The sequence below is a fragment of the Prionailurus bengalensis genome, chromosome A1 (genome assembly GCF_016509475.1).
Source record: "Prionailurus bengalensis isolate Pbe53 chromosome A1, Fcat_Pben_1.1_paternal_pri, whole genome shotgun sequence".
NCBI lineage: Eukaryota > Metazoa > Chordata > Mammalia > Carnivora > Felidae > Prionailurus > Prionailurus bengalensis.
In genome coordinates, this window is record NC_057343.1 from 203264685 (window position 1) to 203408863 (window position 144179).

Here is a 144179-nt window from a genome sequence, read left to right on the forward strand (position 1 = left end):
CTCCCAAAATTGAATCAGGAAGAAGTAGAAAATTTGAACAGACCAATTACTAGCAATGAAATTGAATCAGTAATCAAAAAACTCCCCACAAATAAAAACCCAGGACAGTAGGGATTCATAGTGAATTCCACCAAACATTTGAGAAAGAGTTAATGCTTATTTTTCTCAAAGTATTTCAAAAAATAGAAGAGGAAAGAAAGCTTCCAAGTTCACTTTACAAGGATAGTATTACCTTTATACCAAAGCCAGAAAAAGATGCTACAAATAAACTATAGGGCAGGATCTCTAATGAACACAGATGCAAAAGTCCTCAACAAAATATTCGCAAACCACATTCAGTTATACATTTAAAACAATCATTCACCAAGATCGAATGGGATTTATTCCAGGGATGCAAGGTTGGCTCAAAACTCACAAATCAATCAACATGATACACTGCATTAAGAAGGAAATGATAAAAGCTATATGATCATCTCAATAAATATATAAAAAGGTTTTGACAAAGTATAATAGCCATTCATAAGAATTCTCAACAAAACAGGTTTTAAACGGAACATACCTCAACATAATAAAGGCCATATATGAAAAACCCAGAGCTGAATTCATACTCAATGGTGAAAAGCCAAAAGCTTTTCCTCTAAGATCAGGAACAAGACAAAGATGCCCACTCTTCTTCAACATAGCACTAGAAGTCCTAGCCAACAACAATCAGGCAAGAAAAAGACAAAAAAAAAAAAAAAAAGGCATTCAAATTGGTAAGAAAAAAGTAAAATCATGAATTTTTGCAGAATGCATGAATACTATATATAGAAAACCTAAAGACTCCATCAAAAAAATCTACTAGAACTGATAAATGAATTCAGTAAAGCTGCGGGATATAAAATTAATATACAGTAATCCACTGCATTTCAATACACTAGTCATTAAGTTGCACAAAGGGAAATTAAGAAAACAATCCCACTTACAATTGCATCAAAAAGAATAAAATACCTAGGAATTTTATAAATACCTAGGAATAAAATACCTAGGAATTCAACCAAGGAGGTGAAAGACTCTGAAAACTATAAAATGTTGATGAAAGAAATTGAAGATGACTCAGATAAAGGGAGGGACATTCCATGCTTATTCATCAGAAGAACCAATATTGTTAAAATGTCCATACTCCCCAAAGCAATCTACAGATTTAATGCAATCCTTATCGAAATACCAACAGCATTTTTCACAGAACTAGAATAATACTAAAATTTGAAAAAAATATCATACAGTATACTGAGAAATATTTATGAAGCCTATTGTGGGCAAACTCTGTGCCCTGCCATATCCCCTAGGTTCTTAGCATTGTCACACACACCAGTAGACTTCCAAAGACAGCATGTATATCTGTCTGAAGGTTTTCTCTGGCAGTCTGAGGCTGTTCTGCGGGTGCACAGTAGCAGTCTGAAAGCCTCAGGAAATTTACAACCCCCCAAGCAGCCACAACTGATGGAAGACAGTGTTTAAATACTCCAGATTCCTTGTCCTTCAGTCTGAATAAGGTACATGTTCTACATTAGCTCCCAACGTCTACAATGGTAATTTGCCTAATAAAACACTCTTGTTATTTTGTTAAATTATTATGTCATATGCTATTTAAGTTTGTCTCTATTCCCTCTTTCACTTTCTCACTCTGCTACCAGTGTTTCCCATCTAAATTATTTACACTTGAATCCTCTTTTTTAAGGTTTACTTGTGGTGAAACTCAAACTAAGATACGATCACATTTTCTCATTATGTATTTTCTAAGATACTTAAAAATTCTAAACATGGTGGAGAGAAAAGAGAATAAGAAGGGCACATGCTGCCACCACAGTGGGGAATGTGTTCCAAGACTCCCAGCGGATGCCTGAAACGGCAGATAGCATAGAACCCTAATTATACTGTCCTTTTTTCCTGTACTTATGTATCTATGATAAGGTTTAATTTATAGATTAGGCACAATAAGAGATTAACAAAGACTAATACTTAAGTAGAACAATAACAATATACCTAAAATTATGTGAATGTGGTCTCTCTCTCAACATATCTTATTGTACTGTACTTACCCTTATGATTATGTGGGATGATAAAATGCCTGATAAGATGAAGCCAGGTGAATGATGTAGGCATTGTGACAGCTTTAAGCTGACACTGACCTGAGGATACTTCAGAAGGAGGATCATCTGTTTCCGGACCATGGCTGACTGCAGGTAACTGAAACTGCGGATAGTGAAACTGTGGATAAAAGGGAACTACTGTATTTTCAGAAAAACTACTCTTGTGTCCACTGCAAACATAATAGCACTCTTGGACTATCTGAATTCACCTATATAAATTACAAAACAATGCAAATTCTATTTGTGCTTTTTCATCAACATAAAAAAAAAGTTATAATACCATGTGTCATATCTGTTCGGTCAAAATTATTTATTATGCACCTACTAGATCCTAAGTACAGTACTACATTGTGAAGATAAAATGGTGAGTAAAATCAATAACGTCGATTTTTACTCAGGGACCTTATAGTGCAATTTGTAACAGTGGTTATAAATTTGTCCTCACTCAATGTCAAACTGTGAGAAGTGGTATGAAAAGAAATATTGAGACCTAAATGTGCATGTGACAGAGGGGATTGATCTAATGTGGGAGTCCAAGGAGTAAAGGTTTTTACTCACACATGATGTAGGGCTTAGCTAGAAGGGTGGTGGACACAGTTCAGCAAAAAGCAGGCAACATAAAGGTGAGAACCTGGGGACTGTGGAACTTTGGAAGAACTAGAAGATGCTCACTGTGGCTGCCACGCAGGAACAAGGGAGGGTCACAGGGTCGAACCTTTCTTTTAGTCTCCAGTAAGGTTTTGTTAAGGAATGTGACCTTGGGAAATCATTTTTGAAGATTTAAGTTGGGAAGTCAAATAAGATATATATTTTTCAACAATCTCGACACTATTGGAAGACATACATAGATGGTATCAATGTCCAAATAACTTGTGCTAAAGCCTAAAGCTCAAGTCCATATCGTGAAAAATGTGAAATTATTTAAAGTATTTTGCATCAACCTGACTATTTAATAATATACTGAGATTGCACAATGTTTCCAATGTTTACTTGAGAGTAGTTATGAAAGTGTAATATGAGTGGCCTGTCACAATGTCAGCACTATTCTCTCTTTCAAATTCAAAGGCAGCCTCATTTACATACAAGTATTTATAAACAGACTGCCAGGCAACAGCTTTTCTATTAACAAAAAATAAAGCAAAGTAAAAGCTTAATGGCCGAGTCGTATCGAGTGCACAGTGGTGTTCATATTTGCCACAGTCTGTGTCGCCTGTTCTTAATGTTGAAAACAATTTGGAATAGATGAACTATGAAGTCTTTCCCTTTACTTGTGAATTACAAAGCTATCACTTTGTCAAAGTTATGACTGTATTTATTCTGAGACAGAGCCTGAGAAACTAAAATAAATTCAGCAATATAATTTTAAAAATGTATATGGAATTACCAGTTACCTTTCTAGTTCCCCCTTCTTCTTCTCCTCTGTTTCCTCCTTCATTCTTTAGGCACTTTCCTTGTGTGATTTCCACACTGAGCCAAAAAGAGCAGATAGAGCCAGACTTTCAGAACTCTTCAGTGGAGCTCTATGTTTAAAGATATCTATATGCTCATGGTCTCTTCTTCAACTTTGACCCACTGTCTCACTTTGAGTGTTCTTACCCCCTAGACAATTATGTTCTGTTACAGAGGGTGCTTCATGAGTCACTACTCTCTCAGTTGTCAAGAGAAAACCATTTGGAAGTATGGGACTCCAATAAAGAAAATAGCACCATGATATTTTCACGCAACTGTGAATACATTGGTATAATGAAAAATGATTACTGATAAAAACAAGTGATGCATTCAGAAATTTTACTGATATGAGAGGAAATCCATACTTTTGATGAACTAAAAGTGAAACTGCTTTCCTGTCGTATCTTTTCATCTGAAGTTCTTTAAGTGTTTAGTAAACAGGAAAGTAATTTCAGTAATTACATCTTATAGTAAACAAAAAAGGATGGCAATTGTTAACATTTTAAAATTAAAGAGAGTCAACGATACAACTGGAAAAGACTAATATGTTCTAAGATATGACCAAAGTAATTATTTTTATTGCACATTGCAACTGATAATAACCACTTCCACTGCAAATGAAAACAGACATAAAGTAAAGCTATATTAAAATTAAAAAAATTATAAGACAACATAATGAGTAAATATATGCCAGTAAACTTGAAAATATACATGAAGTAACAATTTTCTCAAGAGAATAAATTAATCAAGCCAAGACAAAAATTGACAAAAATTAAAAATACCAAACAAAAATTAGAAAATATATATAGACTAATAACCATTTCATCAGGTTAATTTAAAGCTAATGCCAATTAATCACATTGTTCTGCTGAAGAAAAGATTAGATACACTTCAAGGACAGGTGTCAGAAAGGACACATGCTAACAGGAAGATTTTTTCTGATCTATAACCCAAATTGTCTCGTACATTAATTTTTGAAATAGGGAGAGACAGAGAGTAAACATGGGGGGGGGCGGGTAGAAAGAGAGACACAGATTCCAAAGCAGGTTCCAGGTTCTGTCAGCACAGAGCCTGATGCAAGGCTCAAACCCATGAACTGTGAGATTATGACCTGAGTTGAAGTCAGACACTTAACCAACTGAGCCAACCAGGTGCCCCACAAAACCCCTTTATAAATTTGTATAAATCTTATTTGAAAATACAATAGAAATAAGCTATGTTATTTCAATAACTCTATAATGTAACTTTAAATAAACTATGGGGCGCCTGGGTGGTTCAGTCAGTTTTGGCATCCAACTCTTGATTTCAGCTCAGGCCATGATCACAGGATTGTTTAATGGAATCCCAGGTTGGGCTCTGTGCTGTGCATGGGACCTGCTTAACATTCACTCTCTCTCCCTCTGCCCCTTTCTCCTGCTCTCTCTCTCTCTCTCTCTCTCTCTCTCTCTCAAAATAAAAAAAACCAAACTATTTCATTTTCCCTCTGCAAAAATCTTAACTTCAGCCATATATGGGAGAACTATTCTAATCTTGACAATAAAATGAAACATATCTTCTTTATAATTTGCAGTCATTGGGGTGCCTGGGTGGCTCAGTCAGTTAAGCATCCAACTCTTGATTCTGGCTCAGGTCATGATCTTATGGTTTATGGGACTGAGCCCTACATTAGGCTCTGCACTGATAGCATGGAGCCTGCTTAGGATTGTCTCTCTCCCTCTCTCTCTCTGCCCCTCCCCTGCTCATGCTTTGTCTCTCTCAAAATAAATAACCATCAAAAAAATTTTATAATGTGCAGTCATTGACATTTAATAGAATACAGTTTTTTTGTGCTTATTTGCAAAAGATCTTAAAGATCTACTTTATCTTTAATTTAGACTACATTATGTAAAATGCTGGAAAGTTATGGAAGAAAATGCATTTGAACAAAATTTTTCCTTAGTAGGCTTTGTTCAAGTTGCATGGTTACAATGGTACTGCAAAATGTGCTTTATTTAATTTCTTTTGTTTTACTTAGTTATCTCAATTTTCTCAATTTTCTAAGCTACACAGATATAAGTCTTGGCATTGTTTTATGAGAAATGCAGTTGGACTGTTTCCTAAAATTTTCTAAATGATTCATGTATGACAGTATAAAGGTAGTTAGACTGTGGTAACTTTTTTTCTCTTCCTGAAAATGACTATAATATTTAACTGCCGTGAAATGAAACCATAACTTATAATGTACATGGCAAAGAAAGAAAGAAAATCTGTCAATACACATTCAAAATTGTTAAAGATATAAGTGGATGTGTCTGGCTAAATGAGATTTAGAACTCCTTAAGCCTTGTTTGATTTTAGAAAGAAAAAAGGGCTTGAATTTTTAAGTCTAAATAGAATGATAAAAGAAAACAAAGCATTAACTTAACCAGTCTCTCTGCCATTAGTTATTTTGGTCATCATCCGTATCTTTTATCCAATCAAATGATTTAAAATTTTAATAGGAAGCAAGAACTTCTACTAAGAGAGGAAAATGAACTTTACTAATAGAGAAAGGCAAACTAAAGAGACTTAATAAATAAATACTTTATTGCAATACTATAATTAGTGATGATGACAGCAATAAATATAGCAAATTATGAAAGTAAAGTGATTTTTCTTCCTGCTAGGCTATAAAAGATGTTTTTTTAAGGGCACATTAATACTATTCCCTTAATGTAAGCTTGGGCATCAGTCCAGGTGCTATTTCTAAAAGCAGTAAGCACTTAACAAGGCCTTCTATAGAAATACCTCAGTAGTATTGCTGGAGTGGAGCTATGCATTCCCAGTGAAAGGACTCAGTAGTCATTAGCAACTTTTACAGAAATCTTTGGACAGCTTTCACAGGACAGCAAGGAGGATATTCATGAAACTACTCAGGAAAGTTAATTCCAAATCAAAAAGAGACGCATTTGCAATTCAAGAAATTGAATGGTAATGCCAATTAGTCACATTTTCTATTTAAGACAAGATTAGGGCGGAACCTCAGTAGCTCAGTTGATTAAGCATCCAACATCGGCTCAGGTCATGATCTCACCATTCTTGGGTTTGAGCTCCACATCTGGCTCTCGGCTGTCAGCACAGCTTTGGATCCTCTCTCTGCCCCTCCCCCTCTGGTTCTCTTTCTCTCACTCTCAAAATTAATGGATAAACTTAAAAAAAAAAAAAGAACGAAAGAAGATTAGGTATACTTCAACTTCAGGATGGCAGAAGAAACACATGTTGAAACACCTGTTTTTGTGCGCTCTTGTTTTCTCTTTCTGAATATATCACGTACATATGTGCATCTCTTCCTGCTACGTATACATATATATGTATGCATATTTAACAGGAAGATAGATAATGGTATAGATATAGAATCTCCAATGTCAGAATAAAAAAAGTGAAGTGTCTGGGCCGCAGGGACCTCAGTCGGTTGCCTGTCTGACTCTTGACTTCAGCTCAGGTCAAAATCTCAATGTCATGGGATCAGGCCCTAAGTCTGGGCTCCACGCTGAGTGTGGAGCCCGCTTAAGATTCTTTCTCTCTCTCCCTCTTTCACTCTCCACTGCTGAGGCACACTCTCTCTCCTAAAAAAAAAAAAAAAGAAAAAAAAGTAAAGTGTTTAGGTGTCTAGACACCAGAAACAGAGAAGGAACAGACAGCAATAAGCCATATTTGAAGCCATTAGGCCCATGCAGTGAGTAACTGTCACCTAGAAATCCACAGTGGCTAAAGTCTCAGCACCTACATAGAAACAGAAGCCAAGTTTCTAGGCCCTACATACAGTGGGGAATCAGAACTGGGAAACATCTGTGAGGCCAGAAGATGCAATGTATTAAAAGTGACGAAGGAAAATATTTCATGATGATAAAATGAACAATGCACTAAAATATGACAATTAAAACTTACGTGCACTGAAACAGAACTTTGCAGGATATAAAGCAAGACTCACAGATTTAAAGTGAAAAATCCCAAATCTACAATTTTGGTGTGATATTTTAACCAATGAATTAATAAACTGGTAGAATAAGCAGGCAAAAAGCAGTTCTTGAAATACTCAAACCTGATTAATAATTTTTAGTCCATAGATATTTTAAAAAATTTGTTTAACATTTATTTATTTTTGAGACACAAAGAGAGACAGAGCATGAGCGGGGGAGGGGCAGAGAGAGAGAAGGAGACAGAATCTGAAGCAGGCTGCAGGGTCTGAGCAAGCTGTCAGCACAGAGCCTGATACGGGGCTCAAACCCACAAACTGTGAGATCATGACCTGAGCCGAAGTCAGATGCTCAACCGATTGAGCCACCCAGGCACCCCAGCCAATAGATATTTTATTAGAGAACTATTCACCCAAAAAAGAATGCATATGTTTTTAAATGTTTATTTATTTTTGAAAGAGAGAGAGAGACAGAATGTGAGCAGGGGAGGGGCAGAGAGAGAGGGAGACACAGAATCTGAGTCAGGCTCCAGGCTCTGAGCTGTCAGCACAGATCCCAGTGCAGGGCTCAAACTCATGAACTGCGAGATCATGACCTGAAACGAAGTCAGATGCTTAACCAACGGAGCCACCCAGGTACCCTAAGAATGCATATTTTTAAGCACATATTTTGGACCTTTATAAAATGAATGATTACTTTAGACAGAAGTTTTAAGAAATTAAAAAAAAATTAAACAGCTCACAACTCTTTAGTAAAAACAGTAAATGAAATTAAAAATTAGCAACCAAACACATCTAATAAAATAGAATAATTTTGGAAATAAAATATCACATGGCTAAATAATACACACTGCTAAATAAATAACAACAAAGATTTTTAAATATTTAAAATAAACAGAGGGGCACCTGGGTGGAGTCAGTTGAGCATCTGACTTGAGCTTAGATCATGATCTCATGGTTTGTGGGCTCGAGCCCGGCGTCAGGCTCTGTGCTGACAACTCAGAGCCTGGAGCCTGCTTCAGATTCTGTGTCTTCTTCTCTCTGCCCCTCCCCTGCCCATGCTCTCTCTCTCTCTCTCTCAAAAATAAACATTAAAAAATTTTTAAAAATAAAACAAACAGAAAAGCTACATTATGTTCCAACTGGTGGTCCAAAATCAGTATTTGGAAGATGTATCATTTCATGTCCATTCATTATAAGATGAGACAAAATCGAGACTAAATAAATTTAGCAATTGTCTCAAAGCGCTAAAATTGTAGTAAGCCAAGAGAAGGGAGAGGAAGAAATACCACAGGTAAAAGGAAAAATTAATAGGGGAGCCTGGGTGACTCAGTCAGTTAAGTGTATGACTCTTGACTTTGGTTCAGATCATGATCTCATGATCGGTGAGATTGAGCCTGGAGTTAGGCTCTGTGCTGACAGCTCGGGGCCTGCTTGGGATTCTCTCTCTGTCCCTCTCTCTCTGCCCTGCTTGTGCTCACTCAATCTCTCTCAAAATAACTAAAATAAAACTTTTTTAAAAAGTAAAAATTAATAAAATAGAAAATAGAAGTAACAGAAGTAATAACAACCAAAAATTAGAAATGATGATCAATAAAACTGAGAGATAAGGCATTGAAAAGACAAAATAGATACTCTTATAAGCATGGTAAATAAAACTAGAGAACAAAAGCAAAAACAATTAAGAAGGAGAAAGATATAAACTGAACCTACATTAGAAGTTTTTTTAACTCATAAAATAACATAATGAATAAATATATATTAACAAATTTGAAAGCATAAAGGAAATTGTAATTTTCTCAAAAGATTGAATTATGTAAATCAAACCACGGCAAACTTAAAAAAGATAAACAAAATACATAGAAAACCTATACATTTCCCTCAGAAGCAGACCTCAAGGCAAGTATTTGGGTGCAAGTAGTTTGTACAGTAGTTGACTTCCCAAAGCCCTGATGTCAAGTGTAGAACGTGAAGACAAAGTGAGAACATTCCTGGGTGGGTTACCAGGAGTGATAACTAGGGCTTGGTCCCCCTGGAGGCCTCTGGAAGTCTGTGTGAAATACTTTTCCGAATTACGCCACTTGAGGAGCAATGAAACTAAGGTATGCATCCACAAACTCTTATCTTTCATTTGTTGTGGGTTTCTCCTGGAGGTACTAGTTCCCCGAAACTTGTGGCCCCTTCTGCATGGGAGCCAAAGGCAGTCGTCAGCCAGAGCATCGCTTCCAGGAAGCAGCTGTTGACATGCATCGTACAGAGGACTGTTGGGGCCGGGCCCCAACAGTCCATGCTACAATAAGTACCTACTTATTGTTGTTGTTGTTTTTAAATGCTTCACCCGGTTGGCGGAGGGAGAATCACAATGGTGATCCCCCTACTACACGGGCACCCATCTTGGGAAGCCTCTCTATCCTTGAGGGCCTGAGAGCTCCCCCCTCTCCTACCAGACCTATGAACACTCTTTTCATTTGACCTGAGAGTTCAGATGCAAGACAAATTGTTTCGGTGTGGGGCAATCAGAGTAGATTTTTTAGAGAATGTGTAATCTGAACAGGGCAAATTTACAGTGGGTAGCAAGAAATGAATAAAACATTCCAGGTCTAGAAGACTGGTATACATAAAATGGACAAAAGAGTAGAAATGAGAAAGTCTAGTGCATGTTTTCCTATTAAGGAGTGATCTGGGTTGACTTGAAGCAGAAAGGTTGATTATGTGGGAGGTTCATGTAGCAAGAAATTTCAGTGACAGGTGATTCGGAAAGATCTGGCATATGACTTTAACTAACACTGCTAGCCAATTCAGGCTAAGGAAATAACAAAGAAAATTGTGTTTTAGGAAGTTAAATCGGTTGGTAAGGTTAAAGATAGATTTGGGGCAAAAAGCTGCAATGGTTTTTGAAGTAATAAATGCCTATATTTGGATTTGCTACAGTGGCGATGGAAAGAAAGGAACAAATTGAGAACCACACAAAATTTTAGAATGGAAAGGTATTTTAGAAAACCACCCACTTCCCCACCATTTTGAAGATCAGGTAACTGAAGCAGGGAGAGGAAGTGTCTTATTTGATGTCAGAAGGCTAGTTAGTAGCTAAGACAAGAATACATTTTGATCACTGGACTCCAAGCAAGGGCTATTTTTAAAATTCAGAGGCTTCTTCTTCCAATGATAAGCAAATGATTGAACTGTGGTTGTTACATTTAGACTTTCCTTTCCTCTTTCTGGTTTGAAGCTTAAGAAAGGAAATAGCCACCAATCTTTCTTATCTCACTAGAAAAATTTCAGAACTTGGCAACTAGTTAGTCATGAGGTTTGAACTCAAATAAGGAATGAAAAATAAATGATTGTCTTGATGATTGAGAAAATAAAATGGATTTTGATTGAGAAAATGAAATTTTTTTTGCAGAGATAAAGACATTTCTTCTAGGCTGCTGAGTTTAAGGTGACAATATATAAGAATACATGGTCAGCATGAAGACGGAGTATACATGATCAGGAGGGCTAGACATGTTTGCATACAAGTGCTGACTTTAAGTCATATGTGCAGCGATTTCAGGTGTGATTTTTGAAGTTAATTTATTCAGTCAATTTTCTTTTCTTTCCTATCTTAAAAGACCTAAGATGGAATTTGTTTAACTTCAGACAGGTTGATTAATCTCTGATACCAGTTGCTATGTAATAATACCTGCATCAGCATTTCTAATTTTATAGTTAGACAAAGTTATTTTAAAAGGAAATTTCACAGAGAAAGATTTGAACATCTGGAAAATATATGTAGAATGTCATATCTAAGTCCATGATATTGCCAAATAGGTGGTGTACAACTTTTTTTAAGTCAAGCACAAATTATATAATCTTCTTATTCTTTGGATAATGTTTAATATCTTGAAATAATTACTTTTCAAGTTTGTCTGAATCTCTGCTCTATTAAATTGATTATGAAAAAATATTTTTTCTTTGAATTAGTGTACATCTTTTCTTTCTTTCTTTCTTTCTTTCTTTCTTTCTTTCTTTCTTTCTTTCTTTCCTCCCTTCCTTTCTTCCTCCCTTCCTCTCTTTTTATTGAATTATAACTGATCTACAGTATTGTATTCATTTCAGGTATACAACATATTGTTTTGATATATATTTTATATATATTTAAATGATCATCTCTCTCTCTCTCTCTCTTTTTTTGGAGAGAGAGGGAGAGATAGAGAGCATGAGCAAGGGAGAGGGGCAGAGGAAGAGAGAGAGAATATCTCAAGCAAGCTCCAAACTCAACGTGGAGCCCAAAGCAGGGCTTGATCCCATGACCCTGGGATCATGCCCTGAGCTGCAATCAAGAGTCAGAAGCTCAATGGACTAAGCAAGCCAGATGCCTCAATTGTGAAATGATCATCTAGCTCAACAGGTGCAGTTGCCATGGTCACTATGCAAAGTTATTACAACATTATGGACTATATTCCCTATACTGTACATTACATCCTCATTATTTATATTATGACTAAGTTTGTATCTCTTAATCCCTTTCACCTATTTTGCCCATCCCCCATCCCCCTCCTCCCTGGCAACGACCAGTTCACTCTCTGTATCTATAAATCTGTTTTGGTTTTGTTTGCTCATTTGTTTTACTTTTTAAATTCCACATATAAGTGAAATATTATGGTATGTATTTTCCTCTGTCTGACTTATTTCAGTTAGTATACTACCTTCTAGATCCATCCATGTGGTCACAAATGGCAAGATTTCATTTGCTTTTTTCTAGCTTAGTAAGATTTCATTGTGTTTCAGTATATGTACATAATATCTTCCTTTATCCATTCATCTGTTGATGGACACTTGGGTTGCCTCCAGATCGTGGCTATTATAAATAAGGCGGCAGTGAACATGAGGATGCATTAGTCTTTTTGATTTAATGTTTTTGTTTTGTTCAGATAAATACCCAGAAGAGGAATTGCTGGATTTTATGGTTGCTCTATTTTTTTCATGTTTATTTTATTTTTGAGAGACAGAGAGAGAGACACACACACACACACACGCACAGAGAATATGTGCATATGCACCCATGAACCAGTGGGAGAGGGGCAGAAAGAAAGAGAGAGAGAGAGACAGAGAGAGAAAGAGAGAATCCCAAGGAGGCACCACACTGTCAGCACAAAGTCTGATGCAGGGCTTGATCCCACGAACTGTGAGATTATGACCTGAGCTGAAGTCGAGGGTCAAATGCTTAACCGACTGAGCCATCAGGTTCCCCTATGGTTGTTCTATTTTTAATTTTTTGAGGAACTTCCATGCTATTTCCCATAATGGATGCACCAGTTTACATGCCCACCAACTGTGCATGAAGGTTCCCTTTTCTTTACATTCTTGCTGGCACTTGTTTTCTCTAGTCTTTCAAGCTGTAGCCATTCTGACAGGTATGAGGTGGCATCTCATTGTGGTTTTGTTTGCATATGGTTTTGATGATGAGTGATGTTGAGCATCTCTTCACATGTCTCTTGGCCATCTGTATGTCTTCTTTGGAAAATATCTATTCAGGTCCTCTGCCCATTTTTTAATTGGGTTGTTTTTTTTTTGTGATTGAGTTGTGTGAATTTTTTATATGTTTTGGGTATCAACACCTTATCAGATATATCATTTGCAGATATCTTCTCCCAGTCAGTAGATCACCTTCACTGCATTCCTTCACTATACAAAAGCATTTTAGTTTGATGCAGTCCTAATTGTTTATTTTTGCTTTTGTTGCCCTTTCACTCTTTTTTTTTTAAAGGCTATTTTTAGAGCAGTTTTAAGCTTGCAACGACATTTAGAAGGAGGTCCAGAGATTTCTTGTATACCTCCTGCTCCCACTGTTAACACCACTCACCAGAATGATATTTTTTACATCACTACACTGTAATCACACAAAGTCCATAGAATTGATATATCATAATCACACAAAGTCCACAGCTGACCACACAAAGTGTTTATTCTTGATGCTGTACATTCTATGGGTTTGGACAAATATATAATGACATATATCTGTGATTATAATATCATACAGAGTATTTTTACTGCCCTAAAATCCCCAGTGCTCTGCCTGTTCATTTCACCTTTCCCTGCTCCACCCCTGCAACCACTGATCTTTTTATTGTTTCCATGGTATTGCCTTTTCCAGAACGTCATATGTTGGAATCATACAGTATGTGCCTTCTCAGATTGGCTTCTTTCCGTTAGTAACATGCATTCAGGATCTTTGGGGGGTTTTGTTTGTTTGTTTGTTTTGTTTTTAATGTTTATTTTATTTTATTTTGTTTTGTTTTATTGAGAGACAGAGAGTGCACAAAAGTAGGGGAGGGTCAGAGAGAGAGGGGGACAGAGGATCAGAAGCAGGTTCTGCACTGACAGCAGAGTGTCCAATGTGGGGCTTGAACACATGAGCTGTGAGATCATGACCTGAGCTAAAGTCATACGCTTAATGGACTGAGTCACCCAGGTGCCCCTAGGATCTTTCTTTTTTTTTTTTAATAGTTTTTTGTTTTTTTTTTTTAACGTTGCTTTATTTTTGAGACAAGGAGAAACAGAGCATGAACAGGGGAGGGTCAGAGAGAGAGGGAGACACAGAATCTGAAACAGGCTCCAGGCTCTGAGCTGTCAGCACAGAGCCCAACGTGGGGCTCGAACTCACAGACCACGAGATCATGACCTGAGCCAAAGTCGGCCACTTAACCAACTGAGCCACCCAGGTGCCCTGGATCTTTCTTTTTTTAATAATGAGATTTTTCTTTTATTTGCTGCTGCAGCCTCTAGATTATATAATCGCTACCTATTTGTTCCTAGGCCCATTAAGCTTTTAGTGCTATCAAAAAAAATTTTTTTAATGTTTTTAATGTTTTTATTTATTTTTGAGACAGAGAGAGACAGAGCATGAGCAGAGGAGGAGCAGAAAGAGAGGGAGACACAGAATCCGAAACAGGCTCCAGGCTCTGAGCTGTCAGCACAGAGCCCGACGCAGGGCTCAAACTCACGGACCGTGAGATCATGACCTGAGCTGAAGTCGGCCGCTCAACCGACTGAGCCACCCAGGAGCCCCTATCAATAAATATTTATTAAGTAGCAATTTGAATAGAGAACTGAATACAGTATGTCTTTGGGAAATGTTTGCTTCCTAATATATGTAAGCTGAAGTGAATTAAAATAGAAAATAAAAAAAAAATAAAATTTCTAATATATGCCAAAGACTCTATTAGCATTCTACTTAATACAGAAAAACAGTTTATAAATTAGATACTATATCCTCACTTTAAACATAGGGAAACTAAAATGCATAGAGATTAAGTAACTTGGCAATATTTATATAATTACTAAGAGACAGAGCCCACATATGAGTTCAGGTCTTCATCTACTTTTTCATTCATACATGAGGAGATTGGGAAAAATGGATCCTGCATTTTGGATTGACAACACTGGACTGGGTCACCAAGCTACCCACTATTCCCTGCTGTTTCCATTGGGCATGGTTTACTCATTGTGTGATTTGCTTACCTTCTCAGTGAACCCCAAAGTAGCCCAATAAACTTAGATAATCCTGTTTATTCTGAGCATCCCTGTAGGATAATTCTTAGGCCTGTAAATTTCTGAAAAGTTTCAGCATTGATATGAAGTCCCAAAAAGCTAAGTACTGTACTGTGGAGGTGGCGGCTGCTACTTCTTCTTCCTCCTCCTCTTCTTCTTCTTCTTCTTTAACATTTATTCATTTTTGAGAGACAGAGAAAGAAAATGAGTGGGGGAGGGATAGAGAGAGAGGGAGACACAGAATCCGAAGCAGGTCCCTGGCTACAGAGACTGACACGGGGCTTAAACCCACGAACCATGAGATCATGACCTGAGCTGAAGGTGGACGTTTAGCCAACTGAGCCACCCAGGTGCCCCTATACTGTAGCTTCTTGGAATTCCCATAGTTGCTCAGTCATCTAGGAAAGTTCATGAAACCTCTTTTATCCTAGGAATCTTCTGATAAAGAGTCAAGTAGAAAGAGATTCCAAGGATATCCCCATTTGTGAATCATTGATAGCTGTGTCAAACTGCAACAGGAACTGTAGGGGATGATTTCTCTACATATACTGACCTTCCAATTTAATAATGCATGGAGAGCTGAGGTATTAATGTATTGAGCAGCAAATATTTATTCAACTTCCAATGTGAGTTTTGTTCTGCACCATGTGCTGGAGGGTCCTCGGAAATCCAACCCAGGTTGGGCATGGTCTCCACTCTCAAGGCAGCACAGGTCAGTGTAGAGGAAAATAATAAGCAAGTAAGCAAATAAATAAAAATATTTCACTGCTGATGCTAAGTGATGGAACAGGGTGCTGTGATCAGAAATAGCCTAAAGGGCTTTAGTTTACATTGGGTAGTCGGGGAGGGTACTGGTAAGAATGTGACATTTGAGCTGAGAGCTGAAGGAGGAGAAGGATCCAGTCTCATGAGGGGGAGAGGGAGGCAGAATTTCAAGCTGAGCTAATTGCTAGAGCAGTGTGAGGCGGGGTAAGAACTGGGCCTGTTCTAAGAACAGGTAGAAGCCTAGACTGGCTGGAGCTTCCTGAGGAGGGAAGATAAAAGCAGAAAATGGGTAATTAATTGTTCTTTTTTCCTGTATTTAATTAAAATGCCCTGGCATATTTGCAAACCACAAGACCCTTGAGTGGATTCTGAAGGCTTTTCACTGTTTAAAAGTGAGTGAGAAGACAAACACCAATAAAAATGAATAAAAGATTCTCACAAAAGGATAGAACATGGTCAATAAGCACATGAAATGATGCTCAATACCATTACACAGCAAGGAAGTGCACATTAAAAGTACCAGGAGATGACACTGCCCACTGAACTGGCTACAATTATAAAGACTGATAATGTCAACTGCTGGGCGGGATATGGAACACTGCCTATGGGTATAACTACTTTAGAAAATAATTCTGTAGTTTTTGGTGAAGTTAAACATACACTTACCCTACGAGCCAGCAATTCCATTACTCGATATTTACCCAAAATACGTGAAAAGACAAAACTACAGAAAGCTTGCATACAAATATTCACAGTGGCTGTATTAGCAATAGGCAAAAATTAGAAACAGTGCGAAGGCCCATTAACATGTGGTATATCAGTAAAATGGCCTAATCCTCAGCAAGAAAAAGGAATAAACTACTTTCACACACACCTATATAGACGAGCCTCAAACAAATGGTGAAAGAAAGAAGCCTGGCATGCACATACACACAAAATATGTGTGTATGATGATTCTATTTATAAGAAATTCTAGAAGGGAAAAATTACTGTACAGTGACAGAAAGTGAAAGCTGATGAGGCTAGCGGTTGCCTGAAGCTAAGGGTGGGAAATTTTTGCTGCAAAGGGTCATGAGGGGGATCTATTTGGGGTGATGCAAATATTCCAAATCTGATGGTGATAGTGGTAATATCAGTATAGATATTTGTCAGAACTAACTGAAATGCGTACTTAAAATGGGTGCATTTTATTGTATATAAATTATACCTCAATACAGTTCACGGTAAAGAAACTAAACAAATTTGTTTTTATTAATGTTCACCGCTATTGTTCATAAGATCTATTTTCTATAGTAAACTAAATGTTTCCCATATTTCTTTAAAAATACTCACTTTTTGTTATCGTTTATCAGTCCTGACTGAAGTTTTTAAAAATAATTATTAGTGTTTTACATTACATGGCACAGAGCTATGAAAAAAATAAGATCTCCTGAACTGTATTAATTTATGGGCATTCAGGAGATCTTTGCCTTATTATTATTATTATAATTTTTAATTTGGCATGTTGTTGTTAAAGAGTGATAACAATGGATATTCAAGGGAATTTTACAGAAAGATTTTTAAATTATTATCATCGCATTTTAGGTTTCTTACTGGCTTAAGATTAGATATGCCCCAAACAGGATGTCTTAAAGTTCCCTGAAAAATAGAGCCTGAGTCAAAGCCCCAAATCCTAAGACTTTATTGGGAGATTTACCCTTGCCAGGGTAGCTACAGTAAGGGAAAAAGAGTGAGCTGAAGGAAGGTAGGTGGTATGGTGGCCCAGCAGGCCACAGCTTCAGAATTTTGAAAGCACAGTGTATTTCTCACATCAAGAAGGAAGTCTTTGAAGAGGGTCTTAAGAAAACCCTGCTACTTGGAACAGTGTAAGAGAGAAGGAAAAGAGAGGAATTTAACTGAGGGCTCTTTCCATTTTCCTGATTCTATTAGTTTCAGTTTGTCCATAGGACACGAACCCCCCACCACTTCTGAGTTGTATTATTAGGTGCTGGGGAAGCCCTGTTCCACACCCCACAGCACGATACTTTATCTGAATGTGGACGTGATGGGAAGAACCAGAGCCACTGTGGGTCCTCTCGGTTTGGCCTGGGAGCATGGGCTGCTGCAGCAGCCTTGTGGACAGTGCATGAAGGCTGGGCTGGGCCAGCTGACACCTGCGAGGGCTGAGACAGCTGGCAGTGTGAGCAGATGATGCACCAATGGTGACAGGGGAGCATTCTAATGAGCAAACTGTCCAAGTCTGGGAGGACAGTTGTCAATGTGGGAATCTGGGAAAGCACATGAAGTGGGTTCTCTACTCTGGATCGGAAAACTCTAGAAGCTGATTGAGCATGTGTAACTGTAGGATAATTTACCTTCCAAGTTTGGGGGAAATTTGGTGGTGGTGTTAAGGAAAGAAAGAAAAAAAATTCCTCCTGGATTATTTTGGGAAAGGAGTTTACTGTTTCAAACTAATAACATTTGGTAACAAGGCATTTCTCCTTAAATGCGTTGACATCTACAGGCGCCTGGCTGGCTCAGTTGTAGAGCATATGACCTTGATCTCAGGGTTGTGAGTTCAAGCCCCACACCGGGTGTAGAGATTACTTAAACATAAAGTTTTAAGAACTGACATCTCCTATGAAGGCACATGTTAAATTTCTTTTGATGTTACTATTAAATTTTATTTCCGCCATAAGCCTATCAACATTACTTCATTAAACTACCAAGTTGCACACTTTGGAATAGTCATCAACAAGGATCAGTATTAAGATTCTGCCTCAGTGACATCAGGAACTCAAGCCTTAGTTAAAAATGAAAACAAAACAAAACAAAAATTACCATAACATCATTTTATGTATGCAAGATGTGAATTAATATAAATTTTGTTTCAAATACAGTTGAACATTGCTTTAAGCAATAAATGTTCACCTTAAAGTTTCAATGGAGATTTTAATTTTTATAAATTAAATAGTATTTTTAAATATTAGGCAAAGTCCATTTGAAAGCAAACAAATACTACTTAATTTATAATTTTTGCATATCAAAATTTATCCATGTAGAGTCTTGTAAATATTTTACTTCCTTAAAATATAATTGTGCTAGAATTTGGTAAAGTCAATTTATATAGTCCTGAGAAAAACTGCATGGCCCTAACTAAATAGAACAGTACAGGGGCACCTGGGTGGCTTAGTTGGTTGGGCGTCCAGCTCTTGATTTTGGCTCTTGTCATGATCTCAGGGTCATGGGATTGAGCCCTGTGTTGGGCTCCACGCTCTCAGCTCGGAGCCCACTTGGGATTCTCTCTCTTTCTCTCTGCCCCTCCCCCACTCATTCTCGTGCGCGCACGTGCGGCATGCACTCTCTCTGGTCTTTCTCGCTCTCTCGCAAAATAAACTTTAAAAATAGAAAACAAATTCAAGCATTAGTAAAACCTGAATGTTTCCTCTCCTTTCTGCCATTTTTCCTCAAAATTTGTTACCACTTCAGGGAAAGTACATCTGCATGTACTTTCTTGGTTCTTTCAGGTCCCAAGTAGTCTAAGTTTGTTCATCTTTTTCCACCAAGAATAAACCAGAGGAAACATCTTGTTTCATTTTTTGCAGTGCTAGGAAACTTTTGTTATCTCTGAGGGAATTTCTGGGGCACATGTTAAGTCATGGGTTGCTTTGGGAAAACAAATTCTACTACTATTTGTAGCAAATGAATATAATTGGTATGGATTACATAATTATACATAAAATGCCAGATATCTTATACAAGTGAGAAAAAACAAGACATGCAGAAAAGTAAGATCAGAGAAGTAAGGTCACAAAACTGGTCAGTGACCAAAAGAAATCTAGATTTTTTTTTTTTAAAAGAGATCTAGAATTGTGAAACTCTATGGCTAACTACATTTTTGTTCTCCTAACAGCCCTTTCCATTGCAAGGCAATTTTTCCCTGGATCTGACCTTAAAATTCAATGGAAGGAGAGGCAATATTCTCCTTAGCCTCACTGAGAGCTATGTCAACAGTATTTACATCCAATATATAATTTCAGTTCTGAGGTTGGCAATGCAGGGATTTCTTGGTCAGACTCAATCCTGCACACATACGTTTGTGCACACACATGCTTGTACACACACAAGCACCAGCACACAAACATCATAAATCTTTGTGATTATGAAAAACCTGGTAGATCTTCCTGAGACAAAACATGACTAAAAAACAACAAAGAGAGATTGAATTTGTGTCATTATTATATTTATTCCAGGTAAGATGATATCTCTCATTCCTAAATATCAATTCTAATTTTTTGTACATCTATAATTCTCCAAGGTATGATTTGAAGTTGGGTAGAAAGTTCTTAATAACATTAGTGACATATTGATAATTAAATATCAAGGAAAGTAATTCCCAAACTTGAAAACAGGAAGACTAATGAGGGTTTTTATGCACAAGATAATATTCTTGACTAATGCTCAAATCACACAAATATTTACGACATGACAAATGTTTAGCCAATGAATTTAATTTTTTTTTAAGGTAGGCTCTATGCCCAGTGTGGGGTTTGAACTCACAACCCTGAGATCAGATCTGAGCTGAGACCAAGAATTGGATGCTTAACTGACTGAGCCACCCAGGCAAATTTTAAATGTTTAGTTGTTAAAATGTATTATGGAATATTTCATAATTCCAAAGGAACAAAATATCAACAAAAATCTATATATTACTCAGCTTAGAAATAGAACATTCTGATATAGTTAAAGCTGATTATGAATCTCTTTTTAACAGCATCATATTTCCTCCAGCTTCTGAGGTTACTACTTTCATGCAATTTGGTGTTTATTATTACCATGCCTGGCAGATTGTATGTATACATGTAAATATACATACAAAATATAAATATGCATGTATACGTACACATACCTATATGTGTATATATAAACATTTTACAATTTTTATTTAAAAAGCATTATACTATGTATTTTTTGGCAATTTTTTTCAACATTAAATTTGTAAGGTCCACTCATTTATTCATCTTCTCTGCTATGTAACATTTCATTGTATGGGGGCACTGGGGTGGCTTTTCAGGTTAAGCCTCTGACTCTTGGTTTCGGCTCAGGTCATGATCTCACAGTTTGTGAGATCCAGCCCCATGTCGGGATCTGTGCTGACAGTGCAGGGCCTACTTGGGATTCTCTCTCTCCTTCTCTTTCTGTTCCTCCCTCTCCCCCTTTCGTACGTGAGTGTGTGCACATTCTCTCTCTCTCTCTATTACTCTCAAAATAAATAAATAAATGGGGGTGTCTGGGTGGCTCAGTCAGTTGAGCATGCAACTCTTGATTTCAGCTCTGGTCATGATCCCAGGATCATGGGATCAAGCCCCACATGGGGATCTGTGCTGAGTCTGCTTATGATTCTCTCTCTCTCCCTCTGCCCCTCTCTTTAGCTCATGTGCTCTCTCAAAATAATAAATAAAATAAAATAAAATAAAATAAAATAAAATAAAGTAAAATTAAATTAAATTAAATTAAATTAAAAATTGTATGAAACCCTTTCATTGTATGGATCTGTCACAATTTACTTGTCTATTTCCCAATTAATGAACACTTCAGATTTTTTCCATTTTTTTCTCTTACAAAAAATGCTGCCATTAATTATTTTATTGACTATAATAGGTGGATTATTGATCCTGTGACTTGCCATGATTTAGGTGGTTTGTTTAAAATAAAAATTCTACCTGCAGATGTTTTACCGGGCTTGCCATATGTTTACGTTTGATATTTATTTACTTCCAACATTTATACATTGAACATAAGATCACTGTGTATAGATACTGCTTTGTATTCAATTACACAAAAGAAAGCAATGGAATATTTTAAAACCAAATTAGGGAAGAACTTTTTATGAGCGGTGGAGAAGGAGTTGTTTGGTTTTAGTCATTGTACTTTTTCCTCACTGCTCAATCCTTTCTAGCTTAAACTGTGTCTAGAAAGTGCTCAATACATTTTCATTGAATAAATGACTAATAAATTGAGAAATACTGTTAATATATTATAGTTTGGAAGTCCAATTTAAAATAGTTTTTGGTGTATTCTTTCCCAACCCCCCATTAAGTACATCACAAGCCAGGCTCAGGTTCTACTCACATTCTTACCCTTTGGTTTTCAGTTTCGATTTTATTTCTGGAAAAAACAAAGCCCACACTATCATCAACACTTAGATGGCCATAACCCTGTCACTAGAGTCTGAGAACATTTATCATCCACAGGCTGCTACAACCAGTTAGAAAATGGCAGTGGCCAACCCACCCGGGAAAGAGCACGTGACATGGTGCAGCACTGCCTTCTACAGGTATGTGGGGAGCGGTAGTGTGCTGGAGCCAGCTCACAGCGGTTGGAGACAGACAAGTGCTCATTTATCAGGGATTTTGCAAGATGGTTGTTCCACTGAGGCTTGAAATCAGTCTTGGTAGGAGTATTTATATCATAGAAATCATCATCAAAGGCTACAAGTCAGCCCATTTTCCCTGCGGGTTGTTAAACATTTGTCAGCACGGCACTCCTCTCACCTCCGCTCCCTTCGCATCATTACACCAATCAGAACTCTACACGGTTGTTACTCTACTGCAAAGGTCCTACTTTTAAGACAACAGGGGCATCTTCACATCTTTTATTTGTGTTTTGTTTTGTTGGTTTTTTTTGGTCCGGTAGGACACTATAAATTCTGGAAAACAAAATGGGGAGAAGCAGAGCATGGGAATTTACAGAGACATAGGTAGCAATGAGATGTGGGCAGGCGTAATGCTTACAGTTAAAGTGTTGCGTGTAGGTCAGACATGGTTTAGGGAGAAAAGTAGTGGACAAATCAGACCCACCCCAAAACTGAGTTCCATTCCCAAATCACGCAATACATATTCGGGAAATGATGGGATGAATGTTGGAAATGAACTGTACTGCTTTTGCTTACTGAAATAGACTCATTCTCTCTGGTCAACCTTATTCCTCATAGTTCTATAATATGCACCAAACTTAGGCTGTTTTTACTAAATTCTTATCCTTTAAACTGTTTCCCCCACGTGAGTCATGTCCTCTATTTCCTAACTGCCTTTGATCCTACCTTCTCCTTGTCTAGATCATCTGATCCTGTGACCTTTCCTGTTCAATGCAGCCATATTTCTACCTCTGCATATTAAAAAGGGCTTTTTATATTGATATGTATTTTTTATTGTATACTCTTTTTTAGATTACCTTGTTATGTCTCAAGTTCTTGAATCTGTAATCCCCCTCTCTTGTGTGCTTAGTCTCATTCATGATGGTTTATTTCTGTGATTACCATACATGCTGTTACTTGTTAATTGCCTATTTTAGTGAGCCTTTTTTCCTCTCTTTATTTTTCAGATAATACTGTGGCATGGCTTTAAGGAACAGCTTTGCATTCGCTTTGCCAGGTGGCTTGGTGGTAATCATGGTCTCAAGAACAACGTAATGCATATTGTTAACGTTAACAATATGCTAATTTTATCCTCAAGCCCACGGTAGCCTATGGAAATAAAGTAGAACTTCACTTTATTTGGGGTTCTATTTTTTTCCCACATAGCCGAGACAGACACGTTTCTTTGTGACACTGGACAATTTAAAAATTAAATGGTCCACCAAATGTGTAGAGAGTTGAGGGTCCCAGCTCTGTTCAGATCTCTTAGTCCCAATTTTCTGTCATGTGTCGGCCCAGGCATGTCCCCTTTCTCATGTGGGAAATAGAACTTGAGTCCCTAAAGTACTGGGAAGAGAAGTACATCACAGGACAGTCTCAGGTTCCACTCACATGCTTACCCTTTGGTTTTCAGTTTCTATTTTATTTCTGGAACTGACAAATTTTCCTCTCTTTGTTGAAAATTTAGCTATGCATTTAAAAATAAGTTTGGTTTGTTCCATCCACCATATCTTGATATTTGTAGTGGAAATGGTTCTAGTTATCTTTGTCAGCTACCCTGTGATAAATGAGAGTTTTATCTAGATTTATAGTCAGAAAAAATTATTTGAAGAGAGAAATTACCCCTTAATGGGAATAACAATTGCTAGTGATCTCATTTTGGTAAAATTAGCCACCATCTTCTATACTGCTAAGGTGTAATATTTTTAAAAATGGCCACTACATACAATTCCCCACTACAAATATTTGTGAACGTTTTTAATTGGTAGAATTCTTATTTTTTTTAAGGAAGTAGGCTCTTTTTTCCCAATTATTTATTCATTTATTATTTTATTTTAGAGAGAAAGAGTGTGAATGGGGAAGAGGGGAAGAAGGGGGGGGAGAGACAAAGAGAGAGAGAGAGAGAGAACGGGAATCTTAAGCAGGTTCCACACTCAGCACAGAGGCTGACACAGGGCTCGATCCCACAACCCTGGGATCACAACCTGAGCCGAAATCAAGAGTCAGAGGCTCCACCAACTGAGCCACACAGACGCCCCAAATTATTTTTAAATTTAATAAAGAAACAACTAAAAATCTTCCTCCAAGTGTAAAACATTATTAAGATTTTCATCTTAAGGTTATAGGGAAATAAAATATAATGGAAAAATGTAGCTTTGTGGACTATTTGGGGGAAATATGAAAAGAATTTTTCTCAACATATGGGAGTTAATTCATACACCAGGTAAATACTGAGTTGTAAACGTGGTTGTAAAAAGTATTGCCAGGCTCAACGATGCTGTTGTAATAGTCACATTTCCATTTAGTTTCACAACATTCATTATATATCTAATATGTGCCAGGCATGGTGTTCACATCTGGCTTATCCAAACCATGATTATTCTCAAATATCTTACTGTTCAATGTGAGAACAGCATGTTAAAAAAAAATAATTAAAATCTAGACTGACGGTGCAGTAGTGATAGAACGCAAAAGAGATAGAAATAATACATACAAGGAAGACTTCACTGAGGACATTGAACCCTAGCAAGAGTTTGAGAGAGAAATAGGTGTTAACATGTAAACTAACAAAAGAAGAACATTTCAGACACAGTGAAGGCACTCAACACATGGTTGCGCAGCTTAATGGAAAGGATGTTTAGTTGGGATCGTCCATGTTGAAGAAGAGTATGTTAATATTGATCCACAAAGTTGGAGTGAGATCTTGACGTTATCTGAGTCCTCCCTTGTTAGTTCAGTTCAGTTATTTATCAAGAACCACATTTGAGAACTGAAGTGAGATTCCCATATAAGAGAAGGGCAGCAAATTAGAAAGTGGAATATAAATCCTAGAGTTTGCCAAAGTATCTGGTAGTCAAGTGAGAAACATGAGTTGACCAGGCTGGGCATTTGCTTTGTACCAGTGCACATGCAGATGGTTGTACCATCAGTACTCGACCACAGGCTCCCTTTTTGTCTACATATTTTGTATATGATGTAGTGGTTTTGATCAAGTGCAGGAGCCACACCACTTAGGTTCAAATTCCATCTCCACCACTTGCAGGTCCATGACTTTGGAGAAATTATGGAAAATTGCTGGGGGAAATTGATGTTTACTCATCTGCACAATGGGAATAATGGATAGTACATAATAATGATACCATGTGTCCTTGAAAGGCTTAAGTGTGTTAATGTGTGCATAGTATTTAGAAAAAATGACTGGGATTTAGTAGATATTAGCTATTTCTATTATTGCTATGTGGATACTCTGCCCTAGTTTTGTCCCTCATTCCTGTTATAAAATATCTACTCAGAGTTCACGGAGGAAAAAAATTCACAAATCCACAAAACAGTATTGTAATATTGTTTATGGGGTAGTGTTCAATGGTATCTTAAACTTATCTTCAATATTTAAACATTTTTACACAGAGAATAAACTTATGTATTACTTACATGTGATATAAACTTAAAATCATCAGTACTCTCTATTTGTAGTTCTAGTTTGATGCTGGCCAAGATACAAGTTTTATCTTACCAAAGATATTTATCTTTTGAACTTTTTTCAGATCAACCACAAGTATGATCAATACCTCCCTCCCCCACCCCCCCACATTGCCGCATTTAACCTTCATTCATTCATCACTCATTCATTCACTCATTCATTCATCAGTTACTGAATTCCTACTACATACAGGTATTGCTTCTAATTATTTAGATATGAGCTATAGTTTGATTTTTATAATTAACAGATGGTTAAAAATTTTTTTAAAGTGGCGTGTATCCACAATTGAAGTATCTCAGCAGGAAATCAGTATTTTAGGAAAAATTACAAAGCTTGTAGGAAACACAAAACGATGAATATCACATATGCATAATGAACAGGCAAAATGCTGATGAAGGCACCACCTGGGCAATTTTAAAATAGCTTGCAATGGGAGGAGGGGACATTTTTTACATTCTGATAGGTACTTTTTTTAAGAGAAATAAACTTAAAAACATCCAATCAAGTATGAAGCCCAAATAGGATATCATTTTTGAAATCTATCGGAAAAAGTTCAAAAACATTTTTTTCTGCAGCCCTGTCAATGGAACAGAAGACCCAGAGGTTACTAAATTCTGCATAAAGCAAAGAGGAAGAAAAGAAAACCTATGTAAAGACATGTTTGTGGTTGTATTATTTAGTTTTTCTGGGACTAAGAAACAAGAAAGATACTCTAAGGCTGAACGAAATTATTCCAACTCTTTCTCTTTCCTCTCAATGCAGTGGCATTATCTGTTGGCTTGAGAAACCAAAGGAAATTACTGAAAGACACTTGTGATGGTTAATTCTGTGTGTCAACTTGATTGGGCCACAAGGTGCCCAAATATTTTGTGAAACATTATTTTGGATGTTCCTGTAAGAGTGTTTGGATGAGATTAACATTTGAATCAGTAGACTGAGTAAAGTAGATTGTCCTCCCTAATGTGGATGGGCCTCATCCAATCAGTTGAAGGGCTAATAAACCAAAAAGGCTGAGTAAGAAGGAACTTATTCTGCCTGACTGCCTTTGAACTGAGATAATCAGCTTTTTCCTGCCTTCAGACTCCAGCTGAAACATTGAATCTTCCTCGGTCAAGCCTACTAGTTTATGAACTGGAACTATGCCATCCTCTCAACTGGATCTCTAACTTGCTTACTCACTCTGCAGATCTTGGGACTTTCCAGCCTCCATAACTGCATGAGCCAATTTCTTATATTAAATGTATATCTATATATGTACAAATCTGTGTCTATATTTATCTATTTAATATAGATTTATTTATACTAAAAGATAAATATAGATAAAATTTGTAGATACATAGATAGATATAGATATCTTCTATTTGCTCTTTTTCTCTGGAGAACCCTGACTAATACAGTCACATTTGGTATGGTGTAGACTCTTAGGATGCTTCTTGTCAGTATCTCTTTTAAAAAACAATTTACTTTGGGGGCACTGGATGACTCAGTGGGTTAAGCATCCAACTCTTGGTTTCGGCCCAGGTCATGATCTTGCAGTTCGTGGATCTGAGCCCCACATCAGGCTACATGCTGACAGCTCAGAGCCTGCTTGGGATCCTCTCTCTCTCCTTCTTCTGCCCAGCCCCCCACTTGCTCTCTCAAAATAAATAAATAAAACTAAAAAAAAAAATCTCTTAAATCTCCACGCACAAACAAAAAACAAAGAAAAAACAAACCAAAGAATGAGAGAAAAATTTAATGGGTAGAAGCCCTATTATTAAACTGTACTCTAGGGAGGGACATACATGAGAACTTAAAAAAAAACCCAACTTATCAGGATATTCGATATAAGCACAAATCACAAAATTCTATTTCATTTAAATTTGAGAGAAAAAGGGGCGCCTGGGTGGCTCAGTCGGTTAAGTGTCCGACTTCAGCTCAAGTCATGATCTCAACTCCGTGAGTTCAAGCTCTGCGTGGGGCTCTGTGCTGACGGCTCAGAGCCTGGAGCCTGTTTCAGATTCTGTGTCTCCCCCTCTCTCTGCCCCTCCCATGCTCATGCTCTGTCTCTCTCTGTCTCAAAAGTAAAAATAAAAACATTAAAAAAATTTAAAAAAAAAATTGAGAGAAAGAAATATTTTAGGTCTTTCATTCACAAAACCCAATGAATAAACATTTAGTTATGGTGAGTGTATTGAGGTATGAGTATATACTGTATATTATTTACATTTCTTGGAAGGTACTTGGGATTATGTGCATTAAAAAATGAAATATCACTCACTAGAAATCTTAAAATATAATCATTTCTGTCCCACTATTCTGTAAAGCTTAATATAGATTCTCATCTTGATCTCAAGTATTGCCTCTCTAGTGTCATTTTTGTACCTTGATAGTAATAAAGTTTAAAGCAAAGGTGTACTTTTTGAGGGAAACAATAGATTGCAGTATTATTATTATTATCATTTTCCTTCATCTGTCTATGGCACTGAGGCCTTGGTTTATGTAGCTTCCCATGGCCTTTGGTCTTTCATTCTGTAGCTCCTCCTTATGGTACTGGACTGAACACAAGCTCGATAAAGTCAGGGTCCTTTCTGGTTGTACTTGCTTTATATCTTCAGCATTTAAAATAGTGTCCAGCCCAAGGTAAAGGATAAACAATTTATGGATGAATAAATGGCAAAATAGTGCACAAAAACAAGAATTCAGTAGGGTCTATTCAGAGGCAGATTTGTATTAGATGATAAGACTTGCATGAAATCTTAATTTGTGAAGTTTTGCTACACTACCTAAACTTTACAGGTAATATTAGGAATAAGGTAAGGATAAAGCATTTCTAAATATACCCCAAACAATATATATCTTAATTAAGAGAAACTTTCTGGGTTTGTTTTTTTTGTTTTTGTTTTTGTTTTTTTGGTAATATAGAATCTCCTTAAGAACAGAACTGTTAACTTTTAAATCTAAAATATGTTAAACTTAACACCAATAACTTAAGAGGATTTTCAAAAATTAGAATGCCGGTGGCTTCTTTTAGAGAACTTACACACTTTCGTGGTAAGAACAACAAAAAAAAGTTTTTGAAATTGTGTGGTTTCAGAGCATAGAGGAAGAAAGCAACAAACTTTAGAAGTTCCTCATTGCCCATCTTTTGTATAAATTTGCAGGTTTCATAGCATGAATTTTTTACCTGGGTGGAAAAAGCAAAGATTTTTCCTACTTCGGAATTATCACCCATGTAAAATATGTTAAAGTGTAAATGACTGAAACATTCAATTAAAGTACAGAAAAGTGCAATATTTTTAAAAGTTTAAAGTAAAACCTGCATGAGTGTGTCCGGTGGTTAGATTTTTGAGGTCTGGTATTTCCTACTGGTTATATTGCTAAATCTTTTTTTTTTTTAACATAGTTCCTAAAGAATAATAAAAAGAAAAATTCTAATGTCCACTTCTTACCTATTTGAACTTTTATTTTTTAACTTCTCAATTACCCAACTTCTGGGATATGTTTTATCTGCTTTCTTCCTTCATAGAGTGAGAGCCTCTTGTATTTGTTTCTTTGTTTTTATTCCTCTTTTCTACAGTCCCTCCCCCCTTTTTGTCACCTACCTCTTGTATAGAGGAAATGCGTTTGCAATCATTGTGTTCTGCGTTTTGATTTACACTTTACCTCCTGTCCTCTGGTAAAGTAATTGACTAAAACCTTGTGTGTAGTTAGATCTTAGTGCGGTGCTTTTTTATTCAACTAAAACAAAGATGACAGTTTCCTCACTTGCACGTTAAGGTGGAGTGTATCTTTAGTCATGGAATACAGCTGCCCCATTATTCTCACAAAACAGCTTTCCTTCCAGTATTTCTTATTTTATTTTATTTACTTTTCTAAGTGATCTGTACGCCCAACGTGGGGCTTGAACTCAAAATTCTGAGATGAAGTGTTGCATCCTCTACTGCCTGAGCCAGCCAGGGGCCCCTTTGTATTTCTTATTTTAGAAACACAACGCAGCACCACTCACTGAACTGCCCAGCCCCAAGTGGGAATTTCAACTTCGGCTTCTTCCCTTCTGTCCCTTCTACCCCACGGCTAAGTACCCCTGAGTTCCTGTATATGGCCTCCTAAATAACTCATGAATAAATCCACTTCTTTCCATCTCTTCTCTTGTTTATTCCAATCCATTTTCCACAAAAAAGCCACATTAGCCCCTATTGGAAGCTCAGACCTCTCCTCCTCCCTATGTGAGGAGTACAAACCAACCCCAGAGGACCTTTTAGACTCTGACTCCAGCTTTCCTCCCTCACCCTGAGTTTTTCCACCATTCTCTTCCCTGGCCTGATAACTACTCTCCAGCCATGATGTGGTTCTTTCAGCTCCTGGAACCTGCTCTTTGTCTTGTGCTTATACATTTGTTTTCTTACTTCCTGGCATTTGCGCATGCTCTCTGCTCTGTCTGAAACACTCTTTTCTCAGCTCTTCCTCTGCCTAACTCCCTCTTATTCTTCAGAATTCATCTGAAATGTTATTTCCACTTGTAAATCTTAATGGACTCTGAAGAACCTTATTTTCGATCCCTTCATAGTACTTACATGTCATTTTCTTTCTAAGTGGGTGGCCCATCACATTGCTGTTTCTTCCTAGGTGAAACCTTTTGTTCACTATTTTGTCTCCAATACCTAACATTATACCTTACTACGATAAGCACTAATAAACCATGTTTGAATTGGTGAGTTCACATATTTCATTTTAGGTTTATTATTTTGACTAGATTGGGTGCTTTCTGCCTTCTTATTTTTCTGTCTCTTCCACTTCCTTCTGTCAAAGACAAACTGGGCACTCGACAAAGTGGTAAGGACAAATTCTAATCAGTAATACGTTATCACATAAAGAAGAGAGTCCAGTGTGAACTGAACTCAACTTCAATTTGTACAGAAGTGACTGGCTGCTTTAAAAGGAGAATGAGTGAATTGGGGAGGGAGTGATCATGGGCACAGTAGAGTCAGGGAAGTGGAAAATTACAAAATGCAGTGAACGGGTTCTTCCCACATGAAACCCATCTGGGTTTGCTAACTGGCGCACTTATGGAGGTGAAGCTCCTATCCTCCAACAGAGGCTGGGAGACAAGGCCCCATCTTCAGGTATTGGCTGAAACAAACAGTGAATTCTTTTGGCAGCTTTGAGTTTTCTTAGGTGGACTTTAACGGGGCGCTAGAGTCATCCTAGGGATGTGGCCTTGTGTTGTTAGAAACTATACTGATATTTAAGTCTTTGTTACCAGAGAGGAGGGTGTGGGGGGATGGGTTAGACAGGTGTTGAGGTTAAGAAGTGCACTTGGGAAGAGCACACGGTGATGTATGTAACTGTTAAATTACTATATTGTACACCCCAAACCAATATAACCCTGTATGTTAACCAATTGGAATTAAAATAAAAACGTAAGGTAAAACAAAAAAAAAAGTCTTTATAGGCCAAGATTGAGGCTTGTCAAGAAGAAGGCTCAGAGGAGCCTGGCTAAAGTTTGGTCAAGGAGGGAACCAATGGCACTTCTTTGAATACTTCTAAAATCTCCTCTTTTTAATTTTTATTTTGCCTTTCCTTTGCTAATGTTTCTATCCAACAGAATTAAAGCAAATTAAATGTATTAAATAATCCTTGATGCATAATATCAAGGCACCTGCCTGGCTCAGTCTGTAGAGCCTTTGACTCTTGATCTTGGGGTCGTGAGTTCCACCTTGGGTAGAAAGATTACTTAAAAATAAATAAACCGTGATATATGATATAAATTTAACAGAGCTATATTGACTCATACTGATTATGCATGTAGCATTTGAAACTGAGAGCAAATTGATATGAATTGGCACCAAGATACTAATTTCTAACACTGATGCTATTGCCCAATAATAGCTGTTTATATATCAGGTTTATGAATATTCCTGAAAAGTCATTGTTGGCCACTTCTAGAGGGACTCTCCTATCTTCCTTCTGAAGTGAGTAGTCAGGGTCTCCCTTTATTCTGAGTGTATCCTTCTTGGTCTATGGTAATGATTACGACCTTACATCTTATGTTTCTGACATCAGAAGGAGATGTCTTCAACATTTCACTAACTTAGAAAAGGAAGGTAATAAAACGTCCTTTATGGTAAGCATTTTTTCCACTCCAAGCTCAAAGAAGGAAGTTTTAGGGAGCATGAAATAAATATTTCCAGTCAAACTGAACAGACTTGTTAGGCCAGGAGTTTCTTTCTTTCTCTTATATTTATGGTCCTATCCTGATCAAGGACAAAATAATGTACAGATAAAATTAAATAGTTCAAGTGCGTTTTTTGAATATTTGATCTACCCACTAAATCATGTGGTTTATAACTCAGTACAGTTCTTCAATTATCCTTCCTAACTTCATTTCCTGGTTTATAAATAAAAATACAAGGTCTTTCAGATAACTCAATTAATTTCTTAGAGTTTAATATATCCCTCTTTGTGATATGTCTATATGCTAAAACTGTTTGGTCCAAGGTGATATTTCTGAGCTCAATATAAAGAGCTATGTTGTAAAAACACCAAAGATCTGTTCTTAAGAATGACAGTTAGGGGGGAAGCCATGCATAGGTGGGGGCAAAGGATATATGAGAAATCTCTTTACCTCCCTCTCAATCTTTCTGTGAACCCCAAACTTCCCTAAAAGTCTTTAAAAGAAGAAAAAGAAGAAAGCCAGTTAGTTGTTGCTCTTATTTATACTATGATACTGAGGAAAAGGGGAAATGGGGAGATGTTGGTCAAAGGGTACAAACTTCCTGTTACAAGATGAATAAGTTCTAGAGATCTAATATACAGCATGACTATAGTCAACAGTACTGTATGATATACTTGAAAGTTACTAAGGGAGATCTTAAATGTTCTCACCACAAGTACAAAAATGGTAATTATGTGAGTTGATGGAGATGTTAACTAACTCCTTTGTGGTAATCATTTCACAATATGTGTGTGTATACATCTTAAACTTACACATAGTTATATGCCAAGTATATCTCAGTAAAGCTGAGGAAGAAGGAATAATCTGTTTTATCTCTAAATCCAGACTTAGAGTAAGTATATTGGAAAGGAGTTTGTGTTCAAAGGAAGAGAAGAAGGTGACAGAGTTTTCAAGGCAACAAATAGCTTCAAGTAAGTCTTTTTATCATTCTTTGATTAAATATTCCAATAGCTTATGGATGTTACCATTCTATTTTTGGAGCATTGTTATTTTTGGAGTTAAATACTTACTTCTCAGGGAGCAGGGAAGTACTGTAATACCTTTAATATAAAAATGCTCTGTTGCTTTTATAGGGCTCAAAATGGGTGGGATCTCACTGGTAAGGTCAGGTAAAGGAAGAGTTCTTGTTTCTAGAAAAAGGGATTGCTTTTGGACAGAGTTCTCTCAGAGAAATGAATGTAAATAAGCATTGAAGAGAAAATTCTTTTTGTAAAACAATCCCCAAGTTATTTCTTACCAAATTTATTTAAAAAAAAAAAAGTGGTTGCAAGTTGCATGCAATTGTACATATATAAGATTGCACTTAAAATGATTTGAGCCTAATAAGACTAGGGAAACAAAGTGGGTATATATGTATGTATGTGTATATATATATATATATATATATATATATTTTTTTTTTTTTTTTCCAAGAACAAGAATTTCATTTAAAATAAAACACAGAAGTCATATTTGAAATTGCCACTAGAGGGCAGAAAATGGGGGAAAGGATATATAATAATAGTGGATTTCTAGAATCAGAACTTAAAACCTCTTGGAAACTCTGAAAACAACCATCATAATAACAAGAATTAGTATTTATAAAGTGGCTACTATGTACTACTAAATTTTAAAGATTTCCTTTTTTTTGATGTTTATTTTTGAGAGACAGACAGAGTGTGACTGCGGAAGGGTTAGAGTGAGAGGGAGACACAGAAAGTGAAGCAAGCTCCAGGTTCCAAGCTGTCAGCACAGAGCCTGATGCAGGGTTCAAGCCCACAAACTGTGAGATCACGGCTTGAGCTGAAGTTGGACACTTAACCAACTGAGCCACCCAGGTGTCCCTTAAGATTTCCATTTTGTAAATGGGGAAACAGGTTAAATGATAAGTGCAAGGTCATGTAGTAAGCAAAAGGTAGCACTGGATTCAAATCCTACAATTTGACCTCAGTGTCTTTACATAGGATCACAACCTCTCTCCATGGACAACAGTTTCTTTTCTTTGAGTGTACTTTATTGAGAAGAAAAGAGTGTACAAACATCCTCTGAACTGTGAGTAGGAGCAAGAGGTTTTCCCAGCATGATGCATTTTCTAACTTGCTTCTACTGTGTTACCTGACAAACTAGGAATTTTGTGGGTGGTCTCATATACACACCTCGGAAAACCTAAGTCTAAAAATGTGATCCATTATTGCTGCAAAATGCCAACATTATTAAGTTTTCTGAGTAATTTAAACTAATAAGCAGGACCTGTGAAGATATCATTATTAACAGTATGAGGGGGAGGCTGAGCCCAGAATGAAAGAGTCACTGCATTAACGAAACAGAAGACCAGAGAGCACAGCGTGTTCTTCAGCCACATTTGTGAAAGGTGCAAATTAAAATAGAATGGTTGGAGGAGCCAAGATGGCAGAACAGCATGGAAGCTTTTTGTGTGTCTCGCGTCCATGAAATACAGCCAGACCAACACTAAACCATCCTACACACCTAGAAAATCAATCGGAAGATTAACACAACAATCTGCACAACCTAAACCACAGAATTCAGCAGGTACGCAACACGAAGCGCTGAACTTGGGGAGCAAGAAGCCCCAAAAGGTAGAGACCTCCTTTTGTAGGCAGAGAGAGGACGGAGACTTGGGGGGGGGGGCATACGGGAAAAGCATCCCTCCCCAAAAGCAGCTGGAGAGAAAGTGGAAAATTCGAAACAGTGCAGGGACTCAACTGAAAAGGGAGAAAGGAGAAAGGAGAGGGTTTAAATTCCATTGAGACTGTAAACAGGGAGAGCGCAGAGTCTGAAACTCCGCAGCTCCATACCTGGCGGTGCTCTGGTGGGAAAGGTGAATCCCCAGGAACAGAGTGGGGTCCGGGAGGTTCTCGGGCCACACGGGGAAAAGCGGTTCCACTGCTGGAAGGACATTTGGTAGAGACTGTTGAAGCCACCTGGTCCCAGCAGACCCCGGAAGGCAGCCACATTCACTGGTGCTGGGGCAAGGTTGTTGAGGGTGAAGCCTGGTGCCAGATGTGTGTTGCGATTTTCCATGGTCCCTGAAACGCTGAGGCCACACTGTCTCGTGATTTTTGGGGGGGCGGGCTGAAACCTGGCCGCAGTCTCGGGACACCGGCAACAGCAGGGTCCAGCAGGCGTTCCTGGGTGCAGCCAACATTCGGCCACTCCTCATTCGGCCATTGCTCAGTGAGACCCTCCCGCAGAGAGGCGGAGCGGGTCAAAGCCGCAGTCCTTTGGAAGTAAGGGGCTGGGGAAAACAGCCGCATCTGAGACAAAGCTCGGGAGAGAGGTACTGCCTGGGGCCCGTTCACGGAGAGTGGAAAAGCAGAGAGTGGAAGAGAGCTGAAGACGGAGGACCAGTGCGCGATTGCTGATCCGGGAGAACAGACTGGGTGGCTGGATGGCGCCATTTTTCACCGCTCCCGCGCATACGCATGCGCGCCCACGAGCACCGCAACAATCCACCCCAGTAGGCTAGCAGCGCCATCTAGGGGACAGCAGAGCTATTACACCGAGCCCCGCCCAACTGGGCCAACTTCACTCTTCAAGAACACAAACCTCACCTCCGGCTTAATCTATGGACTATAAAGAGCTACATGGACTGAACTCTAGGGGAAAACGAAGCAATTTCAGTCTGACTTCAATCTGTTAGCAGGTTCATCTATTCCATTTTTTTTCTCCCCCTTTTTCCTTTTTCTCTTTTATAATTCTTTTCTTTTTCTTGAATACAGAAAGAGAAAAACCTCATCTTTATTTTCAATTATTATTAAAAATATCTGTCTTTAATTTTTATGACTATATTTTTTACTTTTGTGTAATTTTTTTCAAATTCTATTTTACTTCCATCATTTTATTTTAGTCTACTTCAGTGTACTCACCTTTTCAAATTTTCAAAAAATTTCCTTTTTTTCTTTCTTTTTCTTTTATCTCTTTTTCATTTCTTTTTCTTTAATGCAGAAAGAGAAAAACCGTTTTTTCTTTCATTTTCTTTTAAAAATATTTTTATTTAATTTTTATTACTATATTTTTTGCTTTTATGTAAATTTTTTCAAATTCTATCTTACTCCCATCATTTTATTTCAGTCTACTATAGTGTATTCACTTTTTCAAATTTTCAAACGATTTCTTTTTTTGTATTTTCTTTTTTCTTTTTTTTATCTTTTTTCTATTTTTCGTGTTTCTTTTTCTTAAATACAGAAAACGAAAAAATTCATATTTCTTTTTAACTTTTATTAAAAATATTTTTCTATAATTTTTCTGCTATATTCTCTACTTTTGTGTATTTTAGTCTACTTTAGTGTATTCATTTTTTCAAATTCTCAAACGATTTCCTTTTTTTTCTCTCCCCCCACTTTTGTTTGTAGGTTTGTTTGTTTCTCTAATTTGTCAAATCACTTTCTACACCCAGACCAAAACACACCTAGAATCTAGCATCATCTATTCGATTTTTGTGTGGATGTGTTTTTTAATTTTTAATTTTAATATTTTTTTAATTTTAATTTTTTTAATTTCAATTTTTCTACCTGATTAATTTCTTTTCTCCCTTCAAAATGACAAAATGAAGGAATTCACCCCAAAAGAAAGAGCACGAAGAAATGACAGCCAGGGATTTAACCAACACAGACACAAGCAAGATGTCTGAACCAGAATTTAGAATCACGATAATAAGAATACTAGCTGGAGTCAAAAATAGATTAGAATCCCTTCCTGCAGAGATAAAAGAAGTAAAAAATAGCCAGAATGAAATTAAAAATGTTATAACTGAGCTGCAATCATGGATGGATGCAGAGGCGGCAAGGATGGACGAGGCAGAACAGAGAATCAGCGATATAGAGGACACACTTATAGAGAATAATGAAGCAGAAAAAAAAGGGAGATGAGGCAAAAAAGCACGATTTAAGAATTAGAGAAATCAGTGACTCATTAAAAATGAAGAACATCAGAATCATAGGGGTCCCAGAAGAGGAAGAGAGAGAAATAGGGGTAGAAGGGTTATGTGAGCAGATCATAGCAGAAAACTTTCCTAACCTGGGGAAAGACACAGACATCAAAATCCAGGAAGCACAAAGGACTCCCATTAGATTCAACAAAAACCGACCATCAACAAGGCATATCATAGTCAAATTCACAAAGTACTCAGGCAAGGAGAGAATCATGAAAACAGCAAGGGAAAAAAAAGTCCCTAACCTACAAGGAAAGACAGATCAGGTGTGCAGCAGACCTATCCACAGAAACTTGGCAGGCAGAAAGGAGTGGCTGGATATATTTAGTGTGTTGAATGAGAAAAATATGCAGCCAAGAATTCTTTATCCAGCAAGGCTGTCATTCAAAATAGAAGGAGAGATAAAAAGTTTCTCAGACAAACAAAAATTAAAGGAGTTTGTGACCACTAAACCAGCTCTGCAAGAAATTTTAAGGGGGACTCTCTGAGGGGAGAAAAGAATGAATATATATATATATTTTTTAATTTGGTATATTTGGTATATTTTTAATTTGGCATATTTTAATTTGGTGTGTATATATATATATATATATATATATACCAAAAGCAACAAAAGATTAGAAAGGACCAGAGAACACCACCAGAAACTCCAACTCTACAAGCATCATAATGGCAATAAATTCATATCTTTCAGTACTCACTCTAAACGTCAATGGACTCAATGCTCCAATCAAAAGACATAGGGTAACAGAATGGGTAAGAAAACAAGACCCATCTATATACTGTTTACAAGAGACCCACTTTAGACCTAAAGACACCTACAGATTGAAAATAAGGGGATGGAGAAGCAGCTATCATGCTAATGGTCAACAAAAGAAAGCCGGAGTAGCCATACTTATATCAGACAATCTAGACTTTAAAATAAAGACTGTATCAAGAGATGCAGAAGGGCATTATATCATAATCAAGTGGTCTACAGACCAAGAAGACCTAACAATTGTAAACATTTATGCGCCAAATGTGGCAGCACCCAAATATATAAATCAATTAATCACAAACATAAAGAAACTCATTGATAGTAATACCATAATAGTAGGAGACTTCAACACCCCACTCACAGCAATGGACAGATCATCTAATCAAAAAATCAACAAGAAACAATGGCTTTGAATGACACTTAACAGATGGACTTAACAGATATATTCAGAACATTTCATCCTAAAGCAGCAGAATATACATTCTTCTCCAGTGCACATGGAACGTTCCCAGAATAGACCATTTGTACTGGGATACAAATCTGCCCTAAGTAAGTACAAAAAAATTGAGATCATACCGTGCATATTTTCAGACCACAATGCTATGAAGCTCGAAATCAATCACAAGAAAAAATTTGGAAAGGTAACAAATACGTGGAGACTGAAGAACATCCTACTAAAGAATGAGTGGGCTAACCAAGCAGTTAAAGAAGAAATTAAAAAGTATATGGAAGTCAATGAAAATGATAGCACCACAACCCAAAACCTCTGGGACGTGGCAAAGGCAGTCATAAGAAGAACGTATATAGAAATCCAGGCCTTCCTAAAGAAGGAAGAAAGATCTCAGATACACAACCTAACATTATGCCTTAAGGAGCTGGAAAAAGAACAGCAAATAAAACCCAAAACCAGCAGAAGACAGGAAATAATAAAGATTAGAGCAGAAATTAATGCTATCAAAACCAAAAAACGGTAGAACAGATCAATGAAACCAGAAGCTGGTTTTTTGAAAGAATTAACAAAATTGATAAACCACTAGCTAGTTTGATCAAGAAGAAAAAGGAAAGGACCCAAATAAGTAAAATCAAGAAGAGGAGAAATCACAACCAACACAACACAAATAAAAACAATAATAAGAGAATATTATGAGCAATTATATGTCAATAAAATGGGCAATCTGGAAGAAATGGACAAATTCCTAGAAACATATACACTACCAAAACTGAAACAGGAAGAAATAGAAAATTAAAAAGACCCATAACCAGTAAGGAAATCAAATTAGTAATAAAAAATCTGCCAAAAAACAAGAGTCCAGGACAAGACGGCTTTCCAGGGGAATTCTACCTAACATTTAAGGAAGCATTAACACCTATTCTCTTGAAAATGTTCCAAAAAATAGAAATGGAAGGAAAACTTCCAAACTCTTTCTATGAAGCCAGCATTACCCTGATTCCAAAACCAGACAGAGACCCCACTAAAAAGGAGAACTATAGACCAATTTCCCTGAGGAACATGGATGCAGAAATCCTCAACAAGATATTAGCCAACCAGATCCAACAATACATTAAAAAATTATTCACCACGACCAAGTGGGATTTATACCTGGGATGCAGGGCTGGTTCAATATCTGCAAAACAATTAATGTGATTCATCACATCAATAAAAGAAAGGACAAGAACCATATGATCCTCTCAATAGATGGAGAGAAAGCATTTGACAAAATACAGAATCCTTTCTTGATAAAAACCCTCAAGAAAGTAGGGATAGAAGGATCATACCTCGAGATGATAAAAGCCATATACAAGTGACCCAATGCTAATATCATCTTCAATGGGAAAAAACTGACAGCTTTCCCCCTAAGGTCAGAAACAAGACAGGGATGTCCACTCTCGCCACTGTTAGTCAACATAGTATTGGGAAGTCTTAGCCTCTGCAACCAGAGAACACAAAGAAATAAAAGGCATCCAAATCGGCCAGGAGGAGGTCAAATTTTCACTCTTCGCAGATGACATGATACTCTATATGGAAAACCCAAAAGATTCCACCAAAAAATTGCTAGAACTGTTCCATGAATTCAGCAAAGTTGCAGGATATAAAATCAATGCACAGAAATTAGTTGCATTCCTATACACCAACAATGAAGCGACAGAAAGAGAAATCAAGGAATCAATCCCATTTACAGTTGCACAAAAAACCATAAAATACCTAGAAATAAATCTAACCAAAGAGGTGAAAAATCTATACACTGAAAACTATAGAAAGTTTATGAAAGAAATTGAAGGAGACACAAACAAATGGAAAAAGATTCCATGTTCCTGGATAGGAAGAACAAATATTGTTAAAATGTCAATACTACCCAAAGTAATCTACATATTCAATGCAATCCCTATCAAAATAACACCAGCATTCTTCACAGAGCTAAAACAAACAACCCTAAAGTTTGTATGGAACCAGAAAAGATCCCGAATAGCCAAAGCAATCTTGAAAAAGAAAACCAAAGCAGGAGGGATCACAATCCCAGACTTCAAGCTATACTACAAAGTTGTAATCATCAAGAGAGTATGGTACTGGCACAATAACAGACCCTCAGATCAATGGAATTGAATAGAGAACCCAGAAATGGACCCACAAATGTATGGGCAACTAATCTCTGACAAAGCAGGAAAGAATATCCGATGGAATAAAACAGTCTCTTCAGCAAGTGGTGCTGGGAAAACTGGACAACAACATGCAGAAGAATGAACCTGGACCACTTTCTTATACCATACACAAAAAATAAACTCAAAGTGGATGAAAGACCTCAATGTAAGACAGGAAGCCATTAAAATCCTTGAGGAGAAAGCAGGCAAAAACCTCTTTGATCTTGCCCTCAGCAATTTCTTATTCAACATTGTCTCCAAAGGCAAGGGAAACAAAAGCAAAAATGAACTACTGGGACCTCATCAAAATAAAAAGCTTCTGCACAGCGAAGGAAACAATCAGCGAAACTAAAAGGCAAGCGACAGAAGGGGAGAAGATATTTGCAAACAACATATCAGATAAAGGGTTAGTATCCAAAATGTATAAACAACTTACCAAACTCAACACCCAAAAAACAAATAATCCAGTGAAGAAATGGGCAAAAGACATGAATAGACACTTCTCCAAAGAAGACATCAAGATGGCCAACCAACATGAAAAAATGCTCAACATCACTCATCATCAGGGAAATACAAATCAAAACCACAATGAGATACTACCTCACACCTATCAGAATGGCTAACATTAGCAACCCAGGCAACAATGTTGACGAGGATGTTGGCGAGGATGCGGAGAAAGAGGACCTCTTTTGCACCGCTGGTGGGGATGCAAACTGGTACAGCCACTCTGGAAAACAGTATGGAGGTTTCTCAAGAAACTAAAAATAGAACTACCCTACGACCCAGCAATTGCACTACTAGGTATTTATCCACGGGACACAGGTGTGCTGTTTCGAAGGGACACATGCACCCCCATGTTTATGGCAGCACTATCAACAATAGCCAAAGTATGGAAAGAGCCCAAATGTCCATTGATGGATGAATGGATAAAGAAGATGTGGTATATTTGTACAATGGAGTATTACTCGGCAATCAAAAAGAAAGAAATCTTGCCATTTGCAACTATGTGGATGGAACTGGAGGGTATTATGCTGAGTGAAATTAGACAGAGAAAGACAAAAATCATATGACTTCACTCATATGAGGACTTTAAGAGAAAAACAGATGAATATAAGGGAAGGGAAACAAAAATAATATAAAAACAGGGAGGGGGACAAAACAAAAGAAATTGATAAATATAGAGAACAATCTGAGAGTTGCTGGAGGGGTTGTGGGAGGGGGGATGGGCTAAATGGGTAAAGGGCATTGAAGAATCTACTGATATCATTGCTTCACTATATACTAACTAATTTGGATGTAAATTCTAAAAAATAAAAAAAATAAAGTTAAATTACAAAGTTTAAACAAAATAAAATAGAATAGAATGGTTGAGTCATGGGTTTCCTGGGTGGCTCCGTTGATCAATGGAATTGAGTATTGATTTCAACTCAGGTCATGATCTCATGGTTTGTGGGATCAAGCCCTGCATCGGGCTCTGTGCTGACAGTGCAGAGCTTGCTTGGGATTCTCTGTCTCCCCCTCTATCTGTCCCTCCTTGGCTCCTGCTCTCTCGCTCGCTCGCTCTCTCTCTCTCTCTCTCTCTCTCTCTGTCTTTGAAAATAAATAAACTTAAAAAAAATGAAAAAATAAATTACAAAACTTAAAAGATAAAACTCCAGGAACCCAAGGCAGGCTGCCCCAATAGTGTATTAATTATTTTGAGCTGAAGCTACTTGGGAAAGAGCCAGTACAAGGACGTTCAGACCCTCCTCTGTCTCCCTGGAGACAGGAAATAATTTTCTCATGTGAAAGGTACGCTCCATGTACTAAGCAGTAAAATGACATCCTTATCACTGAAGATAGGGAGTTTAAAGCAGAGAAAGCTGTAGAAACAACTTTGTTACTTTTTGCTAATCTACTACCCCAACCCCAATTCCACTTAGAATTTCTTACTAATTAAAACTCCCACACTGTTTTCTTTGTCCTGTCAATTCCTCCCAAATTTATTGTCTCTATGTCTAAAATGTATAAAAATTACCTGACTTGGCCATTTCTTTGGGTCTCATTATTGGACCTCTGTGTACACATAGTAAAACTTTTTCTCCTGCTAATCTGTCTCAGGTCAGTTTAATTACTAAACCAACTGAAAGAATGTTAGAGAGTAAAGGAATTTCCCCCCTCCCATACAAAGTCAAAAGTAGAAAAAAAGGAAAGGGACTACTCCGTAAAACAATGCAAACATTTCAAAATCCTTGGGTTTTATTTTGTTTTTATTTTTTTTATTTTTTAAAAAAAATTTTTTTTCAACGTTTATTTATTTTTGGGACAGAGAGAGACAGAGCATGAACGGGGGAGGGGCAGAGAGAGAGGGAGACACAGAATCGGAAACAGGCTCCAGGCTCTGAGCCATCAGCCCAGAGCCCGACGCGGGGCTCGAACTCCCGGACCACGAGATCGTGACCTGGCTGAAGTCGGACGCTTAACCGACTGCGCCACCCAGGTGCCCCTAAAATCCTTGGGTTTTAAAGAGAATTGATTGGTATTCTTATTGCACCCGTAGGTCACTGGGAGAGACACAGGCTCCCTGTGATGCAAATATTAGTGAATATATATTCATATATATATTGCTCAAAGGATGCCAGGTATCTATATGCAAAACCATAAACATTCCCAAGTGATCACTATTTTGTCTCCTTGGTGTTTTTATCTGTGAAGTAGAACTAGTCACATTCAAATGATTGGTGACTTCTAAGCCCCTGAAAGTAAATGAAAAATGAAATTGTATTTTTGTCTATTATCGCATATGGAACTAACAGACGTTATTACCAGAGAGAATGGAAACCTTTATTTACCCTCCACCTAGTTTTATAATCCAGTAGACACATTCAAGCTGCCCAAGGAAGTATAAAATATTTTTAGTCATTGTGCTATTTTTATGATTTTACTAAACTGTAATTTCTCAAAGATCTGAGATTTTATGACTCTTTTATGGAGATTGCTTATGTTTCTAAACTTTCCTGTTATTTGATTTTTACAACCTTGAAAGAACATATGCTTATGAAGAGATGGTGTGTTTACTCTGCTGTGGTCAAGTGGGAATTATGTAATATGTACATAGTCCATTTCACAGTTAGCTAGTTCAATTTTATTTGTTAGAAAATTGTCTCCATTGTCCATTAATTAATTGACTAATCCAACAAACATTTTTTTATCACTTTACACATATGCAAATACGTACTGAACATTGGAAGTTAAAAGCATATGCGCGCAAACACACACACTATTTCCTGCTTTCGTAGAATTTGCAGTCTAAAGAGATTTTTAGCCTTGGAGAGTCTCGGTGGCACATTCGGTTATGTGTCCGACTCTTGATCTCCGCTCAGGTCACGATCTCACAGTTTATGAGTTTGAACCCTGCATCGGGCTCTGCACTGATGTCATGGAGCCTGCTTGGGCTCCTGTCTCTCCTTCTCTCTGCCCCTCCCCTACTTGTGTACGTGCGCGTACACTCTGGGTCTGTTAAAATAAATAAATAAACTTAAAATTCGTTTCATTCTTTTAAAAACATATAAATAAATAAATAAATAAATAAATAAATAAATAAATAAATAAATACAGGGATTTTTAGCCTTTAAATTGAACTAAAAGTCTACCTTCCTGTAACATTTTAATTGCTGATTCTCTACATCAAACCAAACAAACTTACTGTCTCTTCCACATGAGCGTTCTTTAAAAGTCTGAAGAATCATCAGAATCTTCCTTCTTTAGATGCTATGAATAAATCTCCAGATTCCATATCATTTTCTATAAGACCCTCTTAAAATGCAATACTCAGAACTGAATTAGATACCGTCTGCCAAATGCAGTTAACAAATGAGATGCCTTCTTTTAAAACAGCCTGGTATGTCAACCTTTCGTCACTATTGTGTAAACCATGCTGAACTACGTTTTCCATTCCCTTTGTCGTATGGTAGGGCGGATCACAGGGGAGGTACTTGGGAGAGTTGGAAGCAGAGGGGAAGCAACAGCTGTTTCCAAGCTCACACATGTCGTTTCCAATCTGCTGAATCACCTCCTTGGGGCGAAGTAGCAGCTGGGTCTGCCAAGCGCCCTAGTTTGCCCTGGATCCAAGTTTGGTTTCTTTTATTCCTCAGTCAGGTATATTTGTTAGCTCTGTGAACAGAGGACCCTGGAAATCTTGCAGAATACCTTTGCCACAAGGTCCAAGGCAAAGAAACTAACATGGTTTCAGTCTGTCCTCTTGGGGTTCAGTCTTGTGACTCTGGCTTCCAATTTCCCCTTGGTCTCCTCCAGTTTCCAGCTATCTTCCCTTCCTGACTGCCTTCCTAGCAGACTTTATGCATCAGCATGAAGAGCAGCAACAACCACATCACCAGGGGTGCTTAACCAGCTCCCACAGTTGCCCAATTCTCTGGAGCAAATTACATACATTTTTCTCCTAGTGATTCTGATTTCCTAGTTGAATGGATACAATTAGAGTAAGTTTTTGTTATTTTCAAATTTAATTTTGAAATAATCCACACACACGCACACACTGATGTACCCCATTTGTGAAGCAAGACATTTCTGATACACCTGATGCTGGTTGCCCTTTGCCAACGCCAGTTGCTGGTGCAACTGCCATCACTGTTGCATTTGTATTTCTCCACCTGTCCCCTCTTTCTTAGGTAACCACTATTCGGGATTTTATGCTTACCGTTCCTTTGCTTTTCTTAAGGTTCTAATGTATACATTATTTAATTTTAAGCATTTTTGAATTTTAAAGAAATATTAGACAGCTGTAGGACAGTGAGGACTTGTAAAAATTATCTTCTTAAATCTGTATATGTTCTGTTAAAAATATCATCCAGATAAGTGCCTCCCATCCCATACTATATTTTTCCCTTGTTCAGTGCGATTACCTTGATTTTGGACCATCAACCTAGACTGTTGACATTAGTTTGGATCTTGCTTCAACTCTCTAGTATATTAAATCTCCATTCTGCTGTGTTGCTTTCCCTCAAGCCTTGCTGAGAATATTTTCTACGTTTCCATTCAAATGATAAAAATATTAAGAGGAGAGGTTCGAGAACAGGGCACAGACACATGGTACTTTTGCTTCACCTTGGTATGACCTTCAGTTCAGTTTATATGTTGCTTTGCTGCATTAGCAAAGTGTTCTTAGCATCATTCTTATCATACCTGCTGTAACTGTTTATTTACTTATCACTCTCAATAGCTAGACAGTAATATCCTTGGTGAAGGGACAAAGCCTAATTCCATTTTGTATTTTCTGTGCAATCACAACTCTTAGTACTAAATAGGCACTCAGTCATTAAATTATCTACTGAATGTACCAGTTTCATCTAGAAGGATAAATAAGAATTCAAGAGCTGAATAAGGTGGGAAAGGGTGTTTTAGACAGTGGGAGCAATTAAGGGGCAGGGTAAATTGAACAAAATTAGGGACAAGCTTGGTACTATTGAATTTCCTTTAGGGAATTCATATTATAGGAACCTAAGTAGGCAAATAAGTCAATGGTCAGACTAGGCTTTCAGCTAAACCATCTTAATAACATACTACAGGAAAATGATAGTGGGGACCACTATTGGTATAATTTTTAAATGAACTGGATAAACCATCATGTTTTTCACTTGAAAAAGAATCTCAGAGCTATTTGAATATTTGCTTTTGTAAGGATTTTTTGACAATAATTTATCTTTCTTTATTATTTCTTTCCTTTTCTATATTGCACCTCTGGTTTTTGTTTTTGTTAATATGCTTGAAGGGAAGAAGAAGGAGAGAGGGAGGAAGGAAGGATGGGAAAGGAGGAGAGGGATGGACAGAAGGAAAAGATTTATAGGTGTTGCTTCCAAAGATTCTGATTCAGTAGACTGAATTGGATGCTACTATAAAACTGCATTTTGAGACATTTCCAGAATTGATGGTGATGTGCACCTAGGTTTGAGAGCCATCATCTGAGGTATGTGGTCATGTGTTGATAAACAAATGAACACACAACCACAAAAAAATCATCTATGAGTCCAGTGTAAGCTACTGATCTACTAATAGAACATGAGTGACACCTCCAGTTGGAATTGCATCAGCAAACGTCTCTTCTGGTTCTGGATCTGGATCACATTTTACTGCTGTCTCCTTCGATCACCTGTAAATAACACACCAGCAAATTTTCTGAGTTGACCTTTGTTCAGGAAACTGACCATTTCCTTGAAAAGATGTTGACATCTCCATTTTAGAGTTCCTCAACAGTTTTACTAAAAATTAGAAAAATTTTGAGGCATTAAGAGTTTTAAAATTATATTTCTATTGATTAATTTCTCTTCTGTACTAATTAGATTATAAATTCAATGGTACACATGAAAGAACTGTACTAACATGTTGCCTATAAGAAAAAGCAGATTGTGGAGGCTGAATAAATATGGGTGATAGTGGCAGAAAGAATGTTTCCAATGAGGGGAAAAAAAACCCTCATTAGAAGCTCATCTCCATTAAACTTATTCTCACAACAAGAATCACCTGGAATGTCATTCTAAATTATCCCATAACAAAATCTTAAAAATAGAAAAGCCTAAGAAAAATAACTACACAAAATCTGAAGTCATAAAAAAATTTCAAAGTCAATGCTGACTTGAATACAATACAGGAATGTTAAAGGAGAACATTGTACATCCAGAGTCCTGGCTTTTAAACCAAATTAACCACAACTGATTACAGTGTTAAAATTGTACTTTCTTGCATTTGCTATACTTTTAGATGTCTTTAAATTCAGTGGTTTGAAATTGTTTTCTAGTAAAATACTTTTAAAAATCAACCAATATTACTGCTTCATTAACATACACTTTTCAAACTGCAGTGCATTTTTGTTTTGCCTTTTTTTTACTGTATAGTTTGATTTGAGAATGAGAAAGATTGAAATAAACTTAGGTTTGATCCTAGACTGGGAAAATTAGACTTAAGTGGAGAAGCCACTGCTATTTGACAGGATTATTATGTTGCTATTTTAACAACAGTATTCAGTTCACATTCCAAAATGCTCTGGTAATGTATAAGTTGTATATATGGTTTCATATTTTATATTTTAAATATACATTAAATTTTTCTTTTTTATAAAGAATTTATAATTTCAGTCAGATATTTCTGACTTTTCCAATCACACTTTTGGGGATATAAACTTTAACTGAAAATTTGGTCATATATATCAGTTTGAAATAATATATATGAATATATATATATATATATATATATATATATATATGAACCTATATAGGTTTGTATAACTAGATATCTTATCTAGATATATAGATGTGTGTGCATACATGTGTGTGAGAGCGATTAAGAATGAATTTGTGTATTTTAAGGGCATCTCATATACTTCCATTCCAAGAGAGCACTAGTGTTTTGTTAACTGAGAATTTCTGAATATTCTTTTCTGCAGACATAACAAGCAAAATATTTTTAAAGTGTTTTATATAATTAATTATAATTCAAGCCAATGAAAGGTATTAAATAGAGAACAAGAAATAATACTAAAAGCTGTGTCCCCAAAGCATGAAATTATTATAATATAATGTTGATGAAATTCCCTATTAGTTCGGAATACAGAGAAAAATATCATTTTATATTTCTAGTCCATTTATGTATAACACAGAATGTAGCAGTACAGCTATCTGATAAATATATAAATATATAAATCTGATATATCTGATAAATATATATATACATATTTAAAGTTAAATCATTTAGGTTTGATAAAATTGTTTTGTGTTTACTCTCCTTGAAATTGGTATTAGATATATAAAGTATAGATCCTACCTAATAGAGAATGATCAGGATTCATATGTCACACACACACATACACACACACATACACACACACACACACACACACACACCTGTACATATTTAGGACCAGATTCTATTTGGAACTTTGAGAAGTTCAAATTTTAGAGAAACATTTGTCTATTGCCATCAAGTAAACAATAACACTGAGAGCAGAGATGCTAACCCAGTCAAGTCCTAATTCTACTGGAAATGTATATAAAGTCACTGGAACAGCTCAACTCATGGAAGAAAGCAAATTCCACCGAGGAGGTTCTGGAGTAAGAAATTGGCAAGAGTTTATCTTCTCTTCTGCCTTTCTCTTCCTCTGTGTATATAAGATGTTACCCTTTCTTCCTGTTTATAAACCTGAGTTGATCAGAAAGGTGAAACTGAACACTGAGTGTCTAAAATTTCCCTTCCCTGGGGAACAACAATATCTGATCTCACACTACTCCACTTCAAAGATAAAGGCTTTGTTGAAATAGGAAACATAGGTTGTGTGGGGTCACAGGTGGGCATAACCAGTTATTTGAAAGTACTCCAGAAAGTGCCAAATACTATTGCTTTTAAAGTCAAAATGGGACTGAGGCACCTGGCAGGCTCAGTCAGTGGAACGTGTGACCCTTGATCTTAGGGTTGTGAGTTTGATCCCCACGTTGGGTGGACAAATTACTTAAAAAAATAAAATCTTTAAGTGGGCAAAAGACATGATAGACACTTCTCCAAAGAAGACATCCAGATGGCCAACTGACACATGAAAAAATGCTCAATATCACTCATCGTCAGGGAAATACAAATCAAAACCACAATGAGATACCACCTCACACCTTTCAGAATGGCTAACATTAACAACTCAGGCAACAACAGATGTTGGCGAGGATGCGGAGAAAGAGGACCTCTTTTGCATTATTGGTGGCAATGCAAGCTGGTGCAGCCACTCTGGAAAAGAGTATGGAGGTTTCTCAAGAAACTAAAATAGAACTACCCTACGACCCAGCAATTGCACTACTAGGCATTTATCCATGGGATACAGGTGTGCTGTTTTGAAGGGACACATGCCCCCCATGTTTATAGCAGCACTATCAACAAGAGCCTAAGTATGCAAAGAGCCCAAATGTCCATCGATGGATGAATGGATAAAGAAGATGTGGTATATTTGTACAATGGAGTATTACTCGGCAATCAAAAAGAAAGAAATCTTGCCATTTGCAGCTACCTGGATGGAACTGGAGGGTATTATGCTAAGTGAAATTAGTCAGTCAGAGAAAGACAAAAATCATATGACCTCACTCATATGAGGACTTTAAGATACAAAACAGATGAACATAAGGGAAGGGAAGCAAAAATAATATAAAAACTGGGAGGGGGGCAAAATGTAAGAGACCCTTAAATATGGAGAACAAACAGATGGCTACTAGAGGGGTTGTGGGAGGAGGGATGGGATAAATGGATAAGGGGCATTAGGGGGCATTAAGGCTAAGGGGTATCTACTCCTGAAATCATTGTTGCACTAAATGCTAACTAATTTGGATGTAAATTTTAAAAATTAAAATTAAAAAAATTAAAATAAATAGATAAATAATAAATAATAAATGTTTAGCCCTAGAAATATATAAATAAATAAATAAAATTTTTAGAGAGAGAAAGAGAAAGAAAGAAAGAAAGGGAAAATGAGATGTGGCTAATTAAAAAGGTTTTTGCTATATATTCATTGAGCTATTTCTGATAATATTCTAAAGTAAAATGCTTGCTTAACTTTAAATATAAGACATTATCTTAACAGTTTCTAAAGTTTGATTGTTATATAATCTTTATTGCAAACAAAATATTTTGTAAACAGATGACAGTATTTTATAGGTAGTAATTATATTCTGTCATTTCAGTGAGTCTGCATCTGAGTTAAATGCTCTTACATTTGCATCTAATCTGGTATTGAACAATATAAATGGCGTTAATTCTTTCGAATAATTACAACTTTTTTCTTCTACTTAGAACAACATTCGATACCAAGTAGAAAAGACAGAAGTCAAGAGAGAGACCGCAGAAGAAAGGTAACAACTTTATGGTTTGGTGTTTGTAACGGGACTTCCTTTTTGAACAGAGGCCCCACGTTTACATTCTGCACTGGGTCCTGCAAAATGCGGAGGTATCTCCGCGCAGCTTATTGAGGCCCGGGAGAGGATACCACCAGGGGACAGAGGTCAGTGACGCTCTTCCAGGTGCTGCGGCAGGTGGACTTTCTACCTGACTCCACCATTGTGGCAAACCTCTCCAGACTCTCTTTGCCAGCTTGTGGGGACCAACGGGCTCAGACTCCCACCATTGCTCTACCCTGCCCTGCTTCTTTGCTTGTCTGGCTGTCCGGAGACAGGTCTGGGGCTCGGACTACCCACCCACAGGCCAAGCCTCCCGTCACCCGAAGGCTTACATGTGCTAGGGAGGGCCAGGGCCCCGGGGGTGGGCAAGCAGCTTCTTCCCTGAGTCACTAGGGCCTCAGTGCCACCTTTCCCCGCCCCCGCCCACGAGGAGTGACATGGCGCCCTCCACGTGGCCTGTGGCTGCCATTGCCGCTGCTGCCTGCCGCTGGGGAAGCCCGTGTGCTCCAGCTGCTGTGTCTGCAGAGCGGGGATGGAGGACTTGGGCAGCCATAGGGGGCTTTCGGCACCCTGGGCTGTCCCCCCTCCCGCCCAAGGAGTGAGGGCTGGATCCCCACCTGCAGCATTTGCTCCTCCGGGTCTGCCCATAGTGGGTCCCAGGCCGGGCCCACCTCAGAAGAGCCCTCCCAGGTCTGCTGCACTGTCTCCAGGCCTGGCGGGGGCTGGGCTGAGCCTTCACCGTGGGGCCTGAGGCTAGGGGAGGCCATGTAAGGAGGTCCAGGGGCTGGAGGCCTCCCTCCACCGGGGTGGGTGACGGGCAGCGCCGCCAGGCCACCCGAGGTAAGAAGGAGTCTAAGGGCACCCTGCCCGGGCCCTGCACAAGATGCTCTCTGCAGTGCTTGCAGCCACAGCTCAGAGAGCTTCAGCCACAGGAAAGCGCTGTCTGCATAGACCAGGCCAACAAGGAAGCCACAGAAGAGCTGCAGGAAGGGGGGCTTGTTGTTGAGCATGTAGCCATGGCAGCAGCCACTGTGGCTGTCTAGAATAGTTACCCTGCCCCGCCCAGCTTGACCAGGTGGACAGGCATATGGCCATGGCCACCAGCTGCACTGGGTACCCTGAGGCCTGCCTGCAGCACACCCATTAGGCTAGCAGCCAGAGGCAGCAGGGCAGAGGCGTGCAGGGACCGCAGCCGCCCAGGGAGCGCTCCCTCCACCAGCTCAGAGTGGGTGGGACAGTAGGCTCAGGAGCTGGCCAGATAGGGCTGTGTAGCCCAGGTCAGTAGCGGGAGCTCCTGCGGCAGCTTCGGGGCCAGGGTGAGGATGGGGCCAGTCCCACCGGCCACAGGCTGCTCAGCAACGCCACAGACAGTAGAGGGGTGGGTAAGTGGGGTGCTCTGGAATGCACAGCATGGCTCAAGGTGTCAAGGATGGTTTGGGGGCTGTGTGCTTACTGGGAAGCTGGGAGGACAGAATGAGGACACAAGGACCGGAAAGATTCTTCTAGTGATAGAGAGTCCCAGTGTGGTTTGGACTCAGCTTTGCGACTTTAGGAAAGATACCCAAATTCCTTGGGCCTCAGTTTCCTCCTTTGCAAAGCATAACCCCTGCCCCTGGAATGTTGGGTAGGGCCCCTGGCAGGAAGTCCAGACCCCAGCTTCTTCATGAGCTCAAAGCCCATTCTGCTTGTACTCAGGTGCTATGACCCCAGCCGGCACCTGTGCACCACCCCCTCCTAGGCCACCCTCCATTAGTCAGCCATTTTTCTAGGCTTGGGTCTCTTCCCCCAGCCCTCCCACCAGTCTCTGTGTCCAACCCACTTTTTAAAATTTATAGAAATAACAAAATACAAACATTTGTTTTAAAATACCTTTAAGGGCACCTGGGGGCTCAGTCAGTTGGGCATCTGACTCTTGATCCAGCTCAGGTCTTGATCTCAGGATGGTGAGTTCAAACCCTGCGTTAGGCTCCATGCTGGGCATGAAGCCTACTTAAAAAAAAAAAAAAACAAAAAAACCCCAAACCTTAACAATGACAAAAACAAAACAATGCTATGAATTATATACTTAAGAAATATTTAACTAAGATCGTGTAAAATTCATATGAAGGAAAAGTAAACATTTCCTCAGACTACATAAAATGGAGACAACCAAATAAAGAGGAATCAACATTACAAAGTTGTCAACCTTCCCTAAATCAATCAGTAAATTCAGTGCGATTTCTTTTTAAATTCTACTTTTGGGGAGCCGGGGTGGCTCAATTGGTTAAGCATCAGACTCTTAATTTTGGCTCAGGTCATGATCCCAGGTTCAAGGGATTGAGCCCGGCATCAGGCTCTATGCTGAACATGGAGCCTGCTGAGGATTCTCTCTCTCTCTCTCTCTCTCTCTCTCTCTCTCTCTCTCTCTTATTTTCTCTCTCTGCCCCTCTCCAGCTCATGCATGTATGCATAATAAATAAATAAATAAATAAATAAATAAATAAATAAATAAATTCTCCTTTTAAAAGTAACTGATCATGAGAGATTGATTCAAAAGTATTCATTAAGTACAAAAAACCTTTAGTAATTTAGGAATAAAAGAAAACTTCCTTTGTATAATTATGGGTATTTATCAAAAACCGTATTTTCGGGTATGTACAACCAGCCCAAGATTCCTCAAAAACATTTAAGATAATCTTCAAGTGGGGATGCCTGGCTGGCTCAGTCTATACAGCATGTGATTCTTGATCTTGGGGTTGTGAGTTTGAGCCCCATTTTGGGTGTAAAGATTGCTTAAAAATAAAACCTTTAAAAAAAAAAAAAGAAAAAGAACCTTCAAGTGAAGCTCAAAGTCAGAAAAGTCCCATATATGTGCTCAGAGTGATTAAAATAAACTTTTAATTCCCACAATCTTAAACAAGAATAAACAATTCAACATCACCCAACACGCAAGGAGAAGATTTAATATGAAAAGAGAAACAAAAATTAGCAACAAAAATTCCATTCAACAACAGATTACTATAGGATTCCTAATTAAAGTAAGAAAATAAATCGCACTTTCATTGCTACTATTCAGTATGCTTTAATGAGTATATTTTTTGCAATATTTTCTCATCTTAAGAGCTCCCTTCCTGTTCCCATGTTTTCCCCTTTAATTTGATTGACTCTCTTACTTTTGAGAACTTTCTTCAGTAGCTTGCTGAGAAAAAGTATGCACGGGGGATAATTTTTTTGAGATAGTTCATACTTTAACATACATTTCTTTTGTCCTCATATTTAATTGACATTAATTGACAGGGCCTACAACTGTAGCTTGACAACATTTCCCTGCAGAATTTTGGAGGTGTTTCTGTTCTGTTAAGAATGTTAAAGCCATTCTATTTTTTGACCAGTTCCATATCCCCTTCTATGGAACCTATAGGATTTTCTTCTTACCCACAGTGTTCTGAAATTTCACAGTGATGTGCCTTGGTATTTTCCAGCTATACAGGAGGGGTGTATTTTCATTCAACCAGGAACTTAGTGGAAACCTTCAGCTTGCATTTCCTTCAGTTTTACCCAATTTTTGAATTATTTTGTTGTCGATTGTCTCCATTTTCTCTATTATTTAGCTATTGGACCTCCTGGACTAATTATATAATACTATCTTTTTTCTCTTCTTACAGCCATCTCTTTGTCTTTCTGCTCTACTTTCTGTGAGATTTTCCTCAACTTTATTTTCCCAAACTCCTTTCGTTTCTTTTATCATGTTTTAAAATCTGATCTTTTTTCCCCTTAAATGTTCTTTTTCATAACAGCTTGTTCTTTTTTCATAGATACAATATCATCTTTTAATCTGAGGATTTTTATTATGATATTTATGAGAATAAAAGGTAGGGCATAAGGAATATAGTCAATGATATTATGATAGCATCCTATGATGACAGATGGTGGCTACACTTGTGACCATACCATATAGTTATAAAATCACTGTTGTATACTTGAAACTAATGTAACATTATGTGTCAACTTTAGTTAAATTAAACAATGTAAATTTTTTTCATGTTTATTTTTGACAGAGAGAGAGGGAGACAAAGCATGAGTGGAGAGGGGCATAGAGAGAGAGGGAGACACAGAATCTGAAGCAAGCTCCAGGCTCTGGGCTGTCAGCAAAGAGCCTGATGCGTGGCTCAAACAACCATGAGATCATGACCTGAGCCGAAGTTGGACGCTTGACCGACTGAGCCAGCCAGGTGCCCCAAAATATTTTTTAAAAAGAAAATAAAAGAGGTCTTAGCATCCAGCATTCAGTGTGTGTGTGGACACCGATCTTACTATTTTCAGTAAAGTACCCACGCAGCCAGCTATATAGGAGGCAGAACTAACTTGTAAAGTTACACTGAGTCCTAATAACAGCCCTACACGTGGTTTAATTCTCTATGGTAGTCCTCTCAAAATTAGTGATTTTTGAACATCGGGCCTGCATTTGAGTTTTGCTCTGGGCCCCCAAAATTATGTGTCCAGTCCTGAGTACCCACACCCTCAAGTCTGCAGATCAAGACTAAAGACCAGTTTTACTCTTTTCCGTTTTCTCTGAGGCTGGGAGAGGAGCATTTGCCCAACAACGTACAATTCAGGTGGGGACCTGGAGATCTGCTTCTAAATTCAACGTTACACAATTCTCTTTACTCCAGGGCCGCTTTTCTTCCTTCGGTCCCTCACAAAGCTGCTGTGTCTAAATCTCGCTTTGCACGGGCACCAAGGTCACAGCATGCTGGCAGCTGATATTTCTCTACCGTGCCTGTATGTGTTGGCCACAAACTCCATCAAAAAGGCTGCTCTCTATCAACAGTGAGGTACGGTTCTTCCCCTGAATGCCAAACCTACGTTGTGTGTCTGGTGGAGGACTCTGGCACGAGCGGGCCTCCTCAGCGGTGTTGTGCTAATTAAGAGGAGGTATTGGATGGCTTGTGTCTTTCTTTCTGGTGATCACATCCATTGTAAGGTTTGCCAATAAATTCTTTTTTTTAACGTTTTTATTTATTTTTGAGAGAGAGAGAGACACAGCATGAGCAGGGGAGAGTCAGAGAGAGAGAGAGAGAGAGAGAGAGAGAGAGAGAGAGAGAGAGAGAGATCTGAAGCAGGCTCCAGATTCCCAACTATCAGCACAGAGCCCAATGCCCAGCTTGAACTCACAAACCTTGAGATCATGACCTGAGCTGAAGTCAGACGCTCAACCGACCGAGCCACCCAGGCGCCCCTGTCAATAAATTCTGTTCCTTAATCCACTAGAGTGACTTGGTAACATTTATTCTCAGCTACAGTGCACAACAAAACACAGCTCCAAATTGGATGCATTTTTGCACAAAAGATCCTCAAGACAAAAAAATACCATAATTGTGCAATCTATAACAATAATAGTAGTAACAACAAAAATCACTACAACAAACATCCAAATATTCTATTTTATAGTTTGCAATACTGCCAAAACTTTTATCTCAACAACATTTGACAGATGTGTACTATCCCCCTGTTTTAAAGCAAGGGAAACTGAGGGGTAGTTGGAGGGGTAGTTACTTTTTAAAAATTTGGAGAGGTAGTTACTTTTAAATTCACCAAAAGATTAAGTGGTACTGCTGTGACTCAAAACTACTGCCTTCTGGGGCGCCTGGGTGGCGCAGTCGGTTAAGCGTCCGACATCAGCCAGGTCACGATCTCGCGGTCCGTGAGTTCGAGCCCCGCGTCGGGCTCTGGGCTGATGGCTCAGAGCCTGGAACCTGTTTCCAATTCTGTGTCTCCCTCTCTCTCTGCCCCTCGCCCGTTCATGCTCTGTCTCTCTCTGTCCCAAAAAATAAATAAACGTTAAAAAAAAAAAAACCAAAAACTACTGCCTTCAAATATCCTTTTAACCAGTGTGAATATGCAAGGCTGTCTCATCCACACACAGACCTTTCTTTTTTCACATGCTCTCTCCATTTTTGCTGATTCTCTACACTGAGAAAAACTAAACCTTCTTCAAAAGTTCCTTACCAAACAAAACCTACATTTATCAGATAAACACTCTCCTTAGCAACCATTAATCTTCCAGGGTGAATACAAAGCTGCTTTGCATCAGAACACAAACCAGAGTTACTATTTATTGATTATGCCACATCTTCAAAAAGACCTTTATAGAGCACCTCACAGTTTGTTAAAACTAAAATAGAGCACGCTTTCTCTGTAACGGTTTAATGAAAAAGAAACAAGGACATCACTACAAACGGGCAACTATCTAGCTGTAGAGATGAATTCATTTTATCTAACTTTTAATTCTTATTTAAAAAAAACTAACAAAACAGTTAAAATGTCATGGGAAGTAATATATTGGTTCTATTCTGAGATAAGACTCTTTGCATAAAGTCAAACATTTGGATAAAAACTGAAATTGTAGGGGTGCCTGGGGCAGCTCAGTCAATTAAGCTTCCGGCTCTTGATTTTCACTCAGGTCATGATCTCATGGTCATGAGATCAAGCCCCACGTCAGGCTCTGTGCTGAGTACTGAGCATGGACCTTGCTTGGGATTCTCTCTCTCCCTCTCTCTCTCTGCCCCTCCCTCAAGTGCACGCATGTGCGCGCGCACACACACACTCTCTCTCTCCAAATAAATTTTAAAAAATTAAAAATAATTGAAACTGTGAAATCATTTATAGTGAACAATATTCTCCCTCTCCATCTCCCCCCAACATTGTAAAGGTTGAGATAAAAGTTTAGGGATAAAGGCTTTGAGATCTTCGATTTTGCCTTTTATAAATTGCTTTGTCTCTAAAATGTGAACATAAGCTAGATCTCTTGAGACTCAGTCCAGTTACAGAATCTTTTCTACTTTCAGGTATATATTCAGGTGCATATTCAGATATTCAGATTATTTAATTCTCCTTCTTATTCATGTATTTGGTTAGCCTCTCCCCCCACCCATCCTCTTAACTAGACATTGCCACTTCCTTACGGTAACTTGAAATATGAGAAAGAATCAGGAATAGTAAACAAATAACAAATAATTCATTTAAGTGATTGGTTAGTTTATTGCCCAAATGCAGAGATGACATAAAATTCTAAAGTACAAGATTCTGAAAATGACAGGAAGGTAAGTCATAATTATTACCATAAATTTTTATAATAATTTTACATTTATAGAGATTAACATTTACATTAACTTAAATTTCAAACATAAAAAAGAGAAAGCAAAAAATACTAGAAAAAAACATAGGATGTCTTTATTTTTTCCTTAAAGCAATGAAGGCCTTTCTAGGTATGACAGAAACAAAAGCCCTTTTTTATTTTATTTTATTTTTTATTTATTTTTTTTACTTTACTTTTATTTTATTTTTTTCCCAATATATGAAGTTTATTGTCAAATTGGTTTCCATACAACACCCAGTGCTCATTCCAAAAGATGCCCTCTTCAATACCCATCACCCACCCTCTCCTCCCTCCCACCCCCCATCAACCCTCAGTTTGTTCTCAGTTTTTAACAGTCTCTTATGCTTTGGCTCTCTCCCACTCTAACCTCTTTTTTTTTTCTTCCCCTCCCCCATGGGTTTCTGTTAAGTTTCTCAGGATCCACATAAGAGTGAAACCATATGGTATCTTTCTCTGTATCAAAAGCCCTTTTTTAAAAAGACTGGTTAATTTGGCTATATAACAAATAATTCGTGGTGGTAATGTCACAAGACAGAAGGCACACTGGGAAAAGTTATTACCAAAAACTAAATAGACAGTGACAAATGATGGAAGCAAACTTGGATTCTCCAGGCCTCTCTCCTTGTCCTGTAGATGACTGCCTTCTCTTTGTGTTCTCACATGGCCTTTTATGAGTGTGTGTGTGTGTGTGTGTGTGTGCGTGCGTGCGTGCATGCGTGCTTCCTTTGGTATCTCTTCCTCTTCTTATAAGGATTCAATATTGGATTAGGTCCAAGATTAGTCATATTAGATTCTAGGCCAACCCATATGACCTCATGTAACCTAATTACCTCTTTAAAGGCTTATCTCCAAATACAGTCACATTCTAAGGTACTGAGGATTAGAGCTTCACCATATGAATTTGGTGTGTGGGGGGTTGGGGGGGGATACAATTCAGTCCAATACACTTTTGGTTTGGCTATGGCATCCTTTTTCCTCCCTATCAACTTATTTCTGGTGCCAAGTGACAATATGATATCAGGATCTGGTCTTTGATTCTTCACGTTTATGTCAAGATGCCCAGAGAGTTGACTCAGTCACAGTGCTAGTTGGGTCACACAGCAAGAAGTCTGTATACCTTTAAGCCATTTCTAAACTGGGTGGCTAGCAATAACTTGTCTCTATACCAAAGGGACCGCAAAACAGAAAACTATATTATAATAAAGCCCTATGAAATGTATCCTTAACTCAACTTGCTCTTAGGGGGATCCCAGAAACGTGCCCAGCATGCCATCTGACTTGTGGGAAAGTTGGATACAAGAGCAGTTGGAGTAGAAATAAGTGGTCATCTTAAATAATTCCAGTTACAGTGTTTACTTTAGCAAATTTTACAAAAGCATATGTCAAATGCACACACTATGAGCTCCTGTCCCGGGGCCTGAGAATGTGCATCTGTACAAGGCAGGGATCCAGCTTCCTCTTCTAGTGGGGCAGGTTCTCTTTGTGGGTTGGATGGCATGTCTGCATTTAAGTGGGTACAAGGCATATCAAGTTGGGGAGCATCTGCTGTTATTTTAAAGAATCAGGATGAAGAAAGTTTGCCTGTCACAGTGAGGAGGACTGGAGTGGATATTTGACATATTCAGGGCCCCTGGTTGTATTTGGGAAATGCTTCTGTATTTAGGGAGAGTTCCACATTAGGAATCCTGCCTTCTCTCAAACACTCAGCGTCTCTGGAAGCTAGCAGTCAGGCTCGTGCTCTGGCCTTACACTCCCAGGTGAGCGACCGATTCGGAGGGGAGCAGAACAGCTCTCCCACTTGGCTGGTGAAGGGGCTGCAGGGATTGCCAAGGGTCAGCTGCTGACACGCAAGAGGCCTCAGGGATGGAGGCAGAAGTGGACGCAGGGTACCGAGTCCCTGGCCTTGGTGTTTGATGGGGCAGGCATCAGTGCTCTCCACCAATTCTGGTGTTCCTCAAAGTTTACCTTGAGTCTATTTTTTCAACAATCCCAAGAAGTACCTGACAAGTTTAAATGCTTGTTTTTCTGCTTCAACGACTGAGACAGAATTTTGTTGTTTGCAACAATGCTTGTACATTACATTTTCACATATTAAAAATGCTCACCCCAACTTACAATAAAACAAATATAAACTGTAAATGCATGCTGTTTTCAACTGTCGATTGACAAAGACAGAAATTGTGGTTTGTTGAGTGATACAGGTAAACATATTACATCCTTCCCTCTCGTGTATTACTGTTTGATATAATGTTTTTCTTCAATAAAAATTTTTAAAAATTAAATAGTGCCTTCCAAAAGAGGTAACCCACATTCCCATTCTCACTTTATGTGTTTCTATATTTATGTATTTATTTATTTTGAAAGGGAGAGAGGGAGAGAGTGTGGGCAAGTGGGGGTGGGGCAGAGAGAGAGAGGGAGGGATAGAATACCAAGCGGGCTCTACACTGTCAGCACAGAGCACAACGCAGGCCTCTAACTCATAAACTGTGAGATCATTACCTGAGCCAAAACCAAGAGTCGGACGCCCAACTGACTGATCCACCCAGGCCCCTCCCCCTGCCATTCTCATTTTCATACCTTTCTAGGATCCTGTCATATACTTTTCACTCAACAACAGCTTATATCCTAAAAGAAAAAAAAATAAAGATTTTATAGCATTATTCTACAAACACAAGTTTTAGCAAAAAAAGGAAAAAAGTGTATTTCCTAACTGATTCTCTAAGAAGTAAAAAACAGAGCACACTAGCAGTAACTATTTTTTTTAAGATACTGCAGGAAACACAAAGATGTATAGAACTATTTTGAGGTACTGAGAAGAGTTGTAATATAGTTGGGAAAGAAGATATAATCACATAACCAGTTGAATACTAATAAAATATTTAAATGTAACTTGAAGCCAACAATGAAGGTCAAGTCACAAAGCTATAAATTATTAATTGTCAAATTAATCCTAGGGACAGTATGAGTTCAGAGGAGACTGTTGGATAATTTACTGTGGTGACACAAGCTACCCTAAAATTTAGTGGATTAAAGTGACAGCGCTATCTCCCAATCCTGTGGGCCAAGAGTTCGGGCGGGGCTCAGCTGGCCAATTCTTCTCCACGGAAAATCAGCTGGGGTCACTGCACGGTACTCAGCTGGGGACTGACCTTGCCTAAGGCTCAAAGAAGAGACTGTCACAAATGTAGCACCTTCCTGCTCTTTGGCCTCTCTCCACCCGGCATCTCATTGTTCCTGTCCCTCTATGCAGTTTGGGCTTCTCACAGCATGTTGACCTCAAAGTAGTCACACGTCTTTCCTGGCGTCTTGTCTTGCAAGAACGAGGAGGAAGGAAGAAGATGCTCTTGTGGTTTGGATTTGGAAACTCACACAATGTTACTTTTGCCATGTTCAATAGACCAGAGAAGTCACAGAGACCAACCAGCCAGCTTGAAGAAGGGAAACACGGGACTCTCCTTTCCCCTCAGTACTCCACATGGTGAGGACTAGTCAAAGTATTTGTGGCCATGTTTAATTCATCATGAAAGAAAAGGTCAATTTGGACTAGAAAGGTCAGAAAAAGCTATACAGGAAAAGTATTACAGACCCTGGTTTAAAAGACTATAGAACGTTTGAAAAAATGAAGTTGAGATAAGGTCAAAAATATCAACTATCTAAATACAAAGCAGGTAACAATGGGAAAAAGACTGTCAAAAGACTTAGCAAAACAAGGGGTGCCTGGGTGGCTCAGTCGGTTAAGCAGCCAACTTCAGCTCAGGTCATGATCTTGCAGTCCGTGAGTTCAAACCCTGCATCAGGCTCTGTGCTGACAGCTCAGAGCCTAGAGCCTCTTTCAGATTCTGTGTCTCCCTCTCTCTGACCCTCCCCTGTTCATTTTCTGTCTCAAAAATAAATAGAGGCTAAAAAAAATTTAAAAAACGCTTAGCAAAACAAGAATTATATTTCTTTCTCAATTTATCTTGCTGTAACAACAAAAGCAATTGCCTCAGCTTGGGCAAGTCCCTTTTTCCTGTTCACCAACACATTGATTCAACCGAGAAGATAATTTTTCCTTAAACAAGGTCAGCTCATCTGAAATAAAGTGAATTTGGGCCTATTTCCCAGGAACACCTGGGGAAGGTCAGTCAATGTTCAGCTTGTTTGGTAAAGTGCTTGCTGTTCAAACTCTGAAGGTATAGACAAATGATTGTAGTTAATCCTGAGACAGGATTCAGGGCAGCAAGACAGGGGTGTGATTTAGCAACCATTGATCAGGCAATTTGGGTTTAGCAAGTCTGGTCAAGTTCCCAAGAGAGTCCATGATGTAAAATCTTAATCCTACAGGGTCTCTTATAAGGCTTTGTTTAGAAAGGGTTAATCATTATAACCATAATTTTCTCACTGAGAAGAATTTTTCCTGAGATTTGTAGTTCATAAATAAGTAGTTCTCTAGTGTGTGTGTGTGTGTGTGTGTGTGTGTGTGTGTGTGTGTGCTTTTTTTTTTTTTAATGTTTATTTTTGAGAGAGTGCCACGGGGGAGGGACAGAGGGAGGGGGACAGAGGATCTGAAGTGGGCTCTTTGCTGACAGCAGCCAGCAGAAAGTGGGGCTTGAACTCATCATGACCTGAGGGAAGTCTGACCTTCAACTGACTGACCCATCCAGGTGCCCCCCATGCAGCCTATTCTGAACCCAGTGCCTGGCGCTTGGCAGATTTTTTAATATTAATTCGATATTAATATGCTTAATGAATTGTATTACTCATATTCTCTTAACACCAATTTAAATAATCTACACTTCTCTGAAATTTTGCCTATATAATACTGAACCGGAAACAGGCATACTTTATAAGTACACCAATTAAAACGTAACCATTCCTCAGTAAAGTGAGCATCGCTCTCTCTTGTTTAGCGCTTCAGTTTTCAAAATTTGTGTCTCGCATCTTCTTTAACTTTTTTTGACACTGATATAAAATGAACTTATGAGTATCAAATCTGGCATTCCCAAAACAAAGGAAAAGGGAACAAGATTCATGAGAAATACTTAAACTCTTTTCATGTGTTCTAACACCCTGGAGAATCATAAGGTCTTACTGCCTCTTATGTTATAACATAGATTTCTCCTCCCCTCTCTGATAGCTTTCAGTTTGACTTTATTTGGTGGGGAGCACTGAAAATCCCAAGCTACAGTCTTGCCGGGTTATAAGTAGTATTACCTTAAAACTGTGTTCGAGTTTGACGAAGGTCAACAGGCTTGTGCCATTTACACAGTATCTGCTTTCGGTAGTTTCTGTTTCTTGACCTCTAGGTGGCTCCTTAAAAGCTGTTAGGCAAAGCAAACAAAAGGAAAAGAGAAGCAGACTCAGTGGGGCCTGGAGACTCGGAAACCTTAATCTAGAGAGAACCGGTTAAGCCTTCAGAGACCGGAGGGGAGGGTGTGTGCGATTGGAGAGCAGAGAGTCGTCCGGGATGCAGGGCAGCTGGAGAGCGCCTACCACCTGCGCAAACATAAATCTCCTTAATAACCCAGGGATGTCCCGGGGGGAGCGGGAAAGTGTTCTCCATCCTCTCATGTGTGTCATCAAATAAGTGACCGCTGCTTCAGACGAACTGCACAGAATAGTCTGTAGATGTATATATATGTGTGCACACATTAGGAGTTTCAAGCTCTCCTCCCGGACACGGGCTAGACATCACCTGCCGCGTCTGTAGCAGGCTCCCTCCGACCCCTGCCAGAGCCGGGAGGGCGGAGGCAGGAGAGGCTGCAGCGCGGAGGTGGCTACTGCACAGCCGGACGCGCCTGCCGCGGCCAGAGTGCTGCATAATTGATGGAGGACCGCGCGCAGCCCTGGGTCGGAGGCTGGCGCGGTGAGAGCGTCTCAGGGGAGGAGGGCAGGGCGCCTGGGCCCCTCCCACTCTGCTTTTAGTCGCGCGCCCCGCCCCGGGGACTAGCTGCTGGCGCTGGGGTACCGGCGACTGTGCGCAGGCCCTTCGGCCACCGACGGCGGTGAGCGAGGACCGCGGCTGACCCGCCGGAGCCATGCGCGCCCCGTCCGGCCTGCTGGGGCCCCGGGGGCCGCTGCCGCTGGCCCTCTTGTGTCTCCTTGCCGCGGCGCGCGGGAGCTTGGCGGACGGCCAGCCCTCAGGTGCGATGGCTGCAGGGCCGAGTTGGGAGGAGGGTGCGCTGCAAGGGACGCGCGAGCCTCGGTGCCCGTGGGGAGAGGCGCGGGGATGCTGGAGACCGCACGCGGGTTCGGAGCGGCGGCCGCCTCCGTCCTTTGGCCAGCTTGGGTTGTCCAAGCTGGACGGGAGGATTGGGGCGGCTCGGGCTCCTCCGCTCCGGGGAAGGAATCTTGGAACCGAGAGCGCCCCGCGAGTCGGGGGCGTTGGTAGCAGGACGGGTCTGGGTGTTCCTGGGACGAGGGCGGCACGGTGTGGGGGTGCGAGCGGGAGCAAGGAACTCGCTCCGCTAAAGTGCCAGGATTTCTGAAAGCCACATTCCCCGAGGCCAACTCCCTTCGCTGGAATCGATAGTAGGTTTAAATATCACCTCCCTGCCTGGCAGGTGGGCTGGACTTGAGGATGTTTTTTAGAGCTGAGTTGAAATAACAACGTAACCACAACCGGTCAACCAAAGCCCCCCGCTCATTGGGTAGTGTGTGTATCTTCTTTTAAACACCCCGGTCTCTGAAAACGAAGGTTTTGCGGGTTTTGTTTTAATTGTTTCAGACACTTTGAAACAGGGATCTGTGTGCAAAACATTACCGAAACCAACACCAGATTTGGCATTGTAGTTTCACCTGTTTATAATCACTTGCCATGTTGAAAGTATTTCATCCAACCTACTTTCTAATGCAGGTTTCTGTGTTACAAATTTCAAAGTGTTAGCAGCTAATTAGGAGAATAGACTGCCTTTCAGGTTGACAGATACTGCCTATCACCAACTAAAATTAAGATAGTATACACAAGGTTTTCCACCTTTATGAGCTTACAGCATGTAGATTTTTTTTTTTTGTAACATAAAGATGGAAAGATAATCAAAGGATAAGATTTTTCAGTTTTTTACATGTCCTTTAAAGGGTCTAGTTGTTAACTTGGACAAAGCATTATGGATTGCTTCAGTTCCTAAATTTCCTTGCCCCACTTCCTAGCCACGTACCTCTTTTTCATTCCTACCACTTATAAAGAGTGGTCAAGGACTTTTTACCCCACCCCCCACCCCCGAGCCATTCCTGATTCACCCCTGGTTCACCTGAGACTGTTGCAGCTCTGAGGCCCATTGCATTCTGGGTAAGTCCTATGGTTCTCCACGTGGTTGTATGTTAAAATTATTTGGGAGCTTTACAAATACTGGATTCTGCCCTCAAAACTTTTGATTCAGTTGTCCTGGGATTTAGGCTGGACATCAGGTATTTTGAAAGCTCCCATGTGATTTAATCAAGAGATCCTAAGCTGGTTTTCAACCCACTGCTTTAAAATTGCGGTGGCCTAGAGAGTGCACCATTGGGTGAATATTTATATGCTGTTGGTAGCAGGGAGTCAGGTTTAAGTTGACATTCAGAGCAGCCTTCTAAAGAGAAAAAAGTAGGGAACAAATGAAAGTGGGTTAAATTAACAAAGTTATAAATAATTGGGATGGTGTATGTAGGTATGGCAATTGTCTGTGCATGTATATAGTGTCAGTCCTGGCCTTTCACCTCCGCTAGGCAAAAACTGTGGAATGATGTGCTGTATAAAAGGCATGAAGTTAGCATCTCATTTTAAGGCAGGATTAAAAATCGTGAAGCAACCTCATTTTATTCTATAGAATCTCTTTTGATCTCTGGGAGATTCAGTTTTCTGTTTGCTAAAGGCTATTGTGAAGTTTACTGACTATTTTTTATGTAGGTACTTTGAATTACTTGGAAATAGGTATTCTATAAGCCTAAGAGTTTGGGCAAAATTTTAATAACAAACATGGTTATAATTTATCATATTTACTATATAACAAGTGGGCCAGGCATTACACTGTGCAGTATATAACCCTATGGGTTAGCTTTTATTGTCCCTGACTTTCAGATGAGGACATTGGAATTTAGGGAGATTAAACAACTGCCTAAGTATATATAATTATTTAAGCAGTAGAATAGGAGATTAAGCATTGTTCAGTCTGACTCCAATGCCTGTTTTCTTTATTTTTTAATTTTTTAAAGTAAGCTCTAAGCCCAATGTGGGGCATGAATTGTGACCCTGAGATGAAGGGTTGCATGCTCTACCAACTGAGCCAGCCAGGAGCCCCCTCCAATATCTGTTTTCTTAAACACAATATTCACTCATCTCTCTGAGATAACTGGGTATGTCTATGAAAGTTTGGAACCACTGACAGAACACGGTGTATGGATTTAAATGCTTGATTTCAGCTGAAGAGCATGCTAACACACTTTAAGTTCTAGAATAAAGTTAGACAAAGGACTCACTTTAATTCTTTTAAGCTGTTTCAATTAAGAAATGTAAAATCACTTTATTAAAGCAAATATTAGATAAATGGGAATATTTAAACATCATTAATATTACTCTTATGTGAAACAAATTGAGGGGATGGGTCATGTGTATTTTTTTTTAATTTTTTTTTTACATTTATTTATTTTTGATTGAGACAGAGCACAAGTGAGGGAGGGGCAGAGAGAGAAGGAGATACAGAATCCAAAGCAGGCTCCAGGCTCTGAGCTGTCAGCACAGAGCCCCACATGGGGCTTGAACCCACAAACTGTGAGATCGTGACCTGAGGTAAAGTCGGACGCTTAACTGACTGAGCCACCCAGGTGCCCCGGGTTGTGTTTATCTTTTGAAAAATATGTTTGCAAGGGAAGCATTTGAAGTGATCATTTTTAACTTCTGGGGGACATTGCTTATATACTTTCTTGATTAACCACCTTCCTAGAGATAGGAAGGGATCAAGATATCTCTTGATAGGAAGAGGTAGGAAGAGATAGGAAGAGCTCAACTACCTTTCTAGAGATACTCCCCATCCCACATATACAGCAACCACCTAGTAATAAATATTTTTGAGAACGGGTATTATTGAAGCACCTACATGTGCCTGACATTGTGTTAGTCTAGATCTAAGTAGAAAACTTCAGCAATATTTTTTAGCAGTTTTGAGTCATTTCTTTAAACTGTTTAAAGGAACAGATTAACTATAAGCTTATGTTTAATAGAGTTATATCTGATGCATCAAACTTTTGAGCCTAAATTATCATCACATTTAAAATTATATAAGCATTTGTTAAGAATTAGTTCTTGGCTCTTCCTCTTCCTGTTCTTTGGTCCCCACCTCTTGCTCCCATCTCCTCCTCTTCCTTCTAGGAATGGGTTCTATAGTCATTAGGTTGGGGAATGCAGGGAGGCAAGCTCCCTTATTAGAGGAAGCCAGAGGGTCCCAGGTCAGGGAATTAGAAATTGGGCCAGGTCAGGATGGCATCCAGGTAGGGGAGCGGCCTCGTGTGGAGTGTTAGAGCCCGAGTACGTTGAGATGTGTCCTCCTGCAAAGGGGTGGCCTAGAGCCAGGTCTCAGAGCTGAACAGCGTGACAGGGGCTTCAAAGCAGGGGCAGCCGGACATTGTGCTGTCTGATCTTGATCAGGGGGGTGTAGGGAAAGCACACAGAAGAGCCAACAGTGCAAGATGTTGGAGCCCAAATGGGTGAGGAAGACATTTCTTTGGGGCCAGGAGTGGCTGTGGCAGTGGGAGATTAGTTACATACAAGAGGATTGAGCAAATAAGTAGAATGAGTAAGAATAATAGGATGTAGGTTTTTCTCTTACAGCAGAAGGAAATAAAGAGGGGAAACTAGAATGAACCTTGCAGCGTTGGGTTGCAATTGACAGCATTAGCGTGAATTCATGACTTTAAATCTATTTGTCTTTTATGTGTGTGTCTATATAAACAGATGCATAGATATAGATGTGTGTAAGTATACATATAACGCATATACATCACATATATTTATATATGTGTGTATGTTATACCTTTCACATATATTTATTTACGGGGTGTGTGTGTGTGTGTGTGTGTGTGTGTGTGTGTGTGAATATACACATGCATTAGCTCTGCCCACAGAGGTGGGGACCACTGATTTCTCAATTGTGACGACCATACTTAGCAGCCAAATCTTGACTCTATATGTGATTCTTTACTAATGGGTAACTAGGACTTCCTGGAAAAATGACTTATTTTACAAAAAGGGAAGAGAAAGTGTAAGATAAACCGTGAACTTCTTGTGCCAGAAAGCAATGAAGTGCTCAAAGAATGATGGGCCGTGTCAAAAAGATACAAGAGCCAGAGAGTTCCCAGTGGACAAACCTGGGACAAATTGAGCATCAAAATAAATGATAATAATAATGGACTAGTATCCATTAGTATCCACTGGAGAATGCCCACTGAATAATATAGGTATTCATGAGTACATACTGATATAAATTAATTAAATGAATCAATTGGAAGTTTGATGAGGCACAAAATATTACATAATTTTAAAGTAACTTCCCACAAAATTGGTGAAGTTGTATTAATGAAAAGGTAAAGAGAACAACTTTACAGTGGAGAAGGCTTTAACCAAATGATCAAAGTGAAAACCATCAGCAAAGAGAGGATTAAAAATTGTGAGCCATGTGATAGGATGCAATGAGAGCACAACATCACCTCTGTGATATATTTGCCAAAGAGGTCTACTCCAAATCTAATCATATTCAACATACCTATCCTGGAGCCATACTGGTCATAGAAGTCAAGAATGACTAATGCTGTTCCAGAGTGAAGGGGAACAGAGGGACACGGCAGCTGAGAGCAACATGTGATTCCGAACTGCAGCCTTTGGCTAAAAAACACATTTTAAGGACTTTTGTTGAAATTTCAATGAGATGTGGGATGAGATGGTAATAGCATAAATGTTGATTTCCCAATTTTAATGGCATTGTGGGATGGTGTGAGGGTTATGTCCTTTGTAAGGAATGTATAGTAACGTTTCAGAGGGGAATAGGTCATCAGGTCATCAGCTTGTTCTCAGATGGTTCAGGGGAAAAATGTTCTGTGCTTGAAACTATTCTCTTTGAGATCGTTTGAAAAGAAGGAAAAAGAATTTCAACTCTTGAGGCCTGGGTGACTCAGTTGGTTAAGCATCTGACTCTTGATTTCAGCTCAGGTCATGATCTCACAATTTGAGTTTGAGCCCTGAATTGGGCTGTCAGCGCAGAACCTCCCAGGGATTCTCTCTCTCTCCCTCTCGCTATCTCTGCCCCTTCCCCATTCTCTCTCTCTCTCTCTCTCTCTCTCTCTCTCTCTCTCTCTCTCAAAACCAACAAAGAAACAAACTTAAAGAAAAAAGAATTTCAACTCTTTCTGGGAAAGCTTTAGTTAACATAGACATTAAACCACAATGAGAGTTGAGAAACTGTCATTAGTTTATGTAATTATCATTTTTCAAAGGAGTTTTTGTCCTTAAACAGATTGTAAGTGTGGAGGCTGTTCATCCTACAGTGTATTCTTTTGAAATTACTTTTGTATCACTGGCCTCCATATTTCACAATATAATGTGAACCATAGAAATAAAAAACAAGACACAGTGACATAGAAGGAAAAAAACCTCAGAGCACCTGGCTGGCTCAGTCGGTAGAGCACGTGACTCCTGATCTCAGAGTTGTAAGTTTGAGTCCTATGCTGGGTGTAGATTACTTGAAATAAAATCTTTAAAAGAAAAGAAAAAAACCTCACAATATTCTATGAAAATAATAAACCCCCTACTCCTGATAAGACACAGTCACTGTTCACATATAATATCTCAAATAATATATTGTTAGAAATAATAGATGTTACCTTTGAAAATAGTGTTTTTCCTTTAATCGGAAATAATGTTTTTCTGCAACTTTTAAAGCTGTGATTATATTGGGGCACCTAGGTGGCTTGGTCAGTTAGCATCTGACTTTGACTCAGGTCATGACCTCACGGTTCGTGGGTTTGAGCCCTGCATCAGGCTCTGTGCTGACAGCTCAGAGCCTGGAGCCTGCTTTGGATTCTGTGTCTCCCTCTCTCTCTGCCCCTCCCCCACTCACACTCTGTCTTTCTCTGTCTCAAAAATAAACATTAAAAAAATTATTTTTAAAAAGTTGTGATTATATTATTACTAATGTATCTTCACTCCAAAGATAGAATCTTTTTTTTTTCAATAGCCTTATAATTACATAGTTCTGACATCCTGAAAGGGAATTTAGATACATCATTCGATTGATCTTGAAGCCCAAGTGCTTTCCTCATGTAGCCAAGAGGCTGGAGCTAGCTAATAGCTATAATAGATTTCCTGGTTTGTGTTTCAAAACTCTTTCCAGCCCTTAGTGCCTGTCTGTGAAAGGTCCTCAAAAGGCCCCTGGCAGGAGGGTGTGGCTGGCAAAAAAGGTGGCAAGAGATGTTCTTGCTTTAAAATATCTGCACCTAAAGTGTATAGAACAGGACCTGAGGGCCAAAGGGCCATTTGAAGATTACTAAAAATAATCACATTGAAGAATCAGAAGTAAGGAGGTACCTGTTTTGAAATCAAGGTACTTGATTTGGGGCTTGATAATTCTCTATTGTGGGGGGCTGTCATTTTAGAATGCCCAGCAGCATCGCTGGCCTCTCCTATATCATGAGTTGTGTCTCCAAAAAAGATACGTTCAAGTCCTGGCTGTTGGTACCCATGAATGTGACTGCATTTGAGAGTAGGGTCTTTGTAGATGTAATCGAGTTAAAAGGAGGTCATAGGAGATTAAGATAGACCCTTAACCCAATGACTGTGGTCTTTGTGAAAGAAACGAGAGAGATTTGGATACAGAGATAGACACACACAGAAGAAAGATGGCCCTGTGAAGACAGAGCCAGAGATTGGGCTGATGCAGCTATCAGCCAACAAATGCCAAGGATTACCCGCAACCGCCAACAGCCAGGAAGAGGCAAGGATTCTTCTCTAAAGCCTGCAGAAGGGGCAAAACCCTGCTACTTGATTTCAGCCTTCTAGCCTCTAGAACTGTGAGAGGATAAACTTCTGTTGTGGTAATTTGCTACATTGTGGTAATTTGTGTGGCATTACTAGAAAACTACTGTAACCTATTACATACAAGTGGTACGGCCTCCATTTTGTGACCTCTGGAATGTCGGATGGCCTGTGGAGGCAAAGGTCAGCCCAAGCTGAGAACCACTGAACAGAATGTAAGTCTCATTAAAGAATAATCTAGTGGGTGACACATTCGACAAACCCACAGTCAAACCTTGGGGGTTTTATTTTTTAAGAGTTTTTTTAGGGGGCGCCTGGGTGGCGCAATCGGTTAAGCGACCGACTTCAGCCAGGTCACGATCTCGCGGTCCGTGAGTTCGAGCCCCGCGTCAGGCTCTGGGCTGATGGCTCAGAGCCTGGAGCCTGTTTCTGATTCTGTGTCTCCCTCTCTCTCTGCCCCTCCCCCGTTCATGCTCTGTCTCTCTCTGTCCCAAAAATAAATAAACATTGGAAAAAGAGTTTTTTTGGCCTAAGTTTCACTGTTAAAATATCTTAATGGCCATTTAGAGGTAGTTTGAAACAAGAGTTTTCACACTGCCCTTCAAAATATATTTTATTGTGAAAATCATATTTAAAAGAAATGAAAGGATCAATTTGTTTATATTTCAATGTGGCCACGTTTTAAAAACAGTTTTACAAGTCTCTGTAAAAGAGCACACTGTTCTTGCCATTAGGCTTTTTAATTGTTCTTCAGCTTTTTGTTTGTTTGTTTGTTTTTGCTGGTCCAAAAATGGCCTTTTTGTCCAATGGTTCTCATTCTATGTAGAAAAAATATGAGTTCCCTGTTTGTTTTTTTATCTGTCCCTGACTTAGAAAGTCTGACTTGTAAATGTCCCCATCAGGAATTTATTTTTTGTCAAACCTTCTTTTCTCTTTTGACAAACTCTCTCTGGATTATGTGTCTGGGATCAATATAGTCTTATTCTCCTCTTCTTTCTACTGTTCCTGTTACAGGGGATAGGAATACCATATTCCTTGAATCCAGAAGTAAAATTCTAAAAGCACTGTTTATTAGAAATATTGGTAATTCGATATTTTAATGCTATAGTTTAGTCATATCATGGCTTAAAAGGCTTTTGCAATTTGGCATGGGATCTCATGGTTATATATAGCATTGCTTCCATGAGGAAATATATTCTGAGTTCCAAACTTCTGTTGTATAAATAGTATATATTATCCATTCCTCGGTTATAGTCTTTTTGTAATTGGGCTGCACGTTTATAATGCTGTGTATCAGACAATGCTAAAATTAAGATTTATTAAAAACGTTAGTTATACATATTGATAGCAATCAACACATTATTTGGAGGAGAGAGAAAAAGAGAGAGAATGATATTTATCCTAATAATGGCTTTTACTTACACCTTTCTCTAAATGAAGTCCTTCCAAGATTGTAAAATATAATAAAGAGATGGGGGGGGGAGGGATTTAGAGAAAATGCTTATTCTTAAACAGAGGTACGGTTGAACTTATTTTCTGATACAGGTGAAAGCAAATCTTAAGACCCAATGCAGTGTTCTAGTGTTACTTACCCTCTTCTTTATCTTCCCAATTTACTTCAATTAAAATGGAGCTCCAGAATTAAATAGGTGAAAATGTTACCTTAATATTTTAAGTAGAAATTAGAACATGTTTATTTCATTTAAAAATGTTAATAGTATAAATTATAAACCCATCTAGCAATGTCTATTTTAAAATATAATATGTGAAAGATATTTAAGTAGAGACCATTTTGCTATCTTACATGAACCTAACAATAGTTGAAAATTAGGATGTTATTCAGTTCTTTGATGCAACACCCTCATGTCCCATTGCCCCTGTAGAGGGAGAAAAATCTTTAATCCTTAGAAAAACTATTAGATGTGGGGTGCCTAGGTGGCTCGGTCGGTTGAGCATCTGACTTTGGCTCAGGTCATGATCTCGTGGTCCGTGAGTTCAAGCCCCGCGTCGGGCTCTGTGCTGACAGCTCAGAGCCTGGAGCCTGTTTCAGATTCTGTGTCTCCCTCTCTCTCTCTCTCTCTCTGCCCACCCCCACTTGTGCTCTGTTTCTCTCTGTCTTGCAAAAATGAATAAACATTAAAAAATTAAAAAAAAAAGAAAAAACTGTTAGATGTTACTATTTCATGTGGCATTTTGGCCATTACCTATAAAAGAATGTCAAGTGGAAAATCTCCAGCAACAGTTAAGAAAGGGGTGAGCAGGATACATTGAGGAATGTATGCTATGATCTTGGTACCATCACTCAATATTATATAACTTTTCTGATCCCTCCTGTTTCCTCCATGAAATGAAACCCCAGGTAACAAGTCAGAGGCAGCACTTGGATTAGGATACAAAATTCCTGCCTCTCCATTTTGAATTTCTTTCTGCGACTCAGCCTAATCCTTTTGGAAAAGTATTCAAACCAATCTGCCTGACTCTCCTGCCAACTTCCTTTAAACATCAACCTCAGCTGAATCAGCCTCCTGCCAGTGTCCTCCTACTGAAAGCAGTAAGGTTTACATTCCCACTTTTTTGATTAAAAACAAAGGACTTCTCACTGTTACTATTCTCACTCCTTCCGGAGACTTGCCCTGCTTTTTCCACTCAAGAGGTTTGTGTACCTTGCCTCTTAAAGGGACTGTTCCCAAGGCAAAACATCACAAGAGTTACACATTTCCTTTTGCACTTGGGCTTGTTCAGTGGAACCTGGAGCCTGATCAAGATAAATGAATGCTTTAGAAGGGATATAAAGTTAGGATACAGGTGGCAGCTGGTTTACGGATGTCTGTATTTTTAATATATGGACTGGCCATATATTTATATTTTTATATAAATTTCTATCTATCTATATATCTATATCTATATCTATCTATCTATCTATATATATATCTATATATATATTTCTATTTTTATATACGGACTGGCCGTGGAAAGTGGTCACAACAGTTAGCACATTCTGGAGCTACCCAAACTTCCCTGCTCTTGAAGCTTGGTTTTTCTTTTTCCTCCTATTCCTTCAGCTTCTGTCAGCTTGGATTTTGCCCATGCCACACCTAGACCTCTTTTCTCTTCTTGTTCGAATACTGGTGGGCTCTTCCATCCAGGTCCTGATATCGAGAAATGCAAAATGACCCCAGCCTCCAACCCCGTCTCCTTGGCGTTATCTCCACCTCTGTTCCATCACCAGAGTCCCTCAGAGATGGAAACCTGGCTTCGTACTCTGCAGCTCATACGCCAATTTGGGAAATACACAAGCTAGTTATAGTCAATACAGCCAGTGGGTGGCATTCTGAAATTTTAATGACTCTCAATCACATTGTGGGCTTAATCGATATTAATATGACCCATGTCACCCTGGAGGGACCAAGTTTACTCAGCCTCATTGTCCTTACCAGCATCAAGCATGTATCAGGGGCTCTACATATTTACTTATTTAAGTGAAATAAGAATTAGAAATAAAACACTTTTTTCAGCTTATGTCACTTTCTTATTGCTGTTGGTGGTACGAATACTACTAATAATAAATGATATGGTCTAATAAATATCAGATATTAGACCATCTCATATCATTTATTAGTATTATTAGCGATATTATTTTCAAAGGATTATAGGCTTTTTTAGGGGTAAAGAATGCGGTGGGAACCCTCACAATTGTATTCAGCTCTGCAGCAGACTAGGCCAAGAAAAGAGAACTCCCAGGCAAGGAAGCAAAGATATCCAAGTTGATGTTTTGCAAGTTTCACAGAACAGATGATCTAGAACAGCTCATTCCTTCCCATCCGCACCCTCCTGGCTTCCGATCCACAAGTCAATCACATCCGCCTTCATCTTCCTGAGATATTTCCTCTTAAATACAACCTCTAAGTGAGCTATGCTCAAGAATGGAAAAAACAATACTTTTTTTTTATCAGGAGAAGAATGATGATAAGAGCCTTTTGGCCGTGTGTGTGTGTGTGTGTGTGTGTGTGTGTGTGTGTGTGTGTGAGAGAGAGAGAGAGAGAGAGAGAGAGAGAGAGAGAGACAGGGAAAGAGAGGAGGGGAGACACACACACAGAGAGAAAATGAGAGAGAGAGAGAATATAAATGAATGAATATTAGATGTGGGTGGAAGAAATGTTTTGTATTCCTGATAGCCCAGTGAGAAACTCAGGGCGTATTTTCTTTTATAATCATTGTCAGAGCATGGTATGATTTACATATTAATTTCATTAAAGGATTAAGGAGGAAGTGCATTCTACCTTCCAAAGCTGCGTTGAAGTGATCAAGCCTTTGGAATACAGCTTATTGGAGAGCTAGGTTCTGCTAGGTAGATTTTTTATTAGGCAGTATTGTAAAAGCTATGTATAAGCTGAACCAACAAAGGTGATCACTAATTTTGATAATATTTTTCAGGCACATGAGAAAAGAACTGGAAATCTAATCTTGCACTAGGAGTAAGTTTCTGAGCAGAGTATTAAGAAAGTGAAATAAAAAAAGGCTCAGGTTTAATTTAAATTGAATGAGATGTTGAAAGAATGCAGCCAAGACTACACTCATAAATAAGCTTTTTTCCCTTTTCTGACTTACTTGATAGAGTTGGGGTGGTTTTCATGGGAGGTAAGTTCAGGTGCCTTTAAGTCAAAGAAACTGTAACCAGAATACACTCTCCAGACGAGTGGGCCAGGTGGAAATGGAAATTTTCTTCTTCAATAAAGGTTTTCAAAAGATGAAAGAAGTGACAGAGGAAAACCAAAAGTCACTTTGGTAGAGGGTGGCTGGGTCTGTCACTGGAAGACAAACAGAAACCTTCACTGTGTGTTCATTGTATCTTCTCTGTCCTCTTTTAATGCCCCTTTATTATGGTCTCTCTGTCTTTGTTTACTCATTTTCTTTCTGCCTCTTCATGTCTGTCTTTTCTACCACTCTTATCTAATTCCTCAATGTCTTCATTTATGTTTTATAAAGAAACTATAAGTGGTAGGATAAGACAATGAATTTTTTTAAAGCTACTTGGTGTAAATCAGTAGGTATTTTTCAGTTAAAAAAAAGAATATAGAAAAAGTTGGAAATTTGGTCACATTTGATAGCTCCATATATTTCTGAATCTCTGGGAGCATATGAGACCTAGTTCATTGGAGCTTCCTGAAACATTTTTCATTCAATAGTATTCAATATAACATTTTAGCTGTTACATACTAGCTTGTATGTATGATAATACATAGCTTGATAATACTATGTAACCACCTGTTCTTTTTCTTACAGTTTCACCTTTGACAAGTCTACCCATTGAAGAAGAAAGGATAACAAAGTATTCTAACCTTTCCTTGGAGAGTCATAACGTACCACCCACAGGTAAATGTATCTCATTTCAAATAATACAGTGCCCCCCAAAGTTTTTGTGTTTGATTAAGTGACTGCATTTTGCTTCATGAACTGTTAATCCCTGCTCATAGTCTGATGGTAGAAACACACCAGTACCTCATCCAATTAGAAGGGAGCATGTAGGAGTCTAAGGCAAAGAGGGCAGTGTGCTTGGTGTGCAGGGAGGGGGCAGCTGGTCAGATGTGGGAAGGTTAAGGAAGCCTCTCTCGAAGAGGGACGCCAGAGAAGAAGGGAAGGTTCATTTTGATTGGCAGATGCTCGTACGTTTTCATCAATTCTTGCTGGTACGTCCATTCAAGTGTCTCTGCATTGAGGAGGTCCTGGGAGGCCTTTAGGCAGGGAAATGAAAGATGCTGTCAAATGAGTCAATGACAGTGCTGTGGAAAAATAAGTATTGTTTCATCTTGATAATACTATGTAACCACCTGTTGTTTTTCTTACAGTTTCACCTTTGACAAGTCTACCCATTGAAGAAGAAAGGATAACAAAGTATTCTAACCTTTCCTTGGAGAGTCATAACGTACCACCCACAGGTAAATGTATCTCATTTTAAATAATACAGTGCCCCCCAAAGTTTTTGTTTTTGATTAAGTGACTGCATTTTGCTTCATGAGGTATTAATCCCTGCTCATGGTCTGATGGGAGAAACACACCAGTACCTCATCCAATTAGAAGGGAGCATGTAGGAGTCTAAGGCAAAGAGGGCAGTGTGCTTGGTGTGCAGGGAGGGGGCAGCTGGTCAGATGTGGGAAGGTTAAGGAAGCCTCTCTCGAAGAGGGACGCCAGAGAAGAAGGGAAGGTTCATTTTGATTGGCAGATGCTCGTACGTTTTCATCAATTCTTGCTGGTACGTCCATTCAAATGTCTCTGCATTGAGGAGGTCCTGGGAGACCTTTAGGCAGGGAAATGAAAGATGCTCCTAAATGAGTCAATGACAGTCCTGTGGAAAAATAAGTAAAGTATTGTTTCATCTTGATAATAATATGTAGTCACCTGATCTTTTTCTTACAGCTTCACCTTTGACAAGTCTACCCATCCAAGAAGAAATGTTGACAAAGTATTCTAACCTTTCCTTGGAGAGTCATAACATATCATTGACTGGTAAATGTACCACATTTCAAATAATACAGTGCCCCCCCCACAAAGTTTTTGTGTTTGATTAAGTGACTGCATTTTGCTTCATGAACTGTTAATCCCTGCTCATGGTCTGATGGGAGAAACACACCAGTACCTCATCCAATTAGAAGGGAGCATGTAGGAGTCTAAGGCAAAGAGGGCAGTGTGCTTGGTGTGCAGGGAGGAGGCAGCTGGTCAGGCGTGGGAAGGTTAAGGAAGCCTCTCTCGAAGAGGGACGCCAGAGAAGAAGGGAAGGTTCATTTTGATTGGCAGATGCTCGTACGTTTTCATCAATTCTTGCTGGTACGTCCATTCAAGTGTCTCTGCATTGAGGAGGTCCTGGGAGACCTTTAGGCAGGGAAATGAAAGATGCTACTAAATGAGTCGATGTCAGTCCTGTGGAAAAATAAGTAAAATATTGTTTCATCTTGATAATAATATGTAGTCACCTGATCTTTTTCTTACAGCTTCACCTTTGACAAGTCTACCCATCCGAGGTGAAATGATGACAAAGTATTCTAACCTTTCCTTGGAGAGTCATAACATATCACTGACCGGTAAATGTACCACATTTCAAATAATACAGTGCCCCCCCCCCCAAAGTTTTTGTGTTTGATTAAGTGACTGCATTTTGCTTCATGAGGTGTTAATCCCTGCTCACGGTCTGATGGGAGAAACACACCAGTACCTCATCCAATTAGAAGGGAGCATGTAGGAGTCTAAGGCAAAGAGGGCAGTGTGCTTGGTGTGCAGGGAGGGGGCAGCTGATCAGACGTGGGAAGGTTAAGGAAGCCTCTCTCGAAGAGGGACGCCAGAGAAGAAGGGAAGGTTCATTTTGATTGGCAGATGCTCTTACGTTTTCATCAATTCTTGCTGGTACGTCCATTCAAGTGTCTCTGCATTGAGGAGGTCCTGGGAGGCCTTTAGGCAGGGAAATGAAAGATGCTCCTAAATGAATCAATGACAGTCCTGTGGAAAAATAAGTAAAGTATTCTGTGCTGAAACTCAGCTCTGCTTTCGTTTTCACAGTTTTGGATTCCAGTATTTCAAAAGTAATCTCAGATTTTTTAAAATGAGTAAGAGTAATTGTCTGTTTTAGTAACAGTGTTAAAAGTATAACTAGAATTTAAAATACTATAAACCCATTTATTGGGTCAATAGCATGTTTTATCCAATACCTGTCTAGTCTTTAACTGTCCTTTTGTCTTAAGAACTGTTTCTCTTTTTCTCATACAAACAGTATGCTTCCCACATCCCTCCTCTGATACTGACTTTTTTGCAGTATGTTTGCACGGACCTTTTTTTGGAGACCATTTCTTATGACTTTGTACGACTGTTTGTTCTCAGTCTGTATTCCAGTATTTGGAATTATCCTTCATTGTAAAACGTAATTGTGTCTTGTGTTGTTACCTAATTTTTTACTTTTTGCATGTTCTACTTGTTGATTTTCTTCGTCAGATGAAATGTTTCTTCAAGACAGACCCATATGAGAACCTAAGCTTGCAAATCCTTTGACAAGCCAGGTGATGTTGGCAACATCATGCCCCTCACTTACCCAGTAAGGACCCTGAGAAAAAAAGGGTCGGTGTCCGGGAAGAGAGAAAAAAGTGGACTTTTCAGTTGGTATTGGGCTGGTTATTTACTTACTTAACCCGTTTGGAGGGTTTAACTCCTAACTACTCTTTTATTCTAATTCTTCTATTAAAACCAGTATTCCTGCCATTCGGAAGAGACCTAGCACTCACAGTGGTCTATTAGTTATCATCTGCCTTGGCTTGATCAAGCTTTAGTCAGGCTTTTTCTTCCTCCCAGGCCCCTGAACTTTGGTTTGCCCCAAGTCTGAGCAAGCACGAGGCCTGAGCACAGCCTGATCATGCTGCCTCCATCTACCAGTTTGTTCTGTTTCCCCTCAAAAGTGCCCACTGACCTGTCCCCCACTCCTCCCCCCCCCCCGCCCCACACCCCTGCTTCCTATAAAAGGAAAGTGTTTTCTGTTTGGTTCTGAGATACTTGCAGACAGATCCAAAGTCTGGAGCATCTTCCTTACCGCAATAGACTCTTTGAATAAAATCTCTCCTTAGGTAAATCTGGATTCATTTTTATTCGACAAAAGAAAAGATTTGACGTTGATTTTGAAACAGTGGACTTTTGAGCTGGTTGCGTCTTCATGTAGGGTTGTTCTCATGGTTCCTGCCCATCGAAATGCTTGGTGTTAGGGACCGCCTTTACTGAAATAGAGAAGTTAAGTCTGAGGATGTGTTCAGGCTCATTAGGAACCATGGGCTTTCTTCTTATTGCTGTCACTAGGATTTTCAATCCACTTTATGAGTGGAATGTTTTCATACTGTGATATTATCGTGTACTTGAACTGCACTTACATTTCTAGGTTGTCCTTATTATTTTCTCTTTCCCTCAGGCCCTTTTAGAAATGGATCTCTCTGTTAGGAGATAAAATGTTTCGTGTAGAGAGATTCAAATATAATACATTAGTTGCACATTTTGGACCATCGTGACGACACTGGCCCAGCTCCTAGCATGCTTACTTACCAAAGATGCTATAGACTAGGGAAACACAGGATCCTGTGCCTGGAAGAATGGAAAACATGACCTTTGATTCATAGATGCCTGACCATTTACTTATTTTATGTTTTTAAAATGTTGCTAATTATTTACTTAACAGACACATGGGATTGATTGACTACAGACAATGTATATATTTCTAAATATAATGTAGTTCAGTCCTCATAACAACTCTGTGCAGTGGGTGCTATTACTATCTGCAATTTGCAGATGAGGAAAAGGAGGCACAACGAAATCAAGTGAATTGACTGAGGTCCCAGATGAGAAGTTGAAGCGTGGTTTTGAATCCAGGAAGTGTGCTGCCAGGGGCCATGCTATTAATCAGTATATATGCTGTCTTTCTTAATGCCCAATTATCCATTTCCCTCAACAGTATTATTAAAACAGTTATACCTATTTTAAGGAAACTTACATTATTTTTGAAAATATATAAAGTTTCAAAAACAATGAAAACAAATATTTTAATTACCTTATTCTTAAATACATTTGTTATAGAAATTACATTTGTGGAGATAATGAGTATATTTGTGAAAGTATAACTGATTAAGAATAAGAGGTTTTCTTTTTTTCCCCTTTTTTTCCCCTTTTCTGATATCATTGGGCTTTTAAAACTGCTCTTTTGATAATGGACTTTTTTTTTTTTTTTACATCGCTGATTTTTCCATTGTCAGTGTTTGAAACTCATTGTTTGTGTTACAGCAGTTAGAGTGTTTTCTTTATTGTTACTTTATTCTTTTTTCTTTCCCTCTGTATATTATAGTGTTTGGTATCTCAGTCAATGTGTTATAGTTTAACTAAAGAGGTTAAAATCAAAACATCAGCGGGCAGTTTTCTTGACCACCCTGGTAATGTTGGGGTAGGCTCTCCCTGATGACAAATTTTATTTGCCATGTTGAAATGTTAGCAGCTGGCCTGGCAAGGTCCTGGTGAAACGGGGAGTCAGACAAAGCAGTCACTAATGGAATAGATATTTAAATTAAGGTATGGAGTGAAATTTGAGAAGAGTCGTTAAGGTCGGGAAAGGAGGAAGGTAGGCGTGTTGCCTAGAGCTAGAGGCAAGAAGTCAGGGTTAGGACCTCTCAGACTCTAACCTGGTCCATAAGATTGAGAAAAAGGATTCAGGAAGAGAGAAAAAGAGATGGACTTTTTAGTCGAAAAGGAAAAAGAATAATGAGTCCCTTATATTTGGCTGCTCAGACCCCTTGTGGCAGAGAAGACCTTAGAATGATTCCCAGGAGGTTCAAATGGGTGTGATGTTTCTCAGGGCCGGACTCTCAGTCATCACACCTTCTGCAGACGCTGCTGATGTACAGAGAAAAACGAAGTGAATATTAGCATTCAGAGTGACAGAAAGATATGGAAGAGGGAGCCACCGTAGTGATATAAGTGGCAGTAGCTGCACGCATTCACCATGGTTTCTCATTAGCAGAAATACTGACCTTTTAAACGGGATCATTCTTTGCTGTAGGGGCAGTGGGCCAACCGGGGGGCACTGGAGGATGTTTGGTAGCATCCCTGGCCTCTACCTACTAGATTTGAGTAGCACTCACCAAGTCGTGGCAACCGAAAAGGTCTCCACACGGTGCCACCCACATGTCCCCTGGGGAGGCAAAATCTGCCCAGTTGAGAACCACTGCTCTGGTTCTCAGAGAACAGCTGTGTAACTGTGCCCCATCCCGCCAACATGAGAAGACAAATGATTTAATAATCACGTGCTTGTTAACATTGGGTGAAGAATCTAATGAAAAAGTTAGATGATGCTGGTAAGGAGCAGGGACGGGACATCCTAGCATAAGTGGGACAGGGAACCTGATAGGATATAGTCCCATCTCTTCTCTTGTCTGCTGCTTACATTCAAATCTTCCCAGTCTTTCAGAATTAAGTCAAAAGCTACATCTTCAATAAAGCACATATAGAGAAGTAGTTTCTGTTACTCTGATATGTATTTAGCATTTTAGGTTTTTTTTTTTTTTAATGTTTATTTATTTTTGACAGAAAGAGACAGAGTGTGAGCGGGAGAGGGGCAGAGAAAGAGGAAGACACAGAATCAGAAGCAGGCTCCTGATAGCACAGAGCCTGACGTGGGACTCACACTCATGAAACGAGAGATCGTGACCTGAGCTGAAGTCGAATGCTTACCTGACTAAGCCACCCAGGCACCCTTGTATTTAGCACTTTAAATTAATTTTTAATTACATAAGTAAAAGTGAGTTGATTTTCAAAAATATTGAAATGTTTTGGGGCACCTGGGTGGCTCAGTTGGTTGAGTGTCCGACTTTGGCTTAGGTCATGATCTCCCGGTTTGTGGGTTCAGGCCCTGCGTCAGGCTCTGTGTTGACAGCTCAGAGCCTGGAGCCTGGTTTGGCTTCTGTGCCTCCCTCAGTCCCTGCCCCTCCCATACTCATGCTCTGTCTCTCTCTGCCTCTCAATAATAAATAAACATTAAAAAAAATATATTGTAACCTTTTATTTCCAGCAATATAGTAAATTAGGGAATCTGAAAATCCTCCTACCATATCTAGAAAATTTAAAATATCTCAAACATTCTTTTAAGTATTTAGTTAAGTACACAAAAAGTAAAAACAATATCTGCCAGCCAAAACTGATGACCAGGCACCAAGGTTGTGAACTGATGTGTTGCTTTTCTTTGTGTTTGTCAACAAGGTATTTGAGTTCCAAGAGCCACAGATCTGAGAATAAGGCCTTGAATCTAAACAAGGAGGGGAACTCGAACTGAAAATCCCCAGAAAGCCGATCCTTCCAGAAAGGTGGAACTGAAAACCGCCAGAAGGCTATAAATACAGTGAAAAGAGGTTTGGCCTAGGAAGTGAGAAGGGGTGGGGAACAGTGGGTTAGCACCAGGCCATGATTTTAGCCTTGGTTTAGCCTTGTTCTGCATCAAAAACAAAGACCCTGAGTACTCAAAGTCAAGGGCCTGCCCTCAATGAGATTTAGAGTGCACATTTACATTACTTGGATTATACAGGAGCCTGCAAGCTGAAAAATAACACAAACATGACCCTGGCAGGTATTAATTCTGCAGAGAAGCAAATGAAAAAACTTTATGGAAGGACACATGACCTGCTTTGGCTGTGGAATCTCTACTGAGGACTTACAAGTCAGAAATACAAAATACAGTGGAGTAGTCCCCAAGACTGAGAGTCAACTGAGGAACAGCAGGATTAGATTGTCTAGAATTTTTATATCATAGAAATAGTAGGTAGAGGTATAGAAGAAGAAATATTAAAACATGAGAAAATATTATGCTATCAAAAAAAAAAAGACAAAGCATGTTTGAAAAATAACCAAATAGAATTTCTGGTGTTGAAAACAACTTGTCAGAGGAAGTCAAAGCCCTTTTGCACAACCCCTGCTTCTGTCTCAATTCTCTCCTCTTCAGGAGTAACCTCTGTTCAGTGTGTGTGTGTGTGTGTGTGTGTGTGTGTGTGTGTGTTTGTATTCATAGAAACTATAGAGTACTGTGTGCATTGTTTTGTATTCTTTAAAATTAGTGTTTTAAACCCAAATGTATTGTTCTGCATATTGCTTTCTGTTATCATTCAGTATTAATTCTTGGAGATCTAGCCATATTACATGGGCATAGCTTGTTTCTTTTACTTGTGCACACAGTATAAATATACCAGCCTTCTTAGACATTTTCCTCTCAATGTACCCCAGTTTGTTGAACTTTTATTCTATTGTAAACCGTTCAGTAATGAACACTTCTTTCTACATCTCTCTCTCTGGGCATGACTGCATGTGCTCCTCTAGGGATAATACCACATAGTAGAATTGCTGAATCAGAAATTATGTGCATTTTAATTTTAATACAGACTTGCAATTTGCCCTCTAAAGTGACAGTTTACCTCTCCCTTAGTCCCATATTTGACTATAATTCTCCCTTGATCCTAACCAGCACTTGATATTATTAAACTCTTTGGTTTTTGGCAGCATGAGCGCTAAAAGCTGTATCACTTTTGTTTTAATTTGCATTTTGGAGTTGGACATACTTATATATATGTATATGTGTGTTCGTTAACATCCTGTATCCATTTATCTATTGGGCTTATATATTTTTAAATTGATGTCTGGAAGACCGCTATAAATTTTAAGTACTGATTTGTACTTTTTACTGAAATTACAAATACTGTCTCCCAGTTGTCTTTAAACATTTGCATGGTGTTTTTTATTGTGAGGAAGTTTCACTGTTTTTGTTTTCTCCTGTCATTTTTATAGAAGTATTTTCATAGGAGTTTTTCACCTTTCAGTTTTCAATCCATTTGAAATGTACTTTTATTTACTGTGTGTGATAGGGCACTAACTTTATTAAATTATTTTTATGTAGATAGCCATTGTCTCAACCCTCAGTATTGAATAGTTCTCCTTCTTCCTTGAGCTTTGAAACATCACCCTAATCATATTCCAAATTCCCATGTGCTATTCTGTTCCTTTATTGTTTCAATATGTTTTGGACATTTTATAGAGTTGGGCACAGTAAGAAATGAATTTACCTTATAACCTGATTCACCACCCATGCACACGCAGCACACACACATGCACACACACACTAAACAAAATGTTCATTAAGCTATGCCCACACCTAATAGTTGTGTTACACTGATAACTTCTCTTCTCTTCTAATTCATTAAAAAACAAATCTCGTGGTAACTGTTATCTTGACTTCTTGACCACTAATAGTTTCCAAGTTGCAATCCAGAAATTTTATTCCATTAATTTCTTGGTGTTTTCTAGCATCATGAATACATTAATATTAATTTTGTGAAACATTATGATACATCTTTATATCTTTGTTCTTTTCTTTTTAATAGGTTTTCCAATGTCCTGCATTTTTACTCTTTCATGTAGATTTTTTTGGAATCAAATTCCACAACAAATACTGCTTGGTTTTTGACTGATTTTTCACTGAATCTGTAGAATAATTTGGAGGGGAATGAATGATTTTCTGATATTATATTATCACCTGTGATTTAAATCTCATTCGACATAGAATATCTATTACAATTAATTCTTTTCCTTTTTAAAATATATTAAAGAAATATACCCTATGACCCAGCAATTGCACTACTACATATTTATCCAAGGGATACAGGTGTGCTGTTTTGAAGGGACACATGCACCCCCATGTTTATAGCAGCACTATCAACAATAGTCAAACTATGGAAAGAGCCCAAATGTCCATTGGATGGATGAATGGATAAAGAAGATGTGGTATATATACACAATGGATTATTACTTGGCAATCAAAAACAATGAAATCTTGCCATTTGCAACTATGTGGATGGAACTGGAGGGTATTATGCTAAGTGAAATTAGTCAGAGAAAGACAAAAATCATATGACTTCACTCATACGAGGACTTTAAGAGACAAAACAGATGAACATAAGGGAAGGGAAACAAAAATAATATAAAAGCAGGGAATGGGACAAAACATAAGAGACTCATAAACATGGAAAACAAACAGGGTTATTGTAGGGGGTGTGGGAGGGGGGATGGGCTAAATGGGTAAGGGGCACTAAGGAATCTACTCCTGAAATCCTTGTTGCACTATATGCTGACTAATTTGGATGCAAATTTAAAAAAAAAGAAAAAGAAAAATAAGAAAATAAAAATTGTATGTATTTAGGGTGTGCGGAATACTGATTTGTTATCCATATATAGTGCAATGTTGCTATAGTCAATGAATTAACATAGCATCTCACAAAGTTGGTTTTTTTGCATGATGGGCACACCTGAAATTTACTGTCTTAGCATATTTGCAGTGTTCAGTACGGTGTTACTAAGTGTAGTCTTTATGCTGTACATTAGCTCTCTAGTCTTACCCTGCAGAATTGCAGCTTTGTACCTTTTGACCAGCATCTCCTCATTTCCCCCACTCCTCCAATCCCTGGTAACCATCCTTCTATTCTCTCTGCTTCTACAAGTTCAACTTTTTTCTTTCTATTTTTAGGTTCCACATAAAAGTGAAACTATACAGTATTTGTCTCTTCCTGTCTGGCTTATTTCACTTAGCATAATGTCCTCCAGGTTCATCCCTGTTATCGTCAAAGGCAGAGTTTCCTTCTTTCTCACAGCTGAATAATGTTCCATCCTTTTTATCCATCCTTCTTTCTGTGGGCACTTGGGTTGTTTCCACATCTTAGCTCTCGTGAACAATGCTGCAGTGAGCATGGCAGTGCTGATATCTCTTTGAAATCCTGATTTCATTTCCTTTAGGTATTTACCCAGAAATGGGATTGCTGGATCATATGGCAGTTCTGTTTTTAATTTTTTGATGAATCTCCATACTGTTTTCCATACTGGCTAAACCAATTTACATTCCCACTCACAGTGTACAGGAGTTCCCTTTTCTTAAGTATCTGTTGGCCGTTTGTATCTCTTCTTTCAAGAAATGTTTATTCAGCTCCTTTGCCTGTTTTTATTTTATTTTATTTTATTTTATTTTATTTTATTTTATTTCATTTCATTTCATTTCATTTCATTTCATTTCATTTCATTTCTATTTATTTATTTATTTATTTATTTATTTATTTATTTATTTATTTTAGAGAGAGAGATTGAGAGTGAGCAGTGGAGAGGGGCAGGGGGGAGAGAGAGTCTTGAGCAGGCTCCACACTCAGTGTGGAACCCAACACAGGGCTCTACCTCATGACCTTGAGATCATGACCTAAGCCTAAATAAATCAAGAGTCAGATGCTTAACCAACTGAGCCACCTGCGTAGCCCTACTATACAGAAACCTATTAGTTTGCTATAGTTCCACATGTTTATATTTGTTTTTGTTGCTCATATCCATGAAATCATTGCCCACACCAATGTCAAAAAGCTTGTCCCCCAGGCTTTCTATTTCTCCAGGTTTGTGATTCGGATGGAAACCAAAGTCTAGAATATGCCAAAGACCTAAGGAGGGCAGACAGCAAGAAACCCTGAAATCACCTGGTTAAGATATTGTTGCTAGTACTGTATTCTTGATATCAATGCTCAGAGTAAAGGCACCTAGTAGATTTTTAGTACAATTGTGACTGAATGGATGAATGAAAGGCATGTAGTAAATAAGTTTTGAATGAATGACTATATGAACACATACCCTATCATTGCTAGATGTTTGCCATTGCTGTGTGATTAATTTCTCAATTCTGTGTAGGGCCTTAAGTCATTCTCTCTAATTTTAAAGTCCTGGATGGGAGGATGTGATTTGTCAAGTGGCCATGCCCTTACCCTCAGAGAGGTAGTAGAAGAAATATCTGGTTTTTCCGCTTACATAGTGACTGAGGGGGCTTTGCCTCTCATTAAAACTTACACGTACGGGAATGGTATTCAGATTCTGGTTATCAAAAATATGATAATCTACTACTACAGTGTTGGATTAATTTTGTGTTAGTTATCTGGAAATAATAGTAACCTGTTTTATTACTAAAACAGTTTAACTATTAGTTGTATTTTCTCTCTAACTGATATGAACAGTTATTACAGTACCTCCTATTCCTTATGTTGTATAAAAAGGTATTTAGTTGATGGATTATTACTCAATGCTATACCCTCAAATTAAAGGCTACATTGTTGAAAACAAGAAGAAATGTGCCTTTCTAAAATTCAAATGGAACCATGTCCCTTTTAAATGGTTATTTGAAATGATTTCAAGTCCGTTTAGAAAGTAGAGAAATAACCATTATACCTGGTACTAAGTGACCAGCAGGAACTTCGTTTAATTAAGTTTAACTAACATCTTTTCTTGGCTAATTTTATAACATTTTCCATCATATTGCTGAATCTTTGAATTATGGTTGGTAAACCTGGCTTCATTTGTGTAGAAGCCATCTACATTTTCTAGTATTTCCCTGACTTTTGATGCTGCCTGCATAAAATTCCAAAAATTTTGAGACTAAGCTGTGCTTATATAACACCAGTCACATAGTTCCTAGAGCTTGAGGGATTCCAAAGGGAAGACTTGGAGACTTTGTGTGTGTGTGTGTGTGTGTGTGTGTGTGTGTGTGTGTGTGTGTATACAGACACACGTATACATACACATACATACTTTTCTTACATTAAAAAATTTTTTTAACATTTATTTATTTTTTGAGAGGCCGAGAGAGACAGAGCACGAGCAGGGGAGGGGCAGAGGGAGAGGGAGGCACAGAATCTGAAGCAGGCTCCAGGCTCTGAGCTGTCAGCACAAAGCCCGATGTGGGGCTCAAACCCACAAGCTGTGAGATTATGACCTGAGCCAAAGTCACATACCCAACCGACTAAGCCACCCAGGTGCCCCTTATTATATACTTTTTAAATATACATTTTATACTCAGGTTAGGCTTATACACATTTAGGTTTCTTGTGCATGTTGGTGAGTTTCTGTTCTAAGGTTATGGAACTCAGGAGCCACATGTATTTTACTATTTATTTATTTATTTAATTTTATTTATTTATTTATTTAAAAAAAATTTTTTTTTCAACGTTTATTTATTTTTGGGACAGAGAGAGACAGAGCATGAACGGGGGAGGGGCAGAGAGAGAGGGAGACACAGAATCGGAAACAGGCTCCAGGCTCCGAGCCATCAGCCCAGAGCCGGACGCGGGGCTCGAACTCACGGACCGTGAGATCGTGACCTGGCTGAAGTCGGACGCTCAACCGACTGCGCCACCCAGGCGCCCCTTAATTTTATTTTTTAATTTACATCCAAGTTAGCATATAGTGCAATAATGTTTTCAGGAGTAGATTCCAGTGATTCATCCCCTATCTATAACACCCAATGCTCATCCCAAGTGTCTTCCTTAATGCCCCTTACCATTTAGCCCATCCCCCCACCCACAGCCCCTCCAGCAACCCTCAGTTTGTCCTCTGTATTTAAGATTCTCTTATATTTTGTCCCCCTCCCTGTTTTTATATTATTTTTGCTTTCCTTCCTTTATGTTCATCTGTTTTGTATCTTAAATTCCACATATGAATGAAGTCATATGATATTTGTCTTTCTCTAATTTCACTTACCATAATATCCTCTAGTTCCATCCACGTAGTTACAAATGGCAAGATTTCATTCTTTTTGATTGCCAAGTAATACTCCATTGTGTGTGTATATATATATGCCACATCTTCTTTATCCTTTCATCCATCGATGGACATTTGGGGTCTGTCCATACTTTGGCTATTGTTGATAGTCCTGCTATAAACATGGGGTGCATGTGTCCCTTCGAAACAGCACACCTGTATCCCTTGGATAAATGCCTAGTAGTGTAGTTGCTGGGTCATAGGGTAGTTCTGTTTTTAACTTTTTGAGGAACCTCCATACTGTTTTCCAGAGTGGCTGCGCCAGCTTGCTTTCCCACCAGCAGTGCAAAAGAGATCCTCTTCCTCCGCATCCTTGCCGACATCTGTAGTTGCCGGAGTTGCTAATGTTAGCCACTCTGACTAGTGTGAGGTAGTATCTTACTGACAAACCATGTCTATTTTAGACTCTATCACATCAGTATTGTGCTTATCAGATGGCATCTAAATAACAGATGCAGAGAAAAAAAAAATGATCATGATTCTTTACTTCAATATGAAATTTAATTTGGGAGGAGCTGAAAATTACAAGAAGCAAGGAGCAATTTTCTTGTGTTATTGTACAAATTTTGAATATGAAGTTTAAGATACCATATTTTATTCTTATTCAGAGGAATTGTTTCATAAAGTCAGTTAAACTCCGTACAGTAAGAAGCATCGTATAAATGGAGCTACAAAATGTTAAAAATAGGAATCCATTTTGTGTACAGATGTTGGCCTCATGTTAGAGTGGCCTTCTGACAATTTCTGTCAGGATTCTAAATGTTCCATCTATATTTTAGGATGTAACATGGGACCTCATTGACATCTACGGTAAAATAAAGAAGAGCCCTATATTTCCTATCTCTGCCCCAGTCAGAATTGTCCCATTTTACCAGTTTTTTTATGTTGTGGTACATTTAACTCTTGCAAATAAAAGTTACTGCTTTTAAAGCATGTTTGGAAACACTGTCTTATGCAAGAAATTTCAATTTGCCTTTTCCACTTTTTTTTCTATAGAAGAACAAAGTAGACTTTTATTTTGAGTGATATGATTCCTAAATAGACCCATTAAGGTCTTACTGTTGTCATTTCTCTGAAGATTTCAAATTGCTTAAATGTCCATATACTTAAAAACTTTTAATTATGAAAATAAAAGAATTAGGAAAATAAGAGACAGATGTAAATTACCATTTGACTTTAAGAACAGCCTTTTAAAAATATAGTTCAGAAATTGAGCAATTGGGTATAGTCTTAGAAATGTTGATTTCATGGATGTTTTTGCAACACTCCAAAATAGCAGAAATACATTGCAGTTGTGGTTTTGGGGAAGTTGAAACATTGTCCATTGAGTTCAATGGACATATTAAGTTTGTTGGCTAACTACAAAATAGAGGCAAAACTTTTTACATATTTTCGATCTTCTGATAGGAAAGCAAGGTGCAGAAGCTTCTGTGAAGTATTACAAGAAGCAGGGAGGTGACAAGGAAGGCTGAGAAACTGGCCTGACACAAAGAAAGGCTACACGCATTCAGTTGAAAGTGTGAATGTTTAAAGTATGTTGATCACACCATCTGTCATCACATTGCTATGTTGCTACATTATAAGTTTATTTCATCTTTTATTCATATTTTCTTTCATTTAAGATCGCAGTTTAATAGTTTGAAAGTGATGAGGAAGCGCATTCCATTATCATAAGAATTTCGTATCTTTGAGAGTCAGTACACATCATTGGTTGTAAGAATCAGAACCCGGCCACACCTAATTTTGTATTAACATCTGTCGTTGTCTTGATATGTGATCTAGGGAAAGATGGGTAACCTTCCTTTGCCTCAGCTTCCTCATCTATGAAGTAGGAATGATAAAAATGGTACTTATGTCATAGAACTGCTATAAAGATGGAATGATGTGAAAAATACATAACTTTAGGTAACACATAGCTTTTGTTATATTCCCCAGTGAGATAAATGGTGAGAGGAAGTTTAAGTGGGGGAATTATTCAGCAATTAATATATTACTAACATTTACCCCATGATAGCTCATTTAATTCTTTCTGCAGTCTCAGGAAATATGAATTGTGCCATTTTACAGATGAGGAAACTGAGGTGTCCAACATGAAGATACTTTGTATTGCCCTGTCAGCAACGTCAGGCAAGGAACCTGACACTGGGCTGCTGCCTTGTGAAATGGGGGTGAAAATTCATATTCTAACTTCCTAATGTTGGAAGGCTCCAATGAGCCACATCACTGAAAAGAGCGTGGTGTCCCGGAGTCACCTTCTGGAATGTAAAGGCCTCCTGCTAGGAGTGATAGCACTGCCATGTCTTCTCGCTAGTCCTCCCGCAAGATAGTCTGTCGTCAGCCCCACGAGGTGCCAGGGAAATAATGCAAGGGTCAAAATAGTCTTCTCTGGGTGCTCCGGGCCTCTCGGGCCTCTGGCAGCTCAATGGCCTGCAGCTCCAAGGCCTGGGACTCCTCATTCTGAGCAAGGGTGCCTTGCCAGCATAAACTCTGCTGAGCAGAGGCCAGCAGTAATGACTGACACTCAGCTTAGCCCTGGGGAAAAGACTCACAGAAAGCTCCAAAGACTTTGTCCCTGAAGCAACAAGTGAGCAGTTTTGCAGGATGTGAAAGAATTTTCAGTAGACATGCCTTGGACATTTTGACCTCCTGTGGCCCCTTCCTTCTCTGTAAGTTAAGATTTCCTGTCACACAGCAGCAAGGAGATAAAGCAAACTAGCTCAGCTTTCTAAGGATCCCTGAAGGACCAGCAAAGACCATAACTGCTATGAGCAAATGCTGAAGAAATGCAGACCCCTCCAGATGGGTGCAGTCATTCAGTATTTGTCCTTCCATGGCTGGCTTAGTTCACTTGTGGTTGGTGTCCTTGGGGTCCATCCATGTTGTTGCATGTTGCCAATTTCCATCTCTTTGGGTGGAAATTGATTCCATCCATGACATATTTTGAGGGGAGTGTGTCCTGAATCACCTCAAAGGCATAAATTAAAAGTGGCTGGAGACAACTGGGCAACTATGATTTGCATTTCAGAGGTGGAATCAACTGAACTCTTCCATATGTGATTCAGTGTTGTGGGTCAGAGGAAGAGAAGGCTAATGCATCTCCCTTGGATATATTGAGTTTGAAGCACCTGCGGGATATCTAGGTTTAGATGCTCAGTAGACACCCAGAGTTATGGACATGGGGATCCAGAAGCAAGTCTGGAATGGAGCTAAGAGTTTTGTGAATAAAGCATATTAGAGATAATAGTTGAATCCAGCATGGGAGTGTCAAATTGAAAAGGAAAGGGGCCAGAGAGCAAAGTCCCAAGGGATACCACATTTATGGGTAGTTGGAGGAGTTTGTGTGGCCAGCAAAGTATTAAAATCCTGAAATAGAAGCAAGGGAAAGAGAATTTCAAGGCGTATGTAGTCCCTGGCAATGGCTGATACTTGGGAGACATTAAATAAAACATGAGCTGTGAAAAGAGGTAGTCAGGTTAAACAACACCATTTTTAACCTATGGTAAAGCACTTTTTGTAATGTGGTAATAAGATACCAGAATATGCTATATTGGGTGAAGGCAGAGACTGTGTAGAGAACTCTTTTATGAAATTGACCAGTGAAGTAAATTTCTTCATTTGACAGAGACGGGACTAACTTTTAAGGGTACCCCAGAGCTAAAGGCGAATGAGGGACAGAAGACAGAAGCTTAGGACCGAATATAAAAAATCTTAAAACATTGTCTCATGCTTACTAGTACCTAGTCTTATTTTTGGTGTACTCAGAAAATGAGCCAAAACGTGTAAATTCCTTCAGTTTGTCTGACTCAGCTTTTTTCCCTGTATAACTGAATGTTGTTAAGATCTGTTTATACCTAGGTGTTTTTGTTTTTGTTTTTGTTTTTTACTCAGCACTCTTGTAATTCCGAGAGCAGTTATTTCAAGCTTGTGCTCACCAAGCACCTCACACTACCTGTGCTAACTTTGCACCTGGTCATTGCTTAAGGAAGCATTTCTGTAAAGTTTTAAGTGGAATTAAAAGTGATGTTACACTACTTAGGTTCTCTTTTTTCCTTTCCACATTTTTGGCTCTGCGTTCTGCTTTTAGTGATACCACGCTACTGAGCATGAGATTGAGAAACATGTTTATATAAGGCAGTGCCCTCCCACAAACACAACACTTTACTTCCCTTTAAGAGTAACCAGCACTACTCTGATTTTTATACAGTCACAGCCTTGGTTTTTAAAATTGTTTTATTACGCAGGTGTACATCCCTAAATATTATAGGTTGGTTTTAGTTCCTTTTCTAAAGGCGTGTTTTTAAAGTATCTATTTTTAGGTTCGTTTCTTTCCCTTTTCTAATTTATCAGTTGACAAAACCAGATCATTCGTCATGTAGAGTTTTCTCACACTCCAGATTTTGTTGATCATTTTCACGGGGTGCAGTGTAACATGTTTTTCCCATCCTCTATATTTCCTGTAAACTGGTAGATGGATCTAGAGACTTCGTTTCAGGACCCTCTCCCCCTTTATTTTATTTTATATTTTGGGACAAAAGTAGGTAGTGGGGTGTTCCTCCCCAAGGGACACACAATTGTGTGTTGGGGAGGGTTGCAGCAATTCATGCAAAATGCCCAGATCTGCGACATCATTGTGTCAGATTTCTAGAGTTTCTTCATTCATTTGCTGGATACCGATACATTCTTGTCAGAACTACAAGGAACATGATTCCTGAAAGGAGTCCCAACAGTTACTTCATTCTCTCCCTTAGGTTTCCTTTGTTTTTGCAGTTGGACTGTTTCTGTGCTATCAGCATAAAGCACTCCTTTATACAGTGCTCATTCTCTATATCCTTGTCAGCTAGAGATTTTAAAATTAACATCATAGCCTTAGGCTTTTGCTATTCTGTCAATGTAACAAACCCTTTCTTCATCTGTGACAATGAAAAAGATTAATATAGGGAACCTAATCTATGTTGACAGAGGAATAATTCTTCAAAGGAATGTTACATTAAGAAACTATTGAGGCACCCGGGTGGATCAGTCGGTCTGCGTCTGACTTTGGCTCATTTCATGGTCTCGCAGTTCATGGGTTTGAGCCCCACATCGGGCTCTGTGCTGACAGTTCAGAACCTGGAGCCTGCTTCAGATTCTGTGTCTCCCTCTTTTTCTGCTCCTCCCCCACTCATGCTCTGTCTCTCTCTCTCTCTCTCTCTCTCTCTCTCTCTTAAAACTAAGTAAACATTTAAAAAAAAAAGGTTGATAGAGCATTGTTATTGATTACTTAAAACTGCTTTATATATATATACATATACATATATATGTATATGTATATATATATTGGGTCTCCCCTAAGTGTAACTTTACAACTTTTTTTTCTTCGTTTTCTTTTGTGGCTAATAGAACATTCCAATGTACCGGTGGAAAAAAATATCACTTTAGAAAGACCTTCTAATATAGAACTCACATGCCAAATCACAATATCTAGGGGTGTGAATTCAGTAAATGTGACTTGGAAAAAAGGTGATGAACTACTTGAGAATTATCTCACCAATGCAACAGGATGCATCCTGTATGCCCAGTACATGTAAGTATATAAAATTTTAACCTGCATGGCTAGATGAAATTTGTTAACTTCTTAACATTTTTGCTGACTGGGCATTCTTTCCTTTGCTGTCTCTTGAAAGTTATGCTAATGTTCTATTTTGCATATTTACGGGACTGTTTCTATTTTAGAATTTTGACTGAATGCTAAGTCTTTTTCAGTTTGATCAAGAAGTGTTTTGAGAACTAAGTCTATATTAATAAATTCTCTTTAGGTTTACCATCATTAGTAGCAAACAAATGGGAAGCTATTCTTGTTTCTTTGGAGGAGAAAAGGAACAAAGAGGTACATTTAACTTCAAAGGTCAGTACTAATAATTTATAGAGTGATAATTTCAGCATTACATTTTTAAAATTCTAAATATCCAAATATTTAACTTATCATTAAAGCACTAAACATAATGAGCTGAGAGAAAATCATATGCTTTTCACTGAATCCTAAGTTGTGACCTTAAAAATGGAGCTTCCCAGTCTTCCCTGTGGTAGACTTTGTGTTTCCCAATCGACTTGCCATCCAGCCTCCCTCCCCTAGATTAAAGCACAAATTTTAGTTTGAAAGATTGGGGTGCCAGGTTATTTGCAAGTCATAACAGTCTCTTGAGTTCATTTATTTTTTCATTTGCTTAGCCCACTAAACTCAGAGCTTTTATACTATCCCTCTAGGTATCTGTTATTGCACCCCTGGACTGTGAGAATGCGATCTGGTGTTACGTATCTATCAGTGGCTCCAGGACTTAGGGGTTTCAGGGATCCATAACATTTAAAAATAATATGGAGATGCACAAAGGGTTGCCTGTTTTTGGTCTCCTCAAATAAGGACACACTCCAGAATACAATCCATAGTACTCTCCTGTGGTACAAACAAAGGAAAATCAGAGTATTGTACTTTTACTGTCATTAAACCAAAACCTTAAAGGTCTCAATCTCATAATAAAGACTGATCTTTGAGTTGGATAATTATCTTCATGAAAAACCCCTATTTTGTGATGGATTCGTGAACCACAATGTCCATGCTGGTATTTGGGAAATGTGGTCTGTTGCCATATTCACTATTTTGGGCTTTGCTTTACATTAATTTCCCAGGGTACATGAGAAATTGTTCTCTACTTTTCCTGAAAATTTTGAAGTCTGGCTAGCTGCTCTGACAAAATATGGATACCATCTCCAAAGCCCCATCAATAGCAGAATGGCCTTCTTCAGTTATTGTCCTGATTTAAGATGGTTTGCTCCTACAGCCCTCCCTATATTCCCTCTATACTCACAGATTCGTTTCCTTCATGTGATTTTGTAAATGTTCCTACTTGGTAAATGTAACAAATCCTTGTGTTCGTGCAATTTGGTCTCTGCAAAGGCAGAAACTATTACCATCCTTTGATTATTTGATCATGGACATTCTCTCTTAACCTCTTTTCCTCTGTTTGCTTACTTTAATTTAGTAAAGGATAGATACACTGTACATTTCCTTCTCTTATTCCCTTCCTTCCCTTGTCTTTGTCTTTCCTTCCTCTTCCCCCTCACCCAGTCCCCTCTTCCCTTCCTTCCTTCCTTCCTAATGAGCTAAAAGAATATTAAACACATACGCATACACACAATCCTAGTAAACATTTTATTGAGTCTCCCTTCAAGGTGTAAAGAAATCCTATAGTTTTGAGGAAATACTCATCAAATCTTCAGGCTTAAAATGATTCCAGGAGATTCAGTTTTAAAAATTGCTTTTCCCCCCTCCTAAATAGTACTGTTTTCTAAAAATATATACTAGTGGGGCGCCTGGGTGGCTCAGTTGGTTAAGCGTTGGACTTCAGCTCAGGTAGTGATCTCATGGTTTGTGAGTTTGAGCCCCGCATCAGGCTTTGTGCTCAGAGCCTGGAACCTGCTTCAGATTCTGTGTCTCCCTCTCTCTCTGTCTCTCCCCCACTCTCACTCTGTCTCTTTCTTTCTCTCTCAAAAATAAATAAACATTAAAAAAATAAAATAAAATAAATAAAAATATGTACTAGTAATGCCTGTTCAGAATTTAAATATTGAATATATTATACTTTTTCCTATCAGTTCTCTTATAATAAATTACTTAAATTATTATTTAGTAGTGATTTCTCCTGCCTCTAATGTGAAGATGAACAGAAGCATTTTACTTTTCAATGTGCCAATACACTTAATGCTGGGTATTCTTGGAGAAGGCCTCTGGATTCCATATCTGTTTTGTGATATCTAGGCTAATTCTGGCTGGTCTCCGGAGCACCAACACAAGGCCTAGGTTTGAAATCAAATGCTTGAGGAATGCATAAAGCCACTGAATATTTACTGTTTTTTTTCTTTTTATAGTATTCTTAAAGTAGTTTAGTTCAGTTTATTAGTCTTTAATGCCCACTTATCATTAATGTAACTTTTAAGTATCTACTGTATCCTGAAGTTATTTAGAAAATTAATAAGTTCGGGCTTTCCAGATCTTCTTTGGTAAAATAATAATTTCCTTTAATTCATCTAGATTGAATATTGCTTGGAGGAGAAATTGCATTTGATTACAATTTCAAGGCATCTGCAGAATAATTCATTCATATTAGTTATTATGTAGTTAGATCTGTAAGATACATATTTTTATAAATATCCTACTATATTATGTCTCCACATGGCTTGTTTGTGGTTCTTCCTAAGAAGAAGGGTTATTTTTCCTTAGCAATGCTACAGCTGAGTGTGGTTGAAAAGACTTTATCCTCTATTTTAAATCCAGCCAAAAACGCATTCTGCTATTGACTATATGAGTCAACTATAGGGTATGTGCCTGAGTCCTCAGAACAGTTCATCCGCAAAATCCCTGCTTTGGCCTTTATGGGAGCGGGTTGGTTTATTACCACAAGACTGTAAAAAGGCTTCAACATCACTGATTAGTATAAAGCAAACTTTGTGTGTTTGGCTGTTGATGCCGGTACAGGCGAGAGAGCAAAGTCATCCTGGAAGCTTGCAAGTGCTAATATGTCAGTGATTACTTTTCCCTCAAGAAAGATGAATGAATGCTGGGCTATGGTGTTCCTCGGCAGTGGGTCAAGTATTCCGACATAGTTGCTGAAAACTTCTACGATATTCATTAATGTTAAAATCTCGTAGTAGAAAGATGCAGAAATTTGGTTGGTGAAGGACAAGTAATAGCACATAGAACTTTTTAGAAGTCATGGTGAGATTTTAATGGTACCAAATACTGCAAAACCTGTCTTGGAGTGGCCATCTGCCTTTGCTAGGAAGTTTCCAAGGAGTCAAAGTATGGAAGAGTAGCATAATAGAGTCAGTTGGAACTTCAGCTTCAAACCCTGGTGTTGAAGTCTAGTTAGCTATCTTCAACTATGGGAAAGGATCTTTTTCCTAATTTGATAATATCTTAATGTCTTTGAGCCCAAAATGACACAAGCTGATTTTTTTCTAGTCCATGAATATGCAAATATAAATCTCTCACCTTACAACTCCATTGGGCTTTTACTGTCACCAGGTACATCCCAGACTGCATCTTATTAGACATGAGTTTGAATTAGCAATTTTGCCATCTTCAAACTTGGGATTCTTCCATTCCCAAGACTCTCACCTGTCCTGCTTTATCCAAAGTTTCAGAAGGTCAACAGAACACATTCGACTACTGTATCACTGTCCTTTGCATAAATATTTCCAAACATAAGTAGCAGCCCACAACCAACTGTGACCTCTGGAGAAGTTCAAACAAATTCATGTTTCCTGACCATAGTGCATTTTATTATTTAGATCCATACTGCTGTTATCAGCCATATAAAGCATAGCAGAGCAGTGGTTCATGTCCTCTTGGTCATGAGTCTAGGGGATAGTCAAGAAAACAGAGGAGATGAAAAGAAAATAGAATTTTGCTTTTGTTTCCCTGTAGCATCACTAAGTCACTGCACAGTTAGTTGTCTGCTGTCTGTACCCTGATCTTAGCATTTCATTGGAATGATTTAGCAGCAGAGCTGTATGTTCCTCACCCAAACCTCATAAAATATCCCAGATTTTCTTGAAAATCCCCTTTGAGCTACCAGTCATGCTTTCCAACCCTGTGCCTCTTAGAGGCCTACTGAAAAACAGTGTTTTTCTGCCATGTTTCTTCCCCCAAATGTTGCCTTTCTTCCACTTTTGATTCTTAGCTTACAGGTAGATTTCAATATTTTGATATTATTTCAACACGGATTTTCCCAATAAAGCATGTCCTAATGAATTTCCAGAAAGAATCATGCTGAGGTTGAGAACCAGGAAAGGTATCTGGGATAGGAGATCAACAAACAAGGAAAGCAGAAACTGTGCCCTTGACTAGTGGCCAACACAACTGGTTTCAAAGTCTGCCTTCAAAGCAGTGTTTGTTTTGAGGCGAGCCTAGCCTAGCTCTAGAAGTAACTATAACAGAGCTGCACTACTGAAAAACAGTGCCAGATATATACATGTTGTACCTTTTCATGTGGAACTCAAGAAGTGTGGCTCTGCTTCATCTGAGATTTGGAAGGAGCCTCGTGGCTTCCGAAAAGAATCCTTATTTTAGCCAAGCTCAAATCTCTGCTTCATTTATAAGTCTTTAGTTGAGGCCTCACCTGAAGTAGGGTTGATCTTTCCAAGAGCTTCTGTGTTCTCATACTTCATTTAAGAATAAAGCCACACCAGGTGTTGGACATACTGGGATGAAGTATGATTAGGAAGTGATCTTGAATTGATAGATCGTGTTTCGTCAGAAGGCCCACAAATAACTTCATTCTCACTTGGTCCAGTCATTCCTTCTCACAGCAAAATCTCAAATAAGAAAATATACACAAAAAAGGGATGGTCAAGCAAAGTAACAGTTTGTTATTGGCCAGTCTTGGCCACAAACCTTGCTGAAATTCTTGGAAGCCTATGCCACATGGAAGGCTTCTCTTTTCTCAATTAGATTGTACTGACCTTCAACTAAAGCAGAGCCATATATTCCTTCTCAGCCCAAGGTCCATTTGGTCTTTACTACCAAGACAAGAGTATATAGCCTCCTGAGCCGGAAAAAAACATGCTGAGCATGAGGCTATGGTATTTATACCTCCAAATTTCTATCCCTGAAGAACAGGGCCTGATCAGTGCCCTGGACCATGACCAATACAGGATAATCCTCCTCTTTAGGACTGGGAAGCTGGAGGGCTGGATGGGAGAAGGGAACTTCTATTGAGGTCACCAGGGGCTTCAGTCCAGGCTTCTATAGCCACCAACTCCAGTGTCTAGTGAGGAAGCTGGATCTACCATAAGAAAAACAAAACAGAACAAAATGTCCTATGGTTCAGCATAATGTAGTCCTGTAACATCTTGACACTGAAAAGTATGGTCTTCTCAAGAATTAAAATATAAGTATGTTAATATCAGGACAGATGGTCAATCTATTCTCTTAGATCCTAGAGTTGCTTCAGTTTTTTTATATTGGTTATTTTCCTGCATTTGAGTGGGCTCTCCAGGTCTACGAATGAGCCTGGGGGGGGTAGCCACAGACTTAGGACACTGAACAAAAGTGGTTTGACTTAATAGGACAGAACACTTATGCAAGGGACACACTCTACTTTTGTTTTTAAAAAGGCACATGGACAGCAATTATTCTGTGATTTAAAAATTTAGGTCATAGATTATGTTAAAGTATTTGTTGCTTTATTCTGCTTTTTCTTGTGAAAACTAGTGTGTGGTAGATGGGCCCTTTTCTTTTTGTTCTTAGATTATATGTAGTATGTAAAATTATTCCATATATTCTTCCTGCTCCGTATACTACATAGGTTTGGAAACAAATTTTCTTTCTTTCTTTTTCTTTTTTTTTCTTTTTTTAATGTTTATTTATTTTTGAGAGAGAGAGAGAGAGAGAGACAGAGTGTGGGGGGAGGGGGAGTGGAGAGAGAGGGAGACACAGAATCCGAAGCAGGCTTCAGGCTCTGAGCTGTCAGCACAGAGCCCGATGTGGGACTCGAACCCATGAACCGTGAGATCATGACCTGAGCTGAAGTCAGACGCTTAACTGACTGAGCCACCCAGGCACCCTGACAAGATTTTCTTTTTAACTTTTTAACCTTTGAACTAATTTCATTCAAAGGAACAGTAATGAGGCACTCTGATTTAATTGTTTTAATTTATACTGAAATTGTAATCTTTATACAAACAAAATCTTATTTAATTGCTTTCACCAAATACTTGAATGTGTGTGTCAAGCAGTAGAATTTGTTTTACAGCTTCACTCAGTTGTTTAATGTATGTTATTAAAGGATGGATTGGTGCCATCACCCACATCTCAAAGCTACTGTTTCTACATTCTTTTGGGTCTTGTTTCCTGTGAATTCATCCCTTGAATTTTTCATTATTTTACTTTGCTAATCTCCTTTCTCACATGGGCTGGGTGGTCCATCAAGGACTCAGCTTGGAGGCTTTCCCCCATTTTGGAGTGTTTTTACAGGTCCCTACAGTTCTGAGATATATTCAGATGAATTTCCAGTTTTCTTTTTTTATTCTAAGTCTTATTCCTTCTCTGTCCAAAATGACTACATGACCTAGAAGTCATCCTCGTACATAATGATAATCTATCCTAGTAAGCTGGCTAATGACCACTATGTAGTAAGGCCATGGGCATTACAACTTGTATGAAGGATCGGTTAAGAAAAGCAGAACTAGTCCATGATCAAAAGTTTGTGGTGTTTACTCTGTACCAAGGACTTTATGTGTTATGATCCCATACTTAATCCTTTACAACAACACTGCAGGATAGGTATGTCCTACCTATGTCCTCAACAGGAGTAACACTGAAACTGTAATTTTAATGTATGTATTTCCTGCACCCAAATCAATTCTTTGTCACATCATGGTCACATTGGGCTGACTTCCTTCAAACACTTAATGACTTGACCTTTGAAATGCACACATACTAACCACATATTAACTAAATATCCCTCAGCCTAATGGTGACCAATAAGGAGTGTGGGACACTAGTGGTCTCAGTCAAAGGAATGCACAGAGTATCTTCTCTGGCTAGGATGTCTTCAATCAAGATAGTCATATATACTCACCTCTCTCCTCTCTCAGGAGCACCCTAGTGGAACCTTACTAGGTTTTCATATACTATTAGTGGGTGATTATAAATTCAGATAGGCAGTTCACATCTTTGTTTAATGTAAAATTGTAGACCATTCAGTTTCATAAAAACATGTTTCCTTAGTTATGAGGAGCATGAGACCCATTGACTTATAGATTGCTCAGTCATCTTTCTTATGATTACTTAAAGCATTTATACTGTCATGGGTGACATATGTTCCTCTTATTTGCATCTCTTTTTTATTAGCAGTGCCTCATTCAACACTCTGCTGGTCAGCAGTCTTGATGAAGGAGAGGGTGATACGCACAATTGTATTTAGGCACAATTTAAACAATGAGGAATAAAGTAGACTCCCCACACCCATCATTGTAACATTAATCACCTAAGGACAGATTCTATAAAGAAAACCTATTCTCCAACCTATTTTTACCATTTCCCTGGCGATTATACAAGTTAGAATTTCTTTCCTAGTCATTACTAATTATTTTCCCCTTCCTCATCTTTACAATTCATACATCCAGCAAGTGCCCAGTTATCTTTTATACTTCCTGTTGCCAAACAAAAAAGGGAAGAACAACACAAAACCAAAAATCTGCTCAAATGAGTAAAAGAAAAAATAAATAAATAAAATTAATCTTTGTTGATCAGTCTACATCTCTAGTGTAAGTATATTCCATAATATATCCTTTGAGGTCAATAAGAAGAAACTGATTCCACCATGGAGCTGGTGGCTGTCTTTTTATTGCTTTGCTTATGTTCTTTTGTTTTAATTTTCTTTACCAAGTCATTCACGTCCTTAAAACTTAACATTTCTAAATTCAGTGTTCACTTTGATTCTGTTACCGGTGAGTAGTAAATTTCTTAGGAAATTTGTCCTACAAAACAGACAAAAACAGAAAAAGAGTCATAAATAGGGACATCAAACTGGTGGTTGCCAGAGGGGTGGGGCGTGGTGGGGAAAATGGGCAAAATGGGTAAAGGGAAGTAGGAGGTACAGGATTCCAGTTTCGGCGTGGAATGAAAGGTCCAGCATAGGGAATATAGTCTATGATACTGTAATAGTGTCGCATGGTGTTAGATGGTAACTACACATGTGGTAAGCATAACATATAGACTTATCTGATTGCTGTGTGATGTACACCTGAAGCTAATGTAATATTGTGTGTCATCTGTGCTCCAATTAAAAAATAAATGGTTTCACGTTGTATGAAGCTAAAATTACATAAAGCAAATTATATTAATGAGAAAATGAAAGAAAGGAGAATTTGTCCTCAACTTGAATGAGTTTTCTTATTCAAACTCTTTCAGTAACATGTTTTTCTAAATATTTCTTAGTCCCTGAGATTCATGGAAAAAACAAACCATTGATCACTTATGTGGGGGATTCAACTGTCTTGATGTGTAAATGTCAACATTGCTCTCCTTTACATTGGACCTGGTACCATAGTAATGGGAGTGTGCAGGTAAGATCGTATTTCTTTGATCTGAAGAAAACAAAATGGAAACTTTTATTTCATAAATAATAAGATTACCAGCAGAATCAGAATTTCCAGGACCATTTGTACTTCTATTATCTTACTATTCAATATGTATTCATGAAGAAGAACAGTGATAAATGCCGTTGTCATTGAATGTTTTTAGCATATTACGTTTTACATCTGAAGATACTCTTAATGTTTCATTAACTGGTACTTTGTTTCTTAGATTTAGCGACTTAATTTAAATTTTTTGAAAGGAAGTTATAATTCGCTTTTAGTTGATGAGTTTAGAAATGACCCTAACAAAAAGATTCTCTTCTCTTATCATCCCATGAAAGTATGCAGAAAAAGTAGACAGTTTTCTTTTTCAGCTTCTGTCTCTGGAAACATTTGTGATAGAATACAACACAGTGGCACCATTTGAGAAAAGAATAAAAATTTGGAAACTTAAACTTAGGTCTTGGGAGTGTCATTGGCCTTTCTTGGCCTTCTGGAATCCTAAGGGAAGCCAAAGACTTTACATTCCTGTTAAAGAATTAATGGCTGTTCAAAGAGCTGATAATAAGGAAAACATGAGCATTCAAAAAATCATTTCTCACTCTTTTTCTTCCTCCCAAATAGCCTCTAAGAGCAAGGAAATTTAGCACATTGTCCTCCAGGGGAACACCGTCTATTACTCTGCTACTAGTGAACAGTGAAATTAAAACAAGCTGTAATTCTAGGAGGGACAGCATGTGACAGTGTAGACCTTACAATGAAATACTAAATTCCTTCTTAGACAAAATTAATACTGCCATAGACTGTTGAAGAGAACCAGAGGAAGGACTTAAAAGGGAGAGTGTCTGATTCTGTGGTGGGTTTGATTTTTCAGAGAAAGCTCCAAGTCATTTAGGAGTAAATTTAAACCAGTCACATTTCTGCTTATCTTCTCAGTGGTGATTAGGAAAGGCAATCATTTTTTGTGTGTAAATATTTTTTTAAGTATGTAAATTTATAAAGATAAGTATCAATTGTAGTACTTGAAATATATAGCCTGATTTATTTATGTATATGGGATACTAGGCAAAAACTAACCTAAATCTGATGATATTAAACTCTCAGGATGTAGTCTGTGTCTCTCTTCATTTGCTATCGTAATTTTCTCTCAATTTGTCCTCAGCTAGGGTCATATTAGGATGTGAGGAAAGTGTAAGGAAGAGGGTGCAGGTCAAAACTTTAAGTCAAGTGTTCTTTTTCAAAGTGTAGACAAACCATCTGCATCAGGGTCATCCGGGGTGCCTGTTAAACATGGATTACTGTGATTCATCAGTCCTGAGTTAGAGAGGGTTTTGTTTGAACGTCACAGGCAGCTCTGTGCACAGGGAGCCAGGTTGCTAAAATTTTGGTGGGGTGGGGGGTGCGAATAATAAACTCACAGACGATTCTTTATCAGATAACCTCTAAGAATATTTGTATGCAGATTAGCACTCATCAAGCAGGGCAGTTGAGTGATAGTGCAGTGAAGGCATCAAAGGGCCTGAGAATAAATTTTAATTTAAACGGATTAAATAAATCAGCTCCACAGCAGTTTCGTATGGCTCTTTAGAGGCTGGGGAAAATCCAGTGAATCCCAGAAGCCACCTTGCCTGATAAAGAAAGAAATTCAGATATGAGAAGACAGAAGGTGTGCAGACAAGCACATTTACCAGACTCACAGAGGATTTCTACCCTTCCCTCTGTGTCAGCTTCAAAGGCCTGAAGATTTCACCCTCAGTTCCAGTCTGAGGACCTCCCGGTGCCAGGGGCCAGTAATCTTCCTTTATACAAATGATCAGATTTAATAGCTTCATTAATTCATTAAGTTCAATAGTTGATTTGATGTATGCCTGCTCTTGGGAGGGAGGAAGTACTTTAAACAGCTAGTTAGGGCTTAGAACATGTAACCCAGATGGCTGGAATTTTTGTGTAATTTTAATTCTGATATTTACCCACGAGCACCTATACACTAGCTTCAAAGACTGAGTGCTTAGCACTTAAAATATCCCTTTCCTTTGCTACCTTTGGGAGAGCAAACTCTTGGACTCTGTTACTATGCCTTATACCTTTTGCTCAAACTAGATAATTGAGGATGTGTATCTTTTATGCAATATGATAGGAATGGCTTTTAATGTCTTCTCATGTTAGGTTCCTATTGATGTTCAAATGAGCGAGAAGTATGCGATCAATAGAACAAATGCTAATGAAACAAGGCTGAAGATAATGCAACTTACAGAGGACAATCAGGGATCTTACTGGTGCCATGCAGTATTCCAATTAGGCGAGAGTGAAGAGCGCATTCAACTTGTGGTGCTGAGTTACTTGGTGCCACTCAAACCATTTCTTGGAATAGTTGTTGAGGTTGCTATTTTAGTGGCTGTTATTCTGCTTTGTGAAACATACACCCAAAAGAAAAAGAAGCACATAGGTAAGATTTCTTTTTTTTAGGTAATGTTCTCGCGTTATGACTTAATACATTATAGTGGCTTTAGAGTTTGGGGGAAATGTCTAACTTTTGTTATTTGGAGTGGTATTTATGCTAATATTAATGGTGAAAGTACTATGAATTTATACTGATAGACTTTCTGTTTCAACTTCCTAAAATATTTTAGTATGAAAATATACTTTTTTCCCCCTTTTTCTTTGGTGTTACTGGTACCTAAACACCAATTAGGTGATATATGGTTTGGTACTAGAATATTAGAAAGTCCCATTGTAGCTTAACATAGAAGATCTCAAAGACTGTCTTTCAGTTAGATAACACATTTCAAAAATATTTTATCAAACATTCTGGAGTTCTTATAAAAGAGACATTTTCTGGTCAGTTTTCTATTTTTGCAGCATGTATCTTACAGATTACAGGTTGAGAAGCCAATGGTCCCCTAAGAAAATGTATCTTACATTCTATATACTTTTCTGATTTTGTACTAAATTTTTATTAACTTAAATAATTACAAATTAGTCAGCCCTATTTTGAAAATCCCAGACACTAGACTATGCCTGATCAGAGATTGGAGGAGGAGCGCCTGGATGGCTCAGTCAGTTGAGCATCTGACTTCGGCTCATGTCATGATCTCATGGCTCGTGAGTTCGAGCCCCACATCCAGCTCTGTGTTGACAGCTCAGAGCCTGGAGTCTGCTTCAGATTCTGTGTCCCTCTCTCTCTCTGCCCCTCCCTCACTCATGCTCTGTCTCTCTCTGTCTCTCTCTCAAGAATAAATAAAACATTAAAAAAAATAAATTAAAAATTTTTTTAAATTGCAGTTGAGGTCTAGAGAGCAGTGAAAGGGGAGAACATGATCGATGTGCAAGTGTCTTGTGTGGTATATCTCTTTCATTCCAAAGAGAGAAAACTGCACAAATGTATTTTTAACTTGGGGAAAGTTGAATTCAACATACGTGATCCGTAAGAATAACAAACCAATCTTAATAAATTCTTCTTTTGCTACACAGATGATGGGAAAGAATTTGAACAAGTTGAACAGCTGTAAGTATTATTTTTTTACAGATTAATTTTCACTTGAGTAAAATACAGACAAGTATGAAATTGAATATAAAAGTTTGCAGGTGAAAACAAAACCCACAAGTGTAACATTATGCAGGTGTTATTTTCTGTACACATCTGTGTTGTGGGGAGGCTTGCCTGCAAGGGAGCCTCCCCTCCTCCCTCCACCACTCACTTTTACCTCTCTGTGCTTCGGTTTTCTCCTCAACAAAATGGCTTTAATGATAGCATTTGTCATACAAGGCTTTTGGACCAAATGCTTAGCCTGGGCTTTGATGCACAGGGGTGTTCAATAACCATAAGGAAAGTAGTATTTCTCAAACTTGGCTATATCTTTGGTTACTTAGGATGCTCCTTAAAAATACAGTTGCTCAGGGGGCGCCTGGGTGGCTCAGTCAGTTAAGCGTCCGACTTCAGCTTGGGTCATGATCTCACAGTTTGTGAGTTGGAGCCCCGCATCGGGCTGTGTGCTGACAGCTCAGAGCCTGGATCCTGCTTCCGATTCTGTGTCTCCCTCTCTCTCTGCCTCCCCCACTCACACCTGTCTCTCTCTCTGTCTCAAAAATAAACAAACATTAAAAAATTTTTTTAAAAATACCGTTGCTCAGACTTGAGCAGTTTGCTCCTGGATCAAAACCTCTGGGATTGGTGCCTGGGCATCTCCATTTGTCTAAAATGTCGATCACTGATTCTGATTCTCTGTCATGTTGAAAATCACTGGCCTAGAATTTTATTAGTCACTACTTTTTGAGAGAACACCTATTGTGCCACAGGTTCTCTTACAGCCCCTTTGTTGAGAGTCAAGCCTGAAGAGGGCAGAGAAGATTATCAGGAAAGTAGCTTAGTGTGGCGAAGATGGGAGTTACTAGGTCCTCTAAACTGGAGGAGTGAACATGGAGTCCAGTGATAGATAGAGGTGCCCAAGTCTGGGATTCAAGATCTGAGTAACATAGCCAAGGGCTGGACCAGGGAAACGAGACCAGGTTAAAGCAGCTGATAGAAACCTAGGAAATGGAAGGCCTGAGCAAATGTGACCAATACAGAATGGCACTGAAGTTTATCTTTGTCAGCCGACACAAGTTCTGAGGTGTGGTCTATAGCCATGGTTAGAGAGTGGGAGCGAGGTAGACCGCTGTCATTTAGATATTCGCAGACGTTATTCAGATAGTTCTTTTTACTCTGTTCACATATGGTCAGTAAAATAAATATGAACTTCTAAAGGATATGAAATAATTATATCAGGAGCTCTGTGCTCTATAACCACAGATAGGAAGAAAACAAAACAAAATAGTGTTGTCTTAGCATAAACACTTACAGTTGGAAGGAAGTTGCACCTCTTTCTGGAGAACTTGGATACCTTGTTTATACGGCTTTGAATGTTTTATCTTTTTGGTTCCCGCGTATTGATTCCCATTGTTATACTTGCAGTCATATAAAAACAAGACCATCATTCAGATACTTGAAACAGTTATAGACTTGCCTGAATTAAGTTCTTCCAGCTCAGCTGCCCCAGTGTCTCTAGCCATTCCCTTGTACTCACATTTGGAGGCTTTGTGGTTTGTGTAACACACACTCTGAAAGGATGACATCAGAAAAGCATGGAATAGACATCAATTCTCAATTTACTTTTCATTTATCTAGCTTACCCTGTTTAAAAAATATTATTACAGTATTTTTGTCTAGAATACCCTAAGAATAATGTCAAACTGACTCAATCTATAGTATAATGATTAACTTTCTTTTCTTTTATGGATAATTGGGATAGTGTACATAATTTTCTCTACCCTGTCCTGCTCATCTCCAGTTTATTTCAGTATCTTTAATTTTAATACAAGGGTCAAGGGCACTTGAATTCATTTGCAGTAACTTTTACCAATGTTCTTTTAGAATTTTTAGTTTAGAATTATCATTACATTTTATATATAATGTTTATATGTTTAGATGCCAGGGAGAGTCATAGAGTTCCTTGATGAAAATAAATCTTAAAAACAGTACTAAGTGCGTAACATCAAAACAAGCTAATCACTTCATGTATTTCAATGAGGAGCTCATTCATTTATCTGATCCACTCATATGTTTAATGCATACACTCTCATCTACTCACCCCTCCCCCAAATTTTGCTTAGGTGGTTGAATTTACTGTCTGGTGGTAACAGCTTAATGAGCTCAGGCCTGCCCAAAAGACCTAGAAGGGTATTCTTATGCACTCTTGTTACCTTGTTTAGTCATTCTTGCCTTTAAGAATCTAAGCCTATATTTGTGGTCTTGCCCTGATGCGCATCGGGTAGACAGAGAACCGTGTGTGACGTCTAATTGTAATAAACATGTTAGATTACAGCACCTGTCTCTTATGTGTTGGCTGAATTTCTGACTGGCTGTTATCTTGCAGGCCTCAAAACAGCACACAAGTTATAGTCATATACCCAAGTCCTCACTCATGTTGGGCGAGAAGCAGTTCTCCCTCTACATAAAATAAACGGGACTTGGTTACGGTCATCTATGGCAATAGTTCTTCTCTAAGCAATGGTATAAAAACAAAATCAACATTATGAGTAAAACGTTTTTAGGAAAAATGAATTGTCTGTATTGACCTTTTACATTTTAACCTGATGGCCACGGTATAGATGATGTACTGACTTGATTTTATGTAATGTAAATATCTACTGGTTTTCTTTTTTGTTTTCTATACAGGAAATCAGACGATACCAATGGTGTAGAAAATAATGCCCCCAGGCACAGAAAAAATGTAAGTTACTTCCAAAGGATATTCCAAATAAAAGGAAAAACTCATATACACAGACTCTTATTCCAGCTACACTTTTTAGTTTCATACAAGACCTAACCATTTACTATGTGCTTGAATATGCTTGTTTACAATATTATAGAAGAAAATTTATAGTTCTGCAAGAATAAATGACATCTTTTTTCTACCATAGAACATGCAGCAACAAACCTAAAAGTAAATCTGTTGCACTGTGTGTATATATATATATCACCACGGGCTAGCTAGTTCCTTTTACTACTTTTCATATAGTCTTATTTTTTTTTTTTCTATCATAGTTTTCTGGATCTTCCTCTTTTATTCTCATATACTGCCATATATTTGGTGCTATGAACAAATCCATATTAGCTTATTTTCTTTACTGATTAGAATCCAAATTTTCATAGTTCATCAACATTTTTTCCACAGTATTTAGGATGGACACTGTTGGTTTTGGCAGTGGTTTGGATCACTCCTTGCTAGCACTTTTTGCTTTGCTAGAGTGATAAGTAGTTCTAGAATGATTAGGACATGCTAATTATGTTTCATTATGCTTTCTTTAACTCAGGAATCCGTGAGCCAATGAGAGCGAAATATCGTGTCAAGAGTCATGGGAACATGTGCAGTTTGTATTTCAGCTTTATTTATGCTTCCTACTAAGAACATCTGAATTTTTATTTTTGAAAGGATGAAAAGTTTATGCAATATATTGCTCAGCAGTAGCTTTGTAATAATATATGTATGTGGGATCTAAAGATATATTTTCAGTCTGCAGTTATTTTTACATTAAAGCAAGGTAAATTATATTAAATATGTTTTATGAGCTATAACCTAGGATAATTAATTTCATCCTGGTCATCAAGGGATGCACAGAACAGATACCAGCAAAACCAGTTAATACTACACAGAACTAATGTCATTCAAGACCTGTTTATAACCAAAGAATTCATTAAAGAGAAAATCTTTGCCATTTGCCTTAAAAAGTTGTTTTTTTCTAATCATGCTTACTACGTATAGAAATATTTGTAATAATTTTCATGTAAGGTTCATCCTCTGTCACACTGGAAAAAAACCATCTTCACTAGGAAATGAATACTTTCTGCCTTCGCTAACAATTCACAATCGCCACAAGAAAAACATACTTTTCCTCCACAAATAGCAGTTTAAGGCAAGGAAATATAACCATATACTTGCCCCAAATCTCCCTTCACCACAAAAAAAGCCCATTTCCCAACCTTTGTTTCACTCCTCTCCACTGCTTTCAGACACCAGGCAAAAGTGACTCTTAGTCTTTATGTGGAGCATTTTTTAAATGCCATGGGTTTGGGATTTCGTAAGTTACACCTGGGCTGATGCTGTAGGATATAGGTCCATATAGTCATAATATAGCACTGCTACAGGGTTCTGTAGAAGCACTGCTTCTGTGGTTCATGGTTTCCTGGTATCTTTGACTTGGTACCTGGTGCCCTGATACTCATGGGTAGCTAAATATCTAAAAAGGCTTTGCTAGTGCTTTCTAGTCATGATTCCTTTGTTTGAAACCCAGAGGTACTAAAGTATCTCTTCTCTGTTGTTGTAAATGCCGTAGACTTTTCTTCAAAATTAGAATGGTTCCGATGGTGTGTATAACTGAAATATTTCATAAAATCACTTTAACTAAATCAAATGAAATAGATCATGAAAAATTGTCAGTGGCTTTGAGTGGACTATTAAAATCATACTGCAGGATACTAGACTGTGTTGAAGACGATGGTGTGAAGCCTCAGTGTCCCTAGTGCTGGTGGGTCCAGTATAGCAGCCATCAGAACAAGCAGAAGCCAAGAGGGAAGAGTTGGGATGGTGACAAGAAACCCATGATTTTTGGTGACTAGGAGACTCACATTTGGAGAAGAGGAGTTCAGTGATTTGTAATAATAATAATAATAATAATAATAATAATAACAACTTCTAGAAATTTACATTGTGTCCTGGCTGAGAAAATAATAAAATTGTGTTAATGAAAATTGGAGTTTATATGGCATCTTAACTAATGTTAAAAGTATGACTAATAGGAGTAATACACATAAAGTCGTGACTTAGAAGCTGCTCATTGTTTTGTTGCAGAGTATTTTGTGTAAAGAATGTTAACTACACATACACATTTTATTGAACTAGATATCCCTTAAGTAATGGCAGATTTTATTTCGTTCTTAGTCTCAGAGCCATAAGCCTTGCATTGTTTTGGTTTAATTCAGTATTTGATAAAATTCTCTTGGATGGTATCTATATGATGGCAGACAACCAATCAGGTCAATTAATATAAACAATTTGAATTCAGTGAAAAATGAGACCTATTATTTGACTAAGTACAATTCAAAATGGTGTATTTATGATTGGCATATACAAAACATTTTGTAGCTCGTAGGCAGTACGCATCCTTACGTTTTGCAACACTATTTAGGCTAAGATATTTTTCATGCGAGAACAATTGCTGCCCCTTGGTAATCTGAAATGTTTAAATAGTAAGTTGAATTTTTAAGGGTCAATGCTTGCTATTTTTCCTAGCAAAGGCAATTCATTTCAGTGACTTTAAGCAGAAAAAGTACTCAGAAAATTAAAGTTGAGTTTTGGCTTTTTAGATCCTCTCTGGAAGAACTTCTGGAAAATTACCTCAGACTCTTAGATTAAAAATGGAATGCTTCCATTAACTAACCTCATGTGGAAGATAGATGGATTAACTCATAATAACCAATTGTAAATTGGCTGAAAATTCTAAGTAAGCAGAAAAGCTGAAGTAGGAAAACTGCTCTATGTTTATATATTAGACATGTTGGGAAGTTCTATTAATCTTTCCAGCTAACAGGGTTTTGCAGAATAAGATTTAATGATGTCTTAAAATTCCCAGATACTTTCATATTCAGTTTATGCTCTAAGGTAAATCTTCTCCCCCATTGTATCTGTCTCTTTTTTCTCAGCCTCTAGGTACTCAGGCCAAAACCCAGAGCTCATTATGACATTTTCTTCTCCTCTATTAACTAATACTCATTATTAATGAATCTGTTTCTTTACCCTTCTCAGTAGTTCACTCATCCACCCATTGCCTTCCCCACCCCACTCTCACCACTGCAGTAGCAAGGGCTTGGCTTTCCTTCTTCTGTCTCATCTTCTGTTAGTCCATTTTTTGTACTGCTGCCCGACTCATCTTTCTAAAACACAGATCTCGCTGTGCTAACTTAATATGGCAGCTTCCATTCGGCAGACTCACCTTTGATATTCCTTTTATTTTTTTTTTTTAAGTTTATTTGGAGAGAAACAGAGCATGTGCTCACGCACCTGTGTGTGCGGGGGAGTGGCAGAGAGGAAGGGAGAGAGAGAATCCCAGCGCAGAGCCCTACACAGGTCTTGAACTCACAAACTGTGGGATCATGACCTGAGCCAAAATCCAGAGTCAGAGATTCCACCGACTGAGCACCCAGGTGCCCATTTCTTAATACTGCAGTTTTCCAAGTTGCTAATCTCTCCCCAGTGTCTTGATTTAGCCTTGATATACAGAGATCCGGTGCAGAATGCTGTCCCCCACCCTGTGCTCCTTCCATGGACTGGCTCGAGTTTAGCTTTCAAAATTTTAATCTGATGTTATTTCCTGGTAGATATTTCACACCCAGTGGAATATATACCATGTTATTTCATCAAATAACTCCACATTTCTTTGTGTTTATTACCCTGTAACATCTGTCTTCTTCCTGTGTCCTGTACCTAACCTACCACAGAGACGGTGCATTAGAGATGTCACAAAATGCGTGTTGAATAGGTAAATGTATCAGTAAAAATCAATCAAATTTCATAAATTTGTAGTTATTTTTAGAACGGTCCAAATTGTGACATCAGAATTAAAACACGTTATTTTAACAGAGATAAGGTTTTGAGTCAATGTTTGCTTCTATTACTTTGAAAACTACACAGTAATAGAGTCAAAAGCGTCATCAGATTTTCATAATGTATTAATATCTAGTGAGTGAAGAGAGCTCTGATTCCTAAACTGCTATACAAGGTATGCCCCCTTCAATTTATTTAAAATTCCTATTGTCCTCTATTTTTCATGGACAGTTGGAATATTAACCCTATTTTTATCTTTTATTTTAATGAGATAATGTATTGAATTTAAATATAAACAACTTTAGCAATTATAGCCTTTGCATGGTGCTGTAGTGTCCCCCACCCCCCCAACTCATTTCTCATTTCTCTTCCCCACCAATACCTTATAGTACTTTAGAGTATCTCGGAATCCCATTCAAAATTTTATCTTAAATAAAAATTTTTAAAGAAAGGTTTCGTTGTTTAGTTTTGATCACTGAAGATTTGTCTTTAATCAAATTCATGAAAGAAAAAAATGTCAGTTCCGCTCACTTATTCCCTAGGTCTTCATCTTTGAGGCATTTAAATAGATTTATACAAGATGGTTACTGAATATTTACTATACTTCCTTACAGAAAATGCACTTTTCTAATTGAAAAAGGCTATGCAGTCAGTGAATTAGGGGACTTACTCCCTATTACCCTTGTTCATCTTCAGGTGGGAGTGAGATCAAGTATGTGTTGCAGTATTAGCTAAAAGGCACAGGAGTGCCTGGGTGGCTCAATTGGTTAAGTGTCCAACTTCGGCTCAGGTCATGATCTCACAGTTCTGCATCGGGCTCTGTGATGACAGCTCAGAGCCTGGAGCCTGCTTCGGATTCTGTGTCTCCCTCTCTCTCTGCCCCTCCCCCACTCAGGCTCGCTCGCTCTCTCTCTCAAAAATAAATAATAAACATTTAAAAAAAAGGCACAGTGACCTACTTAAAGCATGCTCTGAGTTAATATTTATTGGATGAATGAAAAATAGGTGAATGACTCAATTATGTTGGAATCTTAAATTATACATATTTACATAATATCTACTTTGATTCTGATTAATTAACTTTGACTCTATCCTATCCAGAGAAAAAGAAAACTGAAACTGCCTATGTTCAATTCTGTGGTCCTTAGGAATGTATTTGCACTGAATCTAGATGGTCAATTACATGCCAAATTGAGTTCCTCATTAAGAATACATAAATTTCATTAAATAATAAAACCTGACATTTGTCGAGTGCTTAGCATGTGACAGGCACTGTGCTGAATGCTTTGACATGTGTTGCCTCCTTGAATCCCTACATCACATCCTTATGCTACAGGAAATATTACCATTTGCTGTATTAGAGATGAGAAACCCAAAGCCTGGGGAGACAGTGTTTGGAGCTGGGATGGGAATTCAAGGAGTCCTTCTCAGGAGTCTTCATTTAACAACCATGTTGAACAGTTTTAGCCCCTACTTACATGCGTCTTAGAAAATGAGGCTATTATCTATATCAAGTATCTTTTAAAAAAATTTTTATTTTCTCAGATGGTCAGTTAAAGAAGTTCCACAATCTTATCCTCAAGGCTTATAGGATCTGTACTTGTGTCTCTGTGAGTGGTGCTGGGGGATCATGACCCTTCTGTTCCTTTGGAGAGTCCTTCTTCCCACCTCCCCCTATTTTTACTCCTCAGTAGTTAGTGTGAACATTAGCTTTATCATCCAAACACTGAGAATGAAAGAAAGCATATGTATCATTTCACCAGGACAACAGACAGAAAATGGACCTGTATGGTCACATTTTTCGTCTGCAGGGAAGAACTAAGTACTTTATGGATATTCTAGCCTAGGCATAGCAGTAACATGTATAGCGAGTTTGAGTGATAAATTCAAGGTCAGGGAAAGAACTATCTTTAGAAAATGCCAGGTGAGAGTCACTACAGACAAATACCTATTATGAGACAATTTAGTAAGTTTAAAGATTTATTACTTTCCAAAGGTAATGTGATTAAAATTTATTATAATTCAAAAGTATGATTCACAGTTGTGAGAGATGTTGGAAAAGAAAGTCATGTTTTTGATAACCTGTGAAATGAATTGGGCAATTCTTTGGATCTGCTTATCTTCGTGATTAATGTATCATAATAGTATCTGTGATTGTCAGTGAATCAGGAATGCCTCATTATGCTTTTATAATAAAATTTACTTACAAAATTGGTGAAGATTACTCATGAATAGCATTGTCAAAATTACTTTTAATCACGTGATTAACTTGGAACATCTATGTTTCTTACTCTCTCATTTTCCAAATAAGAAAATGCTAGGGAAACTTGTTTACAGGATATTGGTTAAAATCTTATATTATTTTGGTGTGTTATCTATTATGGTTCAGAACTTTTGCTCACAAAAATTGATTTTGCTATTTAACTTGTATTGTACTTCAGGGAAAGCACAAATTCTCATTTTTCTATGTTTTATTTGATAAATGGAAATATTAGACATATTACATATGTAATTAACTATAATGTTATTTAATGGCACAAAAATATCACAAAATATGATTATATTAACAGCTTTTGTATCTCTTAAGATAAAAATTTGACCATAAACTTTACTTTTTTTTTTTAAATCAAGGACCATGGATTTATGATGGCATATTTCCTAATAATTTTAATATTTTCTCCTTTTTTAGCATACGTGTCTAAATTTCCATTAATGCCTTTCTGACTTATGTAAATAGCACAGAAAATGTCTGTATTGGAATGTTTAAAGAAAGCTTTTTGTTGCACATAACTCAAAGAGTGTACTTAATATGCAATTAAATTCAATAAAATTTCCTCCGAATTAAGGATTTAAGTGAGTATTAGAAAATATATTTTTGGGCGCCTGGGTGGCTCAGTTGGTTAAGTTCCACAACCAACTGGTCATGATCTCACAGTTTCTGTGATGGAGCTCCTCATTGGCATGGAGCCTTCTTGGAATTCTCTCCACCTCTGTCTCTCTCTCTCTCTGTCTCTCTCTTTCTCTCTCTCTCCTTCTCCCTCTCTCTCTGCCCCGCTCCTGCTCGCTCTCTCTCTCTCTCTCTCTCAAAGTAAATAAACATTTTGAAAAAAGAAAATATATTTTCAAATTTCAATAGAAAAAACTGATTTTTTTCCCTTTCATTATACTCATGGGAAGTTTGGTAAAACAATTCATCCTTCTCAAGAGAGCCCAACAAAAAAGTGTGCCTTGAGCTGGTTAGCTCCTGCTGGGAGAGGGAAAGGGGGAGCTGTTTAGTGGGTATAGAGTTTCAGTCCTACAAGATGAAAACTGGAGATCTGTTTTACAACAATGTTAATATACTTAATGCTACTGAACTGTACATTTAAACATGGTTAAGATGGCAAATATTCTTTATGGTAATTTTATTACAATTTTTTAAGAGTTTTATTTATTTTGGAAAAGAGTGCACACATGAGTGGGGGAGGGCAGATAGGGAGTGAGAGAGAGAGAGAATCCCAAGCAAGGCTCTGCACGGTCAGCACAGAGCCTGACACGAGGCTTGAACTCATGAATTGCGAGATCATGACCTGAGCTGAAACCAAGACTCAGACACTTAACGGCTGAGCCACCTAGGCGCCCCTTATTACAGTTTAAAACAACAACAAAAAAGAGTGATAGAATGAAAAAAAATAACCTATAAATCCTTTAGCAGAAAAAGTAGAATAATATCTTTGAACCTAGGGCTTGGTATAAGCGAGTAGAGGCATGACATCAAAAAAACAATCCATGAAAGAAAAAAATTATACTTCATCAAAATTTAAAAGTTTTACTCTGCAAAATATCCCCTTAGGATAAAAAGACAAATGTATCCAGGGGCACCTGGGTGGCTCAGTCGTTTGGGCGTCCGACTTCAGCTCAGGTCATGATCTCGCGGTCCGTGAGTTCGAGCCCCGCATCGGGCTCTGGGCTGACAGCTCAGAGCCTGGAGCCTGTTTCGGATTCTGTGTCTCCCTCTCTCTCTGACCCTCCCCTGCTCATGCTCTGTCTCTCTCTGTCTCAAAAATAAATAAATGTTAAAAAAAATTTTAAAAAAAAGACATGTATCCTGACAAAGGATTCATATTTGGAATATATAAAGAACTCATAGGGGCGCCTGGGTGGCGCAGTCGGTTAAGCGTCCGACTTCAGCCAGGTCACGATCTTGCGGTCCGTGAGTTCGAGCCCCGCGTCAGGCTCTGGGCTGATGGCTCAGAGCCTGGAGCCTGCTTCCGATTCTGTGTCTCCCTCTCTCTCTGCCCCTCCCCTGTTCATGCTCTGTCTCTCTCTGTCCCAAAAATAAATAAACGTTGAAAAAAAAAATTAAAAAAAAAAAAAAGAACTCATAAAACTCAGTAGTAGAAACAAAAAGAAACAATCCAATCAGAAAATGAGCAAAAACCACAAAGATATTTCAGCAAAGAGGATATATAGAGGGCAAATAAGCACATACAAACATGCTCGACATCACTAGTCATTAAGGAAATGCAAATGAAGAGCTATTGCTATATACATATGAGAATAGTGGAAATAAAGAATTTTGACAATACCAAATGCTGGCAAGGATGCACAGAAATGAGATCTCACCTACATTGCTTGTAGAGATGTATAGACATTTTGGTGTAGCAGATTCTTAACGATAGTAAACACTCCTTATCTGAACAATCACATTCGTAGGCACTTATGTCCGATAAATGAAAACGTATGTTGACACAAAATACTGTACATAGCAGCTTTAATTATAATAGCCTCAAATTTCGAGCAACCAAAATGACTAAACAAATTGTATTACATTCAAACCACGGAATATTACTCAGCAATAAAAAGGAACAAACTAGTAATACATGTAAACCAGTTGGATTTCAAGACTTTATGCTAAGTGAAAAAAAGGCCATCTCAAAAAGTATGCTTCCATTTACATGACATTCTCAAAATAGCAAGATTATAGAGATGGAGAATGAATTCATGTTTCTTAAGGGTTAGCCATGCTGGAAGAGGGCACAGATGTAATTACAAAGAGATAGCATTCGGGAGACCTTTGTGATGATCCGTTAGTTGTGTATGTTGGTGGTTGTGTGAATCTACATATGTGAAAAAGGCATTGAACTTTACATACATGTTATACCAATGCCATTTTTTTTTCTTTTGATATTATACTACAATTACCTAAGGTATTACCTTTGGGGGAAATAGGATTAAGGGTAAATGGGACTTCTCTGAACTATCTTTGCAATTTCCTATGAATCTATAATTTTTTCAAACTAAAATGTATAAGAAAATGTTTGAAATGGTTGAGTAGGCTAGGCATTAAATGATTAGATTCTGAAAAGAATATGGTAGAAATTTTTACTTTTTAATTATAGGTTCAGGTAGAAAATCAATCTAAAAGGTTAGCTCAAAGCTGGTAAAAAAGTAAAGAGTAGGGATGGTTACAAACCGATGAGCTAAGATTGTAATTTCTTATCTCATGGTCCTGGCCAGGAAAAAAGAAATCCATTTCTTATTCTTGTTTAAATGTCAATACATGTTTATAAGTTTCTTCCCATCATTGATTGGTTGACAATATTTATGTACAAACTTGAGAAAGATCATCTGAGCATAAGAACCTTTATTCTGAGCTATTGTATCTATGTAAGAAATGGAAATTATATTAAATCTCTCGTTGTACCTAACCATATGTGAGCAATTTAGCTTTATGCTAACAACAACAACAAAAAAGTTGCATTATTTTGGAAATAAATCCATAATCAAGGAGGTTGAATCGAAACCTTTTACATTTATAAAATTTATCTGCACATGCAAAATAATAGTAAATATTCATATTCACGTCCCCTCCCTATCATAACTATATTAGCTCATATTTGTTTCTTTAAATGGGGGTGTGGAGCCATTATTGTTGCTGCCATGGGGAGCAGGAGATAAGGGTGATCAGTCAGGGTTCCCAGTGATTTGTAGTGGCAGGGGACAGTTTGTGCATAGAGATCGCATTTGGCAGTATGTGTTTACAAGAGAGGCAGACATCTGCCTCTCATGACACCTTGAGCCAGCCTACTTACTCTTCTAGATTAGGTAGCTCAGGAAGCATTAAAATTCTATGCTTTTGGAAACATTCTATGTTTTCAAAACTTCTCCTGAAATTCTGAAACTCATAATCAAATTACATTTTAATTTTGCTCCTAGTAAAGCCCTGAAGTTTCCTGAGTTGGGGCAAAGAAAACCTTTAGTTAAATATAAAATAAGTCTGCGTAATGCATTATAACAAATAAGTATATTTCATCTAAACAGAAGCCAAGGGTGCTTTTTATTTTTATTTAATTTATTTTTTTAATATACATCCAAGTTAGCATATAGTGCAACAATGATTTCGGGAGTAGATTCCTTAATGCCCCTTACCCATTTAGCTCATACCCCCTCCCACAACCCCTCCAGTAACCCACTGTTCTCAATATTTAAGAGTCTCTTATGTTTTTGTTCCCCTCCCTGTTTTTATATTATTTTTGCTTCCCTTCCCTTCTGTTTTTCCTTTCTGTTTTGTATCTTAAAGTCCTCATATGAGTGAAGTCGTATGATATTTGTCTTTGACTGACTAATCTCGCTTAGCATAATACCTTCTAGTTCCATCCACATGGTTGCAAATGGCAAGATTTCATTCTTTTTGGTTGCTGAGTAATACTCCATTGTATGTATATACCACATCTTATCCATTCATCCATCAATGGACATTTGGGCTCTTTCTATACTTTGCCTATTGTTGATAGTGCTGCTATAAACACTGGGGTGCATGTGTCCCTTTGAAACAGCACACCTGTATCCCTCGGATAAATACCTTGTGGTGCAATTGCTGAGTCATAGGGTAGTTCTATGTTTAATTTTTTGAGGAACTTCCATACTATTTTCCAGAGTGGCAGCACCAGTTTGTATTCCCAGGTTTTGTTTTGTTTTGTTTTGTTTTTAAATGTTATAAAAGTACATGAAGAGATGATAGAAATGATGTAAATCTATTTATATAGGGGGAACCCACAATTAAGAAAATGAATCCTTAGCCATGAAAATTAGTCTTCTGATCTCACAACTATTAAGTAGTGTCTTGCTATTTTCTATCATATCATTTAGAGCTTAACAATTCATCATGAAAGTACACTTTAAGTTCATGACCCAAAAACGCGTCCATTAAAGTCAGTTGTAGAAAGAAATGGTAATGTTCTCTTGTGAAATAGCAGGAGACATCATCTCATTTTGGGCTCTTGGTCTGACTTTCCACCATGTGAAATTTATCTGTCATTCTTACTTTTCTGTTTTAATCATAGGGATTTGCCAAAAGTACTAATTCCTTTGTATCTGTGTCCCTGCCATTGTGCACGCAGACTAAATGGGTTCCGATTACTTGTGATGATATGTTTCACAAAAGCAATCAGTGTCCATAGGATTGAGCTTAGACTGGAAGCTTCTCAGCCCAAAAGAGAGCTATTAGAAGACAGTAGCTGAAAGGTCTTGTGTTGGGCTGACTTGAGAAAGAATGTGGCCAAAGGAATGAACTAGGACAGTTGAATTTTTGCAAAATCCCGGGAGCCATGGCAAAATGTTTTACTTTCAGGAGCTTTGAGCCATTGAGATCATTAATAGGAACTTACATGTTCATCTTCTATCAATTTCCCCTTCATACCACACATAATAGAATGCAGTGGAGTTTACTAAGTGTTATCTGGCAAAACCGTTGCCTACCCATATCTAGTGAGGAACAAAGTTAGGTTATTAGCCAGCACTTTCCTTTGCCTTAGCCTCAGAAATCCAAGAAGTTGCATTTTGGGGAAAGAAGTGAAGGTATTTAGAGAGATCATAATTTGAAGCAAGTTTATTTTCTCAGAATTAGGTCACAGTTGGGCTGAGAGGAAAGGGCACGAATTATCCCCAAGTCTCTTTCCAGGTTCTTTACCCTCAATCCTAGTTTTATGTGTCTTGAAAGATGGAATAGGAATTGCAAAAATGTGGGAAAGAACTTCGATGGAAGTTGCACAGAACATTCTTGTCACTTCCTTTCATCTCCTAGTTTGCAATACAGGCCTACTGAAATTCTTCTTGCTCCTTTTTTTTAGCCTTCACTTGTCAAAGGCCCATAGCACCACATAAGATTCAATTAAATTTGTTATGACAGAAATTGTATGTATGTTATTTCATTCAAGTCATAGGAATGGCTGTAAATGCTGTTAGAAAGACTTGTTTATGCCTACCACAAGCCATTACTGAGGGCTTACTTTGCTCAGTAGTGTGCTTGCCACTGGGAATTCATGGGTGAAAGGAGCAGTTCCTAAAGAATTTATAGACTAGTGCTGGGTCAAAAAATAAGAGCCAATTTTCGATACAATGTGAAAAATGCTTTCTTCTCTGCTAAATAATTTCTAGGATATCAATAGAAAAGAGCACATAAAGGAGATTTTTATCTAGGTGGCCTTTGTTAAAGTGGGATGATGGCTTTAGTGCAGTAGTAAATAAATTCCTCACGACATAGAGAACATTTACCAAGATGTTACTATAAGCTTCACTACACTATAAGGAAATATAGCATAGAAAATATAATTCTTTCTCTTCAGTAATTTTTAAAGTTTAGTTATTTTGAGAGAGAGAGAGCACGAGCAGGGGAGGGGCAGAGAGAGAGGGAGGGAGAGAAAATCCCAAGCAGGCTCCACACTGTCAGCACAGAGCCCAATGCAGGGCTTGAACTCCTGAACCATGAGGTCATGTGAGCCGACACCAAGAGTCGGATGCTCAACCGACAGAGACACCCAGGCGTCCTGAAAATAATTTATAATTCTTACAGGGTTGCAGCCCTGTACTGCAGAATGGTTACCAGACTCCTTTCCTGTGTGAATCCAGGCTGCCTCCACCAGTGGGAGAATTTCCACTGTCTCACCTTCTCAGAGTCCTGGCCACATGTCTAAAAAATGCTTAGAGAAAATGAAAGCTTTTGCACTTCTCAGCCTCCGGTGTACCTCTGGAGGCTCATTTTCTTCCTCAAGATTGACATCTTTCCAGTATGACTGATGATAGAAATATCCACTGAGGGAAAATTCTACTCTTGTCCATAAAACAATCCCATAATAGTGTGAGAAGGGTATATTTGCTGAATTTTGAATTGTATAATAGTAGATAATACTTGTGTCAAAACCAGTTCAGTTAACAACAGGGCACACCAAATTCATTGCATTTCCTTTTTGGTTTCTTCCCATCAAATAAAAAAAAAAATTACAACTAATCTTATGGCCTAATCTCACCAAACTTCTTATTTCTTGTGTGTCAAATGAAACCAACAACATAGTAATTCACCACGTAAGATTTTGAAGGCTCTTCAGGAAAACTTTAACAAACTCACCATCAAACAAAAAGTTCCCAGTGTCATATCAGCTTATGAGCCTAACTCTCTGGGTATAATAGATAGGATATATACTTCATGACAATATAAGAATAGCAGATGGATGCCTAGACGTATAATCCGTCACTCATGCATTCATGTACATATTATACAACTGTACCTGTAAGGGTTCTGGGTCTGGGAGATGGAGTGGCAAACAGAGTGAGGTGCTTACCTCATGGAACTTACCTTCTAATGGAGAAGACAGATAAATGAAAAGGCAAATAAAATATATATTAACTGGGATTAATAAATGCTATAAAAAAATAAAGCAAAGAAAGACTAACTTGTGCTTTTGTTTAAGGACAGTAGTTGGGAGGCTTTTCCGGAGGAGGTCTAAGCAGAGACCAGACTAAAGTTACATATATATCTGGGGAGAGCATGACAGGCTGAGGGACAGAAAGTACGCAGACCGAGAGATAATAATGTGCTTGATGTGTCAAAGGATCAGCAGGAAGTCCAGTATAGCTGAATGAGGATGAAGTGTAGGAAATGAGGGATAAAATTAGCCAAGCAATATGGAGGCCACAGAAAGGATTTTAATTTTAATCTCAGTCATATGAAACGTTAGAATTAGGTACAGCTGCAAGTGATGAAAAATTTATATTTAGAATAGCTTAAGAAAGACAGATGATTACTTCTCTTTCATATAAAGACATTAAGATATAGGCATCCCAGTTCAGCTTCAAAAAATTGTCAGGGGCATAGCTCCTTCTATCCTTAGGGGTCAGTCCTTCTCAGAATGTGGCTTTAGCCTGGGACCCAGATGGCTGAATGAGCCCCAGCCATCAACTCTGCATTTCAATGATCAGAAAGTACAAAGGAGCAAAGCAAATGCTTCTATTTATAAACTTATTTACTGAAAAGTGTATCTTTTTTTTTTTTTTAATTTTTTTTTTTCAACGTTTATTTATTTTTGGGACAGAGAGAGACAGAGCATGAACGGGGGAGGGGCAGAGAGAGAGGGAGACACAGAATCAGAAACAGGCTCCAGGCTCTGAGCCATCAGCCCAGAGCCTGACGCGGGGCTCGAACTCACAGACCATGAGATCGTGACCTGGCTGAAGTCGGACGCTCAACCGACTGCGCCACCCAGGCGCCCCGAAAAGTGTATCTTAAGGCCACACCTAGCTCTGAAAGAAAGTAGGAAATGTAGTTTTCATTCTAGACATTTGTGAGTATATTGGGGGTTAAATTCTCAAAGAAGAATGGTAAATAGGTATTGGGGAGAATGAGTTGGTTCTGACACCAGGAGCCATTGGGTGGTGTTGAGCAGAAGCATGATACGATCTGATTTTCATTATTAAAAAATCACCTTGCCATGTAGAGAATGGAGGACGTAAGAAATGAAGCACAGAGACCAGCTAAAAGTCTACAGTAGTAAACTAAAAATTATTAAGGTCACCTTAGTAATGGCTTTTAGATTTGTAGAGGTAGGGTTTACTTTGGAACAAGCCAAATACTAGTTGTTGGTGTTACTTCCGCAAGTTTCTCTTTGCTTGATTATTCACTTAATATTTGTTTCAAAATAATAGAAAGGTCAAGTGACAATACAGAAGCCTTCTTCTGCAACCTCAAATCTCCATGACAGGAAATGCTATCTGTATATTAAATATATAAACTTGTGCAAAACTTATGACAAGACAAATTAATATATGTTTAGTGAAACATAAGTTTAGAGAAATAATTGAAATCAATGTTATTCACTGCAGAGCATAATCTCAGGACAAAGCATTTTGCCATCATTTTCTTGCCATGGTTTAGATGGACCAGATTTTGCAATATAATTTCTTCTTAGTATAAATCTCCTTCCAATGAGAAACCAAACTCTAGCTGAAAGAATGAAAGAAAGACGAGAGAAAGAAAAAAAAAAAAGTAACAGCCATCTTAATGGGAGGTCCTGGCCTGAAACCCAGCAAAGAAAGATAATCTGGTAAAGTTACTTACAGTTTTTACTGTTTTCCTGTAATTTTTCACATTAACCCTTCCTACCAAATATTTTTTTTTTTAACAATGTATGATTATTTTCTCCAAGGAGAGAAAAAGCATGCTTTGTTTCTGAACAAACACATCTTCCAACTTGGCTGTGGAAATGCAGTTTGTGTTGTGCATGCTTGAAGCAAGGTGGAGAGAGAGAAAAATATGAAAAGGAAAAGAAGCCAGGAAAGAAGTGATTATTTTTTTCATCAGCTAAAGAGCATTAAATTGCATTTCCTAAATGACTTGATGTGTTTGGTATCTTGCTGTCAAGGCCAGCTTTCTGTGTTGTGGTCTGATATGAGCAGTGGTAAAAAATTCCACCAATTACAGATATTTACTACACCCCTTCAGTGCAATCGTTGATTTGGGAAAGCACTACTTGGAAAAGCAGGCACACATAAAGAGGACACCAAAAGTCAGTTTTCCGGGGGGCAGCATGATGGATGGTACAGTGTCTTCCTATATAGAATAGGAATAAGAATGTTTCAGTATTTTCATGCTTCATTTTAGTATGCTTGGGAGCTTAACAGAATTATTTCAAGAAGTTATTCCATAAATAAATGTGCCAAATCAGCAACAAACTTACACTATCAAGTTGGATTTATAAGGGCCATGGCCATATAAATCTACTTTAACTGGACTAGAACAATCCCCACATCTAAAAAGGGTTAGGAACTAAAACGCAGAAGTTTTCAAATAGAGTCATCATAGATTGTTAGTGAATTAGACTTCCCCAGAATTTTATTTACTTCTTATTCTGCTGTAGATGTTTGGATATCGCTGAGAGATCACCTTGGTTCATGAGTCCAAATGAAGGTGGAGGTCAATCTCCACAGTTATGACCTGGAAATTATCCAAGTGTCTTATTAAAAAAAAAAAAAACACTTTTTTTTTTTTTGGAAAAAGAGAGTGTGAGTGAGGGAGAGGTACAGAGGGAGAGAGAGAGAGAGAGGGAGAATATTAAGCAGACCCCACACTTAATACCAAACACAATGTGGGGCTTGATCCCACAACCCTGGATCATGACTTGAGCCAAAATCAAGAGTTGGATGCTCAACAAACTGAGCCACCTTAGAAAAACGCATGACTTTTAAAAAAAATTTGAAATGGGTATCCAAGGTCCTGATTTATGCCTCATGTAATAGTTAATCAAGATTAGAAAATACTAAATCTGTGAAAAAAAGAAAATCAGGACTTAACTAATGTAAAACTTCCTGTACCTTTAAAATATCTCTTTGGAAGAATATGAAACGTTGCAGAAACCGGAACTTGATCATCAATGTTTATCAAGGGAAAGGTCACCATATGTTATTAAAACACTAAGTGGGAGTTCAATCTTAATGAATCATAGGTGATTGATTTAGTTGAATTTATTCCTTCCATAATAATTATCTTTTGAAAAAAGAGAAAAATATTCTCTTGCTTATATGTTGCTTGTAGTCATTCCACTAAGCAGGTTCTAGTCTCAAGACTGGGAAAGTTCTCCTGATTTGGTATCTTTCCATATAACCATAGAGTGAGTATTTATTGAAGAGAAAGGTAAAAATTCAATGGACAAATAATATTCTCAACTACTGAATAATTAATGGAGAGGGCTTTTCAGGTTAGGGAGAGCACAGGCAAAGGCATAAAGATGGGAATAAGAAAGCAAAATCAATGAATGCTAAAAATTGTGGCACCAGTTATTATAACAGAGGATAGATGTGGGAAGTTGGGAGTTAAGTGGGTTGATGAATCTGCAAAAGTAAATTGGATTTATATGGTGAAAAATTTTGAATTAAATTTTGAAAAGTTTAGGGGCTCTTGGGTGACTCAGTTGGTTAGGCTTCCGACTCTTGATTTCTGCTCAGGTAAGGATCTCAGTGTGGTGAGATTGAGTCCTGAGTTGGGCTCTGTGCTGGGTGTGCAGCCTGCTTGGGATTCTCTCTCTCCTTCTCCCTCTGCTCCTCCCCAGCTTGCATGCCCTGTGCATGCCCTGCGCTCTTTCTCTCTCTCTCAAAAAAAATAAAAGTAAAATAAAAATAAAACTCAAAAAGTTTATATTTTCTTCTATACATAATGAAGACTTTATAGATGAAACACAACAATCATTCTCTAAATGCCATACATTGATTCTGGATAGCCAAGGTAGCAGTGGCCATCTAAATTTAAATCTCACAACATGTCCTTCAAACCTACACAGATCAGGAAGGACAACAAAGAAAACCACACAAATCTCAAGCCTTTACTATAAGTAGAAAACAGAGAACAGTACAACTTCAAATGACTTGTTAGGTAGAAAAACAAACATCATGTTTTTGTGGAGCTATTTCTTGTGTTCTGACCAAACCATTGCAGAAAAATAGAAGGTAGACATTTTGAAAAACTCTCCAGAAGATAGGAGGAGATGGAGGGCCTAAGATTGAACTAAATCATGACCAGAAAGAAGAAAGTCTACCCTAGGTGCTAAAATGCTGAAAAAAGAGGTCTTGTATAGCAGAGCACTGGTTACAGATAAGGGACTTAAAAGTATGCAGTTTGGAAGGTTATTGCTTCTGGAGGCAACAGGGTAAAAAGGAAGAGAGAAGTGTTCTCTGGAAATTATGCAATGAAGAGTACAAGAGCAAGTAAGGAGAAATTTTGAAAGAAAAAGAAAACAAATTATAGAACTAAAAACACAAAAACTGTCCTCCAAGTGCCACTGATTTAAAAACTGCATTTTCCTACACTGACTAAGGGAAAGGAGTCATTCATTCTTCAACTAAGAATATTTTGAGCCACCCTACACCAGAAGCCTTGTTCATGAAATGCAAGGCAACAGGTGTTTTGATGTCCAGAAAGCTGTTAGAAGAACACCATAAATAAGAATAAAACTATTTTAGCTAACCGCAAGCTCCCAACACACACACATTTATGCATATGCACACATGTGTGCATACGTGCACAGCAGAAGGAATCCAATATTCTGAAATAAATTCTCAAACATTTGGTGATATAAAAATATCACAATAACCTTGAATTAGAAATTTAAAAAAGGAAAGAAACTACCAAAGCCATAAAAAAAATAATAAAAGGGTAGTTGACTTACTTCAGGAAAGAAATCGAAGAAAAAAAAAAAGAAAATCATATAATAAATGAAGACTAAATTAAAAGATGCCTGAGAAACAAAAGTAGGAAAACATCAAAGAGAATCAAAGTTGAGATAATGGAGTAAAATTGGTCAGAGAGGCAGCAATTGAAAAAGACAAACAAACAAGGCCCACATAAATATAAATGAAGTTACTGGAGAAGAAACAACACCGGAATAATGTTAATATTGGTATTTATTAGACAGAACACTTTTCAGAAATAAAATACAGATCTATAGGACTTCCTAGTTATCTATGAAAAGTGATCCAGAATAATCAAGCCACAGACATATTTTAGTAAAACTATTCAAATTTAAATGTAAAGAAAAAAGTTATCAGGACCTCCAGCCGTAAATGATGAGGGAGTGTGGGGCAGGCTGAGACAAAGTGCAAGTTGGCAGCACGCCTCCCCATCCTCCACAACCCCCCTAGCCCCCCACGGCCAGCTCTGCACCCCCACCATTCCAAAACCCCATCAAGGGTGTAAAAGATCAATATCTAACGGTAACTATATTCCTAGTTGATTTTGTTTTTCAGATCTTCTATATTGGACTGTATAAAAGTCTCTTCGTTTTTTAAATTTTTTTAATGTTTTATTTATTTTTGAGAGAGAGGGAGAGAGAGACAGAATACGAGTAGGGGAGGGGCAGAGAGCGAGGGAGACAGAATCTGAGACAAGCTCCAGGCTCTGAACTGTCAGCACAGAGCCTGACGCAGGGCTCGGAACTCAGGAACTGTGAGATCATGTCCTGAGCCGAAGTCGGACTCAACCAGCTGAGCCACCCAGGCGCCCCAAGGTTTTTTCTATCAGTGTTTTCTTACATTACCTATGGTGTCTGCTGTATAGTTATTTGGTGCATAGACATTCATAAGTATTATATTTTCATTTTCAATTGTAGCTTTGAGATAAAATGTGCCTTTCTTTGTCATGTTTAATACATATGATGTAAACTTGACTTGTCTGATATCAGAATTACAACCTATGCTTTCTTATTATTTCCCTTTGCCTGGTATACCTTTGTCCATCTCTTTGTTTTTAACCTTTCTAGATCCCTTTGTTTGGGTGTGCTCTCATATAGTGTTGCTTTGTGAGCTAAATTGAGAATCTTAAGCCTATGCATATTTATTGAAAAGACTGATATTGTTTAGTCTCCACTCTGCCCAAGTGATGAGGTTTTGGGATGATGGGGGCGGGGGGTGGTCCGGAGCTGATGGCCAAGAAAGAATTCTTGAGAAGTCTCTGGTGCAACGAGGTGATTTTTTTAAACACAGGGACAGGACCCATGAGCAGAAAGAGCTGCACTGGGGTTGTGAAGAATGAGGGTTGTATACTATGGAATGGGAGAGGTAAAGTTAAAAGGGAGGCCTCCAGAAGGACTTTGATATGCTAAAGAGGACTCCTAAGATACCTGAGGCCTTGCTATTGTACAGCTAAGGTTGTTTTTCCCTCTAGCAAAGCAGCAGGGGCAGTAGGGGGTTCCTGGAGAAATGTCATATTCCTTATTTGCGTCAAGTATTTGTCAATGGGCTGCAGGTTATAAGGAAATTTAATTTTACCTGCCATTTATTTCTTGTCTTTGTTCCCCACATCACTATGGAGGGGTGATGTTGGAGCTCCAGGAAGCTGAGTCTAAAGGTGTCTGGAGATTAAGGCTATTAATAAGATTGCCTTTTTCTTGTAATTTACTAAGATACTTGTAAACTGATGGAGACCCATGTCCTATATGACTGTGATCTCTATCAGTCAGCCATTTGTTTTCTTTCCTTTCCTTTGTTCTTGGGCAGCCAGGAGTGCCTGAAGAATGTCACACATAGCCCACCTTGGCTGGGGGTGGAAGGATATGCTAGCTTGTACTTTGCCCTCAAGGTTGCCTTATGCTCCCACATCACCCTGATAAAAAGAGGGTGCTGATAACATTTTGTAACAACACAATAAAACTAGAAATTAGTTATAAGATATAAAACAAAGGGTCTTTCTACCAGGAATAAAAACCTTTTGTTAGCAGCTCTTTATTTTAAAATATAGGTTTTATCATTAGTTAGGTATGGCAAGGCCAAAAGATCAGAAGACAACCGCCATTGAAATGATACTCTGTTATGCTCACAGATCCCAAGAGGAACGGTCATGCCTTACTATGGGGACTACACAGTGAACCACACTCGTTGGCTTGCACTGCTTTCTTAGAGGGTTGGTGGAGTCATTGCAGTTTCTACTTTTGTAGGAAAAAAGAAAGTTTTACACCAAAGGGCCAAAGGGACTAAAACAAGCTCTGATCTCTAGCTTGCAGACCCCTTTTCCAGGTTCCTCTTGCCCTGTTTGCCAAGTGCGCAAAAACCCACCACAGATAAGGAAGCTGACAACTATAAATTACCCTCCCCCCCCCCCCCCCCCCCCCCCCCCCGCCTTTATTCAGAGCTCAGATCTTTGGAGAAAGAGTCTCCTCTGAGCCTGCTGGTGTTAAATCAATCTCTGATCCACCAAGATCTCTGAGTGCCGCTTGGTTTTTCTGCCAGCGTTCCAGCCTGGTGTCGTAACACTTTTACAGTTACTTACTCAGTCACCATTGGTTAATACACAGGCTTCACCTTTCTGCTATGTGCTGTGCTATTACTAATTCCAGCAATCAGTCTGTGTATTGTTAAATGCATCAGCTGGAATCATGGAAGATATCTACTTATACAAGAAAAATCTAGTGAAGACACTTTAGACAGATGATTTAGACTGAAAACAAAAACTGAATGCACGTGTCATATACTCAAACTTAGGAAAATATGAACTACTCCATTAAAAAAAAAAGCACAATAGTGCTTCTGTGTATGGAAGAAAGCATAAGAGGCGAATAGTGGCCAAGAATGTGAGAGCCTGATAAAGGAGGTGTTTGGGAGTCTGGGCTCTGGGTTGGTTGGTTTGCATACAAAAGACATACCCTAGGTGAGTTGTTTGCTATCTCTAGGAATTAGCTAGCCTTGGGGAGGGCACTCTTTCCAGCGGGACCCCAAAATGTGAAAGCATCAAAAATACAGAATAAAAATAAATGATTTGTATATTGGTAATCTTACAGTAAATACTCGGTGCCCAGGAAGAGACAAGCCACAAACACTCAGGGAATCAGTAAAAGACTGTTTATTGCGCACTGGTGCCAGCCCAGCAGAGTCACCTCCAAAGGCTGAGCCCCAAACCTTGGCATCTGCCTCCTTTCATGGCTGGGATGGTAGAGGGTTGAGAGACAAAAGAAAAAGGGGAGGGGGCACTTATCAGTGATGCTATCCGGGCAGTTGGTGGACAGTGGAGGCCAGAAGATTACAGAAGCCAGAAGTATGCAAGGGGAGTATTCAGCCTCAGACACCTGGCTGACCCCTTTTATCTTACTTTTACTAGCTTTTCTCCTCAGGAAAAGGATAAATACAAACTAAAACAAAAAATTTTTAAAATAATGGCAAAAACACTACAGCCAGTGCAAAAGGTAAGATGAAGAATATAAATGCTTACAGGTAGAAAGGAAGAAATAAAATCATTTCTATTTATAGATTATATTATCATATTATTGTTTATGTTATTGCAAGAATCTATCAAAAGAAATTCCTAGAACTAACAAGTCGTCTCAGGTTACAAGATATGAGGCTAACAGACAGATATTAATTCACATGCTAAGAATGAATTTTGACTTAAAAACACAGTATCACAATTGCTCCAAAGAAAGTACAATTCTTAGATATACATTAAAAAATGGACAATATATGTAAGGTTAAAATTATAAAATGCTGACAAAAGAAATAGAAAAGATCTAAATAAATGAAGAGGCATACTGTGTTCATTGATTAGAGCCTTAATATAGTAAAAAAAATCGATTCTCCTCAAATCGACCTATGGGTATAATGCAATTCTTATAAAAATAAAATCTCAGCAAGGTTTTTTGTAAACATAGATAAGCATATTCTAAAATTTACATGGAAAGTCACTGGACCTGGAATAGTCAAAATAATTTTGAAAAAAAAACAAGGAATAAAGTGGGAGGAATTATTGTGGCTGATATTAAGGCTTTCCAAATAGCTAAAGTAATCAAGACTGTGGTATTATTGGAGGAATACACTTTTATTTTTGAAAATTTTGACAAAGACATAAAAGCAATTCATAAGAGAAAATATTCCGGATGTAGGGCTAAGTGAAAAGTTCTTGAACTTGACACCAAAAGGCCAATCCATAGAAGTAAAAATTGATAAAATGGACCTCATCAGAGTTAGAAATCTTTGCTCTATAAAAAAGTTTTGCTTTACAAAGCCATTGTTCTATCCTGTGAAGAGGGGAAAACAACAAGCTACAGGTTGGGAGAAAATATTTGCAAACCACATATTTGGAAAAGGACTTGTATTTAGAATATATAAAACTCTCAAACCAAACTCTAAAAAAATGAAAAATCCTGTTAGAAAATTGGCAAAAGACATGAACACACATTTCACCAAAGAGGACATATAGATGGCAAATAAACAGTGAAAAGATGTTCAACATCATTTGCCAGTAGGAAAATGCAAATTAAAACCATACTGAGATAGAGGTGCCTGGGTGGCTCAGTCGATTAAGCAACTAACTCTTAGAGTCCTGAGTTCAAGCTCTATGTTGGGCTTCACGCCCAAAAAAAACAAAAACAAAAACAAAAACACCATATTGAGATAGCCCTGTACATGTATCAAAATAGTTAAAATAAAAAAAATTATAACACTAAATGCTGATGAGGATGTAGAGAAACTGCACTACTCATATATTGCTGGTGGGAATGTAAAATGGTACAATCATTCTGGGTAAGAGTATAGAAGCTTAATACAAAGCTCAATTTGTAATGACTGTACAATCGGGCAATTGAACTCTCAGATATGTATCCAAGGGAAATGAAAAGTTATGTTCATGCAAAATCTTGCACATGAATATTCATAGGTAGGATGCCTCATTCATAACAGCCGAAACCTAGACCCTATCCAGATGTCCTCCAACAAGCCTGTAGTTAAACACAGTGTGGTATATCTGTACCATGGATACTAATCTGCAATGGAAAGGAATGAGCTCTGGATACATACAACGACTAAGATAGGTCTCAAAGTATCAGGCTGAGGAAAAAAAGCCAATCTCAAAAGGCTACATATTGTATGATTCCATTTATATAGCATTCTTGCAATTACAACATTATAGAGATGGGGAACAGATCTATTTGTTACCAGGAGTTAGGGATAGGGAAGACAACTAGTTTGTTGTGCTATAAAAGGACAGCATGAGGGATCTTTTTATTTATTTATTTATTTATTTATCTATTTATTTATTTATATTTTTAATGTTTATTTCTTTTTGAGAGAGAAAGACAGAGAATGGGTGGAGGAAGGACAGAGAGGGAGACACAGAATCCAAAGCAAGCTCCAGGCTCTGAGCCATCAGCCCAGGCCCCGATGTGGGTCTCAAACTCATGAACGTTGAGATCATGACCTGAGCTGAAGTCAGATGCTTAACCAACTGAGCCACCCAGGCACCCACTTTGGGATCTTTTGTGAAGGAACTGTTCTGTATATGGATTGTGGTGAGGGTTACACAAATCTATATATGTGATAAAATTGTTAAGAAGTAAATAAACACATACAAATACAGGAAAACTGGTGAAATCTGAAGAAGGCTCACAGATCTGAAAATTATTACCATTGTGGAAGCTAAACGAAGGATATACTGGATCTCCACGTTATTTCTTAACATTCTGCTCTCTTAGTGCAGAGCCTGAGGCAGAGCTCCAACTCATGAATTGCGGGATCACATGAGCTGAAGTCGGATGCTTAACTGACTGAGCCACCCGGGTGCCCCTGAAATGCATTTAAAGCACATTAGTGGGAAATCTATAACCTTAAACATTTGCATTAATAAAAATGAAAGAATGAAAAATAATGTAATCCCCAACTCAAAACCTGGAAAAAGAAGAACAAATAAAGCAATATACATACACACATACACAGAAATGATGAATATAAAAATAGAAATTAAATGAAGTAGGAAATTGAAAACATTATATTTAATTAATAACTCAAAATCATATCTTAAAAAATAAAATAAACCACTAACAGACTTCTTTAGAAAAATTAAGGAAAACACCAATATTCATGTAATAGTTGACAAGGGATAAAATAAACATTTAAAGAGAATAACTTTAAAACATATGAAACTGCTGACATTTCCAACAAATAAATATGAAAACCTAGATTAAATGTATATTGTTTCTAGAAGATACAGAAAGTTTTGTAGAAGAAATAGAGAAAATTATCTAGGAAATACTGACAAAAAAGCACTAATATCAGATATTTTCACAGAAACTTCTACAAAACCTTCAAAAACAAGACGGTCCCAAATCTACATGAATTATTTCCAAGATATGGCACAAAAACAGACACATAGACCAATGGAATAGAATAGAAACCCCAGAACTAGACCCACAAACGTATGGCCAACTCATCTTTGACAAAGCAGGAAAGAACATCCAATGGAAAAAAGACAGCCTCTTTAACAAATGGTGCTGGGAGAACTGGACAGCAACATGCAGAAGGTTGAAACTAGACCACTTTCTCACACCATTCACAAAAATAAACTCAAAATGGATAAAGGACCTAAATGTGAGACAGGAAACCATCAAAACCTTAGAGGAGAAAGCAGGAAAAGACCTCTCTGACCTCAGCCGTAGCAATCTCTTACTCGACACATCCCCAAAGGCAAGGGAATTAAAAGCAAAAGTGAATTACTGGGACCTTATGAAGATAAAAAGCTTCTGCGCAGCCAAGGAAACAACCAACAAAACTAAAAGGCAACCAATGGAATGGGAAAAGATATTCGCAAATGACATATCAAAGGGCTAGTATCCAAAATCTATAAAGAGCTCACCAAACTCCACACCCGAAAAACAAATAACCCAGTGAAGAAATGGGCAGAAAACATGAATAGACACTTCTCTAAAGAAGACATCCGGATGGCCAACAGGCACATGAAAAGATGTTCAGCGTCGCTCCTTATCAGGGAAATACAAATCAAAACCACACTCAGGTATCACCTCACGCCAGTCAGAGTGGCCAAAATGAACAAATCAGGAGACTATAGATGCTGGAGAGGATGTGGAGAAACGGGAACCCTCTTGCACTGTTGGTGGGAATGCAAATTGGTGCAGCCGCTCTGGAAAGCAGTGTGGAGGTTCCTCAGAAAATTAAAAATAGGCCTACCCTATGACCCAGCAATAGCACTGCTAGGAATTTATCCAAGGGATACAGGAGTACTAATGCATAGGGCCACTTGTACCCCAATGTTCATAGCAGCACTCTCAACAATAGCCAAATTATGGAAAGAGCCTAAATGTCCATCAACTGATGAATGGATAAAGAAATTGTGGTTTATATACACAATGGAATATTACGTGGCAATGAGAAAAAATGAAATATGGCCTTTTGTAGCAACATGGATGGAACTGGGGAGTGTGATGCTAAATGAAATAAGCCATACAGAGAAAGACAGATACCATATGGTTTCACTCTTATGTGGATCCTGAGAAACTTAACAGAAACCCATGGGGGAGGGGAAGGAAAAAAAAAAAAAGGTTAGAATGGGAGAGAGCCAAAGCATAAGGGACTGTTAAAAACTGAGAACAAACTGAGGGTTGATGGGGGGTGGGAGGGAGGAGAGGGTGGGTGATGGGTATTGAGGAGGGCACCTTTTGGGATGAGCACTGGGTGTTGTATGGAAACCAATTTGTCAATAAATTTCTTAAAAAAAAAAAAAGAATTATTTCCAAGATAAAATAAAAGACAATTTTTAAATTCTTGTTTTAGGCAGAAGTATAACAATGGCACCTAAATCTGATGGAGTACAATAAGAAGAAATCACAGATTAGTGTCACTTATGAATATTATTGTAAAAATACTAAATAAAGCATTGATGATCAGAATTTAACACCACATTAATAAAATCATATATTATATACAAATGGGATTTGTTTCAGGAATTCAAGGTAGGTTCAATATTTTTTAAAAAAGAGAATCTATTGGGGCGCCTGGGTGGCGCAGTCGGTTAAGCGTCCGACTTCAGCCAGGTCACGATCTCGCAGTCCGTGAGTTCCAGCCCCGCGTCAGGCTCTGGGCTGATGGCTCAGAGCCTGGAGCCTGTTTCAGATTCTGTGTCTCCCTCTCTCTTTGCCCCTCCCCCGTTCATGCTCTGTCTCTCTCTGTCCCAAAAATAAATAAACATTGAAAAAAAAAAAGAGAATCTATTAACATAAAACACCTAGTAATCCTACTTCTAGGAATTAACTCTGAAGATAAAGTTCCAAAAAACACAAAAATGTATATGCTTAAATTTGAATTGATACATTGTTTACAACTGCAAAACATTGGAACAATCTAAAATATTCCAACATAAGTGACTAGTTGAATAAACTATAGTATTCCCACACATTGGGGAACCAGGAAGCTCTATAAAAGAATGAACAAGTTTCCTAGGAATTGAAATGGAGGGATTTACAAAACACATAAAGTTAAAAAAGTGAAGAAAAAAAGGTTAATAGTACTATTTTACTTTTATATAAGAATATGGAGAAATAAGAAAATCTAAATATATGTGTTTAACATTATAAAGAGGAACGCCAGAAGAAATACCAAAAACTAGTGGGATTGGTTATTTACAGAGAATGGGTGGGATCAGGATGGGAGAACTGAGGGTGTAGGAATAGAAGAAAGGGGTGGGGAGAGGAATGATAGTTCTCTGGGTATGTATTTTATATAGCCTTGACTTTTGGAACCATGTTAATGTTTTCCAATCTAAAATGAATGAATGAATGAATGAATGAATGAATGAATGAATAAAATCAACAGAGATTAAAGAAAAAAAATCTTAAAAAAGTACAAACAGCAACAAGTCTCAAATGAATACCATAAGCATGCTAACAAGACGAGAAAAGAAGGAATACTAGTAACCTTTGAACACAGTATTTTAAATATGTCCATTAGGATGAAAAAGACTGCTAACCAATATCGAAATCTAGTTCCTAGCTTTCTTCTCCAAATCCCTAGTGGGATGGGTTGGCAAATTTGAAAGTATTTCTGGCGTATTCTAGCATTAAGCAAATAAGTAAATATACTGATAGTAATCTGATTCAGGTATCTGTGTTGAAGAGAGGGTCATAGCGAATACTGTGTTATGTCCCCAATTCCTATTTTAGGACTGAAGAATATTTCTCTTGGCTGCTAGCAATGCTGCCTCGCTCAGTCCTGAGCTGTCACCGATCCATGGGAATCACCCATAGCCAAATAGAGTTGTCTAGCCTTTTACAGAGTGGATGATCCCCAAACTCAGCATACCATATCCTTTATAGAACTATTTGGTTCTTAGTTTAAATGATATACATGAAAAATAATGTTAGCCAGGGATTTTCAGTCTGTGGCCCATAGGCCAAATTCAGACAGCCATCGAATTCAGAAGCTGCTTCCCTCTGGATCTTCAGAGTGAGTAGTTGCTACAGATACCATACGGCTCACAAAACCTAAAGTATTTACTTTCAGGCTCTTGTCAGGGAGGAAGACCTTCTCCCCTTCAAGGTCCTTCTAGCTAGACTTAGAATCAAATTGACATAAGAAGATTAACAGGAGAAAATCAAATTTAATAGTGTACATATGAGGAATCTAGTTAGGTTCTAAAAGGAGGCCTGAAGGCCAGCAAAAAGAAAGCCATGGCTGCTATGGGGCAAGTCAGAGGCCTGTCCAAAGCATGTTTTGGCACACTCCAAAACAAAGCCAACAGAAGCCAGATCAACCCAGACAGGCCCAAGATGGCAGGTGCCATGACAGGAAACACTTGACTAAATAAGGAAGAAAAAGTGTGAAACCCTGCTTCCAAGAAATCCCTGCCCCAAGTAATGAATATTTCACCCCCTTGTTAACCACTGTCAATAAAAGAGAAACTCAAATTCTGGTGTATGCAATCTCTTGGGCTTGAGCTTGCCTGCTCTTATATCTCCACAGTGTACTTTTGCTTTAGTAAACTTTCCTGCTTGTTCTGCTTATCCACTGTGTTGTGTCTGTCCTTGAATTCTTTCTCCTGAAGAGACCAAGAGCCTTCAGTGACATCTTTGGGAGCGATTGGGTTGAGGCCTCAGGTTCCAGGCTCTCTCCAGTTCACCTGGCAATGAGGCTGCTGGAAACTCTATAGGCAAGGTATCTGGCCAACATCTCCAAGGGGCCCTATTGGCTCCCTAAAGTCAGCCTTAGTTCCTTAAATCTGTCTGGTCATATCTGAGTTTATGCATGTCTCAAATATGACATTCCAGTCGAAGTCTTGATAATACAACTAAAGTTTCCAATGGTGTCCTCTTACAAGAAAGATTCTGGGGGCAGCTGGGTGGCTGGGTGGGTTGAACTTCAGACTTCGGCTCAGGTCATGATCTCATGGTTTGTGAGTTCGAGCCCCACATCAGGCTTACTGCTGTCAGCACAGAGCCTGTTTCGGATCCTCTCCCCCTCACCCCCCACCCCTCCTCTGCTCGTGTGCTGTCTCTCAAAAATAAGCATAAAAAAAAAAAAAGAAAAACAAGTAAAACAGATTCTTATTGAACTTATGCAAATAAATATATTGCCATAAAAATATAAGAATACTCACTGGGTTTTTGAATTCTGGAGGGTTCAGTAGGGAGGAAAGGGAAAATTTTCAATTCTACTTATAATGGTATAATTTATCAAATTGCTATGGATCAGTTAGCTTAAGAAAAGATTTCCTTAGATCTGGAAAAACAAAACATTTTTAAAAAGTGGCTGAGTTTTAAACAGAAAGCCATAGAAATTATGATTATCTTCCTCAGTTCATTCAGTCCACGTTAATTTTTGTTTTGTTAGAATCCAGTTCTTCCACTAGTTTTGGAAATTCTAATTTGTGATCTTAATGTTAATCAGAAACTTATACTCAAGAGTTCTTTTTATGAGTCACTGAAGAGGAAACACATTTGCAATAGCATCAGTGTAAAACAGTAACTTAAAAATGGCCATGGTTAAAAATCTGGTTAGAGTTCATTTTGATGCAATGGACCTTTTGTTATTTCTGTGACACACACCACAAGGTAATAACATACCCCAATATCATAAATAGGGTTTTATACAATTTTTAGAACACTTATTTTAATTACAAGCTACACAAATATAATCTAACAAATAGTATTGCTTATTTGACAATGTTTTCCGTGTAATTTAACACACCAAATAAGTCTAATTAGTCTAATTTCTTACAAAATCTTTGAAATGTTCCAGCTCTCTGGAACATCTCAGTTAGATTGTGGTCAGAAGATTTCATTTTAGAATTTGACTTTGGGAAGTACGTCAGAAAATATCAAAAGATTTGAACATTTGATTAAATAGGATCATAGATTATTATGAAATAATATTTAATTATCCATTTAACCTAAGTGACAATAAAAGATATCAAAAACAAATACATAAGGTTACACAGATGTGAGAAAAATTTACCTTTTTAATCCTTGTTTTCTAGGCAGAACTTGAAAGATAAAAACATTTACAATGTCTTATTAAGAGTAGATCAATTGTCTAAGACAACTTTTTTTTTTTAACAAAGAACTTGGTTATTTGAATTTTTATATTGAAACTCATTTACTTACATTTATTCCAATCTTAGCCAGCACTGCATACACAAAATTCCCTTCTACACCATTCCCTCCCCATAAACCTTCTATAACTTTACTTTTAACAAGTTTTTTCTTCTTTAAATAACCAGTCATAGGACAAAATTATTTTCTTTTCCCTTAAGAAAAATGTATTTCCATTCCTCACTGGTTTTTTTCCCCTAAAATTTCAGCTCTTACTTTTTCTGCTTACAGCATTGTTTCTCATATTTCTAGGAGTCTTAATTACATTTTTTCGAATTCTTAACTCCAGGGCACGTAGGTGGCTCAGCCAGTTAAGCATCTGACTTTGGCTCAGGTCATGATCTCACAGTTTGTGAGTTAGCACATCGCATGGGGCTCTGTGCTGTCCGGGCAGAGCCTGCTTTAGATCCTCTGTCCCCCTCTCTCTCTGCCCCTCCCCCATTCTCTCTCGCTCTCTCTCTCTCTTAAAAAAAACATTAAAAAGAAGAATTCTTAATTCTTAGAAACCTTAATTTCTAGTGAAAACTAAGTAGTAAGGAATTGTGAACAGTTTGCTATACCAGTATTTTTTAGATTAGCAAATTTATGAATACATTTTATAGTTTCTAGAAATGTGTTTTTTTATTTTATTAAAAAGAATTTCATGTTTATTTTTGCGAGACAGAGCATGATTGAGCAGGGGCAGAGAGAGACAAAGACAGAGACAGAGACAGAGAATCTGAAGCTGGTTCCAGGCTCTGAGCTGTCAGCACAGGGCCTGATGCAGGGCTCGAACCCGCGAGCTGCAAGATCATGACCTGAGCTAAGTTGGACCGCTTGACTGACTGAGCCACTCAGGCGCCCCTAGAAATGTGTGTTTTTAATGTGCAATGTTATTAAACCATAAATCAGGTTTACTAACAGACCTATACGTATCTTTAGTTTATTGAAATAAGACAAAAGTAGACAAATCTATATTTAGTGCTTAACGTTTCATTATTTTATCTTATTTAGACAAGCTAGATATGCAACAAATTCAACTTTTCATCTAACTCAGCAAAACTCTGAACTTTCAGGTTACCAAACATTTTGGAGGCCACCCAGTAGTTTACATATAAACCTTTCAATCTTATTTACATGTATTTAACCTACTCATTCTTAACAATAATGTTTAGACTACCCGCAAACATCATGGGCATTGGACAAAGTTAACCATTATTTTAATTTTTCTTTTTGACAAATAAGCAACAGAGACAACACGAACCTATTCGACCTTCATTAAACACAGATAAATTAAAAGTCTTCCAACTAACGCATAAACAGAAGGCAATTTTATTTTAATTAAACCAACAACCTTAAATTCACTTTAGTACTGAATATTTTCCCAGATTACGTAAACATGAAAAAAACGCATTTTGATTTGTTTCTATCTTTCAGGATTTTGGAATGCCCAATTTTTACAAGTGCTTGCTTTAGAACCACCTAAAAAGAGCTCTTTTGCAAATTAATTTTAGCAATACCATCCAGAGGTGGAAAAAATGTCTTATGTTTATAGCATATATGAACACATACACAGACAAAATTCATGGAAACACACACAGACAAAATGCAAAGTCTTCTGGCTTTTATTCTATTTGTGGAAAGGACATTAAAGGCCCAATTCCCAAATACATTCTTTTTTTTCTTCTTGTGAAAAACTTTCCTGAAAGTCCTCCATAATTTTTTGTATTTCAAAGAATGGCTCTTAAGTCCTAGAAAGGTGGGGGTAGAAATTTTACATCATAAAGACAGAGGAAGTATTAATGTTTTCTCCAAGGTAGAGATTTGGTGGCTGTTATGAGAGGTGCAAGAGTCTGGACACAAAAGCCATTTAAGCAGTTTGTATTAAAACAAAAAACAAAAAAACTCGGGGCATGGGTGGCTCAGTTGGTTGAGCGTCTGACCTCAGCGCAGGTCACGATCTCCCTGTTGAGGAGTTCAAGTCCCACGTCTGGCTCTGTGCTGACAGCTCAGATCCTGGAGCCTGTTTCAGGTTCTGTCTGTCTGTCTCTCTCTCTCTCTCCCACCCCGCCCCCCCCACTCATGCTCTTTCTCTCAAAAATAAATAAACATTAAAAAAAAAATTAAAGTCCTTTTCCCTTTTATTTCCTCAATTTCAGGCAATTGTGTGCTGTGTTTATGTTTTAAAGACATGTGGCTTATAATTTGAAGGGACAGAAAGAATGAATTTGTTGTTTGTTTACAAAGTGTCAGGGTAATTGTGGTTTAAAACTTACCTTTTTTTTTTCTTAAGTACAGGACACTTGTTTTAAAGTCTTGATCTTTCATAATATCTACAAACATTTTGGAATAGGTGAGGTTTGGGGATTGGTAAAGACTGGTGAGCTCTGTCTTGTTTCTAGAGTTGCATTTCTGGTTCTGTAAAGATTTGAAGGACAAAAAGTTGTTTATAATTCTGCAGAGAACTAGATTACAACTTGAATCTCAAGCAGTTGGACTGCCTTTTAAACAAAATTTGCTTCTTTTATATTGGGAGATTTTTAACTAAAATTGGAATCAAAAGATTTTCATCTTTGTAAAACCTGTATAAAGCATTTTAACAAAAGCCTTCTTTCCGGGTATGTAATTCAACCTTGGCTTCTGTTGGCCCTGAAGAACATTGGCCTTTCACAGATCATTTGTAGGAGAGCCCAGGAGAAATTTTTGGTCTTGTTTTCCTGTAAAGGGGGTTTGCCATTAATCTTTTTAATCTCTAAATTTGGTAGGAACTTTTCAATGTGGAAGTACAGGGCTTTATCATTTAAAACTTTTTGCTATGGAGGAGACAGGAATTCTTTTGCAGTGGGGATCCAGAATACACCTGTAAAGGGCATTGCATAGGAATGCCTGAGGCTGGCAGGGCTGGATTATCAGTCCCTGGAAGGTAGGATCAAAGCAAGCCTTACAGCCATTCTCAGGTGCTTTTATTAGATGTATTTCCTGGCTTTAGTATTTACGTGAGTAACACGTACACTTTGAACTTTGAGATTAGGCTTGAGTGCTCCCTGGATATCTTATAAGAAAGGTAAGTTAAAATAGGTAGATGAGGCCAGATTTTAAGAAAAATGTACATTGGAGGTGGAGATTTATTTTTAAATCTTAAGTCTAATTTCTTTGATTTCATTTTTGTCAAGGGAATCCCTAAGGTTGGCCATTATTATCAACAAGACAAATGAGAGTTTTCTATAAAGATAATTGTTCTTTCACAGGTAGCCAGATTAAAGGATCTTCATCTGGCCAATGACAATTAGGAGCTAATAGTGACTCAAACAACTAAGCCTTAATGGCTTAGCCAAAGATGCAAGATGCCTCCAGAGAAGGCAAAGGAGATACAGCCCCTTGATCCAAAAGTTTACTCCCAAAACTAGTCTAAGAAAGGAAGGACCTTTGCTGCACAAACAGTAGGGATGGTGTGTGGTGAAAATAATGTCTCTGGTCTCCCACAAAATTATGAGATGCCTCTAGTCACAGACCCACTAATGTGTGACACCAAGTAAGTGATACTGGTTTGGGACTTTTCAGCACTAATAAGCAGCAAAGGTTGAGACAACAAAGGTTCCAATGGGCTGGAACCTCTCATGACAAACACCCCTGACAGCTGGCACAGTCAGAGAGAGACAGAGAGGGAGAGAGAGAGAGGAAGCAAGTTAGAGTTGGATCCCTAGTCTATTTGGTCATCAAGGTGAGCCTTGGTAGGTACATCTCCAAATGGTGGAGAACAAAGACCAAAAAGAATGTTCTCGCTGGTCACAAAGCCAAGCTCTTAAGATACAGAACAAGACAGCAGGGAAATATATGCACATCGACAAACTTGGCTAAGCCCTGGGTCTCTTGGAGCTACACTAATACCTAAGAGGGATCCGCTGTGGGGTTAGAGACCATATGTTGGTTTAGACTGTACCTCATTGCATGGAATTTTCTTGAGGTCGGCAGGTGACTGCGTGTCAATCTAATTTGTTCTTTGACCAATTTATCCTATCACAGGAGTCTTTTTGAGGTGGGAAGCACTGTAACAGCTTTTAAGTGCTTGACTTGTGCCCACCAGTTTTGTGACTTTGACTTCTGAGGTATCCCTTAGCAACAGTTTTACCTTATGTGCACCTCAAACAAAAGAGACAATAAAACAAAGACCATCTCTGGGAGGAAATGGATCAGTATCCGAAAGAGTACTCTACCAAATTTAACCAAAGAGTTGCTAGCCCAAGGAACTAGTTCTACAAATATTTTCTCCTGCTAATCTAAATCTAGAAAGAGAGAAAGAGGACTGTCACCACTCTTGCTCCATAGGACTCCACGGAGATTCTGGGAGTCTGACTTAAGACATCTCAACTTCTGCGGGCTGCTTGTCAGGTGTCCCGAGGATCTCTCAGCTGTAGCAGAGTCTGCAGCCAGCAGCGTCCAGCAAGTGAAAGTATCCTCCCAAATCTGCCAAAAGTCAGGGAGAAAGACTTTCCCTTCCTCTTCAAAGTCCTTCTAGTTGGACTTAGAATCAAATTGACGTTGGACAGATTAACAAAAGAAGATCAAATTTAACAACGTATACACAGGGAATCCACACAGACGTGAAATTCCAAAGACAGTGAGGCAACATGAAGCTTATATGAGCTAAGGAGAGGAGTAGGGTCCGAGGATATAAAGGGGAGGAAAGCCATTAGCAAGAAGGTGAAAGAAAATGTTTTGAAACAAACACACACACAAAGATTGCCCTATCATGCAGATCAATCTCTTAGGTAAAGGGGAGTTTTTGTTAACAGCTCTCTTCCTGGTACAGGCTCTTCCTTCCAATGTCAATTTAGGCAATTGAGGACTTGGAAGAGAGCTTTTCTTTCATTTGCTGAATTTTGATTAGTATTAACTCAAAATAATGTTCAGGCCAAAGTGGCTTATCTTGGCGTAGCCTGCCCTTGGTCCCTACACTCTTTACAGAAAAAGGTGACGCCTGCTCTACAAAAGTATAAATTTAATTGTTATAAAATATTCACCAAGGGGTGCCTGGCTGGCTCAGTCAGAAGAGCATGAGACCCTTAATCTTGGGATTGTGAGTTAGAGCCTCATATTGGGTGTTGAGATTACAAAAAATAAATAAATAAACTTAAAAAATATGCATCGTGGCGCCTGGGTGGCTCAGTCGGTTGGGCAGCCGACTTCAGCTCAGGTCATGATCTCACGGTCCGTGAGTTCAAGCCCCGCGTCGGGCTCTGTGCTGACAGCTCAGAGCCTGGAGCCTGTTTCAGATTCTGTGTCTCCCTCTCTCTCTGCCCCTCCCCTGTTCATGCTCTGTCTGTCTCTGTCTCAAAAATAAATAAATGTTAAAAAAAATTAAAAT

The 144179-nt window shown here is 38.3% G+C and overlaps 1 protein-coding gene and 1 pseudogene across 4 annotated transcripts; one reads left to right on the forward strand and one right to left on the reverse strand.

Annotated features, from left to right (window-relative positions):
- Positions 1–50513: 50513 nt before the first annotated feature.
- On the reverse strand, positions 50514–62826 carry LOC122480017 (annotated as a pseudogene).
- Positions 62827–63206: 380 nt separating this feature from the next.
- Positions 63207–109791, forward strand: EMB (embigin). 4 transcript variants are annotated; one of them, XM_043598807.1, is made up of 12 exons: positions 63208–63407; positions 75544–75633; positions 76107–76196; positions 76675–76764; positions 77247–77336; positions 93799–93982; positions 94215–94303; positions 102398–102525; positions 104704–104983; positions 106009–106042; positions 108752–108806; positions 109390–109791. In XM_043598807.1, the coding sequence occupies exons 1-12, from the start codon at positions 63302–63304 to the stop codon at positions 109405–109407; spliced, it is 1254 nt and encodes a 417-aa protein (XP_043454742.1). In that variant the 5' UTR covers positions 63208–63301; the 3' UTR covers positions 109408–109791. The 4 variants fall into 4 exon arrangements, with proteins under 4 accessions (XP_043454758.1, XP_043454764.1, XP_043454742.1 ...); XM_043598823.1 differs by lacking the exon at positions 77247–77336 and having other exon boundaries at positions 63207–63407; XM_043598816.1 differs by lacking the exon at positions 76107–76196.
- The last annotated feature ends 34388 nt before the right edge of the window (positions 109792–144179 follow it).

What these genes read in the sequence shown, in the direction of transcription:
- EMB (XM_043598807.1), top strand. Translation starts at nt 63,302, where the DNA reads ATGCGCGCCCCGTCCGGCCTGCTGGGGCCCCGGGGGCCGCTGCCGCTG. An exon ending in ATAGTAATGGGAGTGTGCAG is followed by an intron (nt 102,526 to 104,703) that starts GTAAGATCGTAT and finishes TTCTCATGTTAG; the next exon opens with GTTCCTATTGATGTTCAAAT. An exon ending in TTTGAACAAGTTGAACAGCT is followed by an intron (nt 106,043 to 108,751) that starts GTAAGTATTATT and finishes TTTTCTATACAG; the next exon opens with GAAATCAGACGATACCAATG.